The following is a 144,179-nucleotide window of genomic DNA, read 5'->3' as shown; positions in this document are numbered from 1 at the left end:
AAACTTGAGTACATTTCAGCATGCAACATTTGCAATATCTATTATTTATTGATCTAAACTAGTCGTGTGTAATGAAATAAAACTCGATAAGTGGTATCATACAAGTTTAATTTTTTTTAAATAACATCAATTATCATAACAATATCAATAATAGTTACTTTGTTCAAAATCTCGAATTTCTCAAAATTACTAACCGATTGCTTTGAAATTATGACACAACGTTGTATTCGAATACGCGAGTGTTTTTATATACCTTCGATAAATATTTTCACCCGTGACAGTTAAAAATATTTTTAAACAGGTTTTTTTTTACAGCAATGGCAGCGCCATCTGTTTAACATAACAGCAATACACGGAACACTAATCGCTGGCCACGCAGACAGCATGTTTCTTGACAGCTGCTAAAATATAGTATAGCCGCAAACATTGTGATATTAAACATATTTGAAGTGTGCGCTTTCTATATTTTTTCGTTATCCATTTAAACTAACTGAGTCGCAGCAACGCGTGCCCGGGTACAACCAGTATTCAATAATAATATATACATTTCTTCCCCAAGTTATTTTTAAGTAGGCTTATCGGCTAATAAATAAGGTTTTGAAAGCGACTAATTGAGTGATATCCTAAAATACAATATTAAATAAATAAGTAATACGACTACCGATGAGGTAAACTTAACGTTGGCGTAATCGAGAGTCAATTACTTAAACGTTATCCAATAACAATAAACATCGCTCTAGGCTTGGATTTTATATAGACTTGTATGTGCTTAGCACTTCAGTGAAGTGTGTTGATGGATACTCACATTCCTCTGTACCTAAAACCGGTTTTAAATCGCTAATCCGCGGTTTTATGTCAATTTCGAAATTTAAGGTAGGTTATTAGTTGCTATAACTCGTCTCGAATAACCTTGAATTGTTATGTAACACCATTGTAAGCCGTCGATGGTCGCGCGATACGTCCTATCTGACAAATTCTGACAAAAAAATACTACAGAGACTTTGTTACTTAAGAATTTGAGTAGCGTGGTTGTCAATCATGGGTGGGGTTCCATATTCTTCTTCATATATGTTGAGATGTCAAAAAACAATTTGTTAGTTATAATTTTTAAGTTTTTCTATATATATTTCTTTGACATCTCAACATAGATTAAGAAGAATATGAAATTCTGGGCATTTACGGGGCTTATGACCATCATAGACTGGTTTAAACGATCACTTTACACACGTGCAAAATTCACCATTTCTACCCATGATTGACAACCACACAACTCAAATTCTTGGAACTCCTAGATAGATATATGGACCAAACTCAAAAAAAATCGAACAATGTCAAAAAAATTATGTAAAAAAATAAACTTCTAACTGGAAATAATCCAGATTTGTGAACAAGTATTTGGACACACTCAACATGTTGTAAATTACTTTATCGTGATTTTGTAGACCGATATGAGAATATGGAAGTCTGTGTATTAATAGGACCTGTGGACTCTTTGGCTACTCTGATATGGCCTTCTATTTCGTGTGATTAAAAAAATCGGAATAAAAAATCAGCTTTCGTATGTTGGTGTCCGCAAAACCCCAAAAATAGTCGATGGATTGACATATTTTTTGAAAAAATGCGGCTTTGCGTTGTAGCAGATAAACTTATGTGACCTTTAGAAATGAGAAGGTACCCTCTTTACCTGATTTAAGTAATCAATGGTCTATATACCATTGGGTGAGGATAGCTCTTAGTGGGGGATGAGGAAGACTAATAATGACGTTTTCAATATACTTTTATTTAATGAAATTCAACGGAACGGCCTATGAAAGAAAGCCAAGGTGATGCTAATAGTGATATACTATATGTACATTATTTTTTATTGATTTTTTTAAACCTACGCAATGGTGTATTGCGATTCCAACGTCGATAAATTGATCGCAACTGATATTATTTTATATCCAAGTATGGGTAGATATAAATTTATATCACGATTTACCGTCAACTATCAATCATACTTCTCTTAGTTTAGGCGAGTATTAATTTATGACTGTTCGACACGATTCGGCAATCTAAGTGACTTGATGAGTCCATATAAAATGCACTATTTACATCACAAATTAGTAAAAAGGTATCTAGTACATATTTATCTTAATAATAATAATATTTTTATTTATCTACATCATTTAAAAATATTTTTCAGCAAAAAAAAAGATGAACACATCCTTTTTAATACTATTGTATTTATTCACTTTGCGGTTCTCGTTAAATTCTCCTTTTCACATTGCTTAAATTATTCATAGATTAAGAAGAGCGTTGAAACATATTTATATATCAATATAAATGGACACAAACTCAGATGTATAAACGAAAATTTGGACACACTCAAAATATTGTGAGTATATTATTTGAAATGATGTTTTCAAGCGTCCCCTAGTATGTAAAATAATTCGAAAAGAATGTTACGCACATTTTGTAAAAGTCTGCTTTTTGAAAAACTTAATCAACTCAATCATAGATGGTGCCGAGAACTAGCATATGAAAGAAGGTGTCAATTGAAGTATAAATACAACTTAGTGAATGTTACACGTGTATAAAGTGATTACTAAAACCATTTTTAGAATATATATATATATATATATATATATATATATATATATATATATATATATATATATATATATATATATATTCATATCAGCCCGTTGAGGTCCACTGCTGGACAAAGGCCTCCCCCTTCCGCCTCCACTCCTCCCGATCCTGCGCCGTCCCCATCCACTGTCTTCCAGCAAACTTCCTGATGTCGTCCACCCATCTCGTCGGTGGACGTCCTTGGGGCCTCTGGTTCCTCGGTCTCCACACCAGAACACGTTTCGTCCATCTGTCGTCGGTCATTCTGGCTATGTGACCGGCCCATTTCCACTTCAGCCAAGCAATTCGCTCTACCACGTCACAGACCTGTGTCTGGCGTCGGATCCAATCGTTCCTTTTTTTGTCTCTTAATGTTATTCCAAGCATAATTCGCTCCATGCTCCTCTGTGCAACTTGCAACTTATGGGAGGATTGCTTGGTCAGAGTCATTGTTTCCGCGCCATAGGTTAGGACGGGTAGAACGCATTGGTTAAACACTCTTGTCTTGAGTGAGTTGGGAATGGGGCTTCGGAATGTGGAATCAAGCTTTCCAAAAGCTACCCAAGAGAGATTTATTCTTCTATCCACCTCGCTGGTCTGGTTGTCTCTACCGATGGTGATTTTGTGACCAAGATAAACATAGCTTTCGACTTTTTCTATAGGTAGATTCCCATTGATGTTGACGTTTGTCATCAATTTAGTCTTTGCTATATTCATCTTGAGTCCAATTTTGGCAGATTCTACCTTTAGGTCTTCAATCATCCCAGTCATCTCATCAAGGCTCTCGGATATAAGGACAATATCATCTGCGAATCTTAGGTGGTGAAGCCGCTCCCCATCGATATTCAGGCCTTTTTGGTTCCAATCTAGACGCTTAAAAACATTTTCTAGAGTGAGTGTAAAGAGTTTTGGAGATATTGTGTCCCCTTGTCTTACGCCTCTCTGAATAGCGAACTTGTCCGTATTGTCGTGTAATTGGATTACTGACGTAGCGTTGCCATATATGTTTTTCAGGAGGGTCGCATATCTCTCATCTATTCTACTGTCTTTCAAAGCGTCCAAAATGGCCCACATCTCTACAGAATCGAAAGCCTTCTCATAGTCAACAAAAGTCACCACAAGTGGTCTTTTGTATTCGTTATACCTTTCTATCACCAGTTTAAGGGTCTGCAGATGGTCACTTGTGCTATATCCCGAGCGAAACCCAGCTTGTTCTCGTGGTTGGTAGAGGTCCAGCTTTGCTGTGATTCTGTTGACTATGATTTTTGTAAAAAGCTTGTAAAGATGTGAGAGGAGACTGATAGGCCTATAGTTCTCTAACTTTCTGGCATCGCCTTTCTTATGAAGAAGAATGATTATTGCATTACACCAATCTAATGGTATAGATCCCTCCTCTAGGCATTTGTTGAATAGGAGAGCCAAGATTTCCCTAAAATGTGGGCTGGTTGATTTGAGCATTTCGGGAATTATGTTATCTTCTCCTGGACTCTTCCTGTTTTTCATTTGCTTAAGTGCTTTATCTATTTCATCCACAATTATGTTAGGCAGATCCTCCGATCCGACATTGCAGATTGGACCTCTTCTCCTATAACTGTAGATGGTAGACTCAGCTGGTCTCGGGATTTTTGATTGGTAAAGAACCTTGTAAAATTTAAAAGCAATATTTAATTTTATATATATATATATACATATATATATATATATATATATATATATACATATATATATGTATATATATATATATATATATATATATATATATATATATATATATATATATATATGTATATACATATATATATACATATATATATATATATATATATATATATATATATATATATATATATATATATATATATATATATATATATATATATATATATAAAACATCCTGTTAATTTTTGTTAAGAACAAGTTATATTTCAACTTTTTTTAAAAATATTTGTTTGCACTATAAATATGTGTTTCAATTTGTTTGTATTTGGCTTCAAATAAAGTTTTTTCTTTTATTATTTCATCGTTTTTCTGTAAATATGGTTACCCACTGTACAACGATTAATAACGTCCATTAATATTAATATCAACACGATGTCGTCTGTCAAAGCTCGCTCTTGAGTCAGAAGGAAGGTGGCGGACAATATAAAAGATTATATCACCGTCATCATTCGTGATGATCACTGACGATTTAAGTCACTTGATATCCGTATTCACAAAGTACGTCAGTGTGTTATGAAGAAAAAATCACGTATGAATGTGTAATTTGCGAGTATAAACTCGCTTTAGTCTCCTGGACGACTCGCATTTATACTCGCTTGTCTCAAAGCGAGTATAAACATAAGCCGCGCGTGAATGCTACACACAAAGAGAATAGTGTGTACTTTATATTTAATATTTTCTATATTTTTTCCGCCTTCGTAGTGTAATAGTCAGCACGCTCAGCTACGCTCAGTATTGGAGGTCCCGGGTCGATTCCCAGAGGAGGGGTTTAATAAATGTAAGTGATTTTTTCACTCTAATATTTATTCAATAATACCCTAGACTGGTACCTAAAGATCGGAAGGCTGATCACCTTTCCTTCATGTTTTAACGAACAAGATAACACTGCGTTTATATGAAGCAGTGCCCTATGCACCATCGGGTGCGGATAAGGGTTGGAAGAAGAAGACGAAACTCAGTTTTAATCCCCTGCACGACTCATATTTATTTATACTCGCTTGTCTCATGGCGAGTATAAAGTTTTATAATAGATTTAGCGTTTCGAAAAATTCTATTTTGTCAGCATGTCGTAATTGCTCGCGATATATTGTTACTTTGTTTTTACATTTTACATTGTTTTCCGTCATGTCAAATAATCGTTTACCACGTTTGTAAAATAGGGCCATTATATGTGATGTCTACATCAAATACGTCCATCGTTATAGCCACGAATGGCGAATCTCATTCGTATTCAAAGCCACAAATTTCAACAAAAGGAAAACCACGCTAGATCGATCGGGACAAATAAATCAATAGATAAGTACATGAAAATTTAACATGTACAATAAAGTACAGCTCTTATTTGCAAAGCTGACAATAGCCGGACAAACAGCTCGCCTAGCATATTGGCCCAAACGTTGTTTTGTATTATTTGCCTACACAAAACAAATTAAGCCATAAATAAAATAATGTGTATTGTTGTGGATTAAACCGAAGTCGAAACAGATTAAATTAAACTAAAATCGTAAAATTAACCCCATTGTTGTGGATTTTACTAGAAGTTCGTGCCGGCAATATCTCAGGTTCAAGTATTATTTACTCGTCAAAAGAGAGGAAGTCGTGTTGACTTACACTAAACAGATCGTCAGCTCTAGTGTCTGCCATCGTTGTAGAAAGAGAAGAAAATGCTGGTACTTCAGGAGACAATCTAGTAGATGAGTACAGGGAACTTCCATCTGTCAAGAATTCCACGTGGTTGTTTGAACAACATTATCTAATCCAACACCTTGGCAAATTTAGAAGTGAGTGAGTCATCCAGGAGTCTGGACTGCTGGAAGACTATGGTGTATCTGGCACCCAAACTGTATAATATTGTACTCAATATAAAATTAGAATTAAATAGTATAAATTAAAGAAAAAACGTGACTACTTGTTATGGGATACGAGAAGTGTTTAAAGTTGGTCACCCCACCAAAATAAAGATAGTTTTTTGCAACATCTGTTTTTTATGTATTAATAATTTTACTACATTTAATCTCAGTATACTGTGATTTCCTCTAATATTTACTCATATGTTTATTTTTATTATATTTTTTTTATTTGTATACATTTATTTAAATCACAATTTATACATATTTGGAAAAAAAAATTGCAGAGACCCACGAGCCACCTTGTGTGTCTTGTCGGTGGAGTTCTTTTTTAATACATTTTTTACTGTTTTTAACGATTTTAACCTAATATAGACACAAAAAAGATAAAAAAATTAAGAATATAAACATTTTACAATTTACACAAAATGAACTCTTGATCATTTACCCATTCCTTTATTTTGCCTTTGTTCCATATTTTATTTTGACCTCTAACATCCGTCGGCAACAAATTAAAAATGTTCGGAACGATATATTACAGTGTTCGACTCCCATATATGAAACGTTCTTATTTATATTTTTTTGTTACTGTATTTTATTATTTTATGTAATTTACACTTCAGCATAAGGTTTGGTGTAACGAAATATAATAAAAAATTAAAAAATATGAAATTTACCTATAAAAAATATCGTTGTTATTCTTATAATTCATCTCATTTTATTTTTTGTTGTATTATTTTATTTTATGTCCGCCTCCGTGGTGTAATGGTCAGCGTGTTTAGCCACCGTACTGGAGGTCCCGGGTTCGATTCCCAGGGGAGGCAAAAATAAATATTAGTGATTTTACACTGTAATATTTATTTAATATTACCCTGGACTGGTTCCTGAAGCGCAAGAGTGATCACCTTGCCTTCATGTAAGTAATGATCAAGATAACACTGCGTCAATTCGATGCAGTGCCCTATGCACCATTGGGTGCGGATAAGGGTTATAATAATTATTTTATTTACATGTACGTTATGATATCAATAAAAATATAAGCTATTTGATTATTTTGAGGTTTCTCAGAACCTAGTATTGAGTTATCCAAAATAAATAAACAGAATCACAATAACAATTCATCATCCGTTACAAAAAATATTTATTTCAAAATTTTTCGCACTCCAATTTCCTTATTTTTTCCCATGAAGAGTGGGAAAATTTCGCTTACAAACGATGAAAAACGTAATGGCTTAAATCATAAGTACCTTTCCTGCTAGCGCGCCTCACCTTGAAAGAATTTTATTACAAATATCTCATTACGGCCCTTATAGTACAGAGGTGGAGTTCCTTTCATATTCCATGCATGAATTGCCTCCATACATCGTCCTCCGACTCGCACTCGCTCGCAGGACCCTAACAATATTTTATTATAAGGGTAGTCCTTAAATATGTAAGCACTTACTTCAAAAAAATAAATCTTAAATTAGTCTCGATAAAAGAAGGCTTTTATTGCAAAAAAATATTCAAATTTATGAAACTGCAGACTAGAATTAATTCTATTCATAATTTGATAATGTAAAGAAAGGCGTTTTACCAATTTCCTTACGTAATAAAAAAGGTTTTATTTAAGTACGTAAGTTTTCATGCAATTATATAAATATGTAAGAAGAGTATTATATATTTTTATCTCTTAATTATACCGTACGTTGCAGAAGCTTACGCATTGCATTAATCCTATGCGTTATTTTTTATTATTTTTTTATTTGAATGTTACACGTGTGTAATGTGATCAGTTAAACCAGGATATGACGGTCGTAAGCCCCGTTAATGCCCAGACGTCCATGTTCTTCTTCATCCTTGTTGAGACCTCAAAAAAATCATATAAAAATAACTCCTATAATTGGAGATAATCCAGATTTGTGAACGAGTATTTGGACACACTCAAAATGTCCGTTCTTTTTTGCACCTAAATGTAAATTACATATATGGAAACGAGATAAATCTTACACTCGAGATGCTTGTTTACATATTTGAATGATCTTACACTTTAAGTATCCATTCAGAAATCCTATCAATATCACACGTCAAGCGTTTGTACACATATCGGATGAATCTCACATTTGAGGTGCCGTCCGCACATTACATTTATCTAACTACACTTGAGGTATCTCTGCACACGTCCAATCAATCTTACACATAAGGTATCCATTCACATATCCTATCAATGTCACACGTCAAGCGATATTGCACATATCGGATGAATATCACATTTGAGGTGCCTCTTCACACGTCCAATCAATCTTACACTTAAGGTATCCATTCACATATCCTATCAATATCACGCGTCAAGCGCCTCTCACATATCGGATGAATCTCACATTTGAGATGCCGTTCGCACATTCTACCAATCTTACACCTGAGGTGCCTTTGTACCCGTGTTCTTTTTAAAGACTGATTAATCAGTCTTGAAAAGGCAGTGGTTAGCTTTGAAACCGAAAGACATTATAATTAATAATAATAAAATAATAATAAAACCCTTATCCGCACCCCAATGGTGCATAGGGCACTGCGTCATATAAACGCAGTGTTATATTGATCGTTTACACATGAAGGAAAGGTGATCAGCCTTCCGCTTCAGGTACCAGTCCAGGGTAATATTGAATAAATAGGACAGTGAAAAAATCACTTATATTTATTTTACCCCCCTTGGGAATCGAACCCGGGACCTCCAAAACGGTAGCCGAGCGTGCTGACCATTACACTACGGAGGCGGACAAAAATTAAGTTAAAATAAAATATTTATAATGATTTTAAAACAAAGTTAAATTTTTATTTGATATGTTATATTATTATTATTATTTTATTATTGTGTTGTTTAAGAAAAATAATAATTTGGGGGTGACTGGGAAAACGTTGAAGCACGTTTGTAGAGGACTTGGCTGGGAGCTCCCTTCTTATATTCTGTTTGTTATTTAGTTCGCTTAATAAATCTCCCGGGACGCCCTTAAACCGGTCGGAGCTGGATGCTGGGAGACCTTATAATAAATCTCCATGAAGACACAATTTGTAAGGATATTTTCATTCCGAGATATTTTGTTTACCTCAGATAAATGGATCAAGAGTTCAAAATAAAAACAGCGCAAACTTGAATTACAATAAGAGACGGATTTGAAAAGGTTGGGTATATAAATTCTTACTAAAACTCAAGATCAAACAAAATAATAATAAATAATATATAATAAATGATATTTTTACATACTCTCGTTGTTGCTGATAGATAATCTTGTCATTATGTTAGTAGGTAGGTACTCACCTGAAAAAATAAAAAATAAATTAGTTACATAATTTTTTTTTCTTGAATGTTTTTTGCAGATGCTTTTTGGCAAATTTTATGAACTTCATAAAAATAACACTTCGTTTTATTTTCTAAAGTTTATAAAACGTACATGTTGAGGCGTTTATTTACATATTTAACCCTGATGATGACAAATGACAAGGTTCTTGTCGAAACCGAGAAAAAAAGAAAAACAATAAAAAATTGGTTAAAAAAAAGTTGTTTTATTTTATAAACTTTAAAAATAGGCTAGTTGTGATGTGATGAATCTTGAGTCATTGAAAAATATTTTATAAAAACAAAAATATTTCACAATATTATTTATAATGTCGAAACACGTGTTGAGAGCGGAACACATTTGTTGTCCGCAAGGAAAGAATAACAGTAATCTGACTTTTATGTTATATTTATGGCTTTAAATATTTATAAAATACCTTGTTAACCTCTTTTTATTTCTTGGCCGTCATAACATTTATGGTAAATATTCTACAGCCTTATCGGTGCGGTTTATCCGACGAAAGATCCATTATTTCGGTATTAGAGTACGGATTCACTGATGCGGATCTTCTAAATGACCGGATCTTACCCACCTCTAATCCGAATAATGCTTTGTGGTATTATACATTAAAAAATATCATTTTCAGAAAACTACAAAAAAAATACAAATTTCATTTTCAAGTATAAAATATCTATTTTTAGGTTAGTTGTCTCTAGTAGTGTCACGCTATCAACAAGTAAGTACCTATACATAAGCGCATAAAACCCGGTTTTAAATTTCTTTGCTTACATTTTCTTCATGTTTTCGGACATAGCGGGAGATCGATTATATGGGATTTTTTTCACGATCCGTCCGGGATCCCGAAAATAGGGAATGCACTTTATAAAAAATGATTTCTTATTTACTCTTACACACAACTTTTTTTAAAATATCATTAGTGTACTGGCAAAAACGTTCACTCGAAAATATTCAATTTCGACTTGATGATGCAGTATTATAAAGTCTTCAACGTTCTATAAACTGCCAAATAAACCAAGTAGTTTAAAATGTCGTATTTATGTGGCTTTAAAAGTAAAATTCAACTTTATAGCGAGTATTTTATTCAGGTTAAAAGCTTTAAATAACATGGATTTTAGAGTTAACGTTTTTGCCAGTTTACCTACGATATGTCAAAAAGTCAGGTGTGAAAATATCCAACTTATGTTTTATGTTAACAAAGATATTAGGTTAAAAATGCCTTAGTTGCTATCTTGAATAATGTCAATTTTTAATTTAACGATTAAAATAGTTTACACCGAAGTTATAAGAAATTCTATGACTTAAGTTAAAATAAATATTCTAAGTTAAAAATGAAGGTAAAATTGATTAGGTACTGTATATTTGAATTAAGGATGAAAATTCACAGATTATTTAACCGGTAAAATTTGTGAATTAAAAGTGGAAAACGTCAGTTTTGTTTGCAATACACATTTATAAAAGATACAGCATGACTTCGTTGCTAACCTGTTCATGTTGTTTGCTAAAATTGTTTGTAAAAGACTTCTTATACAAAATGGTCACCCTATTGAGTAAAATCATAAAGTGGAAAAGGGCTGTAAGCTGTGATTATAAATACAAAGCCGGATTAAAACGTTTTCAACAAGTTGGTTTAAATTTGTTTTGGATTTTAAACTGTTTAAAACCACTTTTGGTGGTTTAAACATTCTGAAAACTGTGTTCAAAAAGCCAGTGATAGTTAAATAACTATTTATAATAATGTCGGTATTAATTTCTTCTGGATTTTTTTAGAAAAAACGATGACAGCTTCGAAGACGAACCACATAGCAGAGTTGTGTTTTATTACTGTTAAACATTCTTCTTACCCGTATCTGAACCTAATGGTGCATAGATCACTGCATCGCATTGACGCACTGTTATATTGGTCGTTGCTTACATGAAGATAATATGTACCAATATATTATGTATGATGTATATACAATGTGTCTCCGTAGTGTAAGGGTCAGCACGCTCGGCTACCGTTTTGGAGGTCCCGGGTTCGATTCCCAAGGGGGGTAAAATAAATATAAGTGATTTTTTCACTGTAATATTTATTCAATATTATTACTCTGGACTGGTACCTGAAGCGGAGGGCTGATCACCTTTCCTTCATGTGTAAACGATCAAGATACACTGCGTTTATATGACGCAGTGCCCTATGCATCATTGGGGTGCTGGATAAGGGTTTTATTATTATTATTATTATATACAATGTAATAGGTACCAATATATTTTAAAAAATACAAAATTATTTTAAGTCCACACATAAATTAATTTGGTAAATACCACTCTCCGATCTCGCTATCTCCTAAAATCTTTTATAAGTGTGCAACTTGTATAAATGCAACCGCATCATACGGTGTTTGAAAACGACGAGGAATTTAGAAAGAGTGGTTATTTACCAAGTGAAATTTTAATTTAAAAAAATGGAAATCTATTACCACAAAGTGATTGCTATATCAATTTATGAAATTACATATATTTATTTTGACTATCCCCTGGGTATCGAGCCCAGAACTTCCAGCAAACGCGCTTATCATCCTACTACAGAGGCGGACTTAAAAATAAAAATAAAGCTTAAAATAATCCTTGACGACTTTAATAGAACAGACCTATAAAACAGTTCATTTGGGGTTTTAAACCGCCACAGCCTGAGGTTTCCTTTTATATGTATGTAATGATAGTTAAATATTCATGTTTGGGATCCCTTGAATATATTTCGGGCGTCTATATTTGGCGTGAAAGGTGATTCACGTTATTTTTAGTGCCAAATTAAGAATTCACAGCCATGCCCCGATGTTCTGTGTCTGGGAAGTTTATATCCTTCGCGTTCGTCGTACGACCGGTCGTGAGGAAGTAGGCGCTAAAGTGTCGCAAACACGTCATTATTCGTTCCACAATAAAGCAATACGTCAATAACAATAACCCGTATGCTGACAAAAAAAGGAATTCAGCTCACCACCCAAGTATCCACCCTTCTTAATGATCCTAGTTCTAGAATTGCAGTCATAATATCTAAAATGATAAAGCTAAGCGCATTTAAAGTATGACTTTATAAACTAATTTTTATAATCATTTTTTTAATTTATATTTATTTTCGTACTCCTCCGTAGTGTAATGGTCAGCACGCTCGGCTGCCGTACTGGAGGCCCCGAGTTCGATTTCCAAAGGGGGGGTCAAATAAATATAAGTGATTTTTCACTCTTATTATTCAATATTACCAGAAGTGGAGGGCTTTTCCTTCATGTGTTAAGATATTTTTATCAACATTTTTATTGATATGTTAATAGGAATATGGAAGACTATTATAGGGCTGTCATTGACTGGTTTTTAATTCAAAACTCTGATACCCTTTTATCGTTTGGTTGGTAGTATAATGTAGTACAGTAATACGTGACAGTTAGAAAAATGGAATATATTATGAAATAATATCATTGTTTTGATGGAATACCCCGTAACACGTAATACGTGGGTATTTATATGATGCAGTGCCCTATGCACCATCGGGTGCAGATGCGTGTTTTTTATTATATTTTACATTATAAAATATTACTTTTTATTTTCTTCGTAAACAAAAACCGATGGCTGGCACAAGGCATTTCAATTGCATCACGTCGGCCACCACGTAAAGTGAAGTGAAGTAAAGTGTCAGCCACCGGTGGCCGACGAAACGCAAATGAAATGCCTTTGTCGGCCACCGGTGGATGACACTGGCAGTCCATGTAATCGCAATTGCTTAGCAGGTTAAACGTATTGTCCCAATAAAGCTGCTTATTGCCAACATGCCAACCTTTGCCCTGCGCGTCTAACGTTCGCTTCCGTAATTGCGTAAACACACATGACTGACATTAAGATCCAATTTACTGACGCGGTCTCTCGCATTATTAAATTTTAATATTAATTACGCATTATCATTTTATTCGAGAACAGCCCTTTATACAATTCACCCCCTCGAATGTTCTCAGGTGGTAATATTATCATAATTGGATGGATCGTTTCATAATTGCTTCCTCTTGATTTATTATAATTATTTATTTACAGCAATAATGATGATGAGATTTTGCTAAATTATTTACGAAATTAACTGTCGTATTAATATCGATTTTCATCAGGCTTTGTGGTGTAATGGTTAGCGTGTTTCGTTGCCGTGCTGGAGGTCCCGGTTCAATTCCCGGGGGAGGGGGGGTGAAAATAGATGTTAGCGATTCTACACTCTAATGTTTATTTAATATTACACTGGACTGGTCCTTGAAGCGCAGGAGCGATCACCTTGCCTTCATGTAAGTAACAATCAAGATAATACTGCGTCAATACTATGCAGTGCCCTATGCACCATTGGGTACGGGGATAAGGGTTAGAAGATTAATACGGATACGATTTACAAGGGAATGTAACTTTTTAAAATTAGCACTTAAATTGTTATAAAAGTATTGATACCTCAATATACAATAGATGTCGAAGAAGGAGATATACAAGTCTAAGCATTTACAGGACTTACGATCTGCCAAGTGGAGGTTTATGTGAGTACGTTGTGTGAGGTTCACCATTGCGGTAAAATCCAGGGAACTCGATAAAAAATCTGGACACTCGATCAAATACAACTGATTATTATGATATTTTATGATCAACATTTTGAGTGTGTCCAAATACTTGTTCACAAAATCTGGATTATCTCCAATTACAGGAGTTATTTTCATATTATTTTTTGACATCTCATCAAAGATGAAGAAGAATATGGAAGTCTGGGCATTTACGGGGCTTACGACCGTCATAGGCTGGTTTAAGTGATCACTTTACACACGTGTAACATTCACCAATTCTACCCATTATTGACAACCACACTACTCAAATTCTTGGAAGTTCTATATATATGAACCAATTTAGAAACCTTGTTCATTAAGATCCAATTTACTGACGCGGTCTCTCGCATTATTAAATTTTAATATTAATTACGCATTATCATTTTATTCGAGAACAGCCCTTTATACAATTATAAAAATAAAATAAAAATAAGCTTAATAAAAAGCTTCTTTACATCTCACCAATAGATGTCTCTAGTGAAGTTCTAGTGATTCATGAACAAGGTTTCTAAATTGGTTCATATATATAGAACTTCCAAGAATTTGAGTAGTGTGGTTGTCAATAATGGGTAGAATTGGTGAATGTTACACGTGTGTAAAGTGATCACTTAAACCAGCCTATGACGGTCGTAAGCCCCGTAAATGCCCAGACTTCCATATTCTTCTTCATCTTTGATGAGATGTCAAAAAATAATATTTTATAATATATAGTTTTATTATATGGGAAAGAAAATGGAGAAGAAATAGAAAGTTGATCAAGGAGAGTAGCAGATGAGTTTGCATAGCCCATATGTAAATCATTGTGTAAATTGTACGAGTCCATTTATTGATTCAAGTCACTTTATGTTAATATCTATACATTTTTAATTTGAATTTCCCTTAATTAATACCACTTTTTCTTAAAATCTGTAGTGACACTAAGCTTCACATACGGAGTTTGAAAACGATGCGGAAAAAAAACTTACTAACCATCACACCGCTTCCCCGCAAGGGTAGGCAGAGAGAATAGAACGCCACACCACTCTGTCTTTGCAAACATTCTTCGCCTCTTCCACGTTCATGCATCTCCTCATACATACCCGCCGATTGTTACGACTTCTAACCTGACCACTTTCAAGTATTTGGCATACCTGATCGTGCCATATTTTTCTCGGTCTTCCTCTGCTCCTTTTTCTGATTACTATAGTTCTTTCCTCAATCATTCGTTTTACATGTCCAAACCATCTCAACACACCAATTTTATCGATAATGCTTATCTCAGCTTTGCATTCATTTTCGGAATGCATCGAAAAACGTGTAACAATATATTTTAAATATCGCGGTATTTACCAAGTGAAATTTAATTTTAAAAATGTACAAGTCCATCAACAAACTAATGGAAAAAAAACATGGATCTAAAAATAAATATAATATTTATCCTTTTTGAAACAAAGTGATCTCCAGCGATCATTTCATGATTGATGGATCAATTAAAGTAGAGTTGGACCGGACCAATGGCAGCCCGAGAAAACGTATTATGCAAGTAGGTACCCACAGAGTAATTAATTCCGACAAAGGCCAAGTTAGTTAACTAGGGAACCGCACTACGGAGGAAGGTGGCAAATTTAAATTAGGATCGCGTCATTATCGGTTTTTAAATCGAATTAGGAATCATATAACCGTCGACTAGTACTAATTGTCAATGGGCAATTCGGATCAGGAATCAAATAGTATAAGTTTCATCTCCTAATTCGAAACGCTTTCATTTGTTTGAGGCTAGAAACGTTCTTACAATTTGCATATTTTAATGTTGGAATGAAATTCCGTTTTATATTCATTTTTTTTATAAATACTGGCGTTGAATATTGAATATATTACTTTTGCCAATGTCAAGTTAATTAAATAATATTATTTTATTATAAATTATGATAAACTTATTATTAAACTATAAATTGATTCTGTTCAATTTTTAAAAAAATAACTAAAAGATAGTATATAATTGGGATTCTGCTCGCTAGGATTATTAGTTGTATGACTGGTTTGAAATTCAAAATTTGAAAAAAAAAATTTCGCTAAAAACATTGTTATGTTTTTTTTTTTGGCTTCTCAACATAAATGAAGAAGAATGTAGAAGTCTGGGCATTTATATGCCTTACGACCGTCATTAGCTTAATATTTTTTTGGAACTTCTAGATATATTGATCAAACTCGTAACACAGCATGTCCGACTTCACAACAGCCATCTACGGTGGGACGAGGAAAGCTTTTATTAAGCGGAGACTTTTCATTTGTATGTGAGAGTTATCTCCGAATCCAGGATTATATTCACATGGTTGAGAAATGTTTGAAAACATGATTTTTTTATTTTAGGTTATAATTTGACCAGTTTATTTATTTACAACATTTTGAGTGATTTTACGTAAACTAATGCAAATAATATCAAAATATTGTCCTTATGGTGTCATCCATAAGGACAATATTTTGGGATAAATAGTTATAAATTTATGAAGTGTTATATATATTTTAACAGTATCTCACTGTATGAATCCTCACTCCCCGTCAAACTATTTTAATGATAATATTATTTTCTCTTATTTCCTCATAACAACTAATAATTGCACATTATTTTTATACCATGGATGCTGTTGACATTTGTAAAGGAAAACTAGCTCAGCTACATTGTAATGTACGTTCCTGGTTTTAACTTTGTTTGTTATGTAAGCAATTAAAATAAAATAATTAAAATACCATTTTTCATTGGAATGAAAAATTAAGAATGGTGTGTTGAGATGGTTTGGGCATGTGAATCCAATGAATTGAATTGGTGGTGGATTAACAAACTTGTATTTATTTACATTGGCAGTGACGGGGATATTGAAAGCTCTTAATTGTAAATTCACAGTAAAAACGGTATACAATTTTGTTTCACAATTTCAATCAATTTCGCATCTTATTTTTTTTAAATCTTTGTAAGAGAAGGTCTGTCAGGAAGCCTAGATGCTTCTGTATCAGATCTGGGAATGCGGTGGGACAGCGTTCAATATATCCTTACGCAACCCTACTCGATTGAAAACTCTACACGCCACTGAGTATGTACACGGTATTACTGTATATAATTTTGCAACGTGCTTGCGTAAATATAATGTACGTACATGTTACATACAAGTAAAATATGTACGTGAACCTTGCACCTACGTTTTAATTATCGTAAACATAGTCATAACACTTGAACTCTCTTAAGTGGTACACAACTCGCCTTGCAAATGAAGAGATGTTTATCTACGTCGTGCAAGAACTACGCTCGGCACAAATTGCAGCATCTTGCGACCAGGAAAATGAGAAAAATCATGTTTATTTTATGTTTTACTTAGTAAATACCACTATTTCTTAAAATCCATAGTGACACGTGTTTCGATGCATTCCGCATCATTTTCAAAAACCGTATGTGAAGCTAATTCTAAATTTTACAGTTGGTTGAAGGTTGAAGAGGGAATAGGAGCTGATCTAATTTTTATTTCTATTCATTATGTTTTATTCTATATGCCCGATTTTTATAATGAAAATATATTGACAACGTTTTGAGGGTTTCCAAATAATTGTTCACAAATCTGAATTATCTCCAATCATAAGAGTTATTTTTCATATTATTTTTTGACATCTCATCAAAGATGATGAGAAGAATATGGAAGTCTGGGCATTTACCGTAAATAAATTAACTGGTCAAATTATACGCTTAAAATAATAAAAATGAAAACGATATTTTCTAGCGTTCCTCATGATGTATGTGATTGTAATCCAGGATTCGGACCTCACATACTAAAAAGATTTTCTGCTTAATAAAAAAGCTTCTTTTCATTTCACTAATAGATGTCTCTAGTGAAGTTCTAGCGATTCAAGAACAGTGTTTCGAAATTGGTTCATAAACTTAGATAGAACTTCCAAGAATTTGAGTAGTGTGGTTATCAATAATGGGTAGATTTGGTGAATGTTACACGTGTGTAAAGTGACCACTTAAACTAGCCTATGACGGTCGTCAGCCCCGTAAATGCCCAGACTTCCATATTCTTTTTCATCTTTGATGAGATGTCAAAAAACAATATGAAAATATAATGTTTTTTGTTGTTTTTTTTTAGAATTTATGTTTGGAAAAATATTTAATTAAATAAATATGCAAAAAGTCCTAACCTTTCAATAACTCTTTTCTTTTCGAACCCGATATGATTTATTTCGATTAAAAAAAACTTATTTATTCAATACAAAAACGGTGTTTAAAGAAAAAAATCAATTACGTCAAATGTTACCTGGGTTAAACGAAAATTATGTTGCGATTTATCGTATGCTGGGCCTTAAAAAGCTCAAATTTATTGTAACCTTCTTGTTTTCTCCAAGAAACAGATGTTTAGCCTTTCAAGGAAATTCAAACTAAATAAACTGTTTATGCAAAAAAATGTGAATAACACATATAAATAAATGATAATATTATCTGACGTGGGTGTACGCACAAAAAAAAGCAATTTGCACAAATTATCTAAGATTTATCAAAATATTAAAAAGATATTCCAGTATCAAATAATACATTTTTAAGAATTTAAACGCCGACTCAACCAGTAATAATACGATAGTTTTATATTTTATTTTTAAAAAAAAGTCTTATTTATTGCAGAAAAAAACCTAGCAATGATAAAAATTACCATCGAAATAAATTCATTTGAATAATTCCGATATTTGAATTCATATAAAGTTACGATTCGCATTTTATGCAAAAAGCCTTTGAAATAAAGCATTTTTATATCGTAAGTAGCTACCAACGCCCACATTTTTTTTACTTACAGACATGGATTGCTCAGTACGCGCTAGCTGCGTATTATTATTCACATATTTACATAAACTGTTTATTTCATTACAAATTACGGCTGTTTGAATTTTCTTACAAGGCGAAACATCCGTTTATTGGAGAAAATAAGAAAGTCGAAATATACCATCGAAGGATACGGCAGTACACAATGGAGTCCTGGTTCCAACCCTAATGTATGTTTGTAAACATGGAGTTGGCAAAAGAAGGATTAAGGTAGACTGAATGCAGTCGAATTGCGATCTCTCAGAAGAATGTGCGACAAAACGATGTATGATAGATGTTCGAATAGTGAAATAAGGAAGGAATGCAATGATAAGATAAGCTTTATCGATAAAAATTAATAAAAGTGTGTTGATTGAGATGGTTTGGACATGTGGAACGAATGAGTGAGGAAAGAAAGGTAAAACAAATTTATGAGGCGAACGTAATTGGAAAAAGGAGCAGAGAAAGACTGAGAAAAACCTGACACGTCAGGTATGCCAAATAATTGAAAGCGGTAATGTTAGGAGTCGAAGTAATCGACGGGTATGTATGAGGAAATGCATGAACGTGGAAGAGGCGAAGAATGTTTACAAAGACAGAGTGATGTGGCGTTCTATTCTCTTTACGAAATAAATATATGGTTTTGAAAAGAAAAGAGTTAATTGAAAGGTAAGCAGTTAAAAAAATATATAAATATATTTTTTCTATACATATTCTAAAAAACGAAATGTATCCAATATACATTATTTAAAAATGATCGGGCGTGGACACACGTGCAGCCTTTACCGCGTCTGAACGCATTCTGATATGAACGTTTGAGACAAGCTCGAGATCTCGGCCTTAAATAAGCATCCACTATTTCAATAATGTATTTGCAAAGTTTAAAAATTACTTAATATACAATACTTGTTCTACCGAATGCTTACATTACACATAGTACGAGTACATTTTTCGTTATCAGTAAGCATTGTTTGTGTATTACAGTTCACATACATAGTAAATAATAAATATGTCTTGCATTGTCGGTACCCACCGCTGCGCAGAGATATGCACTCAAAAGATAAAAAGATTAAAAGTACAATACATATGTATGCATACACGCCTATGTTCGCATAGGGTGTCCCTTTTTCTATGGAATACTAAAATACCAAGTTTTCCTCGGTCTTGCTCTGCTTCGATTGCTTGCAATTAGTCAGGTCAGGAGTAAGAATAATGGGCGGGTACAGGCTCGGCAACACGCTCGGCAACCGTACTGGAGGTTCCGGGTTCGATTTCCAGGGGGGTCAAATAAATATAGTGATTTTTTCACTCTAATATTTATCCAATATTGCCCTGAACCGGAGGGCTGATCACCTCTCCTTGGTGTATTTCTGATCAAGATAACACTGCGTTTATGTGATGTGCCCTATGCATCATCGGATCCGGATGAGAGTTTAAAGAATATGTATGAGGAGATGCACGAATGTGGGAGAGGCGAAGATTGTTTGCAAAGACAGATTTGCGTGGCGTTCTATTCTCCCTGCCTACGCGACATTACGGTTAGTTAGTTAGTTATTAAAATACCAAACACTGATATCAAAAAGTGAAATAATCTTGTAGTAAAGTAAAATAAATGCATTTTTCACGTATACATTAATAAAAAAATTCACATATTTCGTGAGACACCCTGTATACCGTTATCAGTGGAAAATTATCATACAAGGAAGTTAAAAAGAATTTGGTGGATTATGTCTTATGATAAAGAAAAAAATGGTTTCAAATTTGTGTTTTCTTAAAACGTTTATTATAGCATACCATTTGCTTGCTGGAGACATTTTTTTTTAACTTTTGAAACATATTTTCAAAGATATATATACATAGAACCATAACGTCAAAAAAGCGTTAAACAAAATTATACACACATGTATATCAAGTTTGGTCAAAGAATCTGAGTACTACGCAATAACCCAGTATAATCTGCTTCTTTTATCCACAAAGTCATTAAATTACAAAACTATGTATAAAATATTAAAGCTTTGTTATGACATTTCATGGTAGAACTTGCTTTTATATAATAAACCAACAACTATTACGCTATTTTCAATTTGAACAGAGAAAAAAACTATGTAGGTAGTTGTTGTTTTTTTTTATATATGTATAAAGGAGCTATTAATATTTCGATAACGGAGGTGCTTAGTTTTGAAATAGATCGTATCATTCGGCCTTGTAATCCATGATTTTACTGCTCATGATAGACAAAAAACTAAAAATAGCTTTATGATAAGTATTGTAAAATGTGCCCGTGGCACGCGAAAACTTGGTGAGGACACATTATTGTAACTCTAAATTGTAAATACGAGTAAGTGTAAAATTGTCTCAATCATTCTAATGAGTTATTTAAATTATTGTACTAATTTTGGGACAGTGCTTATATAAGGTAACTATAAAAAAAAACAAGTAATACAAAGTAAATATGTAAATGTATTAAGTTTCAGAGAATACAGGACTTCCCCATACTAATGAGCAGTAGAAGAGGTCCTCAACCAACGTTTCCAGATTTAACTATATGTTATTTAAATTCACATTCAAAATCCATTTCTAACATAAAATTATATCAAATCATGCCTAAAACCTTTACCATAACTTGTAATTATTTTTTTATAATACAATACTTAAACTCATTCAATTTAAAATCATATTGTCAGAAAAAAATATATGAAATCATGGTTTTCAACTTCTGCCTTGTTCTGTGCATAACATCGAATTTTGTTTAGCCTTACACAAGACGAAACTCGGTTGCTGGTCAAATAAAATTAATGTGGAAAAAACAACATACATAGTTGTTATTTTATTCAATAAAAAGTAAAGGAAAAAATAAAGAACAAAGTAATACATGACATACTCGTATATAGAAGAAATAGAACAGGTTTAGAATTAAATTTAAAAAAATATATATAATAATGTTGAATGCATCGAAACACGTGTCACAGCAGTTTATTATATTAGTTACATATACATATTATATTAGCTTGTTGTACACTTGTTTCATCAGACAAATAACGATTATTCATAATTTATGAATCCACTGCACTTACAAGCATATTTTAAAGCATTGAACCTTTACATAATAAACATTCATTGTAGCAAATGAAGTATATTTACACAAACTATTTAGTGAAATTTCTCTTTGTTACGTTTTACATAGATGTAGGGTTGCCGCATGCCACTCTAAAATAATTTCAGTATAGACAAAATTGTTCCGAAAATAAAAGAAGATGAGTTAATTCAAGTACAATGGAGTACACCGCACCTGACACTGCTTGCAGTATACACAGACATGGAATGGACCCCCAGAATTTAACAGGGGGACTCTACAATAAATTATACTACAATTGTGGAGGTCCTCACCTAAAAGTTTCATTTCCAATACTGCACAAAAAATCCTTTAAATGCAAAACTGTTTTGAAAAAAAACAAAGTCCCAAAATTGTATAATGTATAAGAGTTTGAAAATGTATGATGAGATGCCTGAATGTATGAAGAATGAAATTTTTTATTTTTTATTTTTAGATTACTTAGGTGGAAACCTATAATTGGAATTGTTATTTTTTTGTATTTTATCATATTATGTTATTTTTGTCGAAATATTCTGTTGGTTCAATAAATAAATAAATAAGAAATAAAAAAAGAGTCTGAAAGAATTAAAAATAGATGTTTTGTTTACAGTAAGATATTATTATGTATATGATGTAAATGAAGTGTAAAAAATAGTTTGTATTAAATGTAATATAAGCTACCTAAATAAATAAATAAACAAATAAATAAAAATTAATCATATTTTCGATATTAATGACCGGGGGTTAGTTGAGACCCTGAAAAAGAAGACTATGAATACCGCAGACAATTTCCGACAAAAGAGAACATACATAGCATAGCATTGAAATAGTTGATGAATAAATAAAACCACTCTTGTTCTTCCATTACGGTGGATCGTCACCAATTCGCCTCTGTCAGATTTTCCCCCAGAAAATTTTTCCACAAAATATGGTCAGATTTTACAAAATAAAATTTTCATCCACCTAGCACGGACCTGCGCAAATTGCGCCCCGTCAAAATACCGTGGTCCGGGTCTTATATTTCCACAATGACAACTCAAAAAACATGCTAACTTGGACCATGTTATGCTGAAACTATCAAACCCACTATTTGCAAAATTTGATTTTTTAATAAATACTACTTCATCAATGGTATTTTTTTTAATTCACTGAAGACATCCCAAAGACATCCCAAAAGATCAACACAATATTTTTGGGATGTGTTCGACTTTGAACTAGAGGAAGAAAAAAACAACTTTGCTGAAACCTTCCAAGATGGTTGGATGTGTTCATTCTATCATTTTTCTAATTTTCCTTAAACCATCCAACCAATGAAATTACAAACTGTGGCCTTATTGACAAAATAATCAAAAAAATTAATATGACAATTTTAATAATTAATTAATTAATATGAAAATTTAATTTAACACGTTGACCCAGGAAGACCACCTAAACGGTGGAAAGACAGCTGGTCTTCCACCTCCCAGGAGCGGACTCCGAGAACAACAGGACACAGTCCTAGCTAAAGAAAGAGAAAAAGATTCCATAATAAAGACAAAATGTCATATACGCCAGTGTTCCGCAAAGTGTGTGCCGCGGCACACTGGGTTACCGTGGTGAGAGTCGGCGGAAAAAAGTCTAGTTTTGTGAAGATAACACTTACAACTTACAAATTTTGATTGCCGGTGCTCAGTACACAGGCTCACATTTCGCATTAAACATAATATGTTAAATATGTTTGCGAATTATATCATTTTCATAATAAATCAATGTTAAATAAGCTTTATTTTTTTCATATTATTTGTTGACACCTCATCAAATATGGAGAAGAATATGGAAGTCTGGGCATTTACGGGGCTGACGACCGTCATGGCCTGGTTTAAGTGTTCAATTTTCACACGTGTAAAATTCACCAATTCTACCCATTATTGACAACCACACTACTCAAAGTTCTATAAATATGAACCAATTTTGAAACATTGTTCTTGAATCACTAGAACTTCACTAAAGACATCTATTGGTGAGATGAAAAGATTTATTTTTTCTTTGGTGTACCTCTAAAATTTCTTGATTTGGCAGGTGTACTTTGAACAGAAGTTTGCGGAACACTGATATACGCTTATATTACTCATAAACGTTTGGGCATTTTTTTGCTTGCTATGTGAACGTTTTCCGTTCAATGTGCAAAGTATTATCGGTACTTAGTAAGCGGAATTATAGATAATATCGTAAACAATACAACATTCTTAATTGATTTGTCTATCTGAACTCGCAGTTGGAGTGATCGATAAAAAGACACTGAAATTATCTTCCAAGGTTCAAACATCGTTACAAAGTGACAATTTTACATTGAGTGTATGACTAATAGTGAATTTCGTTGATAATTATCAGAGGTTTTTGAAATTTTGATCATTTTTTCTCGAATTACAAATGACTTATGCAGTATTGAGACTCTCATCACATTGCAATCGCTCCGCACAGAATATGAATAATGATGATTTAAATATAAAAATAAAACACTTGTATAAGACCACTTTTTGAGTTTATTAATGTAAACACGTTTCGAGAACTACAGATGTTCTCCTCAACCGGTGCCATTGCTAAGTAATAAAACAATGCGAATGCAGTTCTCAAAACTAGACGTGTTTATATTAATAAACAAGTGATTTATTTTTATATTTAAATCATCATTATACATATTCTACGTGGAATTATGCTATGCAATGAGGGTCAACAGATCAGTTTAGTCAACAGATCGGACATTAGTTTGAAAATGCCATAACGAGGCGAAACAATTGTCACAATTTTTATGTGTTTTTATTGATTGAATACAATTTGGTAGACTTTAGAATCCAGGGCTTGATTTTAATATTCGTATATATTTTAATTAGTTTTATATTTTTTAAAGTGCGCTTTATTACCAGCATGTCTACGTCTCATTACATTGCGTTTGTCGATATGTTCTGCCTTTCTTCCTCCAAAAACGATATGTCATCTAACATCACCTACGAATCGTTAAAAGTGCCACATTACTATTAATTTTAACAGTATGGCGTTGCCGTAATGCGATCACTTTTTAAATGAAAGGACGGGTTTCAGAATAACCATAATATGGTGTTTAAAATGATGGGAAACGTGTCGAAACACGTGTCGGAATAAATATTAAGAAAAAGTGGTATTTACCAAGTAAAACATAAAATAATAAAATATTGTGTAATAACATAAAATAATAAGATTGTCCGCCTCCGTAGTGTAATGGTCAGCACGCTCGGCTACCGTTCTGGAGGTCCCGGGTTCGATTCCCAAGGGGGGTAAAATAAATATTAGTGATTTTTTCACTGTCATATTTATTCAATATTACCCTGGACTGGTACCTGAAGCGGAGGGCTGATCACCTTTCCTTCGTGTGTAAACGATCAAGATAACACTGCGTTTACATGACGCAGTGCCCTATGCACCATTGGGGTGCGGATAAGGGTTTTATTATTATTATTTACAAGATTTTACTGTAATGTTCAACGCTCTTGAGGCCATGGGAATCAACGGATAGAATTATATTAATTTATTATTTTTACGTTACTTATTTATTCAGTTTGTAAATATTTAGTTACAGACCACTAAATTAATTACGGTCGTATTTTTCGTAATGGTTTTCTTCTTTAACAAAAAGACGTATCGGAATTCATCAATAAGAATTCCTAGCATGGGTTTGGCTCTGTTCCTTATATAACGGGCAGAAAATATTAAGAGGGGAGTTTCAAAAACCTTGTTCAGGCAGTTCAGCCATTTTTCACTTAAATTTTTTTTTTCATTGCATAAATACTATAATTTGTTCACGATATTTTGAGTGTGTCCAAATACTTGTTCACAAATTTCAGACGTTTCCCAGTATGCAAAAATAATCCAAGGTTTGGATCATGCATACATCCAAATAATATGGTCTACGCTAAACAAAAGCTTTCTCAATCCAAAACAGATGGCTGTTGTGAACTCATATGTACTGTGTCATGAGATTAATAATATATCTAAGAGATCCACAAATTCGAGTAGTGTGGTTGTCAATCATGGGTAGAATGGTGAATGTTGCACGTTTGTAAAGAGATCACTTAACCAAGAAAGCTTTTAAAAATAAATAAAAATAACTCCTAATTGGAGATAATCCAGATTTGTGAAGAAGTATTTGGACACATTCAAAATGTTGTAAGTTTTACTTGGTAAATACTACATTTTCTTAAAACCTATTGTGACCGTGTTTCGATGCATTCCGCATTATTTTCAAATACCGAAATGCATGGAAATACATACATCAAAACACGTGTCACAAAATATTTTAGTAAATAGTGGTATTTACTAGGTAAAACTTGAATTAAAACTGAACATATATTACAACAAAGTCACTGCCGAATCAAAAAAGCCAATTATTGAATTTGATGATTGTTTACTATTTTTTTAAATGTTGTAAGTTTTATTTACTTATTTATTTATTTGAACTTTTTGTACAATATGTGTGTACATTGGCGGGCTTATTGCTATAAAGCAATATCTTCCAACCAACCAAAAAAACAGACTAGTGTGAACGATCTAGGCTTGTACCTTTTGATGTCTGTTAGAAATTAGTGGGGAGATAATGCTTGAACAGGTTAAGACAAGGATAAGAAAAAAGAAAAACAAAGAAACATAAGAGAGCATAATTACAAATTAAGAATTTAAACAGGGTAACATGAATAGAAAAACAAAATGACGATAGAGTAAGGAAGGAATGGGAAAAGGGTGTGGTATTTACTTGGTAAATACCACAATTTTTTAAAACCTATTGTGACACGAGTTTCGATACATTCCGCATAATTTTCAAACACCGAAATGCATCAAATCACGAGTCACAAAATATTTTAATATTTAGTGGTATTTACATGTTAAAATTTTAATTAAAACTGTATATATTTTACAAAAAGGTGACTGCCGAATCGAGTAAAGATATTTTTTGTATTTGATAATTGTTTAATAAAATAATGACTCACTCCTTAAGATATTTCTAAGTTTCATCGGAAACTAAGCCATAAAAATATTTCTCTATTCCGTACTGTAGTGTGGCATCTTAACAGGGCCTTATTTCAATTCTACAAATCAAGGTTAATTTCATTAAAAGGCTTTTTTAGGTCCTCTGTTTCCAGCTTATTATAAATACGGGGTGTGTTGTACTCACCAAGTGTGACGTCATTATCTGTCTCACCGCAAGAGTTGGAACAGCAAAACTTGAAACCTATGTTATTGCGGTTTCGCGTTCCCTATTGACCTATTCGAAGCGGATAATTGACGGCTGAGGAAATTATCACGCTTTGGTTTTAACGGGCTTAGCTACCAACTTTCCAAAACCATGCACATGCGTAGTGATTAAATTTTCGCCAACTAACTGGATTGCTATATTCGATAAGTGAATCTCGCTAGTGAAAATAATTGGTGTTTCAGAACTTCATAAATATAGTACAAAATCAAAAAATCGTTCTATATTTTTTCAATTTCAATTTCAATTTATTCAATAATTAATATATACATTACAAACTAACATTTAAGGCGTATACATTTTTAAAAACAACAAATTAAAAGTAAGCAAGAAGACTCTTGTTAAATGTGTAGAAGAATCCCGTTTCGGAAGACTCCTTCAGACACATGGAACAGATCAATATCCAATGTGATATTGTTCAACATAGCGGTAGCTCCTTCTACAGGCATAACCATTGGCAGGTTGGTCCTGTGTATAGGAATGTGAAATACTATATGTAGAGTACGTTAAATTCATTTTGACATCTCAACATAGATGAAGAAGAATATGGAAGTCTGGCTATTTACAGGGCTTATGACCTGTCATTTTGACGGGCTGGTTTAAGTGATCACCTTACACACGTGATTCTACCCATGATTCTACATGATTGACAACCACACTACTCAAATTCTTGGAAGTTCTATATACAATATATGATCCAATATTGAAACATCGTACAAGAATCACTAGAATTTCACTAGAGACATCTACTGTGAGATGATAGAAGCTTTTTATGAAAAATAACTCTTTTATTTGGAGATAATCCAGATTTGTGAACAAGTATTTGGACACACTCAAAATGTTGCATTTAAAATTTTAACTTTTAAATTTGAACCTACTATTAAATTTAACTTTTAAATTTAATAGTAGGTTCTACAAAACCATTAATATACCAAAGTGTATTTCTTAATGATTTGAACCTTGAATTTTTCGTTGAGAAAAAGAAAGAGCTAATCGCTTAAACAAATTTAACGACCAGCACAAAAATGGGCGGAAGTCCGAGAAAATCACACAGCGCCAAACCAAGTGGGGACCAGGTACGGAGTAATAAATCATAAAATAACAAAGGAGAAACTTATTCAAAAAAGAGAGTTCCCTTCAATTAAGGAGAAATATTCAAATCAACCTCGTAGCTGAAATGTCGGTGTTTGAATTTAAACACTACTGCTTTTCCATAAACGGTCGATTCAAATAATATGTACAAGAATGATTAAATATCCGTTTGCACGCGACGTCTTGATATTTAATACGCAAAACTAAATTTTAGGTTTTTAAAGTAAAAAATCAACATTTCGGTCATGAAATATTCATACTACTTGGCTGGCAGGAGTGAAATTTGTTCATTTAATAATTTGGCTAAATTGTCTAGTGTCATATTGGTCCAAGTCCATCAAAACAATTGTTTCAAACAGCATCATCATACCGGTAAGAGTAAAATTTCTTAGTGCAAGTTCGAAGTTATAACATCATTGAAAATAATCATTTATTGGCTACGAATAATAGTTATATAAAAAAGATATATCGCTCACTCCTTTCAAGAACGTCATAAATCAAAAAACTTGATTTTTCAGGAGAAAGTTTTTAAAGATTAAAAATATAACACAATGTATTAAAAATATATATCAAGCCACTTATTAAAGTTTTTGATGTGCAGCAGATCTTTTTAGGTAAAACCTGAAGGTTTTTTCTCCATTTGAAAAATATTTAATATATTTAAAAAAATAATTAAACAATACTTTTCTTCAAAATACAAAAACAACACTGGCCTGTAGCGGGTAAATATTAAGTTAAAAATATGCCTCTTTTACTGGGATATAGTACATTTTCTGAGCATTCCGAAAACATGCACAACTGAAAATTGACGATTTTTTATTTATGACGTTCTTGAAAGGAGTGAGCGATATGAGTGTCCACTTGCAAACCACGTTATTTTAAAAATTAAGTTTTTTATCCAATATCGACAACCGGTAGAATATTAAATCGTCTACCGATTTGAGTTTTTTTAGTGATTTTTTAAAGTAAACTGTCGATAGGTATTGATTTTTTTATTCAATGTTATTCCTAACTTAACGAGCTTTGGCAGATTATGTTAAACATAGACGTTTATATTTTAAACCTTCTACCGTGGTTTGCAAGTGGACTACTCAAATTACATATTATTTATTAACACTCTCCTTATCATTCATCGTTCACTTTGTGTAATATCCTTCAAAAACACTACTTCATTAATACCGGTTTCGGATAAATCATTCCATCATGAGGTCAAATGAAGACTGATGATGGAACGATTATTCTGAAACCGTTAGTCACGAATCAGTGTTTATTTAAGTTATATTACACAATGTTAACGATGAATGATAAGGAGAGTGTTATATCACTATACCATAAAGTTAACAATTCTTTTGATATCACCAAGTACTATAACAATATACCTATATAAAATATAAATATAAAACCCTTATCCGCACCCCAATGGTGCATAGGGCACTGCGTCATATAAACGCAGTGTTATCTTAATCGTTTTACACGTGAAGGAAAGGTGATCAGCCCTCCGCTTCAGGTACCAGTCCAGGGTGATATTGAATAAATAGTACAGTAAAAAAATCACTTATATTTATTTGACCCCCCCTGGTAATCGAACCCAGAACTTATAATTTAAGTTAGAAATAACCTTCGTTAAAAGAATATAAGTTCTTAAATAACCTTCCTACAGATATAAAAAATTGAAGATATTAAAATATTAAAAAATAAATTAAATGAATTATATACATGTTAATAAAAAAATATAATTATAATATAAATAAATTATATTACCAACAAACATAAACAATAAATAATAAGTGTAAATCGCTCTTCAAGCACAAGAGCTTAGACTCTTAATTGGAGAGAACTGAGTTATTAAATTTAAAATTGTAAAAGTAAAAATGTCTAGAAAATGAATTAAAATTATAAAAAATAACTTTTGTAACTATATTAAATAACAAAATACATCGAAAACAAGGTTAGTAAATATTTACTAATTTTTTAGTTAAAATAACCGGGTGTTCTCGATTCGCAATGAATAGTATGTATGGTATACCATACAGCGGGTAAGAGCTCCAGCCGGGTGTATAATTTGCAAATACGCTACCCGACTCGAGAAAGCTTGAAATCATCGCGGAAAGCGTCGCCCCTAGGTCTTTGATTAATCGAAAATTACATATATCACACTCAGTCGTGCACTGATTTTCGTAATTGCATCGAGCCTGGATTATTTGAGGCAACGTTATACTTAGGGAGTGGCTGACAATTAGTTTGTTCTACTAATTAAGAACTTGGATCTCTCCCAAGTTTATATTGTAATCCGCGGTCTAGGGATAATAGCTTAATCCTAGACAAACTCGGTAAAACGTCCTACGGAATAATATTTATTACCATTTGTTCAGTGGACGGTTAAGCCATAACTAACGATTAATCGCTACTTTAATTCATTATTAATAAATTACGGTATACTAGGAGAATGATTACAATTTTCTCTATTTTATACCTCATTCTCTCAGCGAACGTATAATGTACTGGGAAAACAAACCGAAAATTGGTGTGTGGTTATATACTAATATTACTAGCATTTTTTTGTAAAAAAATATATAAAAATGGCTAATCACAAAGTTAATGCCGTAAATATTAATAATATTATATGATAGATGTTCGAGTGGTGATATGAGGAAAGAATGCAAGATTTAGAAAAGCATTATCGACAAAAATTAAGGAAGGTTTGTTCAGACGTTTTGGCATGTGAATCGAATGAGGGATGAAAGAACAGTATAAATAAAATATAAGGCGAATGTAGTTGGAAATAAAATCAGAAGAAGACCGAGAAAAACTTGGCACGATCAAATATTTCAAATACGTAAAATGATTAGGTCAGGAGTTGGAATAATCGACGGGTATGTATAAGGAGGTGCATGAATGTGGAAGGGGCAAAGATTGTTTGCAAAGACTGATTGGTATGGCGTTCTATTATTTCTGCCTACCCCTGCGGCGTGATGATGAGTAGAAATTTACTAGAGTTGAAATGGCCATTTCAAAATGTACTAAATCTAATTATTTAACCTTCATTTGACACATGTTCAAATCATCACTTACGAGTTGAAAGGGGTCGTTTTAGGCACTGATATTTGAGTGAAACAAACTTCATTTAAGTACTATATATTTTTTTATAATTTACCCATTTGCCCAGAGTTATTTGACTGTTGACACGATAATTGGACAACTCGTGTCAATTCCTCCAATTTCATCTACTTATCTTCAGAATAAATTTTGTAGTCTTCCCTTTCCATCTCTACCAAAAATCTGATCAGAGCTTGTCACTGATATTAAAAGTTTAATTTTTAGGACCTTTGTGACACACTGAATTGGGTATTTCCCAGAAAATTTCAAAGGTTTCTAAAAGTTTTGAAATCATGAAAAATTTTTTGGACTCAATCGCTTTAACTGTTCAATTGTTATGATCAAATATATTATGTTAAAATGGGTTTTTATACCGTGCCTGATGTTTTTGGCGTGTTTTCTTAATTTTCCATTTTTTCTGATCCAAAGCAACGCGTAGGTAACAATTTGATGATGATTTTTTTAAATGTAGATCGAATAATCTCTATAATATTTTCCTTGATTTCACATCTTATGTTTTTCTCTCCGTCTCATCTTTTTTTTAAATCATTATTATAATGTATTTTAACAATATTCATATAATTAATTATGTCGAAATAATTCACAAATGTACCTATCAAAAACCTCACCGATTGAGAAGGATTGAATGAAGGATTAGTGCAATATGTGAACGTTACACAAATGTGTGATCGCTTAAGGCAACCAAGCGACAGGTCAAGCGACAAGCCAACCAACCAAGCCCTAAGATGCTCAGACTTCCATCTAAAAAAATGGAAGAACGATACATATTTCATATAAAAAAACTTCATACTTATGTATTTTGTTTAGACCCAAAATCACTCGTAAACGAGTGAAGGCATAAGAAAAAAGCTATAAGAAAGGAAAAATTAATTATAACCGTATGTAAAATATGTTACAAAAATGCCGACGTATTGCATAAACAATAAAAAATATATTAAAACACTTGATAGGTCTTAAAACACATTTTCAACAATAAACATTGCACAAAATCGGAGTGTATTGTTTGATGTACATATGGATATGTACCAGTACATGTATGAACTCTGAACAACTGTACACATAAAGTCTTTTTCATACAATTCTCACAAGACAATGAGCCCTGTGACAAGTATCGTAGGCCAGTCAGCTCCCTCTAGATTTTGACACATCAACATTGATGAAGAAGAATATGGTTATTTAGAAGGCTTATGACCTGTCATAGACAAGTTAAGTAGTCACTTTACACACGTGTAACATTCCCCATTCTACCCATGATTGACAACCACACTAAACAATTTTTTGGAACTGCTACATGTATCATAAATCTCATGACGCTTTACGTATTAGTTCACTGGAGCCACCTATGGTTGGATTATGTAAGCTTTTTTTACTAAGCAGAGACCTTTCTATTAATCCATCTTTCATATTTTTTACAACGTTTTGAGTGTGTCCAAATACTTGTTCACAAATCTGGGTTTTCTCCACTTAAAGAGTTATTTTTTTAAAGAGTACTAGAGTACTAAAGAGTACACTTAAAGAGTTACATCACAACATTGATTGAGAAGAACATGGAAGTCTTGGTATTTACAGAGCTTATGACTTGTCATGTCATGAGAATTCCATATCCTTCGTTATCGATGTCAAAATGTAAAATTAGCTCCTTAGTGGAAAAACCAGGATTTGTGAACAATTTGAACACACTAATAAAAATGTTTTGTCCGCCTACGTAGTGTAATGGTCAGCAAGCTCGGCTACCGTTCTGGAGGTCCCGGGTTCGATTCCCAGGGGGGGTCAAATAAATATAAGTGATTTTTTTCTTTCTAATATTTATTCAATATTACCCAGGACTGGTACGTGAAGCGGAGGACTGATCACCTTTCCTTCGTGTGTTAACGATCAAGATAACACTGTGTTTGTATAATGCAGTCCCCCATGCACCATTGGGGTGCGGATAAGGGTTTGAAATGAAAATAAATATATATTTCAGTGAATAAGAAAATTGAAGTGAAATAAGGTAATAGAATGTAGCATTTTGTAAAATGATAATAAAGTATTATTTTGAGAAATAAAAAGACTTTGTTTTTTTATCTACTCATATTGGATGTCATGTGAGTGGATCAAAAAACAAAGTCTTTTTATTTCTCAAAATAATGTATCAAGATGATCCACAAAGTTAATGCTTTCAATATTCACAAGATAATAAAATACCCAATTTAGTAGTGATTCGCCCGAAATGTGTGAACACGCCCACCTTCCTACGTCTGAAAAAATATTTCTATTACATTTAACTTTTTTAAGGCCGTTTAACCTTTTACTGAAGGTCCAAATGTTTTTCCCTTCTTGTAGTGATGTAATTGTATTATTATTTGTTGTTTTTCTTGCGATGTTTCGGAAGTCTCTCCAGTGGGAATAATGCCTCCTCCGAAATGGAACCGGCCTTCCTTTTGTTACGTTTGGCGATGGAAAATACTCGAATTTTCTTATGTAGAATGAAAATTATTTATAAACTTTCAAGTACATACCCACGGGGAGAACGTTAACGTTGTAAAAACATAAAAAGCGAAAAATGTTCCGGACCATCAAGTTGTTATAAGTTCCCTTATAAGTTTTTTTAGACTTTGCATAAACCGTGAATTATTACTACTGTATATTCACCCTTAATTAAGGCCGAAAGTTTTCTTTTGTCGCGAAAATATAAACTTACTTGAATCGTTCAGGTATGAAATTAAATACACTTTTCTGGGTTATTTTCTCAGAGCAATTTTACATACTCGTATCTGTTACGAGAGATTTTTATAGTAAATATTTGAAGCATGACCTATTTTTGAAGTAAATGCACTGCTGACAATTTTAGTCACTGGCCACCTCTGATTTTTAATACACATCAGAAGTGTATTATTTTAAACTGTAGGCAGACAGGATGGAACTCCACACTCTTTGTCCTGACATACACTCCTAGCTTCCTTCACATCCATACATCTAGTCGTACATTCCCTCCAATTACGCAGATTTTGACACCACCAGATTTTAGGTTCTGATTGATCTGATCGTGCCAAGTCTTTTTCGGCCATCCGTTCTGTCCTTCCGCTCTCATTCGCCACATATATTTCTTGGTCATTCTATCGTTATCCATTCGTTCCACATAAGAATGTATATCAATGTCCATACCACCTTAAAGAACACTTCTTAATATTTTCAACTATCCCTTGTTCAGCCTTTCATTCCTTTCTTATATCTTCATGATATTCGACACATTCGTCTGAGGGAGCGCATTTGAACATTATTTTATTTTAAATATTATTAAACATACAATACTACAATTTTTTAAGTAAATTAACTGCTGCCAATTTTACTCGCCGCTTTTGTTCGTTAAACACATCAGAAGTGTTTTAATCTAAATATTTTAGTATTATTTTTTGACATCTCATCAAAGATGAAGAAGAATATGGAAGTCTGGGCATTTACGGGGCTTACGACCGTCATAGGCTGGTTTGAGTGATCACTTTACACACGTGTAACATTCACCAATTCTACCCATTATTGACAACCACACTACTCAAATTCTTGGAAGTTCTATATATATGAACCAATTTAGAAACCTTGTTCATGAATCACTAAAACTTCACTAGAGACATCTATTGGTGAGATGTAAAGAAGCTTTTTATTAAGCAGAAACTCTTATATTAGTATGTGAGATCCGAATCCCGGATTATAATCACACACATGAGAAACGCCAGAAAATACCATTTTCATTTTTATTATTAAGCTTATAATTTGACCAGATAATTTATTTACAACATTTTGAGTGTGTCCAAATACTTGTTCACAAAATCTGGATTATCTCCAATTACAGGAGTTATTTTCATATTATATAATATGAAAATAACTCCTGTAATTGGAGATAATCCAGATTTTGTGAACAAGTATTTGGACACACTCAAAATAAATATTTTAGCTTTATATTAAACGACCCTTTTAACCGTTTCAAACGAGTAATAGATAGATAATACAAAAAAAACAAAGGTAAGTTGAATAAATTTCGCTTTCATTTGTAGCTTTCAAATATGTCGCTCATCCCTTCCTCAAAAACAAATCTCAAAGCTTTTCATGATCCAGGGAATGCGTTGACACTTGAGTGGGTAAAATCCAGACAACCCGAGTGATGGGAATATCATAACCGGTTATCATAACCGAATGATACGGAAGGCTTTTTTCAAAGCGAATGAATATTTTTACGAAATACTTAGTTATATTCATAAAATATTCTTTCAAGGAGCTGGGCACATCTAAAATTATAAGGCGTGTAAAATTTTTAATTTACGTAAGATTTTTTAATTCAATATTTAAAAGCGTCATTTAGCAGAAATGGGACACAAATAAAAACGTATGCTTATGACGATTCAATAGAAGTTTCAATAGATTCCGTAAAACAATTTTTGAAATGAGCTCTTACTAATTTTGTTTTTCTGTTGAAAATAATAAAAATGGCAAACTCAAAAAAAAACGCAAATTTTTTGATTGTTACTTTTATAAATTCAACATAAATTAAACAAAATTAATCAACATCCTATTTATACTGTCTTGAAACCGTTTTCTAACATAGTAATACACAAGGGCGGTTGTTACAGCTATGATAGAGAACTAAATACTCACTACTGTGCCCTTCAAAAATAATATACAATTTACTATCGGGATCAAAGTGCTCATAAAATCATATAAAATCATTAAATCCTGTAATTTTTGAACAAGTATTTGGACACACTCAAAATGTTGCAAATAAATTATCTGGCCAAATTATAAGCTAAAATAATAAAAATGAAAATGATATTTTCTGGCGTTTCTCATGTGTACGATAATAATCCAGGATTAGGACCTCACATACTAATAGAGTTTCTGCTTAATAAAAAGCTTCTTTACATCTCACCAATAGATGTCTCTACTGAAGTTCTAGTAATTCAAGAACAAGGTTTCTAATTCATATATATATATATATAGAACTTGTGTGGTTGTCAAAATGGGTAGAATTGGTGAATGTTACACGTGTGTAAAGTGATCCTTAAACCAGCCTACGACGCTCGTCAGCCCCGTAAAAGCCCAGAATTCCATATTCTTCATCTTTGATGAGATGTCAAAAATAATATAAAAATCATTAAAACTTACTTATCAACGTAAATCAGAAAGCAAACTTTAAAAACTAAAAATATAAATTTAAGTATTTTTTGATGTCTTAAATCAGAATTCAATCACTAAACAGAAACCCTACAAAAATGTTGACTTGTGTTACCCGCGTCCTTAACTGACACATGTGGTTCAAATATTCAGCATGTCCCATCGGCCACGACCCAGCGAGCTAGACACGCCAGCCGTGACGACATCCGACACAATGTCCAGCTCTGGACAGACGAGAACTCAACAAAGTGGACTAAAAAGTCCCGATAACATAAAAACGAGTGGAATGTCACAAATCTATTTCGACAAAGGGCGTTTAATTTACTAAGTATTAATTAGGATTACAAGCTTTCGGAGAGTGAGTTCTGAATGGATCGTTAACGCCAGTGGTCAGTATGCTTTGCAGAGTTTAACGATAGTTTAATCTGGGATACTAAGCCTAGACTCTAGGCTCTAGGACCTGGTTTAGCAGTGTTAATCAAATAATTCACATTGTTTAGTTCCTACGTAATAATATTATATCCTGGCATCTACAAAACTACTATTTCAGTAGAGCTTTCTAACACAAGTTACGAGTATGTGGGTTTACTAAACACCGGCACTGCTAGCAACTACTGCCCTTTTTTAGGATTTTAGTTAATTTTGAAAATTATATTAAAATTATATGTTTTTGGGATAATTTATAAAGGATTCGATAAAAAAAACCCCAAGGGATTAAAACGGTAACCTGTTACATTATATTAGATAGTTAAAGTTTTTTACTAACATTTCTTGGTGGAACTGCATTTTATACAATAAAATGACAACTATGTACTTTTTTCCACATTAATTGTATTTGACCAGCAACCGGGTTTCGTCGTAACCGACACCAGTCTGATGATGTCGGTTACGACGAAAACCAGTTGCTGGTCAAATTAAATTCACGTGGAAAAAATTACATAGTTGATACTTTCTCAAAATGTTTTGAGTGTGTCCAAATTACCATTCACAAATACAATAATAATAGCCAATTTATGAAGTGCCGTTTTTGTGAGAAGTCAATATGATTGGGGTTCCAATTATATTTTATTTATGAATTTTGTGTATATTTCAAAACATTTTTCGTTTATTTGACTTTTTTATTTGGCTGAGTACGTGTTTTGTGGTAATATCCGCAGCATGCAGAGCAAGTGGACACATTAGTGTTTGCTCCAATGTGTGTCAATCGTTTTGAAACATTTAATAATTTTTGTAACCACTCATTCCCCTAAATTATTGTCACCGTTTCCCATGGTAGCTCTCGCGATTAGAATATATTCCCAGCATTTTGTGTGGTCCGGCGCCGAAGAGATTCGTAAATCATTTGAAGTGTTAAAACTAGAGCCGTATGAAGCGCCATAAATTTAATATAATTTTTAATTTTAAGTATTGTACTTTATATACCAAAGGGTCCTTAATCATCAAGGATTTTGTTTATTTACTAGCTGTGCTTGGCCTAATGGAAGAGAAAGAAAATGGAAAGCAGGCATTTCTATTATCTACAACATTTTGAGTGTGTCCAAACACTTTTTCAAAATCTTTCCTCAATCCAACATAGATGGCTGTTGTGATCTCACGTGAACTGTGTCATGAGATTGATCAATATATCTAGGAGTTCCAAAAATTTGAGTAGAGTGGTTGTCAATCATGGGTGGAAAAAGTGAATATTGCAAGTGTGTAATGTGATCACATTATCAGTCTATGACAGGTCATAAGCCCAGTAAATACCGAGACTAACATTTTTTTCTTCATCTATATTGAGATGTCAACATTTCTATTTTGTTTAATTTCATAATGCTTGTGGGTAAAAAATATTTTAGCAATTTTTATTAATTGATTCAGCAGTCACTTTGTGGTAAAATCTATCCGTTTTTATATTAAAGTTTTACTTAATAAATACCACTATTTCTTGAAATCTACTGTGACACGTGTTTCGATGCATTCCGCATCATTTTCAAACAATACTGTGTTTGAATACTGTATTTACTAAGTAAAACATTAATTTAAAAATTTATAGATTTTACCACAAAGTGACTGCCGATTAAAAATATCTTAGCAGTTATTAATAAGTACGATGTCCATCATGAGCAAGCTTTAGTCTCGCGTGTGTTGCTGTTACGTTCAACACATGGCGCTGCCATAGCTGTCAAAAATATGTTGAATAAAACATGTTACAGGTAAAATTTTACCTGTTACAGATTACAAAAAAACTCGTTTTTCATTAAATAATTCGACAGTCGCTTTTTAGTCATATCTATCCATTTCTAATTTAAATTTCACTTGGTAAATACCACTTTTTCTTAAAATCCATTGTGACATGTGTTTCGATGCATTCAGCATCATTTTCAAACACTGTATATTTCAATTAATGAAATTAAAATATTTATGCTGCAGAAAGTGGAATTTTGAGGAATATAGTATTTTCACGTGTCGTAAATTATTGTCCGCCTCCGTAGTGTAATGGTCAGCACGCTAGGCTAGCGTTCTGGAGGTCCCAGGTTCGATTCCCAAATGGGTTAAATAAATATAAGTGATTTTTTCACTGTCATATTTATTCAATATTACCCTGGACTGGTACCTGAAGCGGAGGGCTGATCACCTTTCCTTCATGTGTAAACGATCAAGATAACACTGCGTTTATATGACGCAGTGCCCTATGCACCATTGGGGTGCGGATAAGGGTTTTATTATATATTTTATAAATTATTATAATGATTACTATAGATTATTCAGTTTTAGTTTCTTCTTAGGTAAAATATTGTTTGTAAGATTCAATGCATTTATTTTAACCTTCCCGACAATGTATGCGGATATTAAGGTAGATATTCCAATCAGTAAACAAACGACTCTAAAATTACAGTGAAGACGCTAATGGAAGACGGTGAAATTACGGTGTAAGTCATACGAATGGAAAATTACACGGGGAGAATGTAGTTACATTACTGAACATTACATATTAAGCATACATTATAACGCAATCAAAGTGAAACCACAATGTAATAGTAATTTGGAGGTTGGTGAAACATTATTCGAAAATAGTTGGCAAATATCTTTCATTTATGTATTTATTTTAAATCAAACACAGATTTTTTGAGTCTACTAAGTTGTATTTTATTAACAAAAAACACATAAAAAATTATATTGCGACAATTGTTTCGCCTTGTTAGGGCATTATCAAACGAATGTGAAGATCAACTAATAATATGATAAACTAATAATTACATCTACATATAAAAATTCTTAAAAATAATATTACCAACAATTGTATTGAGCTTTAAAATATTAATTCTCAATATGGCCATGTCAATAAATTCTTCCTTTCCCAGAAAATAAATATAAACCTACATCCCCCATTAGCTACTGTTGTCTCCCATAAATTATTGCTGCACGTGTTAAAACTGTCACTTAGAATTGTATAGCTACATAAGGACCGTAGTCCATTTGATCTTCACATTCGTTTGATAATGCCCTAACAAGGCGAAACAATTGTCACAGTATAATTTTTATGTGTTTTTTGTTAATAAAATACAACTTAGTAGACTCAAAAAAAATCTGTGTTTGATTTAAAATAAATACATAAATTAAAATGGAGTTCTACAAATTAAACGCCAAGTCAATAAATAAATATCTTTCACCAGATTTTTCAGAAATAGTTCTGAAACTGTATAATATTCAAGTGTATAAACATTTTTTCAGGCACCTACACACTCGTTTTTTTACTACTTCTACTACTACCATCACGCCGTTTCTCCGCAGGGGTAGGCAGAGAGGATGGAACGCCACACTCTTCTGTCCTGACATACACTCCTTGCCTCATTCACATCCATACATCTAGTCATACATACCCTCCGATTACGCAGACTTTTGACAACGCCAGATTTTAGGTTCTGATTGATCTGATCGTGCCAAGTCTTTTTCGGTCGTCCTCGTTCTGTTTTCCCTCTCACATTCGCCACATATATTTTCTTAGTCATTCTCTCGCTATCTATTCGCTCCACATGTCCATACCATCGCAAAGAACTCTACCTTATCTTTTCAATTATTACTCGTTCAGCCTTACATTCCTTTCTTATTTCTTCGTTTTTAATTCTGTCATACAATGATTTTCCACACATTCGTCTGAGGGAGCGCATTTCAACAGCGTTCACTCTGCTTTCATCGTTTTCTCTCGTTTTTTGTATAATAATAATAAATTTGGATAATTTATTTAGCGTTATTTTCGTAAAATACTATCTCAAGGGCGCTTCACTGAGAATGAATTGGGGAGAAGAAGATATTGGAAATGATTTAGCGATCAAATGTGTTTTAAGTTTTTTTTTCTAAAGATCATCTCACTCTCACTATTTCAAACAACTGGTGGAAGAGTAATCCACACCATCGGTCACGCAACAGCAAAGGCACGCTAGCCAAATTTTGTTTGTTTGTGCATTGGACGCATCTCTCATACTAAAAATGAAACATCTATAACATTGTCACTTTATTATCCTGGTGTTCAAATCAATATTTTGAGTGAATAATGTTTAATATAATTTCTCATACATTTATATTTTTTTACCCCGATGTCTATACCTAGCCCCCAACTCACTCTGGATCCCAACTGTGACTTATGCAACACCGCTTATGCAAACCTGACTTGTTCAAACTTTCAAAGGAAATGCAAGGACATTATTAGCAATATGTAGTGCTTTATGGATACCTTACATTCAACATATTTTTCATCAATGAATAAATTCCTTATTATGAGTGAAATAAAGTTTTATTTAGTGCATCCGTAATTTAATAAAGGACTAAAATTATAATAAAGGTACCTACTAGAAATGCAAACAGATTTGGCTAAAGAATTTTTTTAATCATTATAATTTGTCCGCCTCCGTAGTGTAATGGTCAGCATGCTCGCCTACCGTTCTGGAGGTCCCGGGTTCGATTCCCAGGGGGGTTTAATAAATATAAGTGATTTTTTCACTCTAATATTCATTCAATATTACACTGGACTGGTACCTGAAGTGGAGGGCTGATCACCTTTCCTTCGTGTGTAATCGATCGAGATAACACTGCGTTTATATGAAGCAGTGCCCTATGCACCATTGGGGTGCGGTAAGGGATTTATTATTATTATTATTATTATAATGTGTACCTATACATATTTGGCTCTTTAGCTAATAGGTTTGCCGACCACTAGTACACGGCTGTCCAAACTTAAAACACAGTAAGGGACATTTTTTTTGTAGTATGTTTTTTTTGCATTTTTGGACTAAGCAGAATCTACTTAGTTAAAAAAATGTCCCTTACTGTGTTTTGAGTTTGGACAGCCATACAGGCTATACAACTTATAAAGTTAAAGCCTGAGTAGGGTCATGTCAAGCCGTAGCCAGATTTCATAGTCACTTGGACTAAAGGTAAAAAAAATACATTTTCAAGCACATATATACCATGGAGAATAAACATTGATGTATAATTGTTAAATGATGTCACAAATTCTCTTTGAAATTTGAAATACATACCGGTGTAATTTCCTAGGAGAAATACACAAATTTAAAATGGAAATGCGCGATACAGGATCCGAGGATCCGCTTAATCTCTTTTGACTGTTAAACTTTTAACATGTTTTGTGAATGCATACACATTTCGTCTTGTTTTTTCTAAATTAAATTTCCAAGTAAAATTTCGAGGGCGACACGCTCCGACGGACATTCAACAGTAGCGTACAAAAAATACAAATAAAGCAATTAACATCCACGGTAATAAATTTGGATGAAGTGTTGTTGAATTCATGTGGCACTATACTTACAGTCGAGCATGTAGGAACTCAACAGATTGATTGTGATATTGTGCCTTTCATAGTTTATGGATGAAATATTTATTGGGTCGATGGAATCGAAACTCGAGTAGCGATATCAGGGGTGTGCAACCATCAACAATATAAACATGACAAAGAAGGATACAAGTTGAATGTGCAGCAAAACGATGTATGGTAGATATTCGAATGGTGAAATAAGGAAAGAATGTAATGCTGAGACAAGCATTATGGATCAAATTAAGAGGCGTGTCGAGATGGTTTGAATATGTAGAACAAATGAGTGAGGAAAGAACGATAAAATAAATTTAGGAGGCGAATACAGTTGAAAAAAGGAGCAGAGGAAGACCGAGGAAAACTTGATATGATCAGATATATCAAATGCTTGGAAGCGGTCGGGTCAGGGGTCGAAATAATCGGCGGGCGTTTATGAGAAGATACATGAATGTGGAATATAATACAAGAATGTTTGCAAAGACAGAGCAGAGTGGCGTTATATTCTCTTCGCGTACTCCTGCGGGGAAGCGGTGTGATGGTTAGTTCGTTAAATTTCACTTAGTGAATACCAGTTTATTTTAAAAATTATTGTGAACCGTGTTTCGATGGCTTCAGTGTTTAAAAATGATGCGGAATGTATCGAAACACGCGTCCCGATGGATTTTAAGAAATAGTGGCATTTACCAAGATAAAACCACAAAGTTGCTTGCGAATCAAATAATGAATAAAAAAATTATTTATATTGCGTATATCATCAGTTGAGAATTTGTGAAGCATTGATTTTTTTAATTAAAATATTTGCTTAACTAAAAAAAAAGGAAAATTGTGCATATTTTTACGATACGATAGTTTTTTATCCCTGAAATAGACGATTGATTCTATGAACAGTATAAACATTGTATATCAATCGTCGTATAAACTGTAAAGAGTTTAGGAAGTACTTGACAATTATTGCGAGTTTTATTTTATTTTATTATTTATTACTTTATCATACACTAAACATTTCTCGATCTTTATGGTCGTATTAAAATCGTAGTTATTTCTCAAATATTCTTAACCATTCACAGACTGTTTATGATTGAACGTATCCCTTTATATTAGATCAATCCTAACATTCTTTCAAAAGAATACTATATGAGTTAAGCTTAAAGGGAACATTTGTAGGGGTTAGCGCGTTTGACTACTATGTGTGCGGCCCCGGGTTAGATTCCAGGGGGGTCAGGTTAGTAACCTAATTACGTATACGATTACTGACACTGTTTTAACTGCAGGTCATGTTTGTACCTGATCCGAAAATTTTATACATATGTATGTATACGCAAAAAAAATATTATGTTAATGAATTTATAAATGATTGTTTAGGTGTATATCGCTCACTCCTTTCAAGAACGTCATACATCAAAAATCGACAGTTTTCAGTCGTTCATGTTTTCGGAATCCCCAGAAAATGTACTATATCCCAGCAAAAGCGGCATATTTTTAACTTAATATTTACCCGCTATAGGGCAGAAAGTGTTGTTTTTTGCATTTTGAAGAAAAGGTATTGTTTAATAATTTTTTTTAACATACTAAATATTTTTCAAATGGAGAAAAAACCTTCAGGTTTTACCTAAAAAGATCTGTTGCACAGTAAAAAGTTCGATAAATGGCTTGATATTTATTTTAAATTTATTATATTTTTAAACATTAAAAACGTTCTCCTGAAACATCAAATTTTTGAATTTATGACATTCTTGAAAGGAGTGAGCGATATGTTTGTATATATATATATATATATATATATATATATTCATATTCTTCTTTTCCATTTAACCATACTGATTCACAGCATTATTTGAAATATTTTAAAGTGGTTTTTGAAGTCACATTTTAGATTTCGGTTATTGTTGTATAGTTGTTGATACTTATATTATAATTTAGTTTTGTTTATTGTTATATGGTTGTTGTACTTCATTTTAAATTTGAATTATTTTTCAGAACAGTCTTCTGTCATCGTTTATACAAAATATCGACCGGAAAAATTGTATACCATAATTCCACATTTTTCCACTGAAAATGTATCAAGATTGGACGCCCGATTTCTTTCATAAAATTTTATGAAATCGTGTCAAGTCACACTACGAAAATCACATACGCTGTTTAATTAAATGCACGTACACTTCACACGGCATAATGACCCAAAAAATCAGGCCACGTGGGTAGCAGGTAACAAGTACGCTCGCCACTGATTCTGATAAAACACGTGTGTTGGCTTTACAAACCGACATATATATATATATATATATATATATATATATATATATATATATATATATATATATATATATATATATATATATATATATATATAGAGCTTCCAAGATTTTGTGTAGTGCGGTGTAAATTGATCGCTTAAACAAGCCTATGACGGTCATAAGCCTCGTAAATGCCCAGACTTTCATATTCTTCTTCATCTATGTTGAGATGTCAAAGAATAATAATAAAAAAATAAGAAAATAATAATAAGAAAAATTCATCATTCTAATACATAAGGACATAGTAAAATACACGTGGAGCCGATAAACACAACTAAGCTTAGAGTAAGGTACTTATAATATGTTGTTTATACCCAAATTATAAAAAATAGAACCTATATAAAATAGAACCCAGTAAGGGATTATCGATAATGCTTATCTCAGCCTTGTATTCTTTCCTTATTTCGCCATTCAAGCATCGTGCGTGCATTGTTTTGCATCATATTCGTCTGAGAGTTTTATGTGCGCATAATTTTTATTAAGAAATGCGATAATTTTATGTGCGGAAAAATTCTCAAACATAAACGTAACCCCTAAAACGCATTAAGCTATCGTAGATTACAAAGTTGACACGATGCACAATGTTTATTGTTTGTTTGCGCACACTTACAACTTACAAATGAGTAAACATTCATATCTGCGCACAGTTCACATGTGCTCAACCAAACCGTATTATAGTTAAAAGTACACATAGCCGTCTCTCTCCCACCGCCCTTGCGCGCGTGGGGCAGACGAGGACAGCGATACACACCTGACTAGTGTGTCGGTTTGTAAAGCCAACACACGTGTTTTATCAGAATCAGTGGCGAGCGTACTTGTTACCTGCTACCCACGTGGCCTGATTTTTTGGGTCATTATGCCGTGTGAAGTGTACGTGCATTTAATTAAACAGCGTATGTGATTTTCGTAGTGTGACTTGACACGATTTCATAAAATTTTATGAAAGAAATCGGGCGTCCAATCTTGATACATTTTCAGTGGAAAAATGTGGAATTATGGTATACAATTTTTCCGGTCGATATTTTGTATAAACGATGACAGAAGACTGTTCTGAAAAATAATTCAAATTTAAAATGAAGTACAACAACCATATAACAATAAACAAAACTAAATTATAATATAAGTATCAACAACTATACAACAATAACCGAAATCTAAAATGTGACTTCAAAAACCACTTTAAAATATTTCAAATAATGCTGTGAATCAGTATGGTTAAATGGAAAAGAAGAATATGAATATATATATATATATATATATATATATATATATATATATATATATATATATATATATATATATATATATATATATATATATATATATATATATATATATATATATATATATATATATATATATATATATATATATATATATATATATATATATATATACAAACATATCGCTCACTCCTTTCAAGAATGTCATAAATTCAAAAATTTGATGTTTCAGGAGAACGTTTTTAATGTTTAAAAATATAATAAATTTAAAATAAATATCAAGCCATTTATCGAACTTTTTACTGTGCAACAGATCTTTTTAGGTAAAACCTGAAGGTTTTTTCTCCATTTGAAAAATATTTAGTATGTTAAAAAAAATTATTAAACAATACCTTTTCTTCAAAATGCAAAAAACAACACTTTCTGCCCTATAGCGGGTAAATATTAAGTTAAAAATATGCCGCTTTTGCTGGGATATAGTACATTTTCTGGGGATTCCGAAAACATGAACGACTGAAAACTGTCGATTTTTGATGTATGACGTTCTTGAAAGGAGTGAGCGATATACACCTAAACAATCATTTATAAATTCATTAACATAATATTTTTTTTGCGTATACATACATATGTATAAAATTTTCGGATCAGGTACAAACATGACCTGCAGTTAAAACAGTGTCAGTAATCGTATACGTAATTAGGTTACTAACCTGACCCCCCTGGAATCTAACCCGGGGCCGCACACATAGTAGTCAAACGCGCTAACCCCTACAAATGTTCCCTTTAAGCTTAACTCATATAGTATTCTTTTGAAAGAATGTTAGGATTGATCTAATATAAAGGGATACGTTCAATCATAAACAGTCTGTGAATGGTTAAGAATATTTGAGAAATAACTACGATTTTAATACGACCATAAAGATCGAGAAATGTTTAGTGTATGATAAAGTAATAAATAATAAAATAAAATAAAACTCGCAATAATTGTCAAGTACTTCCTAAACTCTTTACAGTTTATACGACGATTGATATACAATGTTTATACTGTTCATAGAATCAATCGTCTATTTCAGGGATAAAAAACTATCGTATCGTAAAAATATGCACAATTTTCCTTTTTTTTTAGTTAAGCAAATATTTTAATTAAAAAAATCAATGCTTCACAAATTCTCAACTGATGATATACGCAATATAAATAATTTTTTTATTCATTATTTGATTCGCAAGCAACTTTGTGGTTTTATCTTGGTAAATGCCACTATTTCTTAAAATCCATCGGGACGCGTGTTTCGATACATTCCGCATCATTTTTAAACACTGAAGCCATCGAAACACGGTTCACAATAATTTTTAAAATAAACTGGTATTCACTAAGTGAAATTTAACGAACTAACCATCACACCGCTTCCCCGCAGGAGTACGCGAAGAGAATATAACGCCACTCTGCTCTGTCTTTGCAAACATTCTTGTATTATATTCCACATTCATGTATCTTCTCATAAACGCCCGCCGATTATTTCGACCCCTGACCCGACCGCTTCCAAGCATTTGATATATCTGATCATATCAAGTTTTCCTCGGTCTTCCTCTGCTCCTTTTTTCAACTGTATTCGCCTCCTAAATTTATTTTATCGTTCTTTCCTCACTCATTTGTTCTACATATTCAAACCATCTCGACACGCCTCTTAATTTGATCCATAATGCTTGTCTCAGCATTACATTCTTTCCTTATTTCACCATTCGAATATCTACCATACATCGTTTTGCTGCACATTCAACTTGTATCCTTCTTTGTCATGTTTATATTGTTGATGGTTGCACACCCCTGATATCGCTACTCGAGTTTCGATTCCATCGACCCAATAAATATTTCATCCATAAACTATGAAAGGCACAATATCACAATCAATCTGTTGAGTTCCTACATGCTCGACTGTAAGTATAGTGCCACATGAATTCAACAACACTTCATCCAAATTTATTACCGTGGATGTTAATTGCTTTATTTGTATTTTTTGTACGCTACTGTTGAATGTCCGTCGGAGCGTGTCGCCCTCGAAATTTTACTTGGAAATTTAATTTAGAAAAAACAAGACGAAATGTGTATGCATTCACAAAACATGTTAAAAGTTTAACAGTCAAAAGAGATTAAGCGGATCCTCGGATCCTGTATCGCGCATTTCCATTTTAAATTTGTGTATTTCTCCTAGGAAATTACACCGGTATGTATTTCAAATTTCAAAGAGAATTTGTGACATCATTTAACAATTATACATCAATGTTTATTCTCCATGGTATATATGTGCTTGAAAATGTATTTTTTTTACCTTTAGTCCAAGTGACTATGAAATCTGGCTACGGCTTGACATGACCCTACTCAGGCTTTAACTTTATAAGTTGTATAGCCTGTATGGCTGTCCAAACTCAAAACACAGTAAGGGACATTTTTTTAACTAAGTAGATTCTGCTTAGTCCAAAAATGCAAAAAAAACATACTACAAAAAAAATGTCCCTTACTGTGTTTTAAGTTTGGACAGCCGTGTACTAGTGGTCGGCAAACCTATTAGCTAAAGAGCCAAATATGTATAGGTACACATTATAATAATAATAATAATAATAAATCCCTTACCGCACCCCAATGGTGCATAGGGCACTGCTTCATATAAACGCAGTGTTATCTCGATCGATTACACACGAAGGAAAGGTGATCAGCCCTCCACTTCAGGTACCAGTCCAGTGTAATATTGAATGAATATTAGAGTGAAAAAATCACTTATATTTATTAAACCCCCCTGGGAATCGAACCCGGGACCTCCAGAACGGTAGGCGAGCATGCTGACCATTACACTACGGAGGCGGACAAATTATAATGATTAAAAAAATTCTTTAGCCAAATCTGTTTGCATTTCTAGTAGGTACCTTTATTATAATTTTAGTCCTTTATTAAATTACGGATGCACTAAATAAAACTTTATTTCACTCATAATAAGGAATTTATTCATCTACAAAAGTCTGGGCATTTACGAGGCTTATGACCGTCATAGGCTTGTTTAAGCGATCAATTTACACCGCACTACACAAAATCTTGGAAGCTCTATATATATATATATATATATATATATATATATATATATATATATATATATATATATATATATATATATATATATATATATATATATATATATATATATATATATATATATATATATATATATATATATATATATATATATATATATATATATATATATATATATATATATATATATATATATATATATATATATATATATATATATATATATATATATATATATATATATATATATATATATATATATATATATATATATATATATATATATATATATATATATATATATATATATATATATATATATATATATATATATATATATATATATATATATATATATATATATATACATATACATATACATATACATATACATATACATATACATATACATATACATATACATATACATATACATATACATATACATATACATATACATATACATATACATATACATATACATATACATATACATATACATATACATATACATATACATATACATATACATATACATATACATATACATATACATATACATATACATATACATATACATATACATATACATATACATATACATATACATATACATATACATATACATATACATATACATATACATATACATATACATATACATATACATATACATATACATATACATATACATATACATATACATATACATATACATATACATATACATATACATATACATATACATATACATATACATATACATATACATATACATATACATATACATATACATATACATATACATATACATATACATATACATATACATATACATATACATATACATATACATATACATATACATATACATATACATATACATATACATATACATATATATATATATATATATATATATATATATATATATATATATATATATATATATATATATATATATATATATATATATATATATATATATATATATATATATATATATATATATATATATATATATATATATATATATATATATATATATATATATATATATATATATATATATATATATATATATATATATATATATATATATATATAGAGCTTCCAAGATTTTGTGTAGTGCGGTGTAAATTGATCGCTTAAACAAGCCTATGACGGTCATAAGCCTCGTAAATGCCCAGACTTTTGTAGATGAATAAATTCCTTATTATGAGTGAAATACATTTAATATTTACAATATTTTGAGTGTGTCCAAATACTTGTTCACAAATCTGGATTATCTCCAATTATAATTGAAGAAGAATAATTTAGACACGCTCAAAATGTTGTAAATAAATTTATCTGTTAAAAAATTATTTTGAAGTGCTCGTTGACGATATTCTGCCTTGAAGGGCTGGATACATATTATATGCCCTTCTATCATTCCGCACCCTCGATCACCCCCATCTAGCGTGCCTCGATAAGTGGCGGCACTTATTGCAGCTCTCTGTATAGACTTTACATTATGCACGGCCAATTGGCTCCAATTATGCCGACGCCGACGGGGCGGGCTCTGTCACTGACGCAGACGAGATGAACAGCCTCTTCGACTCCTGGCGTCCTGGTTATGTGGTCCCTACATCCCTTATCGCCGAAACTTCACCCAGACGTCGGGAAAACCACATGGTATATACGAACTTTTGCATGGATAAAGCCAATATTGCAAACGTAACTTATGATGCGGAATTGACTATGGAAAAATATGGTCGCAAAATAGTTACTTAGGAAAAATACACCCTTCTTTTACATGTCGATCACTCCTTTCAACAACGTCATATATCAAAAAACTTGGGTTTTCAGGAGAGTTTAAAAATATAATAAAATGTATTAAAAATAAATATCAAGCCATTTATTGAACTTTTTGCTGTGCAACAGATCTTTTTAGGTAAAACATGAATGTTTTTTCTCCATTTGAAAAATATTTATTATATTTAAAAAAAATCATTCATTTTATTTAAAACGCGAAAACAACACTTTCTGCCCTGTAGCGGGTAAAAGAAATACATTTTCTTCAAAATGCAAAAATAAATATTATGTTAAAAATATGTCGTTTTTGCTGGGATACAGTACATTTTCCGGGCATTCCGAAAACATGCACAACTGAAAATTGTCGTGATTTTTGATATATGACGTTGTTGAAAGGAGAGACCATTTTTTCTCTTTTTTTGCATTTCACAATAGATTATAATTATATGTACAATTTTTAAATTATTTTAATACAACAACAACAAAAATGTCCCAACAAAGTCAAGGCATGTGTGTGGGTATACATTTTATTTTAGGTTATAATAAAGGGTATAATTGGTATTTGAAGCAATAACTTTGTGATTTTCCGTTTTATAATTAAAATATAACTTTCTTTTAAAATCACTATAAATATTTTATTAAAACTTAATTATAATGTCTACCGGTTTCGAAGCTAACCGCTTCTTTTTCAAGACTGATTCATACTAAAAACACTATCTACTTAAACGAAATTCTAAATATTTTTGCGGTTAGGCAAAAGAGTTTGGGTAGATCTCAAATGGGTTATTTTTTGAGTTGATTAGCAGTCACAGTCAAAAGGGATCAGCGATATTGAGTGAATGGAAACATATTTAATAACGGACGAAAAAATTGTTTTCTCGTGTATTTATTAGTTGTAAATTATTATTTATTGCTTTTTCAATTTCAAATATTTTCTGAGTTATCTAACTTAAGTCCTCTGTTGCATATACGTAATTTACTTTGTCCTTTACTTTTATCAAATGTGTGATTATTTTCTATTAGATGATTGGCTAATTCAGAATAATAATTAATTTTTTAGACATATTGTATGCTTTCCATTAATTGATTCGGCAGTCACTTTGTGGTTAAATCTATCCATTTTTAATCAATGTTTTACATACAATATTTCAAGTGTGTCCAAATACTTGTTCACAAATTTGGAAAAAACTAGTCAAATTATAAGCTTAAATAATAAAAATGAAATTGATATTTTCCGGCATTTCTCATATGCGTGATTATAATCCAGGATTCGGACCTCACATACTAATAAAAGAGTTTCTGCTCAGAAAAAAGCTTCTTTTCATCTCACCAATAGATGTCTCTAGTGAAGTTCTAGTGATTCAAGACGAATGTTTAAAAATTGGTTCATATATATAGAACTTCCAAGAATTTGAGTAGTGTGGTTGTCATAATGGGTAGAATTGGTGAATGTTACACGTGTGTAAAGTAATCACTTTTAAACCAACCTATGACGGTCGTCAGCCCCGTAAATGCACAGACTTTTATATTCTCCTTCATCTTTGATGAGATGTCAAAAAATAATGTTTTACTTAGTAAATACCACTATTTCTTAAGATCTACTGTGACACGTGTCTTGTACGCTCTTTGGCTTTGCTCTTTGTGAGGATTTGATTTTTTCTAAGAAATATGTACAATAGGTGATCTGGTCAGTCTGAGTTTGGTTTTGATCGCATGGCAACCGAATATTCCTACACCATGGGTTACGGGGAAGGGTGGAGGTCACGTTCCGCCGACATCTGGTGCCTCTGGCCGCCTCCGGAATGGCAAGAGGTTCGATTCCCGCCCCGGCATTTTATTAAACCGATATGAGGGCGGAGATATTGCAGATAGGAATAATTTGAACATGTGACGACGGAGTTTACCAATATAATTTAGTGTAATTGGATATCACGCTCGAAAAGGGTATGTACGTTAGTCCTATCTTTTCAGCAGCTCGGGGAAAAAAGACATTACTATTATGTAGGGGAGGAAATGGAGAAGGAAAAGCAGAGAGTTCAGTTTCGAAAATCAGTGTCTATTATGGTAAAGTTATTTCTTTTAAATTAAGTTTTACTTGGTAAATACTACAATTTATTTATAACGCGATTCGTTGCATTTCGCGTCATTTTCAAATACCGTCTGAAAATGAAAGGGAATGAATCGAAACACGCTTCACAACGGATTTTAAGAAATAATGGTATGTATATACTAAGTAAAACTTAAATTAATAATTGGACAGATATTATCACAAAGTGACAATGTCTATCAATTTAAGCCTAATTCAATTAATGAAAAAATGTTATTTTGTTGGTAATAGTGTTCCTATCACTGCAGTGATAGAAATATAGAATACAATGAAGTAAAATTTTAATTACTTACATGGAAACATATTACATATGTCGCTCACTCCTTTCAAGAACGTCATATTTCAAAAATTGACAATTTTCAGTTGTGCATGTTTTCGGAATGCCCAGAAAATGTACTATATCAAAGCAAAAGCGGCATATTTTTAACATAATATTTACCCGCTACAGGGCAGAATGTTTTGAAGAAACGGTATTGTTTGATTATTTTTTTAAATATACTTACTTAATATTGTCAAACGGATAAAAATCATTCAGATTTTACCTGAAAAGATCTGTTGAACAGTAAAAAGATCAAAAAGTGGCTTGATATTTATTTTCAATACATTTCATTAATTTTTTTTACTTTAAAAACGATCTCCTGAAAAATCAAGTTTGTTGATTTATGACATTGTTGAAAGGAGTGAGCGATATCTGTCCTCACTAGGTATAGAAAATACATGAAAATATACACATTCACATACTTATATACCACACACATTTATATATATATATATATATATATATATATATATATATATATATATATATATATATATATATATATATATATATATATATATATATATATATATATATATATATATATATATATATATATATATATATATATATATATATATATATATATATATATATATAATATATATATATATATATATATATATATATATATATATATATATATATATATATATATATATATATATATATATATATATAAATATATATGTATATATATATATATATATATATATATAAATATATATATATATAAATATATATGTATATATATATATATATATATATATATATATATATATATATATATATATGTATATATATATATATATATATATATATATATATATATATATATATATATATATATATGTATATATATATATATATATATATATATATATATATATATATATATTTATATATATATATATATATATATATTTATATGTATATATATATATATATATATATATATATATATATATATATATATATGTATATATATATTTATATATATATATATATATATATATATATATATATATATATATATATATATATATATATACATATATATATATATATATATATATATATATATATATATATATATATATATATATACATATATATATATATATATATATATATATATATATATATATATACATATATCCACATATATGCTCTATCTTATATTAATTATTACAGAAAACCCATGAGAAGAAATTTGTCGGGAGGAAAAAACAAATCACAGCCTTTCTGCCCAGAGAACTGTTTACGATCCGCCACCCCCGAGGGTCCCTTACGGCCGACAGGACCCGGGGGTGGCGGGAGGGTCGGAACATGGAACTAACAACAGGTACTTGTACAAAAAAGGGAAATAAAATCTAATACACGGGAATGCAACGGAGAAATGCCACAGAGGAAATAATCGAAGAGAAAATAAAACTGACTAAGAAAGGAACGGACAGAAAATATACTGGCAAACAGCACTGACCACTGTGACTCAATTTAGTAGGTCAAGATACACATCCTCATTATTAGCACAATAGTTTTATTTTTTTATTACTAGGGTACCTAGTTAAAATGGAGGATAGAGCGCTATCCTGCTTGGTTTCATATATAGATTTAGATAACGATTTCGTTTTTTTTCAAACCAGTACTTATCGGCGGACAACAATTTATTATTTTAGCAATCATTAAAGGAACATATCACATTTTTTTTATTAAAAGCGGAAATTTTTGTTATTTAATATGGCTTAACCCCCCCCCCTCCTCTATTTATTACCCTACAAACCTCAAAATATACCTAAATAATTATTATTTCTCGTTAGATTTACTATTTACTTGTAGATGAAAACATCTATAGTTTTCGAAACTAGTCGTGTGTAATGAAATAAAACTCATTAAGTGGTTTTGTAGAAGTGTTAATTTTTTAAATAATTTAATTCATTGCGTAATTTATCGAATTAATTACAAACTGAAGTTTATATCCAACGAATAGCACTGTGACAGCTGTCAAAGTGCATTTTTAGATGATAGCAAAAAAATCAAATGGTCTACGGGGCGAAAAAGTTTGAGAAACTATGACCTAGACTCTCTTTTATATGGACCATTCGTCACAATGTCAAATATTAAGGGGATTCCTGAATACGTGCCATTGGCAGCAGTCCTCAAACTGGGAGGACTTTAATCTGCAGTCAAGAGGAACAATTTAGAGAAACAATATTAATTTCCCGAAGAATAACAATTAACAAACATTATAAAGAGAATACCTGGACCATTAAGGGAGAGCCTTAACAAAGGTTGGCGAACAATGGGTTCTGTGAGGGATCGGAGGATACACTAATCCAAGGGTGGCTAACCCGCGGCCCGCGGTCATGTATGAAGAATATATTTTTAAACCAGCGATATATCTGTGATAGGAACACGGTTTGATACATCAACAAATTTTATGCCCTCAAGTATTCGGCTGTCCAAATTTAAAACACAGTAAGGGACATTTTTTGTAGTAGGTTTTTTTTTGCATTTTTGGAGTAAGTAGACTCTACTTAATCCATAGATGCAAAAAAAACCTACTACAAAAAAATGTCCCTTACTGTGTTTTAAATTTGGACAGCCGTATTATCTATGGGTCAATTCATGCATGTTGTTATAAAAACAGTGAACTATCTGTTTGCACGCTCTTCAGGATGCTGGCGATGGCCAATTCAAGGCAATCTCAAAATCTCGAAAACCAGTTAAGGTGTGCAAGTTCAATTATTGAAATAGATTTAGAAAAATTAAGTGAGCGAAAAGAAACTCAAATCTCGCACTAAGTGGTCATTGATAAATTGGTTTAATTTCAAATAAAATTGTTAATATTAGTTAATATATGGGTCATAATTAATAATTTGGATTCTAAAAAAATTCATAATTTTTATTACTACAGAAATACAGTTTTGTTGGTTCAATGAGTATTTTCTTATTTTTTGATTTTTCGTTTTATATTAAAATCAAATATTTGTAGTTTATACTAGCACTTTTAATCTTATTTTATTTCGGATAGTATCTTTTGCTATAAATAATTTGCCAATCATATCATGGAAACTAACCACTCATTTGACTCTCATACACTTAAATTATTACACTCTGTTACAAATAAAGGTCAGGTCATGAATAATTTAGAAAATTTAGAAATACATAAAAATTTAAATTCAGATAAAACAATAATTAATAATGTACTGTTTCAAAATACGTCACCATTATTATCAATGTTTCCTTTTACAAAAGATGTTGTTCCTTACCCCCCCCCCCCCTACCTATATTTATAAACCTATATATACACCTAAATATATTTTTATTCGTTAGTTTTAATTTGTGCCAGAAGATGAAAACAATTGTCGTTTTCGAAACTAGTCGTAAATAAAAATAAAACTCAATTCAGTGGATTATTCAAGTGTTTAATTTAATTAAAATAATCATGTCATTCCACAAAGTTAATGCCGAATCAATAAATAATATAGTATCTTTTGCATTCTTGCCTTTTATTATACCTAAAATATAATGTAAACCCACACACAAGCCACGCCTTTTTGGGACATTTTTTTGTACTAATATTTAATATTTTTTTTGTACTAGTAATTATAATATATTGGGAAATGCAAAAGATTTTAATATAATGAAAGAAAGAACATCTGGCCGTAGTAATGTTTTTCTTTCTTCACAATTAGCCTGATTGTACTTTCTGATCACCCCTGTATTGAAATTATTTAAAACTAACTAACTAACTAACTAACCATCACGCCGCTTCCCCGCAGGGGTAGGCAGAGAGAATCGAACGCCACACCACTCTATCTTTGCAAACATTCTTAGCCTTTTCTACATTCATGCATCTCCTCATACATACTCGACGATTATTACGACTCCTGGCCCAGGCGCTTTCAAGTATTTGACATACCTGATTGTGCCAAGTTTTCCTCGGTCTTCCTTTGCTACTTTTTTCAACTACATTCGCTTCATAAAATTGTTTAACCGTTCTTTCCTCACTCATACGTTCCACATGTCCAAACCATCTCAACACACCTTTCTTAATTTTATCGATAATGCTTATCTCAGCCTTGCATTCTTTCCTTATTTCATCATTCGAACATCTATCAAACATCGTTTTGCCACACATTCGTCTCTGAGGAATCACATTTCAACTGCATTCAGTCTGCTTTCATCCTTCTTTTGCCAGCTCCATGCTTCCATTCATAAGGGTTGGAACCAGAACTCCGTTGTGTACTGCCAGTTTAGCTTTCGCTGATAGGTTTTTATTTGCTAAAACTGATTTTAGTGCACCATTCACCCTGTTCCCAGCCTTCACTCTCCTTTCTATGTCTTTATCAATCAATTATTTATAATACCTACTTACAAAAAAAATAAGCATGAAATTCGTTGTTAAAAAAAAAATAAATCTAATGTCTGTTTGTGGCCTTTGGGAAAATTTTAGGTCATCGATGCGGCCCGGGGTGCAATCAGGGTTGGCCAGGCCTGCACTAATCCGTTATAAGTGCGCCCTTCATCTGTATTGAAGTAGGCTATTTGGGATTTTCCAGGGGTGTGGCGCGAGTGGCTGGAGGAAGGACGTGCAGGGGGGTAATGAGTGGAATCGTCATCTGCTGTAGCAGTTAGCATAATATCATAATATATCCGATTAGATAAGCATTCGTGAAAAAGTAATATGACCATATTGTAGCCTGTAGCCGTGCGTATCGACAAGGCGAAAAAACATAGCCGTGCGCCATTTTCGTACTTACAACGTCAAGGGCGCTCCGTCGTTGTATTAAAAGTACGATACATTGTTTAGTATTGAAAAAAAATCAGTAATAAAAGTCGAAGGTTATCCTTCTTTTGGGTAAAGCGTCGGATTAGTGTGGAGTTCTTCCACTCATGGCAACTTAAGGCCCAGTATTCGTCAAATCGCAAGTTAATTATCTTCAAACCATGGTGACATTAAACGTAATTGATTATTTTCTTAAAACACCGTTTTAGTATTGAAAAAAAAATACTTCGAAATAAACATATGGTTTAAAAAAAAGAGTTATTCAAAGGTAAGGAGTTAAAAAACGTTTTTTCTTCTTCAATGTATTGTATATTATTGAAAAAAAAAACAAATTCCAAAAAATTGTGCGCAGACAACACGTCTGGCTTCTCGAGCAGCCGATCGCGTATTCAATTTGTACGTTTGAGATCTCACCCTTACGAAAAACATTTTGTTTGTCCGCCAAAACTCTTGCTCGTAATATTTTATTATTTATTATAATATCCTAATGAGTACGGTTAATATACTTGCTGTAAAAACAAAAACCAGATGGGTATGTATGTAGTTACAATGTGGTCATATATGATATGATATATTCGTAACAGTTACTCAACCCCGCACTTTTTTTGACACTTGAAAAACAGCTCTATTTAAAATTACAGAAAAAAATAATTACATATCTCGAAACAAAAGGATACGCCATTATGATTAATTAGAAGTTTTTTTTTTCAATTACACATTTATAATTACATACATATCGCTCACTCCTTTCAAGAACGTCATAAATCAAAAAACTTGATTTTACAGGAGAACGTTTTTAAACTTTAAAAATATAATACAATATATTAAAAATAAATATCAAGTCACTTTCTGAACTTTTTACTGTGCAACAGATCTTTTTAGGTAAAACCGGAAGATTTTTTTCTCCATTTAAAAAATATTTAGTTATTCTTAAAAAAAATAATAAAACAATACCTTTGCTTCAAAATGCAAAAACAGCTCTTTCTGCCCTGTAGCGGATAAATATTAAGTTAAAAATATACCTCTTTTGCTGGGATAAAGTACATTTTCTGGGCATTCCAAAAAGATGCACAACTGAAAATAGACGATTTTTTATTTATGACGTTCTTGAAAGGAGTGAGCGATATATCAAGGCGGGATCGATAGCCCGCAAAATTTTATTTAGACTCGGGTAACATTTGACGTAATTGATTTTTTTTCATAAAACACCGTTTTTGTATTGAAAAAATAAGATTTTCTTCGAATTAAATATTTGATTTTGAAAAGAAAAGAGTTATTGAAAAGTATGGACAACATTTTGAGTGTGCCAAATACTTGTTCACAAATATGGATTATCTCCAATTATAGGAGTATTTTTCATTTTATTTTTATTTATTTGTTTATTTATTTATTTATATTTTCTGGCGTTTCTCATGTGTGTGATTATAATCCAGGTTTCGGACCTCACATACTAATAAAAGAGTTTCTGCTCGATAAAAAGCTTCTTTTTATCTCACCAATAGATGTCTCTAGTGAAGTTCTAGTGATTCAAGATCAATGTTTCAAAATTGGTTCATTATATATAGAAATTCCAAGAATTTGAGGTGTGGTTGTCAATAATGGGTAGAATTGGTGTACGTTACACGTGTGTAAAGTGATCACTTAAACCAGCCCATGACTGTCGTCAGCCCCGTAAATGCCCAGACTTAAATTCTTCATCATCTTTGATGAGATTTAAATAAAAAATAATATGAAAGGTATGAAGTTAAAAATAAAATCAAATTTCATTACATTATTCTAAAAAATATATTATACGCAGACAATAAAGTGTGGCTACTATTGCAGCCGATCGCGTACATATTTGTTTCAAATTAAAACTCATTTTTTAAATACAAAAACGATGTTTCAATAATAATAATAAATAAATAAACAATAACGTTTATTGTTACCCGGGTTTTAAAAAAAATAAGCTGCTGACTATCGCGTTAAAAAATTACTAAATGAGTAGTCAAAACCATGTCTCCATGTTTGTCATTTTTGACATTGATATTCTCTTGAAACACCGTTCTGTAAAATTTGATTACAGCGTTATTATAATTTTTTATAGACCTAGTCGAATGAGTTATAAAAATAATAATAAAGATTATAACGTATTTTTTACATTGTGAGCGCCTTGACCTTACGTTTTTACAGATAACGCAACATCAAGGTTTGGCAATATTGCCCATAAAAAGACCCAGTGGACCTAACAATGGGACCACTCTCTGACTAGGCAAAATTGAATACAACATACGATGATTGTGACTTAACACTTGAATGCTAGACTATCGTAAAAATTACGACGGCAAAATGACGATTCCTGAGAAAAAAATATGTTTGCGTTGTTTCTGCGCCCCCTGCTTCACAGTAACTTCCTAATGTCTTCTTTATCTTCTTCTTTTTTTTATTTTTATGTTCTTTTTTTTATTTATTTCGTTGTAATCTTGCACACTTTACCTTAAGGTTTGACATAAATGTATATATATCGCTCACTCCTTTCAACAACGTCATACATAAAAAAACTTGATTTTTCAGGAGATCGTTTTTGAAGTTTAAGAATATAATAAAATGTATTAAAAATAAATATCAAGCCACTTATTGAACTTTTTCATTGTGCAACAGACCTTTTTAGGTAAAACCTGAAGGGTTTATCTTCATTTGAAAAATATGTAGTATATTTAAAAAAAATAATTAAACAATACCTTTTCTTCAAAATGCAAAAACATCACTTTCTGCCCTGTGGCGGGTAAATATTAAGTTAAAAATATGCCGCTTTTGCTGGGGTATAGCACATTTTCTGGGCATTCCGAAAACATGCACAATTGAAAATTGACGATTTTTGATAAATGACGTTGTTGAAAGGAGTGAGCGATATGTGAGTATATGTATGTATGAACGTATATATGTTTATCTTTATACATCTTCGATTTGTCTTCTTTTTATTTCTTTTAATATTTTTTTACGTTATATTCTTACTTTTTATATTTTCAAATTGTATTTTATAAAATGTATATATATCATATGGACTTTGAACCTTAGAGGCTTGCACCTTGTCCTTTCGTTTATTGGATGCCATAGAGACCCTACCAGAAATTATTCAAACATTAACTAATTAATTATAATCCAAACGACACTCGGTCTAAGTGTCGTTAAAGGATTAGAACCATGCTGGATTTCGTTCAAACGTTTTTCTTGCCGAAATATTTGTCAGTGGGCAAAAACGCGTCAACAAAGGCCTCCATACATAAACAGTTAGACATTCATCAAAGTTAATTACTTAGTAATTTGATTCTACAGAATTATAAGCGATTCTTGGGAGACCATTTTTTATGACTTGTTGGATGTGTGGTCCGACTGTAGATTAAAAATACAAGCATAATAAGTTGCAATATTTATTTTTGAATTTTTCACCATGCTCACAGAGTGATACATTTAAAATTTATACAAACATTTATTGTAACTGTTTTATCCTTTACGATACAGCGCATTGAGAAACAATGTGTAATTTATAGTACATATAATACATTAAGTACATATACTATGTATTTCACTCTCAATTTAACCGTCCTGAAGGATTCTAGTTCGATTTTCGGGAAGTAAAAATAAATAAAATTTAATAGAAATTAAAATCAATACAGCCCAAATTTGTGAACAAGTGTTTGAACATACTCAAAATATTTCAAATAAAATAATATGGTCAAATTATAAGGTGCATAAAAAAATAATCATGTTTTCAGACGTTTCCCATAAAAGCCTTCCCAATCCAACCATAGATGGCTCTAGTGAACTCATATGTGCAGTGTTATGAGATTAACGATATACATATGTGTGAGTTCCAAAAATTGAGAAGTGTGTTTAATCATGGGTAGAATAGTGAACCTTACACATGTATAAAGTGATCACTCAATTCAGCCTGTGAAAGATCGTAAGCCGCTGTAAATACCCAGACCTCCATATTCTTCTTCACCTATGTTGAGATATCAAGATTTAATCTAAATAAATATTATAAATATTATTATAATAATTATAAATATTATTTCATAAAATCTATTGTAGACACGTGTTTCGATGCATTCAGCTTCATTATCAAACACCGCATTCAGATTCATTTTGAAAACTTTCGATTTTTAAATAAGCCCGCCAATATCATTCGAAAGCGGGAGAATGATAGCTTTTTAATTCGAGTTTTCGAAAAATGCGCGGTATTTTTTAGTTCCGTTTCGCGTTCGCTACATTAAGCTCGCCGAGAGGGTTAACGGCATTTTTCGTGCGAACGGATTTCGGCAAAAAGTGGCTTCTCTTTTGATACATTTTAAAATGTGGATGACACAGAAAGATAACGGCTAAAGTGGCTCAGTTAAATTGTGTATTAACAAGTTAACACATTCTAGAATGGCCATTTGGTACATGTGTGTAGGTACGTGTAATGTACGTACAGTAAAACCTCGATATAACGGACTATTTGGAGGGAGGGATTGTTCGTTAAATTCGTTAGTTTTATAAAAATAAGTTTAAAATATAATTTATATTTGAAGCAATATCTTTGTGATTTTCCATTTTGTAATTTGTAATGATTAAAGAAAACACTTGTTTTTTAGCACTTGAGTTTTATTATAGACTACATGTTTCAGAAGTTGAACTTCCATCATTCAGGTCTGTATAATAACTAATATATAAAATATAAAATTGTTCTATAAATAAGGAGAGGGGAAAGTAAGGGGAAGGGGTTAGTCAAGGGGCGGAGTTTGAAAACAAAGGAAAAATGGAAAGCAAAGGTGAAGAATTTTGAAACAATATATTATTTAATAAATTATTATTAGAATTTAGAATTTGTAATTTGTAATTAAAATTTGTTTTAATATTACTGTAAATATTTTATTATAACTTAATTTGAATGTCTACCGGTTTCGAAGCTAGCTGCTTCTTTTTCAAGACTGATTAATACCAGTCTTGAAAAAGAAGCGGTGAGCTTCAAAACCGGTTGACTTATAATTAAGTTATACTAAAAAATACATAGTGATTTTGAAACAAAGTTATATTTCAATTATAAATGTTTGAAATAAATCAAAAAACATTTTTTTGTAAATATGAGCAACGTTTTTTTTTTAAATTAACGACTCAACATAGATGAAAAGTATATGATAGTCTGGGCCTTTACGGGGCTTACGAACGTCATAGGCTGGTTAATCGGTTTATCAGTGATCACTTTACACACGTGTAACATTCACCAATTCTACCCACTAGTGACAACCACACTACTCAAATTCTTGGAACTTCTAATCATATTGATTTTGTTGAAAAATAAATTAAAAATAACTCCTTATTGGAGATAATCCAGATTTGTAAACAAGTATTTGGACACACTCAAAATGTTGTTAACACTGTATTTAGACATAAGTAAACAATTACAAATTCAATTCAAACCCTTATCCACACCCCAATGATGCATAGGGCACTGCATCACATAAACACAGTGTTATCTTGATCGTTAACACACGAAGGAAAGGTGATCAGCCCTCCGCTTCAGGTACCAGTCCAGGGTAATATTGAATAAATATTATAGTGAAAAAATCACATAAACTCTAACAAAATTCTAATTATGTTTATGGACACTCGACTCGTCGTGAAGTGACGTTGCTGTTTGATATCGACGAGCTTGGTTTTGGTAATCCTGCTTTGAAAAAGGAATCAAGCTTTGTTTGCGCTTTTGAAGTTTGTTGTTTTTTTTTTATAATCAACCCTTAAAAACAAAAGTGTGTATAATATACTCGAACTTCGTTATCTGACGACTAGTCAATGTTTTGCCCGGATTTTCGTCCGTTATATCTGAAGTTCGTTAAATAGAGCAGTGTTGAGCAAAGTGTGTGCCGCGGCACACTGGTGCACCGTGGTGACTAGTTGGTGTGCCGCAGAAAAAGTCTGGTTTTGTGAAAATAACACAATTTCTCCAATTTTTTTATTGCCTGTGCTCTGCTAAGTAGGCTCATATTTCGCTTTAAACATAATATGTCAAATATGTTACCATGATATGGTAATATGCACCTCTGAAATTTCTTAATTAGGTAGGTGTGCCTTGAATAGAAAAAGAAAAAGTTTCGGAACACTGAAATAGAGGTCCGTTATATGTAGGTTTTACTGTACGTGTAATGTACATACGTATGTAAATTTAAAATGTGTACATCTTGTAACAACATATGAAAAGGCAATATATTAATATAGGTTATTTATTACATGACAGGTTTGCCGACATGAGCTTACTATCATATCGAATAAATTAAATTCATTGATTGATTCGGCAGTCACTTTGTGGTAATATCTATTCGATTTACGTTTAACTTTTAGTCGAATACCACTATATATTTAAATCTACTGAGACACGTGTTTCGATCATCATTATACGATGTTTGATAATGATGTTGAACGCAACGAAACACGTGTCAAAATATTTATTTTTAAATATTGGTATTTATCAAATATGTATGTATATACGGTGTTTGATAATGATGAATACATCGAAATATGTGTCACAATAGATATTAAGGCTAACTCGCATTAATAAAACTCAGTTGGCTTCCGGCAACGTATAGAGCCGGTCGTTGGGTCACACCTAATTTTTTTGTAGAATACATATTGTTTTTTTTTTGTTTTTTATATATAAAATACAAAAATGGTATATAAAAATTACAACGATAAAAATACTGCAGATGTTACCTGGGTTTACAGAAATGTTGCTATTCAACGAATACTAGGCCTTGAGAAATAGCGGTATTTACCGATCAAAATTTTAATTAAAAATAAATGTATGTATATTAGCACTTAATGAAAATGTTTATTTAATTTAAGATATAATATGGTAAATAGATCGAATATTTAATTTCGGAGAGGTCAATAGTCAACTAGATAAGTACATGTGCTTACTTAATATTATTTTATTAGAATTGACAATGTACTTCAGGCTATAATGACCGTGACCCCACAATGTGTGGTAAATCACTATCTAACTTGATAAAACCAATATGTATTGGTCAAAAAGGGACTCACAAATTTTATTAGTCTACTATTTTTTACTCTAATTTTATTAGTCAAAAATAGTACCGTTCCACACTTAGGGTACTTTTGGAATACTCTTTGGGCACTCTTAGGGCACTCTTATGATATTCTTAAGGCACTATTAGGGCACTTTTGTGGTTCTCTTAGGGCACTCTATTGATACTTTTAGGGCGCTTTTGTGGTACTCTTAGGGCATTTATAGTGAACTCATAGGGCACTCATGCATTCTTGTGATACTCTTAGGGCGCTATTAGGGCACTTTTATAGATCTCTTAGGACATTTATAGGGACCTCATAGGGCACTGCTATGGCACTCTTATGGCACTCTTAGGGCACTGCATCGGATCGACACGGTGTTAATTTAATCTGTAACTACACCAAGGCCCTGTGATCTAGATTCATGAAACAGGAATCAATGTATTTTCTGTTTTAAAACATTCTTAACTTTGTGGTATGGTAATATAACACTCTCCTTATCATTCTACTTCACGACTACCGGTTTTGGAATAACCATTCCTTCATCAGGTCTCCCTTCCAGTCTATATTTGACCTATAGGCCATAGTAGTCGTAAAGTAGAGTTTTAAGTTGCATTACACAAAGCAAACGATGAATGATAAGGAGAGTGTTGGAATCAATGTATTTAGGATAGGTAGGTGACGTAAGTTCAGGAGCTTTTAAGGAAGGAAATCACTGCTTTATGGAAAAGGAAATGGAGAAAGGTTTAAGTTTTATCATGTTTGTTTTAGTAATTAAAATTTCATTAATTTTAAACCATTCAATATTTATAGATTTTGTAATTGGTCATATATCGAATATCATCATGTAAAAAATAAAACTTTAAAAAATTGTTTTTATTTTGATTTTTTTTAAAAGTCATATTTATATTTGTATGAGCTAGGAACCGAATCCACGTATCTATATCTCGAGTCTAGAGTCTGCATCACATCCACAATTCGTAAAATAATTACCTACCTACATAAGATATTTTTTAATGTACACAAAACAGTACCTACGTATGTTTTTATGTCACAAAATCAATGTCCAACTAATATTTATTATTACAAATGTTTTCCTTAAACTCACCATTTTTTGTCATTTTTTTTATAAAAAGTAAATCTATGGTTGATTTTTTTAAAAGATAAACCCATAATTTACGGATCTATAGATCAAAACAAATCATGTATAACTTTTTACAAATCACTTTTAAACTTTGATGTCCGTATGTTTTTGATATTCATTATTTTTAGTATATGAATTTTGAGTTTTTTTTATCAATAAATAATGTTTCAAATGAATGAAGATTGTAAAAAATATACTCCAGATATATTCTCATTAATCTAAATTGAAATGTGTGGTCCAAATTGACCCATACACGTAATATTTATGGGCGAAAATATTTTAAGTAACAAAGTTTATTGTAAGTAACAAAGTACATATCAAATTAGATTGGGTCTTAGTTGCAAAAATATCAGAACTTTTGTGCGTGTTTCGATACTTTTTATAAATTAAAATAACAGTTCGGACGAAACCTTAAACTAAAACGTACGTAAACCCCCAATAATGCTAGAGTGATAATGTTAAAAAGTTAAAATTATCAAATTAAATTTTTTAAAATATGAATAACTCCGTAAAATTCACTTACATTAAAATATCTCTAATTCACTATTTTTTCTAACTAACATCGAAAAGCGCGAAAATTGTCAATAATGCATGTTGTAATAATTGTGCAAACCTGTGAATGAAGCGCCAAAATGATCAATGAAAGCGTAATCTTGGATTCAAATATCATAAATCGATTGAATTTTCAACATTGAACACGTGTGAAATGTAAATAATGCTTCAAGTGATAAATTGTACAAATAATTGTATTGACTTAAGTGCAAAAGTAATTAATGAAGCGTAAAATTACTTACATTAAAATGTCACAAATCCTTTAAATTTTGAGCACTTTCAATGTCACAATTTAAAGGAAAAATTCACACTTTAAATAAATACAAAACTTTTCAAATTGGAGCACAACTGTCAAATGATTACAGCACAGTTTTGACAACATCAACAGGTAAAAGTACGCAAAATTGTGGATAATATTTTAGACAACAGTTCGAAGGGTATTTTCCCTAAAGGTTTTTCATAAAAACACGGTTGAATCGTTGAGATATTCACGAGATTTTAAAATATCACCACAATAATGCCGGGAACTCGAATAACTTTGACGAAATTTCGCTAGAGCGCCACCGCGGGAACACACGACGCAAGACGAAGTTGCGCTGGAAACTGAACTTTTGTAAAAATAGACACCTACAGCGCCGTGTAAATTCCACTTTGTAGAACGAGATAGAAAGACCGTCGACACGCCTGCGCGCATTATTCATTTAAAAAAAAAACAATTCCAACCGAAATCAACATAATCATTCATAATTCCTACCGTTGATATAATTATAAAGGCATTATTCGAATAATTTTCAAATTTGGATTACGTATTAGCATCTATAATGGAAATTTTTATTTGGTTCGAAACTCGATTTCAAAGTTCAAATTGAATAAAATTGTATCTGCGTTATTCGTAATCGTTAGGGGTCCGATTTTGACTATTTTTATCCACAAAAAGTAATTGAGTTATTCGAGTTTATAAATTATGTGTTATCATTATTTTTATGTTATTAATATTAGTTATGGGTTTGATTTTTACTATATTTTAGCCACAATCATTGATTGTGATATGTATTCTATTCTTGTAACGTTTTAACTCTTATTCACAGTCCTACATATTGGTCAGTTTATTATGTATTCCTTACCCCATAAGAGTTGATTGAACAAAATCTAACATTGCTTATATAAGGAGTAACTTACTATAAGGAGTCCTTAGACTTATATTTGGATGTACAAATAATGTATTAGAATATACACTTGGGTCTGTTTTTATGCAGATCTTTTTAATGAGATTTTGAAGTTATGCGATTTTCAAATGTAATGGAACCTATCCCTTATTTTTGTATGTAGTTCAAGTCTTTTTTTTATGCGAACTCAACGAACGACTGGCACAAAGTTAACCTCAAATCTTACATCGTATTAAAGAGATACTTTATTGGAAAACACATAAAAAGCACTTGTAATTTGGATTGAAAATGTATCTCAAAAACTATTTCCCATATGTGGATATTTAATTAAGGGAAAAAGCTCTTCTGTTTATATTTTTATAATTTTTTAAACTTTTTTTATGCGTCTTTTGGTACATTCTATCATATTAATTTGAAGTCATGCGGTTTTTAAAAATAATGGAACCTCTCCCCCAGTTTTGTATGTAGTTAGGTCTTTTTCATCTATCGATCTATCGCATAAAAAGAGACCCAAGTGTATAGTTATTAAAATAATTAAAACATTTTTTACTTTTGCCTATAATAATAAAATATCCGTTGACATTTTCATAGGTATAAACTAATTATACGTGCAAAAATATTAGTACCAACTAGTGCCTAAGAAAAAAAATTAATTTTTTATTCCGTATTCAATTTGTCACCAGTGCAACCGCGCCCAGATGATGCATAGGGTACCGCATCGCACCGACGCAATGTTACATGAAGGCAAGTCGGTAAGTAAATATTTTGGGGAAAACAGGTGATGTGAGTGAAGATCAGGGTAAAAAAAACATCACTGATATATCGGAAAGGAAATGGAGGATAAATGAAGAAATGAAGATAAGGCACGCAGAATAGCAGTAATAGCTTGGGCACTCTAAATTGCATTTTACTTTACCATAAGTGTAATTTTGGTTACAAACTTTGTCAAAAAATAGTTCCAAGGTAAATTATCGTCGTCATTGCCGATAAAATAAGAAAGGCGTTTGAGTGTAAATTACAAATTACAGTGGAATCTCCCATAACGAGCATAATTCGTTCCAGAATCTTACTCGTTGAGCGAAACCCGGCTCACAAGTGAATGTCGTGAAAAAGGGTCTTGTCCTTTAGCCGCTTGTGCACTACACAGAATTTTACCGTCCGGCAGTCCGGTTTTGAAAAATGAAAGCGACTACGACATTAGCTCGTTATGCGAAATGCTTTTTCACATATTTTTTCTCGTTATGCGAATTACTTGTTATGAGAGGTGCTCGTTATAAGAGGTTCCACTGTACTTGAAGCTCGACCCTTTCGATGAGTTGGTCACTCAATGCCAAGGGTACCTACCTGGCTATCAAGCCAAAAGCGACACGACACAAGAGTATTTGAAAGCTGTGTGTGAAGTACTTATTTACCCCGTCGAAAATTAATAAGCTAGACAAAATTAATAAGTAAATTAAAAATCGTAATACGCTGAATACGGCAAACTGTAAAAAATACGCAATAGATTCGAACGAACTAGCCCTATAAAATATTTTGCCTAATACTTACAGCATATTACCTGCCTTAAATTTTGGATGGACTTCATACTAGCGACATCTGTTGGCAAACTAAAAGTCTAATATCCTCAAAATATCAGATTTATTTACTTTTTTTACTGACATCTATGGAATTTCATCAAAGTTATATGGTAGTACAAATATTGATTGTTTTTATTCACTGACCATAGATGACTCGATGTCTTTATCAGATACGAATAATATATTGTTTTCTTTGAATCCTTATCCGTACCCAATGGTGCATAGGGCATTGCATCGCATGTTATTTTAATGGTTAATTATCTAAAGAAATCAGACCTACACTTCAGGTACCAGTCAATGTAAATATCACATCTTCTTTTTTGGCATCTCAACATAGATGAAGAAGAATATGGAAGTCTGGGTACTTACAGGCCATACGACTCGTCATAGGTAACCATATCATTCACACCTCTTTTCATGTGTGAGTTCTCGGCAGCATCTACGGTTGATTTGAGTGAGCTTTTTATTTAGCACCCTTATTTTAATTATTGTCAAAATCCTTCCTGAATTATTTCACATACCAGGAGATGCCTGAAAACATAATTTTCTACTTATTAATTTATATGTACCTTATAATTTGACCAGCTATTTTATTCACAACATTTTGGGCATGTCCAAATCCTTGTTTGCCTATCTGGGTTTTCCACTAAGGAGTTAGCTTTATATTTTGACATCTTAACAAAGATGAAGAATATATCTGTTTATATGTGGACCGTATTTGATTTCTTGTTATCGAAGGGTAGTTAAACAAATTTAATATTTTACCTATTTTATTATGATTAATTAATAGTCCGCCTCCGTAGTGTATTGGTCGGCATGCTCAGCTACCGTACTGGATGTCCCGGGTTCGATACCCATGGAGGGGGGGTCAAATAAATATATGTGATTTTCACTCTAATATTTATTCAATACTACCGTGGACTGGTACCTGAATCGGAGGGCTGATCACCTTTCCTTTAACTAACTAACTAACTAACTAACCATCACGCCACTTCCCCGCAGGGGTAGGCAGAGAGAATAGAGCGCCACACCACTCTGTCCTTGCAAACATTCTTCGCCTCTTCCACGTTCATGCATCTCCTCATACGTACCCGCCGATTGTTACGACTCCTAACCTGACCACTTTCAAGTATTTGGCATACCCGATCGTGCCATGTTTTTCTCGGTCTTCCTCTGCTTCTTTTCCCGCTAACATTTGCCTCATAAATTTGTTTCCTTTATATGTTAACAATCAAGATAGCACTGCGTTTATATGATGCAGTGCCCTATGCACCATCAGGTGCGGATAAGGGTTTGAAGAATAAGAATTAACTATGCTTTAATTCTGTCATGGTATGAATTCAATGGCAGTTTCACTGCAATAACTGTTATCAATAACAAAAGACAATGGGAACGTAAAAGTTAGTGACCAATGTTACATTTATTTATTTTAATCCTTCTGGAAATCGAATCCGGAACATCCTGCCCGGTAGCCCAACAAAGAAGAAGAATTATAAATCCTATCTTCTTCTTCCTCTCTTAATCAGGACTCCGGTCTTGTTCTTCTGGGATAACGAGTTAAGGGATTATTGTATGGTCCATCTTTTTGACATGATCCCAGTACCATCTTCTTTGCTTGCTCCATCTCATTATATCTTCAACATTATCCAGTCACGAAGAGTTTTGCCTAATATAGGTTGCAGTGTTTTCATTTCGGACGGAATCATAAATGAGTGAGGATAAAATATGACTAAATTGTGGGAATCCTAAATAACTTTAGCTTATCAGATTAAAATGATAAATATTATGCTGGTAATATCAGATAAGAATGTGATTCATACTGACTGAATATTATATTCACGCACGAAATAAATATGACAGTACTATGGAATATATGTAACAAATCAATTCAAAGTAAACAATACCTTTTAAAAAAGATTTTTTAGTTCAAATTGTAGTCAATGATTTGACCGATATTTCAGTGAATGTTGTAGCAGATACAAGAAAAAATACAATACATCTTTAAGGTAAGTTATCAAACATATTTTTTTTATAAATCTGTATGGCCTTAAAGTCTTTTTTCACTCATTTGCAAAATTGTAGTGTGAAATCTTTAGTTCCATCTTCTTTTTGTGTAACTCCACATTGAATGCTTACAATCATCATGGTTATCTGTATATTGTCTGCAGCCACTCTAAATAGCTACTTAATGCTACTGTAGAACCACCCTAACAAGTTGCTAAGTTAGAATATACATTAACCTTCCACATTGCTTTGTAATATAATACATATTACTTCTTATTTCTCTTTTCCATTCCTCTTCTGCTTGTGCCCTGTCAGGTCCTCCTAACGTCGGCAATTACGCTGTCAAAATCTTCGCGGTCCTGCGCCGTCTAGAACAACTCCTCCAACTTTCCTTATCCTGGTTCAGTCATGAATGTTGCTCAGCCACGATTTTTGCTTTCTGCCAGCTCCTTACCGTTCTTTTTTTATTGTTTCCTTTTATGTACATGTAAACAGAGTGCATAGACCACCTTATTGGATTGACGCAGTGTAAACATAATCACTAACAGCAAGAAGGCAAGTTGATCAGTTCCGAACATCAAATTTATAGATACATAAGTGTTGATGTGATTCTTTTTTTAGATGGGAAATTGGGACAAGCTTTATAGATCATTTAGTGGATTTTTGTTCTTTCTAGCTAGTTCTATATGTTTTTATTTGAATCTGTGTTGGGAACAGGAGGGATAATCTAGTGTGGGCCAATCAGGAACTTCTCAGCATTTGCTCATTGCTGGGAGGAAACCACGTAAAACTCCTCAGGAGAAGGCGAACTGTTGATTGTCATCAGCAGACCTTCCGTTCCACTAGAAGAGGGTTCGGCATTTTGTGTTGATGTAATACAGGTGTTGCGAGTGGAGGATATTATAGCTTTATGAGAAAGGATATGAGTGGGAAATTAAATCATAAATTTTTACAGCACTCAGGGTTACATACAGGGTTGAATTTGTTCATGCTTTTTTGTATAGTAGTGTACTCTACAAATATGTACAAGTCTGTTGAAGAGTACTTAAAGCTGTGCCTTTGTAGTCTTAGTTGATGATATGTAGTTGTGATATTATGTTGAGATGGTTTGGACATGTGAAATAATTAAATTATAAATTAAACACTTGTTTTTTACCACTTGAGTATACTCAAGTGGCAAAAAAAAGTGTTGTATTTATATTTTTTTTTAATTTGATGCTGAGTCTTTTTATAAATCTAATCTTAATTATTTATTATTTAAAAAAAAATAGTGTTATATCATTGTACTATTTGCGCATGTTAGATTTAAGATTATATTAATATCAATTAAGAACCTTTACATGTCTTTGTATTGTATTATGTGGGCAAAATAGCTTATTCCTATCTGTAAAATATTTTTCTCTGTCGGATTTTAGTCTCATGTTGGTGTTGTAAATTTCAGGTTTCACCAATTTCCATTTCAAAACATTCCAATTTTGGTGAGAAAATTTGTCACTGCAGGAAATAGTCATCAACAAGTGGAAACCAAACAGCCTGAATACTGCTCAGGTGAGTAATATAAACAAACACATAGATTTATTTGGTTTAGGAAAATCGGAAATCAACTAATTCGAAAAACAATTTTACCAATCAGTTCTTGTGCTCGTCAATGCAATACAATTTCCTTGAGCCAAGTCAAGCTCGGGCTAGATTGGATTCACTCCACATGTCCATACCACCTTAAAGAACTCTTCTTAATCTTTTCAACTATCCCTAATTCATTACTTTGGATCTGCAAAATGAGTATGATAAGGTTGATAGGATGAAACTATGGAGCTTGATGGTAAAATACAGAGTAAACAATAAATTCATATAAGTAGTTGCTTCCCTCTACGAGGGCAGTAAAGCCAGATGAAAAAAATATTTAGATATATATAAATATATATATATATATATATATATATATATATATATATATATATATATATATATATATATATATATATATATATATATATATATATATATATATATATATATATATATATATATATATATATATATATATATATATATATATATATATATATATATATATATATATATACCCAACGCTTAAGGATGTAAAGATTCCACATAGCTCTGTAGTTTATTTTGTGGATTCTTAAGTCAGAGGCTTATGGTTTGACTCCCAACTGACCACAATTGTGTTCCTTTTTCCAAACACAAGCAGCTTAATGAGTATTTTATTGTTACTTTTTACATTGGTGGTGTGTATTGTAGGTGTACTGGCAAAAAACGTTAACTCGAAAATATGCTATTTTGCCTGAATGATGTAGTATTATAATTTTTTACAAACTGTTGTTATATAACGTTCTATAAACTGTTAAAAGTTTAGAAAGTAGTTTGAAATGTCTTATTTATGCGGTTTTAAAAGTAAATTCAACTTTAAGTTTAATAGCGGGTATTTTATTCAGGCTAAAAGCTTTAACTTTAAACAGAGATTATTCAAACAGGAATTTAAAGGTGAGGACTGACCTCCACATTTCGTCGTAACGTAACATTCGCGGCGAGCATCCCACTTCGGATGGATATACGAATGCTTGCATTGTAACGTGTTACGTTACGACAAAATTACTCCGGTCAGTCCCCATCTTTAGAGTTAATGTTTTTTGCCAGTATACCCACGATATGATAAAAACACAACATTTGGGTTTCTTATTTTTAAAAAATCTTATTCATATCTTGTTTCCATGATTTCAGTTAATGTGAGAGGAGCAAATAGAAAGATGGGAAACTGTTTACATCCACACCACCCGCCACACCATCCGCCACACCATCACATACATCATCCCCCACATCACGGTGGTATACATATTGGAGGGCATCATGGGGGACACAATTGGGGACACCATGGATGGCATCACGGAGGGCATCATGGGGGACACCATGGAGGACATCACTGGGGGCATCATGGGGGGCATCACGGAGGGCATCATGGGGGACACCATGGAGGACACCACTGGGGGCATCATGGGGGGCATCACGGAGGGCATCATAGATTTTAACACCATGGCCTGCCGAGTCATATGCTGCGATGAAAAATAATGATGGAACAACCAAATTACTTTAATTTATTACTTGGAGTTTATTTTAATCTACATTATATTAATTTTAAATAAGTGTTTAATAATCAATTAATCTACAACATTTTGAGTGTGTTCGAATACTTCTTGAATGTTGGACATCTCAATGAATCAATACTTTTCTTAGTAAATAAGTTGTTTCTTAAGGTGAAGACTGACCGGAGCATTTCGTCGTAACATAATGCCGTAACATCGCTCGCGGCGAGCATCACCGAGCATCCGAAACTATGGATAAAGCGCTTGGCTCGCTGTACTGACTGCCTGAATGCTCGCATTGTAACGTGTTATGTTATGACGAAATGCTCCGGTCAGTCTCCACCTTTATAAGTCTGATGTCACAAAGCGATGTTAAAATGGTGATTTGAACTAAACTATTTGAATTAAAGTAAATGGTTAATTTATTGCATTATTTTTAACATCTTAACATAGATGAAGAAGAAAATTTAATTCTAGGCATTTATTTTGTGACCGTCGTAGGCTGGTTTAAGTGTTCACTTTACACATGTGTAATATTCACTAATTCTACCCATGATTGACAACCATACTACTCAAATTCTTGAAACTTCTAGATGTATTGATCAAACTCGTAACATAGTATACGCGAGTTCACTAGAGACATCTATGGTGGGATGAGGAAAGCTTTTTACTAAGCGGAGACTCTTTCATTTGTATATTACCAGTTTGATCAATATATCTAGAAGTTTCAAGATTTTCAGTAGTGTGGTTGTCAATCATAAGTAGAATTAGTGAATGTTACATGTGTATAAAGTGATCACTTAAACCAGCCTACGACGATCGTAAACTCTGTAAATACCAGACTTCCAATTCTGCTTCATTTATGTTGAGATGTCAAAAATAATTTGTGAAGGATTTGGACACACTCAAAAATTGTGATATTTTTTTAGTTTTTTTAAAAAAAAAAACTGATAAATTTTTAATCATCTATATTTTTTGCACTTTCTCCATGGTTTTGTTCGTTAAAGAAATGTCAGATGTCAGTTTGACAATTGGTTATCTTATTAGTGAAAATATATATTTTTTATACTTTTTCCGATTCCTGACCAATATTGGATGAAAATACAGATTGGTGTGGCGTTCTAATCTCTCTGCCTACCCCTGTTGGGAAGCAGCGTGATGGTTAAGTTAGTTAGTTGAATAACATTGGTAATATTTTTTTAAATTAATAAGATAAGGAAAAATAAAACTCTGTTTAAAATTCCAAATATGTTTTATTTCATAAATTATTGTTATTCACATTGTTATAACAAGTAAATATCCATAAACAAATTAGGATTATTATCTTTTTTTTTCGAGGTTATTATGCCATTTATACTCTTATTTTTCGAAAGTAAACAATTATGGGGCTATATGTTAAAAATATAACATTTATCAACCGAAATGTCTATCTAACTATGCAGTTTATTTAACTGTGCAGTCTATTTAACTAAACATTGTTACAGAAAAGCCTCTGTGTCATATATGTAGCATTTTTAATTAGAAATGATTCCAACCCCACCTTATTCCAAACAATATGTTATTTTCAGATTGTTACTGAATTCAAAATTACCTTTTACAAATAACATATCTAATATCTCTGTTTTGTTTTGATTAGTTACAAATTATAATTAAAATAATGTGCCCTCACTGGGTTTTCACCTGCCTTGGTGACGTTGTTCCTGATAGAAGGACCTGCAACCTGAGTACGAGGAGAGATGACCCCAATAGTCTACAATGGTGATAAGTTGCGATGGAGCCAAGAAGAGGATTAAGATTACTGACCTGTAGAGTGTCGTGTCATTTAACGGATATGTCAAACATTCAAATTGTTCGACTTTAGAGATTCTACTGTGTTTCATATCCTAACATGCAATAGCAATTTTTTTTAACACACCAAGGACGGGAAAGGTATTTCTACCTGTTCAGTCAATTGATGCTTAAGGACGGGAAGTGTTTTTCACCTTCTGCATCGGCCTGATTTAAAGTCGAGAAAGAAGGAATTATTTAATGTTTTTTATGTAAATATTATGTACCAATCTCTTTGTTAAGGTCTAAACTATATGTACACAATTATTAAATCCTGTCACAAAAAAAACACTTGTCCGAAATGTGTTAAGATCACATCATTTAAGTCAGTGTTCCGCAAACTTTTTCTATTCAAGGTACACCTACCAAATGAAGAAATTTCAGAGGTGCATATTTACCATATTTTGGTAACATATTTAACACATTATGTTCAATGCGAAACGTGAGCCTACTTAACCGAGCGCAGGCAGTAAAAATTTGGAGCAATTGGAGTTATTTTCACAAAATTTCCGCGGCACACCAACTAGTTACCACGGTACACCAGTGTGCCGCAGCACACACTTTGCGGAACAATGATTTAAGTGATATGTGGTTAATTTTTCTAATTTTTAATGGTGTCCCCCATGATGTCCGCCGTGATGGAATCCGAAACTGGGCATGTGGAACGAGCCCAAATGGGGCAAGTGCGGCAGTCCAATGTGAATCCCATGGTGTGGAGTGTGATGGGGCACCGTGTAGATGAGTGGTGCATAGGTCACGGGCGGGTAGTACGCCGGGGGTGGGGAATAGTTAGTCGGGGGATAGTTCTGCACCTGAACAGACGGAACATAAGGGTTGTAAGGTGTCCCCATTTTGATCAGTTTTCCAAAAATCTGGAAACAAAACAACCTTTTAATTAAAAACAAAATACTAAGCTTATTTGGGTGTTTTATTTAAATTGCGCTCGTACTGGAATAACGAGAACAAAAAACAGACTAAACTATTAACTAGACAATGACTACAACTATAAATAAATTAAAGACCATCTATAACCAAACACATTCGCCTCATAAAATTGTTTTACTATTCTTTCTTCACTCATTTGACTCTCACGCCCAAATTTTATCAACACACCTTTCTTAATTTTATTGATAATGCAAATTCGAACATCTATCATAAATCATTTTGCCGCACGTTTGTCAAACCATGACTGAGGAAAACTTGGCATGATCCAGTATCTCAAATACTTGAGTGTGGTCAGATCAGAAAGTGGAATAATCAGCGGATATGTATGAAGAGATGCATGTATGTGGAAGACGCTGAGTTTGTTTGCAAAGTCAGATGTTGATGTGGAGCTCTATTTTCTCTGCCTATCTCTGTGGTGAAGTGGCGTGATGGTCAGTTTGTTAGTTATTTTAGTTACAAACTGAAGATATTTTTCTTCTGTCCCCTACATGCACCCAAGTGGTGCATAAGACACTGCATAGATCATTATTGTATGAAGAGCGGATGATGAGTCCTGCTCTCCAGATTCGTGGATACAGGAGTGGAATATGTTTGATGGGGGATGCATCAATATTATGCATGAGAATGAAGAGTGATACTTTTGAGAAAGGCATTTTTAAAACTGTGGCTTTTAATAATTATTTAAAAAATTGGCATTGATCATATCTTTAGCCTATCTTAGTCATTTCCATGAAACATCTTAACACATTGTTTGCGAGAAATGCTTAAAAGCGTCTTTTTAGTACTGTTATTAGAGAGCGGGAAACGTTCTATTCGCTTACTTTTGGTAGGACGCGAGAGATGCCAAAAAACATGTTCAGATGGGAATTGGGTTTGCGGTCACTTGTGATTAGTATACTGAGGTTCGGGCGACAGACTGTCTGATTATAATTATGGTCGGGGTTGAAAAACTGCCTGGAAACAATGTGTTAAGTAACGGCGGCGGCTGTTATGGTCAAAAATTTAATTTTTACCGCTTTGCGACCATATAACTGCCACTGCAACCAAAAATTTTACAAGGATTGCACCGAGTTTTATTTCTGTCACACTCGTAAATATGAAAATATGCACACAGAATTAATTACCTTAGTAATTTTTATGAACAGTATTCACTATATCATGTGACTTCCTCAAATGGAAGTATCATTGACCAAGTTGTTTTTGGATTGTGTTATTTTTTCTAACTCTTTCGCGGCGGGTTTTCTGGAAACAGATTTACGTCTTTTGTAAAATTTGCACACATTTGAAGTAATGGTAGTTCCCGTTGAAGCGTATTGCAAAATATTCCAAAGCAAAAACACGACGCTTTCACACATTGAAAAATAATAGTTCAAACGATTTGAATACAATTATAACACTGCTACAGTACACCGAATATTAAATTAATAATTAATAAAAATATTCATCGCAATACTTAAATCAAACTACTCAGCTTAAACTACAAAATAAATGACACTTTACTTGTACTTGAATTATAAGTTGCTAGGAGAAGTCTCTCTGTTGTGACCCAAAGATTAAATGATCTCTTTTAAAAGCTTTGCACTGCTTATACTTGATGAATGCTCCATAGCTAACGGTTCTCAATCTGTTAATTTAAAAAAAAAAAACTCTAAAAAATATAAAATATTTCAGCTTCCACTTTGTATGGATTAAAAAAAATCTAACTTACTATCAAGCTGCAGAGAGAATAAAACGCCACACCAATATGTCTTTGCAAATAATTTTCGCCTCTTATACATTCATGAATCTCCTCATACCTCATACATGCCCATGTATTTGAAATACTCGATCATTCCCTCCTTTCCTTCCCTCAATAATTACCAACCACAATCACCTCATCACTTTGTTTACTGTTCTTTCTTCACTCATCCGTTCCACATGTCCAAACTATCTCAACACACCTTTAATTTGATCGATAATGCTGTCTTGCATTTTTTCCTTACATGTATCACCATTCTAACATTTATCATCCATCATTTTTTGATTATACAATAGTGTATACAAATATAAAGAGATTTTTTTCATCTTCATCCAATGATGCATAGAGCACTGAATTGTAGCGACGCAGGTCATTAATCAGTTCCCAGTCAAGCCCGACTCGGGAAAGGAGTTTGTATTGCATTTGACAAGCCCGAGCACTGCTCGGGTAAATCGTATTCCAACTCATCAGTTCTGCTTTGCCCGGGTCAAGACTCATTTGTTTTTATGAAATAACCCGAGCGGTGTTCGGAGAGTCTTGTTTCGACTTGTGGGTGACAATTTCCTGCACCGACTAATTTTCTTGCCAAAATTCAACTGTCAAGTGGTTAATTACATGCTCCAGGTAACCAGTCTATGGTAAAAATTTTTTAAATATTATTATTTATAATAATTCAGGCACTGGATTATTCTCCCTACGGATGATATATCAATATTTTTAGTATGCACCTATACAGTGAAGCCTCGCATAACGTACTTAATTCGTTCCAGGAGCAAGTTTGTTATGTGAAACGTGTTTTCCCATAACAATATATGTTAAAACAAATTCATTCTGTAGCATAATTGTTTTTTTTTGCTGTCAACATCATTTTTGTAACGAAAAAAAAAGGTATTTCTTCGAAATAAATTTGTTTGATTTTGAAAAGAAAGGTGTGATTGAAAGGTAATAATTTCAAAAGAAATTATGAAATTATAGAAATAAAAATAGTGAAATTTCATATTCAATGCCACTTTCATTGTTTCTACAGAGGAATGATCATAGAGAGAACACGCATTTGCATGTATTTTTGTCGTTGACCCTTAGATAATATATGAAATGTAATGTTTAAATAACTGCTAAGTTTTGCAAAACAAAAATTTGGAAACACTCAAAATATTTGCAAAAGTTTTAATAGGACTGGTTTAAAAAAAATTACTTGAATAGCTGTGAAAAATTGTGGTCATTTAAGAATCTACTAACAATGTATCAATGATTTGTTTTGTGTGTACGCTTCATCGACCGCAACAAAATGCAACAGGAAACTACTCATCTGGAACCGACAATCTACAAGGTTGCCATTGAGGAAGGCCGATTGTCAACCATTTCCTATAAATTGTATAAAGCCAGCTTCCTTTGCAACCAAATTAAAGGCCAATCATCTAGAAACATCTTCGACAACCTCTTCTTCTTCTGCTTGTTGTATGCCTTGTGGCCTGTTTTAAGAGGGATTAGCCTCCTGCGATGTTGATTCCCCGCTGTCGATCTATCTCTTTGGTGGTCTGCCCAGGAGTTGTCTACCTTGGGGTTGGCTGTACAGTGCAGTGTGGGGGAGTCTAGATGGTTCCATTCTCCTCACATACCATTGTCTCCTTCATTAGCTGACAGTCATTTTTTAAATATATTTACTTACATACACATAATTACTATTTACAATAATGAGCCCTTACTGGGTTTTCCCGTGCCGAGGGCACATTTTACGATACTTAAGTAACTAAATAACTATCACACCACTTCACCATAGGGGTAGGCAGAGAGAATAGAGTGCCATACTGCTCTGTCTACAAACATTCTTCACCTCTTCCACATCCATACATCTCCTCATTCATTCTCGATGATTATTACGATTCCTGACTTGAATGTTTTCAAGTATTTGACATACTTGATCATGCCAAGCTTTCTTGGGCCTTCCTCCGTTTCTATTTTCAACTACATTTGCCTTATAAATATATATAATTTCAAAATACATCTTCTTTTTCCATGTTCGCTCTCTAGGTGGAGCATATGTCCAATACAAGACGTCTCCAAGTCACTATATATCCTTGGCTTCCTCCCAGGTTAGTCCGGCATCTCAAAGTTCCGATGAGTATAGTCGGTGAATGGTCGTCAGCGGCCTTCCGAGGAGCCGTAATCCTCGGGGTTGGAAGAAGAGACATGAGGGGTTAATGCTCTCAGGTGACATTTTAAGGACAAGTCCCAACCATGTCCACATTCTCCTCTTCAGGATTTCCAGTATGAGGGGCAGTTGGATTTTTTTCCTCACATCCTCATTCAGTCTTGTATAAAACAATATTTTAAGATTTTAATGGTTTTTGGATTTTTTTCTGTATAAGGATCGCGGTATTTGCATAAATTTTTCCTTACGTCAATGACATTGAGTATTCTTCGCCTCATAAAGTTTTTTTACTTTTTTCCTCATTCATTCCACATATCCAAACTATCTCAACACATATACGTTATACTAATGTCGGGACATGTTCAGAGAATTCTGAATACATGCGTTTCTAATAGAATTGTGGAGGCCCTCACCAAAAAGTTATATTTCCAATATTGCTCAAAAAATCCTTTAAATGCAAATCTATTCTGTTTACTGTATTCTATCGAAATTTTCATTAAAGTTGTGATAAAACGTGACCAATCCTGTGTTAAACCAATATGAAATCATTTATTTTCACCAAAATGTAGCAATTTTACAAGCTAGAATTCCTGATTACTTAAATACATTTATAATGGAAATGTAACGTTTTGGTGAGGACCTCCACAATTATGACTGGATATCATAGTTAGACCCAGATGGAAGAAAAGAGAGAAGATCAAGACTGAGCTTCCTAGCTCAAGGACCAAGTAAGAAAGGATGTGGGGCATCTTCTCCAGGACAAGCTGGAAGACGGCTACTAAGGACAAAAGAGTTTTTTTTTTCCTCTTTCTCTTTTTTGCACCCTGCTTATATGCTACGGGTAGGGGATTCTTACACTTTTACGATAGTGCTTTCCAGTATGCATTAGCATACTGGAAAGCACACAACTGTGGGAGAAAAAAAATAGGGTAGAGCTTCAGTTCAGTCGCTTCACTCCACTACATTTAGCTCCGTAAGTATTGGTCATAGTTGTTCTACAATTCCCGGCTCCGACGTTTATCCTCCTTCATTGTAGTTTTTCATCTCCACAACTATACTTTCCAGGTAGTCCATGTACAACTTGGTGACGACTCCGCTTCTTAGCATCTCCTGCGGGTTCAGGGAGTCGATGTTGTGAGCATCACACTCCATTTGGAGAGTCCACCTGTTTCGCTCAAACATTGGGCAAGATCTCAGTAGGTGTCCCACAGACTGAGCAGTGGTGCCATCACACGGGCAGCACAAAAGGGATGGACAAAAGGGGTTGGAAGCAAATGTTACGGGAGGCCAAGGCTCCACACAGGCTGTAGCGATATCAGAGAGAAAAGTTTTTCCCATATTTTTATATATTTTATACCCAAATATAATAACATTATATTTTAAATATTAAAATTAAACCCCGATTTTTAGGATCTACTAAGTTGTATATTTTAATTTAAAAATACGTAGTTTAATAATGCCCTAAAAAGGCAAAACAATTGTTTTTTTTATTATATTTTTTTATTATGAATTATGGAGTTCTACAAATTAAAAACCAAATCAATTCATAAAATAATTTTATTGTATATTTGTATGCGTTGAAATCTTTAAAGTGAATATTTAATATTTAATTTAAGTTTTACTAAGTAAATACCACTATTTCTTAAAATCTATGTGTCACTATTGTGACACATGTTTCGATGCATTCTGTATCATTTTCAAACACCGTTATTTAATGGTATTAAAATAGTGGTATTAACTAAGTAAAACTGAAATTAAAAATGGATAAATTTAATTACAAAGTGACATATTGTGCGATAAGTTTTTTATAAAAAAAATATTATATGTTTTATAATTTATTGTATTTTTTTTTGGGTTGGAATTGGGTGGGTAGGTTATCAGCGCTGCTGCCAGCCCTGGTTCAGGTTGGGCTGGTAGGGCTGCGGCGGCATGTGTGGCATGTGCGGCATGTGCGGGATGTGCGCCGGAGGCTGCCAGTGGGGCCCGTGGTTGGCGGGGCAGTGCGGGGGGCACCCGTCCAGGTGCGGGATGTGCCCGTAGTCGGGCGGCGGGTACTGGGGCTGCGGCAGCGGCGCGGGGGCGTGCGGCGGGTACTGCGGGTACTGCGGGAAGTTGGGGCCGTGGCTGTTCGGGAACCCGCACCGGGCTGCGTCTGGCTGCTCGTCTTCCATTCTCAGGTTTCGCTTTGTACTGAAAAAAAAGTTATATATCAAATAAATATAAAAATCATGGTAAAATAATAAAATTAAAGATCTTGCATGCATCCGAATAAAAGGGTCTCATATTATTATTTTTTGACATCTCATCAAAGATGAAGAAGAATATGAAAGTCTGGGCATTTACGGGGCTGACGACCGTCATAGGCTGGTGTAACATTTACCAATTCTACCCATTATTGACAACCACACTACTCAAATTCTTCTATATATATGAACCAATTTAGAAACCTTGTTCTTGAATCACTAAAACTTCACTAGAGACATCTATTGGTAAAGAAGCTTTTGTAAAGAAGCTTTTTACTAAGCAGAAACTCTTATATTAGTATATGAGGTCCGAATCCTGGATTACAATCACACACATGAGAAACGCCAGAAAATACCATTTTCATTTTTATTATTAAGCTTATAATTTGACCAGATAATTTATTTACAACATTTTGAGTGTGTCCAAATACTTGTTCACAAAATCTGGATTATCTGTTATTGGAGATAATCCAGATTTCGTGAACAAGTATTTGGACACACTCAAAATGTTGTAAAAGGGTCTTTGCTAAATAAAAGCTTTCCCAATCCAATACTTTTTTTTTTAAATGAGGTCAAGAGATGTTGCATCCCTTATGTCACTGCGACCATATTAGATCTATTGTGACCTCCCACTGTATCATAGCTCACTCTCAAAACCTACATGAGTCATGTAGCTCATGACCTGTCTTGGTGGTAAGAACTTCAATCAGTCTTACACCATATGTGCCAATTCAGAGTTACAAACTAAATTAAATATACATATGTCTTATACACCTTCCTTTGACGATAACTGAACCCATGACCTCATGAATGGTAGTCGAGTGTACTAACCACTGCAATGTAACATAACACAGTTATGTAGGTAAGACATTATTTGTTTCGTAAGTAATTTTTCATTTAACAATCACATAATATAATATATTTTCATTACAAAAAAACTGAAATCAGTTTCAATCAAACAAAATCCAAACAATGTAAGCTAAACTAGCAGTGCACGACAGAGTCCTGGTGCCAACTCTAATGTGTGAAAGTGAGGCATAGAGTTGGCAAAAGAAGAATGAAAGTGGACATAATACAATTAAAATGTCATCACTCAGATGAATTAAAGCCAAAATGATGTACGATAGATGTTCAAACGGTTGATAGATGTTCAAAGGAATGAATGCAAAGTTCAGATAAGCATTATGGATAAAATCAAGAACAGATGTTTTAAAATGGTTTGGAGATGTAAAACAAATGAGTAAGAAAAGAACGGTTAAAACAAATATATGAGGTGAATGTATTTGAAAATAGAAGCAGAGGAAGGCCGAGGAAAACTTAGCATGATTAAGTACTTTAAATACTTAGGCGTGGACAGGTCAGGAGTGGGAAAAATGGGCGGGTGTGTATGAGGAGATGCATGAATGCGGAAGAGATGAAGAATGTTTTGCATAGACAGAATTGTGGGCATTCTATCCTCTTTGCCTACCCTTCCGCGGAACCGAGGTGATGGACTCTGAATTCAATTTTAATGAACTAGCTAGCTCATTACAAAATGAATTCGGAGAATTACATATTATTATTGGTGATATAAATGTGCACTTAAAATATCGCTCACTCCTTTCAAGAACGTCATAAATCAAAAAACTTGATTTTTCAGGAGAACGTTATTAAAGTTTAAGAATATAATACAATGAATTAAAAATAAATATCAAGCCACTTATTGAACTATTTACTATGCAACAGATCTTTTTAGGTAAAACTTGAAGGTTTTTTCTCCATTTGAAAAATGTTTAGTATATTACAAAAAATAATTAAACAATACATTTTATTCAAAATGCAAAAACGACATTTTCTGCCCTGTAGTGGGTAAATATTAAGTTAAAAATATGCCTCTTTTACTGGGATATAGTACATTTTCTGGGCATTCCGAAAACATGCACAACTGAAAATTGACGATTTTTGATTTATGACGTTCTTGAAAGGAGTGAGCGATATGTTGTAGACTTTTGTAGTTCATTGAAGTTATATTAATAAGTAATATTACTTAAATTTATTTTAACTCACCACGTTACTTGAAGGATGATTGAAGATTTACCTAAAAGTTACTTGGTTTTTAATTATATTGAACAGAATGGAATTATCGAAGGTGTGTTATCAACTTATTGATTATTTGTAAATGTGGTCGTGATAAGGAATGACTTCAGCGAACGCTGATTAGGTTTTAAATATCTTTGTGAACATCGGCCACACAGTGATAAGCCTCTTGAAAATATTTGTACGTTGTAATTAATCTGATAATTTTTCTGAGAAAATATTTTCGCTTGTTATAAATATTAGTAATAATAATAAAATTAAAATTTACTGTAAGCTTATGATATACAGTCCATGATACAGTGATATACAGTATATGATATAGTCCGCCTCCGTAGTGTAATGGTCAGCACGCTCGGCTACCGTTCTGGAGGTCCCGGGTTCGATTCCCAAGGGGGTAAAATAAATATAAGTGATTTTTTCACTGTAATATTTATTCAATATTACCATGGACTGGTACCTGAAGCGGAGGGCTGATCACCTTTCCTTCATGTGTAAAAACGATCAAGTTAACACTGCGTTTATATGACACAGTGCCCTATGCACCATTCGGGTGCGGATAAGGGTTTTATTATTATTATTATTATTATGATATACAGAATGCCGTATTTATTAAAGTAAATACTGCATAATGTTTTTGACATCTTAACATAATTAAAAAAGGATATGGAAGTCTGGGGATTTACAGGGCTTATTACCTGTCAAAGGCTAGTTAAATGATCACTTTACACACATGTAACATTCACCATTTTACTCAAGATTGACAACCACACTACTCAATTTTTGGAAGTCATAGATATATGATACATCCCATGACGTTCCATGATTGAGTTCACAACAGTAATCTATTATTGGATTTAGAAAGCTATTATTTAGCAGAGACCCTATTACTTGTATGCAAGACCTCTTACCTCCACCAGCAACAAAATAAATATGAAATAATATTATAAATTAATTGATTGATATCTATTTTTAATATTTATTCAATATTACCCTGGACTGGTACCTGAAGCGAAAGGCTGATAACCTTTTCTCCATGTGTAAACGATCAAGATAACGCTGCATTTATATGATGCAGTGCCCTTTGCTCCATTGGGGTGCGGATAAGGGTTTGAAGAAGAAGATATTTAATGTAAATACCACTACTTCTTAAAACACAGTGTTTAAAAATTATGCTGAATGCATCAAAAACACGTGTCACAATAGATTTTAAGAAATAGTGGTATTTTATACAATACACCAAGTAAATTTTTAATTAAAAATAATAATACTAATAATTTTGGACTACCATTTTTGCCAATTACTTCCTGAGGCCACTAATATATTTATTTTACCATTCTTTTCTTACTGATTCATTCCACATCTCCAAACCATTATCGATATTGTTTCTCTTGGCCTTGCATTCATTCTTTATTTTCACCAATTGAATATCTATCATTCATCACTTTGGGACATATTTTTCTGAGTGATCAAATTTCTACTGTATTCAGTCTACTTTCATCCTTCTTTTGCCAACTCCATACTTCACTTTTACACATTAGGGTTTGTACCAAGACTTTACTGGTACTTGACCGTGGACAGATCTGGAGTTGCTATAATCGACTGGTATATATAGTAGATGCATGAATGTAGAAGAGGTGAAGAGCATTTGCAAAGACAGTAATGTGGCGGGGAAGTGATCGTGGGTAAGGTTAGGTTAGCTTTTTTTTCATAATTAAAATTATTTATTTATCCCTTGTGGTACAATTTTTTAACACATGTTTCACAATAATATTTAAAATATTTTACAGTCTTACAATTTATAAATGTTTAATTTTATTTTAATTTAATTATATTCCATTGTTGATATTATATTTTTTTATACAAAAACAACTACATGTCAAATATTAAACATAAAAATTAGCTGATGTGATATATATTTAAAAAACATGTTATACACATAATTTGATTACAAATATTTACATAATAATAGTAATATGATAATTTGATACAAATACAACACAACCTTAATTGGAATAAATATTGAAATACTTCTGTACGGGTTGTTAAAATGTTTAAAGACTTCTGTATTGTTTTTGTAAATATTCAATTACTTTTATGGCGGTTGTTAAAATGTCCAAATACTTCTGTATCGTTTTTTTTTTTTAAATATACAATTATTTCTATACTAGTTGTGATAATGTTCTAATACTTGTTTATCTGTATTTTTAAATATTCAATAGCTTCTATACCGGTTATCAAAATGTCCAAATACTTCTTTATTGTTATTATAAATTTAGAAATACTTGTGTAAGAGTTGTTATTAAATAAATCTTGAATACAGATGACATCATTGTCCATACCAAATACATTTTTCTAGGTTCCTCCATGTTTTACATGTTTGTGAGTGTCATGACTTCATAACTTTGTTTACTAATCTCTCTTCCTCCATGTGGTATGTAGCAACAGCGGTTGGAAGGATGTACCTGCAATAAATTAACAACCTTATATTATAATATCTTGGTGTAGGTAATGCAATAGATTACTATAAGATGCACTTTTTTCTCTGACAAATTGCCTTCAAAATTCAGGTGCCTCTTATACTTGAAATTAATATAAAAATGTCCATATATTCGATGCCGTCAGAAAACTATCTCTATCTGGCAACACTGTAGTAATGGGAATCGTACAATAAAAAAATGTAGTCCACCACACAACACCACACATGCATTTGTAGTGCACAAAAACACTGTACAATTGTAATGCAATGTTTTCTGAGGTGAACGCCCCATTCACTCTGACAAGAATTCTACAAGAGCCTCAAAATTCCATGGTAACAACGTTTCAGTACAAAATCGAACAAATTAATGTGAGATCACTCTGCATCCCGCATCATATTCATGCGCATTTATTAAAATGGTAAAAAATAATTTAACCTGTTAACCGGGCGGGATGCATAAATACGACCAATGCAAACAATATCGGGTACGGGAAGGTCATATCGCTCACTCCTTTCAAGAACGTCATAAATCAAAAATCGTCAATTTTGAGTTGTGCATGTTTTCGTAATGCCCAGAAAATGTACTATATCCCAGCAAAAGAGGCATATTTTTAACTTAATATTTACCCGCTACAGGGCAGAAAGTGTTATTTTTGCATTTTGAAGAAAAGGTATTGTTTAATTATTTTTTTTTTAATGTACTAAATATTTTTCAAATGGAGAAAAAATATTCAGGTTTTACCTAAAAAGATCTGTTGCACAGTTAAAAGTTAAATAAGTGGCTTGATATTTATTTTTAATACATTGTATTTTATGTTTGAACTTTAAAAACGTTCTCCTGAAAAATCAAGTTTTTTTGATTTATGACATTCTTGAAAGGAGTGAGCGATATGAATACGTCCTTGAAATATATGTTTATTATATTATATATATGGACGTATATTTATGGAACAACAGAGGTATTAGTCATCCATACGTGTCTCGACATGAATTTAAGACACGGAATGGATCAGTATTCGCGCCTGTTACAAGTTGCATAATTGGACAGCGGACCACGCGGTTAACAGGTTTAAAAAAATGCTTCAAAGTTAATGTGTGTTAATTTTACCTTTCCAAGTACGAGAGAGCTCTCATGATATGCTCGTCCCGCATACAAAGTTTCTCCAGTCGATGTCCGCCCCACCTCCACCGCTCCCGGGGGAACGGATCCGTTCAGTCCTCCGATCCAACTCAACGAAGGAATGTTTATGCAGTACAGCTGAAACAGTAGCACAGTACAGTGTCAATCACACAATACACAGCTCCGCTCATTCAGAAATCTCGGAGAGAAAAATGATGTAAGAATGCGCAATTCAGACTTCCGAGAATGCATTGTTGATCTATCCACTGTGGAATTCATTCATTTCTTTCAAACCCTTATCCGCACCCCAATGGTGCATAGGGCACTATATCACACTTATTGTTATCTTGATTGTTAACACACGAAGGAAAGGTGATCAGCCCTCCACTTCAGGTATCAGTCCAGGGTAATATGGAATAAATACTAAAATGAAAAAATCAGTTATGGTATATTTATTTGACCCCCCTGGGAATCGCACCCAGAACCTCCAGAGTGGTAGCCGAGTGTGCTGACCATTACACTACGGAGGCGGACACTGTGGAAAGGTGAATTTATACTGAGTCAGTTACTTAAGTCAGTGAGTGACTTGACTCCTATCAAAATAGGAGTCAATTATTTGTTGAGAAATGTTTCCCATCTGCTATTAGAAAAGTCCACGGATATGTTAGATGCGCTGACGCCACAAGACTATCAGCGCATGAAATCAATTTATACAAAAGCAGTGCCAAGTCAGCAAGTTAGCAGAGGAAGGCCGAGAAAAACTTGGCACGATCAGGTATGCCAAATACTTGAAAGTGGTCAGGTTAGGAGTCGTTATAATCGTCGGGTATGAATGAGGAAAAGCGAGACAGTGGTGTGGCGTTCTATTCTCTCTATCTACCCCTGCGGGGAAGCGGCGTGATGGTAAGTTAGTTAGTTAGTTAGTTAAGTCAGCACTGACTTTCCTCATATTTGATCTTGTAATTCTACTACTTATGTCTTGATTGTATTCATTCTTCAGAAACTCATAGGACTATAAAGGATAGGCTTTCTACAATACGTGGGAAATGTTTCATTCATATTAGCAGTGCAAAACCTAGGCAAATATCGAAAGCGCGTTCCATACATGCTATAGATGCTCCTCATCCCTTGAACTTTTGTGTGCACAACATATACCTATTACCTTTACCTGCCCAGTTGATATATCATGACATATATATTGAGAATTTGTTTGGTGAATTAGGTTTTGCATTGTTAGGTAATATATCCAAAATAAAACACGGTTTTTGTTGGATTGAATTCTACATTTGTTTTTGTATATATTTTAATACGAAACGCGTCACGTATTAAAATATACAAAAATAAATGTAGAATTCAATCCAACAAAAACCGTGTTTTATTTTGGATATATTACCTAACAATTCAAAATAGAATTCTACCAACTGTCTGCAGTTACAATAAATAGATTTAGCATACTCAAGTAAATGCTATCGTTAGAATTGAATCCGATCTTTGTACAAAAGTGACCTTTACTTAAAAAAAAACCCAGACTTTCATATCAAGTTCCTCTGTGTTGAGCTGTCAACAATATAATTTGCTTATCTGACACTTAAAACTCAAAATATTTTATTTCATCTAATTTAATTTTTTTTTGAGCAAAGTCAAAATACCTCGAAGTTGTAAACAACAATCTCCATTGTGTTATAGCTGACGTATGCTGCTTGTCGGCGCGGCACAACTTTGCAGGGGATCAAGTCTCCACCTTGCCATGCCCTGCCGACGTAGATTGGAGCTTGATCCGGCCCATCGTGACCCGCCTGGACCGCTTTATGCAGAAGGGAACTACAAGCGTGTATGCTTGTCGGTATCCAGGTATAACCTAAAATTAAATATGTTTTTTTAATATTATAACAGTTCTGTCTATAACGATAAATCTGTATTTTGACTGATTGTCATAAAAAATTACAACAAACAAAACATAACAGATTGCATTCATATTGATTTTAACACATTCCATGCGTATAAAATAATGTCATACAAAGAACCGATTAGAGGCATTCCAAATGTGGGTACATCGCAGAATGCTACGCATTCCATGCACCGATATGGTCAACAATGCAAATGTGCTCCTAAAAACAAGAGCAGGGAGACAGTAGCTGACTGATATCAAGGTCCGAATGGTGTCTTATCCGAGGCATGTGTTTAGAGGAGACAAGTATTTGTGTAATTATGAAAGGCGAAATAGAAGTTCGATAAGGTGTGGGCAGAAGACAGATTTCCTAACTCCGAAATATTACGAGATTGAACGAGGATCAGGACTATGGAGGCACTGTTTAGAGCTGTCCAACAAAAGGACAATTACTCTCGAGTGATAGTACACATCAGGGGGACCTGACATGACACACAGAAGAAGAAAATACAGATAAACTTAAATTTGAGAATTTTCGAAAACCCATAACTTTGTTCAAAAATCAAATTCCACTTTTTATTCAAAAATCATAAATAAGTTTTTTTGTGTTTTCAAAACACATAAAACCGGCTACGAATCCTTATCTTTATTTAACACAACTCCCGTCAACGCGTGGCTGCAATATTTGTATGGACACAGGAACTGTGTTCATGGCCATGAACCTGTTAATCGCATGGGGTACAGAGGTACCTCACATGATAATAGTTTACTATATAAATTTCATGTGCAGCTCTGCGTGTCTGGACCGAAATCAATGTCTTACTTGTGAGGGATGAGCACTTGTACGAGTCGATATCTTCAGATATCTTGGAATGCACATGATGGAGAACGGTAGTGTTCAGAAGAAATTAAATGTACGGTTCGGAACGGGAGGAGCTATATTTAGTAAAATGTGCGATGTCTGGGACTCGCCGCTTTACTTGACAAGAATCAGCTGTCTCACTTCTTTAATGTTTGTATCGAGGATGCAAGTCATGGCACCTCACCAAAGCCCAGAACAAAAAACTTTTGAAAATAGGATAACTCGAAGCGGTCACATACTCCACCTAGGAAGCGAACATGGATGAAAAAGAAGAATAACTCGGTTAATATCGTTATTTTGTATGGACTTTTCATTTCAAAATCACGGGAATACTGAATATCACCGCAAAAGAGGAATTCTTAAGAATTGAGTTTATTAGTGTGATAGACGCTCTAACTCATCTAGTGAACTTGTACACAGTACTTGTGAGTACTGTGGAGAAATCCATGTTGCAACAATACCCTCCAATATGCAAAAATACCAACACCTGTAGACTACTTTATCAAGAAGGCGATTATGAGTCTGGACGCTTGTTGGAATCCATGCATGAAATCGTTTACTTAATAAATGGGAACATCTGCTGGTTGCTTTAAAATTCTTCATTCCTTATCTGGATTCAATAGTTTATATCTGATATTGCATTATTTTCTTGATTGTGAATTAGAATATGACCAATTCTTTACTTCTACTGATGCATGAGTATATTATTTATGGTTATTCTTGTGAAAATTAAACTTGGGACTTCCATGTGGCATCCAAACTACTTCACCTACATAATTGAAGTAGACAGACAATGTTTGGTATAGATGAAATACTTTACTAACTTGAATTGTCCACAGGTGTCGGTGGCACATAGGGTGGTGTGTAGGGCGGGGGAGCAGACGGCGCTGAGGGCTGTTGCACTACGGGAACCGTTTGTGGGTAGGTCTGGGGGGCGGGGACGATGGTTTGGTGTATGATGGGTTGCACGAGTGGCCGGGGATAGTTGGAGGGTACATAATGGTGTCCGTGATGCCCATGGTGTCCATGGTGTCCATGGTGACCGCCGGTCCCGAGGTGAAACCCAATTGAAATTTTCTTGTCTATAATAGAGAGTTTCTTGTCTTTAATAGAGATATAATACAGAGTCTCTTGTCTATAATAGAGATATAAAAGAGATTTTCTTAACTGTAATAGAGATAAATAATAATGGTACAATTATGGTGATAATAACAGTAATCCCTGTCGTTCACAGCTAGGATGTCCTTACTTTTCTCGAACACCTACCAGTGCATTGTGTAACACATCTGGTCGCGGAGACAGGTGATATAGGCGCAGAGCACTTAAAATGTACTTTGTGACCATATCACCAGCCGTAGTGACTTGAAATGTTACATGGGGCGGTAGAAAATATCAATGAAGTCAACACGTAACTTTTATAGTAACTACATGGAAGTGCCATGAAAGATATTTATTGTTTACCACATACAGCAGCTCAAACACATGTTGCACATGCAGTACACGTGACAAAACCAACATAACATTTCAATGCGTATAAAATCATTATTTTACATGCAAATTTTTAAAAACCCATAACTTTGTTTAAATCAAATTCTACTTTCTATTTATACATCATAAATACGTGTAATCCTTTGTTTTTCAAAATGCATAAAACCGGCTACAAAACTATATCATTATTTAACACGACTCCAGTGTTCAACACGTGACTGCAGTATTTGTATGGACACGGGAGCGGTGTTCAACGCACAGAATGTGTTAAACCTCAATTAACCTCATTTCCCACCTCTGTAACATAGTGGTTAGTGTGTTTGACTAGCGTGTTAACATAGCGGTTAGTGTTTTTGACTAGCACACTTACATAGTGGTTAGTGTGTTTAGCTAGCATGCATGTGCTCTAACATTTGCCTCGTATATTTATTTTACCATCCTTCCTCACCCATTCGTTCCACATCTCCAAATCATCTCAATACATCTCTCTTAATTTTATTGATAATGCTATCTATGTAGCTTATATTGTTTTGCCTCAAATTTGTCTGATTTATTGCATCAGACTGCACTCTGTCCATTTTCATCCTTCTTTTGCTAACACACACATACACCTTGTGGATTTGTTTTACCATTCTTTCCTCACTTATCCGTTCCACGTGTCCAAATAATCTCAACACACCTTTCTTAATTTCATGGATAATGCTTATCTCACTCAGCCTTGTATTCTTTGTTTATTTCACTATTCAAACATCTTTCATACATAATTGACTGTACATTCCTCTGAGTGATTGATTTATTTTACCCTTAACCCATAATAATTACAAATCAATAGAATTGAGCTCAGTATCTTATACACTCTTGTATATCTATAAGGGGATTTAGTTTTCATCATTCTTTCTAACAAATCAACATTTTTAAATATAAATTCCGAGCATAATGATGACTCATTTTGTTGGTATAATGGCATAATGTGATAAAGCATTTCATATGATAAAGATAACAGATAATTCCTTGCACACTTCACCAGCATTATTAGCAAAAATAAATCCAATATACAGTTGTATTATTTTGCCTTTTTTGTACTATTTTTAGCAGTTATTAGTCTAATTATCTACCATAGTTCAAAGGGCCACAAGATCAAAAACACATCAAACACATACCACATGGGAACTTTGTGAACAGAATAAAGATCTGCAACCTACTCCCATTGTCCATAAAATCATGAAACAACAACTATTTTTAAAAGAGCCATTCATAACATTTCAGGTGTGTCCAAATCCTTGTTCACTAATCTGGGCTTCTCCACTCAGGAGTTATTTTTACATTTTAAAATCTCAACATGGATGAAGAAAAAGGGAGTCATATTCATATTTTCATATTGTAATAATTCATAAGTCGTTTCACGCGTGTATAAAGTGATAACATAAACCAGCCTATGACGGGTTACGTCTTGTAAGCCTTGTAAATACCCAAACTTTGATATTCTTCCTCGCTTATCGAAATACAGTATTTCGGTAATTGAGTACCGTAGAACGGGGCTACTTGAACTTTGATGTGTTACTTGAGCCCAGTACAAAAAAATATTTAAATCTATATTTAGTCTACAATAATGAACATAATGTGACAATAAGTGTCACCTGTCAGAGTAACAATGAATCATCTTGATACATTCATTATTGTAGACCAAATATAGATCTAATATTTTTTGTACTTGCTCAAGTAACACATCAAAGTTCAAGTAGCCCCGTTCTACGGTAGCTTTTTTTTATCACGAGTATCCATACGAAAGTTAATACAGTATACCTAGGCAACTTTAAATATTATTTTATACTGTAACATTTATAAAAACAAATATTAAAAAATATCCTATTTTATCGAGTATCTATTATATCGATAATAACAATATATATTGAGTTATGACACATTTTTTCTTAGAAAGATTACACCAATGTTTTTAAAATCAGTGCCATCATTTCCTGCTCCCAATACGAAATACATTAACACAGGATACAGAAATTTCTTGGTAATGACGCCGTAACAAAGGCCGTTTGTTTTGTGCAATTCTGACTGTTAACAGTGAGACAAATAATGACGACACAAATTTGTTTATTCTTCAATTGAAATATAAACATTCACATATTTTGAGTGTACCTAAGATTTACTACACTTTTCGATGACAAAGTTTATTAAAATAGGTTTATAAAAGTCTGCATATTTACAGGGTTTATGACCTGGCGTTAACCGGCTTAAGTGATCACTTTACATACTACATAACATCTACCCTTCTGCCTAAACTAATTCTATTAAACATCAATATTGGCCAAATTTTTGGAAGTTGCATATATGGAGTATTTTAGCAACCGTTTTCATGCCTCCGTTAAAACTTTAAGATAATACTGCCATCTGTTGAGAATGAATAGAAAATGTTAAAGTATGTCTATCATACTATAGAATATATTTCTAGCAATATTCTAATTTGGGAGTCAAATTAAGGGAAATTAAGATTTTCATAACATTAAAAAATCAACAATGTTTATTTAACTTTAAAGATCTCAAAAGTTTCAAATGACAAAAACAAAAATATAGACTTACCTGACATTGTTCTATTTTGTTCTTTAAAAATGGCGGATTAAAATCACTCACAGGCGTCAGAACGTTGATAAAGGTGTTGAGAATGAAGTGCTTTATTTTGCTTTCAAGATAATATAATATGATATTACCACCTGATATCAAATGGAGATAACTTATGTTAGTAATCCTGATAATACAACGGGGATTTTCTGAATATGTGAATCATACTATATCTATTTACTATTTTTTTTTAAACAAAACAGGTCCCGGAACTCACTTAATATCAAGCTTCTTAATAAAAAAAATTATACTCAAATCTCTCTTCTCTGTCTTATTTCTCATTACTGAGGGTTATGATCCTTGCAGAAGAATGACTTTTCTCCAGTTATCCCTAGACTGTGCTGCACGTAGCGCTCCAACCACTTAGGTGCCTGCTGCTGCCTTAATTTGATCGGTCCATTGTGTGGGGGATCTTCCTCTCCCTCTTTTTCCCTCCAGGCTACAGATCACAACTATTTGTTCCAGGCTATCCTCGTTGTCCGCCTCCGTAGTGTAATGGTCAGTTCTGGAGGTCCCGGGTTCGATTCCCAAGGGGGGTAAAATAAATATAAGTGATTTTTTCACTGTCATATTTATTCAGTATTACCCTGGACTGGTACCTGAAGCGGAGGGCTGATCACCTTTCCTTCATGTGTAAACGATCAAGATAACACTGCGTTTATATGACGCAGTGCCCTATGCACCATTGGGGTGCGGATAAGGGTTTTATTATATTATATATATTATCCTCGTTGCCACGTGCAACGTGTTCAAAGAACTGGAGAATCCGTCGGTTATAGACATTGGCCAGAGTTAAGCCATCCGAGGGTAGTTCCTGGCTAATGGACTCATTGGTGCGTCTAGCTGTCCATGGAATTCGGAGCATGCGCCTCCAACACCATATTTCGAAGGCATCAATTTTTCTCCTTTCTGCTGCTTTTATGGTCCATGTTTCAGCAGCATAGAGAAAAATGGAGTTGACCAAGGTCTTGACAAGCTTCATCTTGGTGTTGTTACTCACACCCCGGTCTGTCCAGATTTCGTCTAGCTTAGACATGGCACTTTTGGCGATGGCGATACGACGTCTGATCTCTCCTTCACAAGTTCCTTCATTGCTGATTTGAGATCCAAGGAACTGGAACTCGTTTATTATCTCTAAACCTTCGAGCGAGTTCCCGAAATCACCAAACTTCTTAGATCGATCTTTGAGCATGATCTTGGTCTTGCTCAAATATCATTTAAATATTCATTACAATACCTTATTTTATTATTTTGACGAATTGTATAAGTTTATAAGAAACTGAAAATAAATATGTTAGTTTTATATTTTATTATGACTAGTTTCAGAAGCTGCAGACGCTTCCATCTACAGGCATAAAATATAAACTTAGACCTGTAGATCAGCGGTTGGAGAACTTTTTAACCAATACCACAAAATATTTTTGCGTAAGTCGATATTACCCCCGCCCCCCATTTTGAAATGAATACAATCAATATATATTTTAAATAAACATTATTTATTAAATTAATTAACACGGAAAATAAAAACAATGTTACATGAAAATAGTAAGCATATAATAGAACAACAAAATAAAATTCTCAAATTGGATCAAACAAAAATTCAGGGTTACTTACTTAAAAATTGGGAAATTGGAAAAACGATACGCAAGCACAAATACACACAACACGCGTTTTTTACTTCCCACACACACACCTGAACTGTTTAAATTTGTAAAAAACACAAACGGGGTAAAAAATATATATTTTTACCCAATTTGTGGTAATTTACCCCGGTTTCCCGACCGCTGCTGTAGATGGAAGCATACAGAAGCTACAGAGCTTCCGAAACTATTTTTTATAAAATAAGTGGTATAAAACAAGAGTTGTATTTTCAATGTTATCATGTCATACCACAAAATTAATGCCGAAGCAATAAAAAATCCTTCATTTATAAATATTTCGATTTGTGTATACAGTGGAACCCCGGAATTTGAACTAATTGGGGCTGTGACCTGTTTGGATTTGTAAACGTTCAGATTAGACAAGAAATTTGTAATACAGTGCATACATAGTACTTTACACTACAGTAGTTACGTTATATGTGCCTTTTACATTTCACTTTATACGATGAATTAACTTTTTACATTTCAATCCAATATTACAGTACTTGACTAGCAATACTTTATACTTATTAACTTTTCAATAACTTTGAAACAAAATTAGGTTGTAGATATAATTTTATGTAATAATAAATGTGTTCTGAAGACTGAAAAAGAAGAAAGGAAAAGAAGATTGAAGTCTGCATGTTTTTAAAAATAATTTTCTACAAATGTTTTTATTCAAAATCTTGTTCGTATTTTCCAGGATTTCAGATTAGGGGTTCTACGGTATCACAATAATTGTTTTATTATTTTTATTATTTTATCAGTCTACTTTTGTGAAAAATCAGATTTTGCATTTTTTTTTATTTGTTGACAGGGGTGTGTAATTTACACAGGCGCACAATATAGATTTTATAAACATACAGCCACATTAGAGTTGCCGATTTTGAGTGACCGGAACTCTATTTTGAGTGAATCTCGTTCACAAATGTTGATACGGTCATTAAAAACTCCATCTGAGTTTATATTCAAACCCGTAGATGGAAGCATCCGTAGCTTCCGGAACTAGTTTTAATAATATAATACTCAAGTAGTAATATGTGTTTTATTTATAGTTCATTAAAAACTCTGTGCATGCTCCTCTAGGTGAGGAGAAAAGAATGAATGTGATACAAAATTGGGCAAATATTTCAAATAAAAAATCAATTGTAAAAAAGAAAAAAAAGATTTTATTAGGTTACATTTTTGTAAGTATTGATTTTATCATGGTTTTGTAGTGCTCACGGAGCAAGTCTTTTATTAAAAAAATTTCAAAGTTATCAAAAATGTTTAAAGAATTTAATTACAGGTGTTCAGAATTGAGATGACATATGTATTTTTTTATTCCTCTTCTGGTTCTGGAGCAGATCTAGGCTGGAAGTCGTTGGACTGGTCGGGTCCCATGGAGCTCGGGGGGTTGAAGCCCGGCCCGGTGGGCGGCTGGCATCCGCCACCCCAGTTGGGTCCTGAAGAGTTAAAGTCGTTGTTTCCACCCCAGTTCGGGCCTGACGAGTTGAAACGCGATTCATCATCCATCTTGATAAAGTTTAATTTCTGAAATGAACCATTTAGACAATTAATTATTGTAAACTGACTAATCTTGAATAAATGAATAATATTGTAATATTAAACGATAAAATAATAACATATAATTTATCAACTAAGTATTGTAAAATGTGCCCTCAGCCGGGAAAACCCCAAAAAGGGCTCATTTTTTTAAATTGTTATTATGTGTATGATGAAAAATAAATATTTAATTATTAAATGAAACACCGGAAATATTGCTTTTATACCCAAGTTCATCCCTTTCTTGGTTCCCTCTACCTATCCCCCCTCAAACTCCTTACCTGATTCTACTCATATTTTATCCTTATTTTCATCTATTTTACAGTTGTATAAAAATAAAATATTGTTATTTTTATACTGCAACTCAATATATATATTTTATTTCTACACAACTGTAAAATTGATGAAAATAAGGATAAAATATGAGTAGAAGATAAGCCATTTCTTGGTGGGAGTCTTCAGTGAAAACGAACTTCCTGATAAATATTATACAATAAAATACATATAATTTTCAAAATATCTTACTATTAAATGATTCCTGATTATCAGTGATAAGATACACAAATTACCATGAAATATAACAAACGTAATTAAAAAAAATCATGGTTCAATTCCTCAACTATTACAGATTTATTCTAAATTAATAAAATGTATTTAAGATTTATTACTATGTGTAATGGAAATGAAATGTACATACCAAGTTTACTTGATTCAAAGCGATTGGAGAGCGGGAGTGTGATTATACAATTCCCAAAATGTAGGTCTGTTATATATAGCTTTACATCATAAATCAAGGTTGTCACAAAATAGTATTATCGATTTTATGATTACAAATTAAAATTAGTATAAACCTTATTTTGATGACTTGGCATAGGGCAGTTATGATACCAATAGTAAAAATAAGATGAACATAATACTTATATCCATTCTTCTGCTCATATTAAACTAAAGATACAATTAAATACTTTTTTAATGTATGTATTTACATGACTTATTTAAGTCTTTAAAAAAGTACTTTAAATTTTGTTTAACAATAATTATAGCATATCTCCATAAGAAGGGATGATTTTAAGGGATTGAGTCCAGGTCAACAGAGCGGGAACAGTATTCCCAAAGATGTTGTAATGATTGCAAATTGACCAAAAGAGAAGTTAGCTATAATATTAATAATAATAGCTTTTTTAAGAAATGTATAATTTGTCCAAAGTATGATTAAAATTAAAAATACTATGAACCACTGATTATTAGTTTGAACCACGGCGACTGGAATAGTTGGGATGGAGCTGAAAATCGAGTGTTTTGGGTTCATTGCGAATTGCAAAATTATTTAAATGAATATTTATTTCCAATCGATCTGGGGCGCTTGTGATGTATTTTTAGTATCTACCTTGTCTATCCTTAGTAATAGTATCCTACCTGCAGACAAATCTCTAAATTAGAAGCTTGTTTTGATGCAGATTTTACTTAGTTTTGGCTTACTGTAATGGGAGTTTTGTAAGGGTTTGTAACATAGATAATAAGTACTTTTTTAACAATTTGGCGGGACTTTTAACAAAGTTATTTTTTAGACCTTATGTAAGGGCTTAACCTGTCCGAGAGTGAGTTTTTTATATGGATTTTTTACTTTTTAAATAAAATTATTACAGTCAATGCTATAAGTAACATATTTTCTTGAATAAAAAAATATTTACACCAGTTAACATGTTTTATATTAAAATTATCAATGTTTTATTTTATTTCTTTGACTATGTTATAACAATGACGTCACACAAACTTTATTTTAAGTAAAATATGATTATTAAAACAGAAAAATAATCTGAAGTGTAGTTTTAGTGTTTAAATACGACCACAGATGGCAGTAAAGGTGACATTTTATAAATAAATGTCACCGGACAATAAGCTGTTATGAGCGTAGCCATTCATGCAGGCCCATACTCCTTTGAGGAAAGTTTTGTTTGGACGACCATATACGGCCACATTCCCAGACAGGTTCATGTAGGAGAGGGTTAAACATCAAGATGACACTGTTTCTATATGATGCAGCACCCTATGCACAACTGAGTGTTTATAAGGGTTAAAGAAAAAAAAACATGGAACTATGTAATTGACAACCCTGAAAATATGATTCTATACCCACACCTTTATATACATAGTATTATATTACAAAAAAAGGTGAACCTGTTGATTACCATTTTGGAGTTATCTTATCAAAACAAACAGATCAATCACAAGTCTAGTTTAGTTTTTTATCATAATATTATTGATTAAAATAATACTCTTTCAAAATATATTCAAGTGTAATGCGTAAAAAAATTCATTTGCTAAGCCCACATATTTATCAGGTAGAGATAATGTAAGATACAGCAACTTAAGTTATTACTAATCACCGTCTAATCATCGTTTTCTACTTAAAATTAAATATTAAAAAACGTTAACTTATCTTCTGGACGTATCTACATTTCTGTTAGATTATTATATTATATTTTGAGGAAAATTACTTTAAAAAATATAGCACCATATCTGATAAAATGATTTTACATTTTTTTGCCCTTTCAATGATGAATGAATCATTTTGACTGATGTATATGAGTTCCCTCAAATACATACAAACAAGATTGGATGTTCATATATTTAACATATATAAATAAAAATGTATACCTTTGTTTGTTCAAAATCTTAAATCTCCCAAAATTATTCACCAATTGCTTCAAAATATTGCAAAATATTAGAATATGCATGTGTTTTTATATAAAGCAGTGATAGGTTAGAAACATTATTTTTAAAACACCTTTCTTACCATAATCAACTTAACATTGCATCAATTTTATGCAGTGCCCTATGCACCATTGGGTATGGATAAGGGTAACAGAAAGAGATATGTATTGTAAGCCAATTTTATGTGAAATTTTATATTTTCAAATATTACTACTACCATAATACTTTTCCTTCCGGGGTAGGCAGACAGAATAGAATACCACACTCTTCTGTCCTGACATAAATTCCTAGCGTCCTTCGCATCCATACATCTAATCACACATGCCCTTCGATTAGCTTTTGACACCACTAGATTTTAAGTATTATTTTATACCTAATCAGCATTATTTTAAACATAATTACTATCCCTGATTAAATATTTAATTAGTATTGTTTTAAATTGTTTTAATTTTATATTTATAAAACTTAGATTATGTCGATTAAACTTGCGTGAATATTTGGAAATACGTATCATTTATCATTTCTAGGTGTACATATTATTGATTGATTATTAGTCAACTAAGGTCATACATATAATGTAGTACGTGGTACTAACATCATATACACTAGTATACTGGTTCTTAACTGTATTGGTAACGATCCCCACCAGTTTCATATGCGCATCCTCCGAACCCTTAATTAGAAAAATGAAATATGATTTCTCAAATTCAAAAGATAGGTATATGTTTAAACATCACAAAATGATCATGATTTTCGTATTAAAACAAAATAATGAATATCCTACCTATCCTACCTTTTCCTTTTCCTTCCTGTAAAATCTATTTTTAATACCCATACCCTTACCCTTTTACTTCCTTCCTCACACACACCCCACTCTTATTGTATTTATTTTTTATTTCTCATGTTTTAATAGTTATTATAACACAAATGTGGAATTGTTTAATTGGCTTTATTTTAATTAATGTAACTATTTTTGTTAATGTAATGTAATGTTTATTATTTTTAATGTTACTATTTTTTATCATTTACTGTTTTTAAATGTAAAGCTGTATATTTACTGAACAAATAAAAAAAAATATTTACTGCAAATCAGTATGACTTCTGTTGCTGCCTTTCAGAGATCAGTTCAAAAATATGCGACTTTACCTTGGCAGCTCCACTCTCATGTCATTTTCGCAACAAAGTCTGTTCCTTTTCTTCGTTTTCATATCCAGCATCCTCAAAAAGGGTTGCTCAGAAAGATACATTGTAACAAACGGTATGAAAATCTCCAGAACTTTCCAGAAGTTTATTGCCATTCCTTTCATGTAATATACTTGATCTATTGGATAAATGAATATTTCGCATGTCGTATCATTTATCATAATATCGTACAATAAGTTGGGTGTGTGTTTTGACGACCTCTGCCAAACCCGGGAGACTGACTCACCGAACCCCTGGGGTTCGATCGAACCCAGGTTAAGAACCACTGCACTAGTACTCATACTAATGAGAACTCTTATGACTAAATGACATTTCGCTTAAAAGGATGAGTAATTTTATCAATATTGAAATTTGATATCAATATAACTAGCATAATATTGTATTTCCTCAAAATTATGAACATCTAGATAGTTATACTGATTGAAATGTTATTTTAATTTTTTTTTTTTTAAGAAAGTGTTTTTTTTTATTATTTACACAAATATTTCAATTTCATACTATTTCTGTGAGCCAAAGCAGCTTATTAAAAATAGTTATCAAAATTATGGTAGAGTGGGTTCAAGAAACTCTGACTTAAGAGTCCGCGACACTAACCACGGGACCACAACCCGACACTCTATTGAATAACAATGTGTTATTGAATTAAAAATGTGTCTTTAAAACAGCTCTATTGCGCCATCTTTTGAACGTAACAGCAATATCAGCGTTGTATGAAAAATATTCATTTATATAACAATGTGTGGTTTTTTTAATCTGTGAATAGATCATGGCGACGGGTTTGATTATTAAAATTAATATTGTTTTACACCATTGATTACATATGCTAATAATACATATTGTCTGATATTAAGTTTTCACCCCAAGGTCTATTCCATCTTTATACCTTCAAAATACTGCCCTTATGAATGATATTATGCATGATAATGTTTATTTTATTGCTAGTTGAGATAATAGGAGCGCATGCTAATAAGTCTTGCCGCCATATGCGCTCAATGTTTTTAATTTATATATATATATTTTTTAATTTTCAATACAATTTAACCAAAATCAAATTAGTAAAATTAAATAATAATAAGTTACGGAATTTGATTGAGAAATCAGTGATAAGTCATTATAATCCAATATATCTTTTTTACTATCATAGTGATTCTACACCTAAATATGTAAACTATATCTGTGAAAGAATTACTTGTGTGACAAGTTGAGGATACTGCTGAATGGTGAGCTAAGTATTCACGCACATTCTCATGCATAAATTCAAGTGTAAGTCAACGTGTGTACCATCCCGCTCAATTAATTTTTAAGAGTTTCAGCGCAAAATGAATGAAAGGGAAAAGATGGACGCTTGATTGTAGAAACACCATTTTTGTACACATCTATATGAATCCGCCTCCGTAGTGTAATGGTTGGCACGCTCGGCTACCGTTCAGGAGGTCCCGGGCTTGATTCCCAGGGAGGATCAAATAAATATAGGTGATTTTTTCACTCTACTATTTATTCAAACTACCCTGGACTGGTACCTGAAGCAGATGACTGATCACCCTTCCTTCATGTGTTAAAGATCAAGATAACACTGCGTTTATATGATGCAGTGTCCTATGCACCATTGGGTTGCGGATAAAGGTTTGAAGATATGTGGTATTTTGGTAGACGCGCTTCATTCGTTTCATTCGCCATATTTTGATTCCGCTACCAATTATCGGTTATCCTCTGTTAGCGCAATCTGTTGTAAAAGAATGTGCATGCAGAGTGTAAAGTTTGAAAATCTTTGCCTGTATAGAATTTTTTATACCCAATATTTTTTTCCAGATAAAAATAGTCCTTTCCACCCAGTGCTATCAATGCGCATAGCGCAGTTACTCCTTAACTCATTTTCCATCAGGAATTTTTAAATGTGGAATATATAAAAAGCAAATATAAAACAATAATAAAACAATAATAAAACATATTTTGAAAACTTTAAATAAAGATTTATTTGTTAAATTATGTCATACAAGAGCTTATTTTATTGTGATGGGGATTATTATGTAATTATTGGGAAACTAGCACTTCATAATCATTAGAAGTTTGCTCCTCTCCGTTGAATGGGAAATAGCAAACACCGTGGCTTCGCTGGATCTGAAAACATAAATTTTATTTACCATAAAATAACTATTAAAAATTCTTTTAAAAAATTTGTCACATCGTCAAAATTTTTGTTTTGTCTTGTTTTTTTTGTTGTTGATGATGGTGCGAATGCAGTTAAAAATAAGAGCAGAGGAAGACCGAAGAAAACTTGGCATTATCAAGTATTTCAAATACTTGAAAGTGGTCAGGTCTCAAATGTCGGAATAATCGGCGGGTATGTATGAGAAGATGCATGGAAGAGATGAAGATTGTTTGCTAAGACAGAGTAGTGTGGCATTCTATTCTCTCTGCCCGCCCCTGCTGAGAAGCGGCGTGATGGTAAGTTAGTTAGTTAGGTTAAGTAAGATGTTCCGCTGTATAAAATAATTACTTTAAATTAGTAGACTTAAAAATCATTGTCTGATTTTAACATTATATATATTTATATTACTACAAATTAAACGCCAAATCTATAAATAAAGTAAGTTCTTTTCGGCTTTGTTTTTTAAATATATTTTCAATCATTAGTTGCTTTCCTTTTGATGTACAACGCTTAATATAATCATTTGAAGGATTTTTATTTTATCTAGATAAAGTTCGGTAGGACGATTGGCTGTGGGCAACTCATGGGAACTTCTTCACATCTGCCTTAGTGATGAATTTCGGATTTGAATGAATAGATTTTCAAGAAACTGGTAGTAACTGGTGACGCAAAAGCCTACAAGAGGACAGTCGCCGGTCAAGCCAAATAAAATTATTAACGGGATCTTCTTGCCCAGGTGACCTGAACAGGATGAGAAAAGAGAAGAAGATGTTTGTATTTACCTTTCCGGGAGTAATAGCGCCATCTCGGTGCACGCGACCGAGGTACAGAGTCTCTCCGTCAGCAGTGTGACCAACTTCCACTGCTCCGGGAGGGACTTCTCCATTACCGGCCCACTGCCAGGATAGAGTGCTCTGAACCATGATCTACAAGGAATATAACGCCAGGTTATCATCTACATCGTAATAATGAAAAGCATTTCTTAATACTAAACAATAGATTACTGGATCCGAGCAGCATTTGATCACTGATATATATATTTTTAGACCATAAACATATCATAATTATTATATTAATTGATTCGGCAGTCACCTTGTGGTAAAATCTATCCATTTTGAATTTAAGTTTTACTTGTTAAATACCACTATTTCTTAAAATCCATTGTGATACGTGTTTTGATGTATTCTGCATCATTTTCAAACACCAAATGTGAAGCTAATTTTAAATTTTAGGTCACAACTCTGAAATTTAAAATAAGCTTCACATACGGTGTTTGAAAATGATGCGGAATGCATCAAAACACGTGTCGCAATAGATTTTAAGAAAATGTGGTATTTTCTAAGTAAAACTTAAATTTGAAATCTTATAATTATGTATTTATTCATTTTTGGTTACATTTTACATCTCATTATTTCACGGTTTATTTTAATATATAATTAAAACATTTTTAAAAATTCCCCACTTTGGTATAAGGCTAATTGTAATATTTTTAAACCAGAAAATTAGGTGGAAAAACAACAATAAAGAGTAAATAATTAGGGAACGATTGAAAATTTTTAAAAATGTTTTAACATACGTAGGAATATTAATATTAGAGAATTTGCCAATTTGTATGGATTTGAATTTCATTGAGAAATACATTCTTACACCAGACAAATATCAATGACCTCCTCCTTAAAACCTATTAGTTGTAAGTCAATAAAATAATTGTTCCATGATTAATTATAGATAATTGTAGGTACCCCCTTAATTCTAGGAATGCAGGAAGGCAGTTAGGCAAGTGTACATTCTATACATAGGAGTCAAAAAGCCATAATCAAACTGTCAAATACTATGCACACACCTTATTGTCTTACTGAAATTAGTCCTAGAGCTGTATTTGCAATTTTTTGCATTCAAGGCTTGTTATATTTTATTTTATATAGTGATATCCATGGACAACTTTCCATAGCTTCTTAAAGTTTCTCAATAAGTATTAGTTGTAATGCAAAGTTCATAATTTAAATTGTGATAAAATGCTTATTCTCCGTATTTACATAACATTTGTTTTTCGTTGTGTTATTTCTATATTATATAAGAGGTACACCCACTCCCGGCACAGCGCTGTAATAACTATGTGCAATTGCAAGACTGCGACACTGTACAAGAGGATCGAAACGAAACACAATGACAAAAGTTACACATATATGTTCATTTGAAAGTACAACACATTGAAAGCGTGGATGCGAGTGTGCACGATACAGAGAAAAGTGGAAGAAATATCTACCCCACAGCAACAAGGACTGCAGCACCAGGAAGAGTCTGATTCTACCTCATCCTCAACAAGCACCTGGATAAAAATTATACTACTACTACTACTACTACCATCACGCCGTTTCCCCGCAGGGGTAGGCAGAGAGGATGGAACGCCACACTCTTCTGTCCTGACATACACTCCTAGCCTCCTTCACATCCATACATCTAGTCATACATGCCCTCCGATTACGCAGACTTTTGACACCGCCAGATTTTAGGTTCTGATTGATCTGATCGTGCCAAGTCTTTTTCGGTCGTCCACGTTCTGTTTTCCCTCTCACATTCGCCACATATATTTTCTTAGTCATTCTCTCGCTATCCATTCGCTCCACATGTCCATACCACCGCAAAGAGCTCTTTCTAATCTTTTCAATTATTCCTCGTTCAGCCTTACATTCCTTTCTTATATCATCGTTTTTAATTCTGTCATACAATGATTTTCCACACATTCGTCTGAGGGAGCGCATTTCAACAGCGTTCACTCTGCTTTCATCCTTCCTTTGCCAGTTCCATGTTTCGCTTCCATACATTAGTGATAAAAATTATACATGTGGAAAAAGGACAGAAGATCGGATCCCAACATAAGACAACATGTCAGGAATAACCGTAAACAATACAGGAACTGTACAAAGCACCTCGGTAACTGTATGATACACGAGTGTAGTATAAGTTGCAAAGTGTACCAACTGTCTGAGAATATAAATAAAAGTGTTCTAGTTCTATAGTCACATGTCTGTATACTCACATCTACCCTTGATCATAAAACTAAATAGCCCTTTTTCACTTTTATTCTATTCACCAGCGACTGGTCTAAAAACATTAAAACCATGTTGCTGGTCAAATAAAATAATGGAGGAAAAGCCATTTAGTTGTTAAAATATTTTATGAATTTATTTGTCATATTTTTGCTTAGAAGTGTTCGTATATTTATGATGCAGTAAAATATACTTTATCTCTTTTTTAGACATATTTTTTCAATATATCCTTACTTTGTATACAATACTGTCTTTATTTTATTACAATGAAAAAAAAAAAATTGACCCGCAAGTTGCTTCTTCCCAATCCATGAATACATGGATCCCATAAAAAAAAGCACAAAGCTCAAAGTGATTTTTTTTCGCATTTTATTGTGAGTGGAAAATATTTTGAATTAAGACTTTTTTGTGAGTTCCGTCTATTCAAAATTACAAATGAAAAAAAAAAATCCAATTTTTATTTATGGCTGTCAAGTTTTTATTATGTGGTAAAGTAGGTACTTTGCTCCTCATCAAAATAATGTTAAGCAACCATTCACAGCACGTCAGATGTATAATACTTAAATCTTGTAATGTGACGCTTTGTTGATATATACTTACTAGTTACGTTGGAACACACTTTCTTGCTATTTTATGTATTCAAGATTTATATAAATAGCTAGTTATGCATTCAAATATCAACCTTCGGTTTAAAAATTGTCTCAGATTAATTTTGAACGATCACATAACTAAATGAAGGTTTTCACGATACAATACAAGAGATTTCCTGGATGATTGGCTGGATCAACACATACTTTATAGCACAATAAATTCTCAGTTTGCGCTCACCTCAAACTGATCCTTGATGATTTCTTGTCCACCGTACGCGATGTAGGCGACAATCTTGTCAGGGATAACTTTGCAGGGAATGAGGTCTCCCATGTGGTAAGCCCTTCCTGCGTAAATGGGACACCCGTCGATATCATTTCCCACGAGTAGGGCTCCAGGAATCCTGCAGTCTGAGGAGCAGGCTCCGACCCAGCGGTAAGCTGAAAATAATATTATAAATGAATTAGGCTCTTTCCATCAAACCTAAATTTCTTAATTTTCTTACTGTGCCACTACACCATAAAAGTTGTCAAATTTTATTTTGTTTTCTTTGCATCTTTAAATGGTGTAGCACTGTAGTGGAACTACTCTCTCAAGTTGTTAAGCCTAGATATACACCTCTAATATGCTACATTTACCTTCCACTTAATCTTGCAGTATAATATATATATATATATATTTCCTCTCCCCTAAGGAAATGACTAAAGTACTCTAGCTTGGTTTTAGTAAAAATAATTTTCTAATTTTAATAAAACATGTCTCTAAACAGTAACTTAGTGCTATGCCTTAAATATGCTACATATTAAATATGGAAGGTATACACTTTCCACTTTGCCTTGTAATATATATTACTTTGTATCTCTCTTCCCTCAGAAAATGGCCAAAGAATGCTTGCTTTTTATAAAAATAATTTTCTAATATAAATAAAACATGTCTATTAATAATTTATATACGATTCTCCCACAGAGATTTAATTCCCACAACCACAATCCAAAAACACTTGTTTTATTTAATATAAATTAAATACTTTTATTTTTCTGTATCTGTAAAAATATATTGTTCGCCTCTATAGTGTTAACCGCTAGGTTAGCGCATTTGACTACCGTACTGGACATCCAGTACGAAGAACATAGAAGACATCTTCTGCTAGATTCTCAGAAGGGGTCAAAATAAGTGAGTTTTCACTCTAATATTCAATTAATATTACTCTGAACTGGTACCAACTTGAAATGCAGGATTGATCACGTCACCTTCATGTTTTCAAAGATCATGATAACACTGCTTCAATACGGTGCAGTGCTCTATGCGTAATTGGGTGCAGATAAGGGTTGGAAAAAGAAGAAAAATATGAAGAAACATGTCATTGTTCTGTAAATTTTTATCTTTGGATTATTATAAGAAATATATTAATGACGCAATTCATAACTTAACTTATTTATTTAAGTTGTTTTTTTTTTAAATAGTTATTATCAGATGTAAGGATTATTTTTATCTAAGTACTAATAAATACCACAGTTACAAAGTTTTTTACAATATCTATTTTTGTAATTGATTATTTAAAGTTTCAGTAAGTACTTTAATTTTTGGAAATATTTTTATTTATTTAGTAATTAATAAGATATAGGAGATAATAGACGATTAGGTAGAAAAATATATTAATTTTTTTATCTATCGCCTAGCCCATAGTAATTATATGGAATAATTAAATAATTAAACTTTACTTTATATTTCACATTGAAATTAAAATATTATACCTGATAAGTAAATGTCTACGTGACTTAATATAATTATTTGAATGATACGGGCATTACAGATAATTTTGTGCGTCGCATTTATCACTCGCTCGATCAATAAACAAATTGTATTTTATGTTATCACACTATTTTGTCATATTTAAGATTACTAAATAAATAATATTTTTTATAATTGGGAAATCTAATAATGACCAGGTTATTTTCGAATACTACATTACATTTTTTTTTCAAATCAATTCATTAATTTTGAGCTCATTTCACTCATGTTTTGAGATAAATTTCTTTATTACTTTGTGAAAATAAAGGTTCTATAATAATAAACAAAGAAATCAACCGTTGTATTGGCCTGTATACCATGGAGTTTGAATAAAGGAAATAATGATTTTTAATTATGACAGATTAACAAATGATTTTTAATCATGTGAAACATATAATTGAAACAATATTTTACAATTAACAATATTTAAATGTTTTCTTTCTATTGGAAGGGGCTACAAATTGTCAAAATAAAAACCACCCATCTCAATTTTTAACTTTCATAAATTTTAACCCATTGCACCCTTATAAAGATGATATAAATTGTTCATACAACGCACTGTTTAATTTTTAAACATTTTTTTATTATAATAACATTAAGACAAAATTACACAAAAAATAAAAATGGTAAAACGTAAAAGCATAATTTTTTTTGGTAAACTAGATCATTATGGCTTATCCTTATGTAGTTTTGGAAGAATGTGTTCAGTTCAGAGTTGTGATAGTTATTGTCATTCAGTTTTAATGTAAAAAAAATCACTCCAAAGACAAACCGGCAAATCGCCGGCTTTTTGAGTCAGTGACTATTGACCTTGGCCGGCGATTGGCTGGCTTTGTCTTGCAATGGGTTAAATATTGTATCCACAATCATATATATATCTTGCATTTTTTTATTGTTTTAAAAACTTAAGTTAATTTGATAAATACCACTTATTATTATACTGTATTCTGACACATGTTTCAATGCACTCCAAATCATTATCAAACATCCTATGAGCTCATTGAAGTACGTGATTATCAAAGCATATCTACATTATAATCAAAAATGTTCTAAAAGGTAAATTTAAATTTCAAAATGAATAGATTTTGCCACAATGTGACTGCCAAATCAATCAATAATAGTATCGCATTTCTTTTTATATTTTAATTTTCCCACCTTAAAAATAATGCAATAGAGTTCAGAGAACAGAAACAGTGAATATGTTAATGACAAATTTAACGATAAAAAGCACCAGAATATAATTGTAACTACCTTTATTATATATTTAGATTAAGATTTAGTTTCAGTTACATATAATGCTGAATATAAGATTAAATTATGAGTGGTTTATTTTAACACAGATGCGTCGATAGTCCACTTGAATATTTTGACAACAGCATAGATGCAATACATTGAAGGAAGATAGTTATTAGTCTAAGCTAACCATACAAGCGCTTTCAGGTAAATGACACAAAATGGCTGGTAGAGGTAGGAGTAGAAGAGTCGTAGTAGGCAATTATCGCTTCAAAGAATTTGAAACAAAACATCACACCATCTGCCCATTGTCTGTGATTAAAGCCTAGTTCTTTAAATTAACGACTGGAATCGTTGATGAAGTTCTTACTCCTGTTTTTAACCTGATCGTATAAGGTGTTATGAGGTCCATATGTGCAAGTAAGAACTCAATCGGAGCTCTCCCTTTTACACTTTATATAACTTGAGCCGTCAATTGGAATATAAGTCCGTTTGACCTTATGCAAATTGATGATAATAAAAGCAGAAAATAATAATTGAATGATACAATGAAAGCCGCATTGTTCAATTTTACTTACCTCAATCCGTAATAAAAAATATACTATTATTATTTTAACCAAGCACCTTCAGTTAGTTTTGTTAAAATAATATAATCCCAAGGAGCGGATATTCTAATTTTGTCACAAGAACTTACATTTATGTTCAGTTTCTTCAACATTTTGTATAGGCTCTTCGTCAGTTACAGTCGCTTCCAACGTCATGGGACCATCCAAAGAAGGATAGCAAACGGCCGGTCCGGCAGCATGGTCATTTCCGATGGGGTAACTGAGATGCTGGGGTTGGTAGATAAACCCGGGAGGAGGTGCATCTGGAGGGTAGTGCGGAGCTTTATGAACATATTGCATACTCTTCGGTATTTCGAATGGAACTGGGTTAGGTCCGAAATCTTCGGGATCGCAAGTGTTAGGTGGATTTAAAGGATAACCATCTTCGGTGAATTCTACTTTTGGAGCAGGAAACGAGAAGCCAGGATCGTAGCTACAGTACGTGACGGGAACATAGGGTTTGGTTGGATCCTCCCACGGTGCATAGGACAGAGCAGCATTTGCAGGTGGTGAATCTGTATAAAACATTCACCTCTTACATTCAAAACAATAACATTACTATACCTGAAGGTGCTTGATTTGTATCAAATAATGTCATTTTAATCTCAATCATTTTAGCAGATGATTTTTATGCTAAAAACGCAATTTATGAACTGACCCATTGAATAAAGTTGGGTTTGCATAATCTTTTACGTACTGTACTTGATAGCAATTCGTTGTTTTGTGTTTGAGTTTTAGCAAAGCATGGGACCAGCAAAAGTTAAACTTAGGTTACTTGGCAAAGGTCTGAATGATGAAAGCGAATTATTATTTGATTTTTAGTACAATGTAAGTAAAATTGTGATAAAAATGCTACTAAAATGTCAAAACCCTACGATGTACTAGCACCATTCCTTAGCAGACTACTTTATGGTTCTAATTTCATTAAAATTTTGAACCTTTTTTGCTGCTGTCTTCAATCATAAAAAATATATTGGTAATTACAAAATAAATGATAACGTAAAAAATGTGTTGTATTAGAGATTGTATTAGACTAATGGGTAACTGTTACTTTTCCGGTTACCAGATTGGGCTGTTTATATTTCTTTCAGCTTAAGTTTTTGATGTCAAATATATTAGGATCTAAAAATGCATCCCCCTCCATAAAGTGTTGTTAAAGACTGCCATACTGGAAGTTCTGGGTTTGATTCCCAGAAGGGTTAAAAAATCGGTGATGGAGTTTTTATTCTGATATTTATTTCAAATCATCCAGGTTATTAAACCTGAAGCGCAGGACTGGTATTGCCTTCCCTTCATGGAATCAACAATCAATCTGTGTCGATACAATGGAGTGCCTTATTCACCATTCTGTGCAGATAAGGTTTAGATTTCCTACAGGGCCGTAAAAAAATTTATATTACCCAAAGCAAACAAGATACACATATAAAAAATAATATATATATGTTACTTACAAATGTTACTTCCCCGCTCTTTCAGCTTGAGTTTTTGATGTTAAATTATTAAGTTTACGCAAAACATAGCCAGATTTGTTGCACTGTTGGAGTGATCAGCTTTAAATGATCAAATCCTTAAACTGAATCAAAACTTTATATAATTTGATAGACCATGTTTATTTTGTATGTATTGACATTTGTGTAAGTAAGTTTCATAATCAAGGAATAGGTGACATGTGTAATATATTATATGTATAATTCGGAATTTACTTAATGAGTGTACATTGAACACACTGGAACTTAACAATAATGGAACATTGTGACATTGTTGACTTAGTGTCATACCAACCTACTTACTGTTGTACATTTCCAACAATACCTGAGAATGATTGGCTTTAAACTATTTGCGTCCATTTGTATATTTATAGCTAGATCCATTATTTAGCATATGTATGAAACAATACAATGTTTTTAAGTTTTTATTTTATTTCTATTTTAGTTTCCTACAGATCTTTTTTTAATTGATTGAAACGGTTTGTTTATTGATATGTCGTGTATCAACTTAATTTTATACTTATTGTTAAATATTCATATTGTGTTGCAGAAGTTTAAAAAAAATCCTAAGAATAAAGTGTTTTTAGGCACTGTGGTAACATTTTGGATCTTGCTGCGCTTTCACACATTCAACATTTAAAACTGCTCGTAATCAGATGTGGTGCAAGCAAAAACAATTGATATCTTCAAGCGTGAGTTTTTTTACTTATTTCGAAATTGTTTTCTTCTCCGTAGTTGATTATTTTAACAAAAGATTTTTCAGAATGCGATGAAAACAAAATTAAAAGTTGGCGATAGCTAACTTGTTTTAAATTCCTATAAGCAATCATAAAAATCAAAATAGAAAGTCAACAATGTGTGGGCACAAGGCAGATCTCCTGGCTCCGGAATATACAAGATTGGACACAGGGATCAGAACAATTGAGGCGCTGTTTAGAGCTGCCCAAGAGACCCATACTCTCAATTGATAGTTGACATCTTGAGAACCTGACGTGGCACATAAAGAAGAAGATATCGCTAATCCTGAATAATTAATTTCTGCTCCCTATCAGTATTTAAAAAAAAAACAAACTTAAAATTGATGGGAATCTTTGGTTTACTTATCTTTGAATCTTACACTTTTTTTTAAATATGCATTTATTTTTTATCTTATCAGTAATTGCTTTGCTGATATAATCTGGCACCATATTTTTGATAATGAATTTCAAAAAAATCAAAATAGATTCATGTGGCTAAGAGACGATATATATTTATCAGCTTTCTTCCGACACAGTTTGATAATCCCCTCGCAAGGATCAAATTAATACAACTGTAGCGAAATGAATACATTCCATAGAATCATGTACAGTGTTTTAATTTATAATAATAAAAATAATAACAATATGTTATGAATACAAACCAATAAGCAACGTTTAACTGTTTTACTGCCGATAACGCAATTGCACTTTCAGATGGTTCCATATAAAATGTACTAAAATGGTTCAAATTTGAAGCGATTTTAATTACAATGTCACCCAATTACGAAGCAAACAGCTTTTTCCTTAGGACAAATTAATATCAAACACTATCATCATCTTACCCTTATCCACACCCAATGGCGCATAGGGCACTACATTGTATTGATTCAATGTTTTCTTGATTGTAACTTATACTAAGGCAAGACGATTCTACGCTTCAGGTACCAGTCCAGGATAATATCAAATAAATCACTATTATTTATTTTGACCCCCCTGGGACTCAAACATAGGATTTCATCAGTGTAGCCAAATGTGCTAACCACTACTTTGTGGAGGCGGAATTAAAATGTCATTCCTGCTTATATTGTTGAAATAGAATGCCATCAAGAAATATTAATAAATTTATGAAATATTCATCTTTTCTTATTGTACATACTTTATCAGTAGAAGCAAAAACATCTGGTACTTGCTCAAGGTCATCTAACTGCGCTTGATAATATGCGCTCTAAGTAATTTATTATATTGACGTTGGCACGAGAAGTTAGTGGAACTGACACATATGTAAAGTTTTGTATGTGGATATACAATTCTTCTTATTCTATGCCTTGTCTCCACTTAATGGTATCACAAGTTGCTAAATTATGTGGGGTCAGTCAACTTGAGGATGGAATAATATCTATCGATAACACACACCAGACATAAATTGCCAATTACAATAGCTACATCACCATTGTAAAGGGTTGTATATAATAAATCATAACAACACATTCTGATCAAACTTTCACTAACCATACACCCTTACAATTATTCAAAAAGTGCAATTGATCCGGAAAAATTAAAATTAGGATCCGACTAATTGTATACCTCCTGTCCCCCTCTGTAGTCTAGTGGTTTCGCTTGGCTTCCATGCTTGAGACCCCGGGTTCGATTCCCAAGAGGGTAGAAAAAAATATGTAAATGACGTTTCACATTGATACTTATTTAACATTACCTCAGACTGATGCTTGAAACGCTGGACTGATCACGTCGTCGTCAAGTAATTAGTGATCAAGATGACACTGTGCCAATCTGACCCAGAACCCAGTGCTATACTGGGTACAAATGAGGGTTAGAAGAAGAAGAATAAAACTATGTGTACATTGTGCCTAAATAACTTTGAAATCTGTGTTTTTAAAAACTTTTTGATTTTTTTTTGTTATGATCTGAGTAAAGTTGCGATTGATAGGCTATTACAACTTTGGATTATTGCTGTATGTTAAGTTTTTGAACATTATGCCAAAACTATGTATATATATATATATATATATATATATATATATATATATATATATATATATATATATATATATATATATATATATATATATATATATATATATTAAGCATTTAATACATTTTTCTGGTTGTAGCAGTAAAGAGTTAATTTTTTCAAAGGTGACATGCAAGATGAATTTGAACCAACGCCTACATATTAACAGACAGATAAGATAAAAACTCACCACTCATGTTGTTGTTTCTGCGTTATATCAGGCACTACTAAGCGATGGACTAAAAGAGTTTTAGGCTTTTATTTGAACACTTTATCAGTTTGGTTTATCAACGTCCATCAAGCCTATATAGGTACCTGCGTGCACACACTTTAACACTACCTTTTGAAGGAAACAGAATTACTGTTAGTCAGCTTTAGTTTATCTTTCCGAGGTACTAATAAAGCCAGGTATGCTAAACCACGACCTTATTTGATTTCACAGGTAACTTTCCGCACATATTTTTATTGAAACACTATCAAATTATGCTAGTTTATATTTTTTATTCACATAACCTACCCTCATTAATTTAAAAACAACATTTCCCTAAGTAATTTATTGGCACTCTCTACCATTCGTCCGCCTCCATAGTGTAGTGATTAGCACGCTGAGCTACCATGCTGGAGGTCCCGGATTCGATTCCCAAGAGGCTCATAATAAATAAAGGTGATTTTTAAGTCTAATATTTATTTAATATGACCCTGGACTGGTACCTAAATCGGAAGGCTGATAACCTTTCCTTTGTGTATTTAACAATCAAGATAACACTGCTTCTATATGATACAGTGCCCTATGTACCATTGGGAGCGGATAAGTTAAAAGTAGACCATAGTTTTAAAAAAAAACTATTTTAAACTAAAATTAATGATTAAAACCTATTTTAAACCATTTCAAATGGCTGAAATTAACCACGAAACTAATACGTATTCAGTAATGTGTTTCTTCTTCTTCTGTGCGTGTCATGTCAGGTCCCCCTGACGTCGACTTTCACTTGAGAGTAATTGTCCTTGTCTCGGGCAGCTCTAAACAGCGTTTACAATATTTTTTTTCTTTAAATCTTTTTCCCGCATAGGGCACTCGATTTGAAATTATATGAAAGCAATGCAATATGTCGTGCACTTCCTGCTCATAAAATAAACATAAAGTAAATATAAATAGTTGCCGGTTATTGCCGACTGTTATATGCTTAGTTGACCCTTGCGGACATCATATATTGGCCGGATTTTTAGACAAACATTTAAACTCATACAGAGTTAGAATAAACCATTTTTAGCCACCAAAAGTTGTTTAAAACCGTTTTATTTTATTCATTTTAAATCAACCAGTTGAAATCGTTTACACAGCACTTAAAAAACGATACAAAATCAACCCATTTTTTGTTTCTGCTGTTTTAATTTAAATTTAAGTAGGAATGCGGAAAGCTCTATAACTTCTGCACTTACCTCATTCATTCATGCTGTTGTTTGTGCCAAAAATGTCAATCTGATAGTCAGCTATTGAAATTTAAATTTTCAGATTCTCTGGTGTTAAATTTTTTACTTTTAATGGAAAGTACCAGAATAGTCATGTATGTTAGATACCTCTGAGTTAAAGCAACTGTGTAAATATAATGAAATCATACTGACTAATGAGAGTAAGAATACACATAGGAACATTCTTCTACATAATATATGTTACTGATATGTACTTGTCGTCATTACTTGTTAATTCATTATTTTACTTATGGCAATAAGAGGAAAGCTATTTACTTCACAAAGTTTACAACAGATGGCAGTTCCAACTCACATCCAAAAATGTTTTATTTTCTTAAATGGGAGTTGCATTTACTATTTACCTTGCTTAATATGTACAAGGTTTATAGATCATTAAGTGGATTTTTGTTTCTTCTAGCTAGAAAAAAATGTTTTATTTCAATCTGTGCTGGGAACAGGAGGGAAAATGTGTGGGCCAATCAGAAACTTCTCAGCATTTGCTCATTGCTGGGAAGAAACCACGCAAAACTCCTCAGGAGAAGCTGGATCGTTGACAGTCGTCAACAGGCCTTTTGATCCGCTAAAAAGGGTTCGGCATTTTGTTTCCTACAAAATACACATGGTTCTTGATATGTATTATCCGGTGTAAAATACATATACACAACAAAATCCAGGCTTAATGGATGTTCAATAATGTCCAGAATGGTGAAAGTTATTCATATTAAAAAAGTGATTGCTCAAGCCAACCAATTAGATATCGTAAGATGTTTGAATGGCCAGACTTCCATATTACCTCTGTATTATATCTATAGCTGATTATATATATAAATATATAATGGTAAACATACATTTTTATCTCTCCAACTCGGCAAACATTACAACATTTTGATTAAAAAATGTTTTTCAAATGATATCATGTGTTCAACTCTAGAACATCCAAACTGTTGGTTAAACTTTATTTGAAATATTCCTATGTATTTATGTTATTGTCAGTGGATAAGGGAAAAAAAGTCATTTAACGGGAAATTTAACTTTATTTTCTAAAATTTATAACTAATTTAACTAAGAGTTTTTAATACTTGATTGAATCGCAGATTTTTGGTTTTGCAACAATATATTTTTTTCTCTTTTAGTTTCCATTTTGGATAGCTTGACAATGAGCACATAGCTTACAACTTGAACCCCCGCTCCGATAGCGGATATTAGTATGAAGGCACTGGGAAACCAAGACAGTGTTTTAGAGTAGATGAAATTACTCACCGGCATGATAGAAAATGATATTACCATATCCAATATGGATATAACACTGTAAATTTTGCCTGTAAAAAAAAAAACAAAAATAAATAAAGCCTTCAATTACATTTTTATTAGACTATGGGAGCAAGCGGTATCTATTGTACAATAATAATAAATTATACCTTTACCACTGGAACTCATTCAGACCCCCTCTATCAATTTTATTATTCAACAACAACAATTACAAATTAATATATAAATAACAGACAATATTCAAGGTGTATATACTAAAAGTAAGCAAGAAGACTTAAAGGTGTGGAAGAATCCCGCTTCGGAAAACTCCTTCGGACACATGGAACATATCAATATCCAATGTGATAATGTTCAACACAGCGATAGCTCTTCCTACAGGCATAACCATTGGCAGGTTGGTCCTGTGTATAGGAATATGAAACAATCTATGTCGACGCTGTCTTAGGTAACTGTCGGGAACATACAGACCAATGCTCCGGATAATTTCAGGATTAGGACTAGAGGATACTCATTCGGACCTCGTCCATCAATGTGGAGCAGGGGTACTCATTCCGACCTCGTCCATCAATGTGGAGCAAGGAGTACTCATTCGGACCTCGTCCATCAATGCGGAGCAGGGGTACTCATTCGGACCTCGTCCATCAATGCGGAGCAGCGGTACTCATTCGGACCTCGTCCATCAATGCGGAGCAGCGGTACTCATTCGGACCTCGTCCATCAATGCGGAGCAGCGGTACACATTCGGACCTCGTCCATCAATGCGGAGCAGCGGTACTCATTCGGACCTCGTCCATCAATACGGAGCAGCGGTACTCATTCGGACCTCGTCCATCAATGCGGAGCAGCGGTACTCATTCGGACCTCGTCCATCAATGCGGAGCAGCGGTACTCATTCGGACCTCGTCCATCAATGCGTAGCAGCGGTACTCATTCGGACCTCGTCCATCAATGCGGAGCAGCGGTACTCATTCGGAACTCGTCCATCAATGCGGAGCAGCGGTACTCATTCGGACCTCGTCCATCAATGCGGAGCAGCGGTACTCATTCGGACCTCGTCCATCAATGCGTAGCAGCGGTACTCATTCGGACCTCGTCCATCAATGCGGAGCAGCGGTACTCATTCGGACCTCGTCCATCAATGCGGAGCAGCGGTACTCATTCGGACCTCGTCCATCAATGCGGAGCAGCGGTACTCATTCGGACCTCGTCCATCAATGCGTAGCAGCGGTACTCATTCGGACCTCGTCCATCAATGCGGAGCAGCGGTACTCATTCGGACCTCGTCCATCAATGCGGAGCAGCGGTACTCATTCGGACCTCGTCCATCAATGCGGAGCAGCGGTACTCATTCGGACCTCGTCCATCAATGCGGAGCAGCGGTACTCATTCGGACCTCGTCCATCAATGCGTAGCAGCGGTACTCATTCGGACCTCGTCCATCAATGCGTAGCAGCGGTACTCATTCGGACCTCGTCCATCAATGCGGAGCAGCGGTACTCATTCGGACCTCGTCCATCAATGCGGAGCAGCGGTACTCATTCGGACCTCGTCCATCAATGCGGAGCAGCGGTACTCATTCGGACCTCGTCCATCAATGCGGAGCAGCGGGACTCATTCGGACCTTGTCCATCAATGCGCTTGTCCATCAATGTATATTGCTGATTTTATTTTGAAATCCAACCTCATTCATAGGACTGTTGAAAACAGGTTTTTTTTCTAGCTTACCTTGTTCATCTTGTTTAATATGCTTGTTTATTATTGGTCTCTCTACGGTGATTGGTCCAGCATTCAATAATCCAAAAAGAGTTGCTAAAAGCAAAACAATCATTGAAAATTAACATATTGTTGAACTTAAAAAAAAGGCGTGTAAGAAAAAAAACTGGAAAACAATTGGTATTGAAAAAAATATTACTGACTTGCGAAAAGAATCCACGATTTGTAGATAAATATAAAAATTATAGCATCCAACGTCTCAGTTATTGCTCCGACTAATCCAATGATTTCATCACGTACATTCATTTTTTCTTTAAACACTTTTACAATCAGAACAATACCTGCGTAGAAAGAAATATTATACAATCACATAAAAATAAGTTATCTTTATATTTATTTTAAAATGTATTAACATTTTTTTCGAGATTTTGAACAAACAAACATTTGTTCATTTGTTCAAAGTCTTTAATCTCCTAACGTTATTCACCAATTAATTTGGTTAATAACGTTAGGATTGCATTTGAATTTGTGCATATTTTTTTATGCTCTTGTATTTTCCATTCGACCAGGGTGAGTTACAGCAACGCTTGGCCGAGTATACATTTATTTCCAAGTGCAAACATTTATCCTACACTAATCATAAATTAGATTGTAGGAAGCTCTTCATACAAACTAAATTTTTTCAACGATCTTCAATTTATTTGTACCTTTGTGTTTTTTTATAGGTTTATGCAAGATAAATTATTGTAGTGGGCATTATAATATGATAGGAATCCATTCATTCTACGGATCAGACAACTTACCTATTGCATTTATTGTGGTTCTAATTGTCAAAAGTGCTCCATATTCCATCTCAGACCATCCGAAAATGTTTCTTAAATACAGATATCTAATTGCAGTTTCATCTGTAATCATAAATTACAATTGAATAATTAATTATAATTATAAACAATAATTATTATATAACAGATTTTTAATACTCATATCAACGATTTACGAGGAGTGTGGTGATGAGAAAATAATATACACTGGGTAAATTTCGTTCGCTAGGCTGTAAGGCCGTGTACTTTGGGTATCTTAAGGAAGCCGTAACCAATATCGCCTCTTTTACTAGGCGTCAGATACCCCAGAGCATCCAGCATCCTGTCTGGAATACACGGGATGATTGTCTGACATAGGAAGACACCAAGGATCAGGGAGTCGATACAAGAGGCTGAAGGCAAGCAGTGGAATCCAATTGCACAAATATGAAGAAGAGAAAATAAAGAAATTCAACTCTCTTGTCTCATTTGCATTATAAAAGTATACTATATCATCTCAAATTAACTTATACATACATATATCTGTACATACTTGTTCCAATTAATGTATTTGTGACTGGAATTAGAACCATTATCATAATGATTTGTCTTTTGCATCCCTCCCTTTTCTGGAATAAGCACTTGAACGCTTTAATTGGATGCGACAGATCTAGTATATTGGGCAACTTATCCGATACACTAACGTCTTCCACCATTATATACACGTACAAAAGAGAAAACATCTGTAAAAAGAGGAATGGATAGAAACATTTCAGCACCTTAGAAACTCTTCTGAAGATACTTCTTCATTTTGACAATTTGATGATATTGTACAACCAATGCAAAATAAGTATAAAAAATTATATTGGGGATTCCCAAGTACTGCTTCGTCAGAAAGGCTTTCTTTTGAAAACCTGAAAGATGAAACTTTCTTGTCGGTTTTGTCGTTATTGTTATTGATTCACATCACTACTGACAATACGAATGCTTGCATCGTAACGTGTTACATTACGACAAAATGGCTCCGGTCAGTCCCCACCATAAAATAAACTCTTTTTTTCGCAAACCACCTACAAACATTAATGTACTTACTTGTAATAAAAATGTAATAGAAGAAAGTCCGGAAAATCCTATTTGTCTATAAAGCCCAGGAGCAATGGAAGTTCCGATTACAGTAGCAACATACATGGAAGCTCCATTGCTTCCCATTACCACTGTTGGATTTTTCAAAGTTTTGTAACATATCTAAAAACAAAGCATTTATGTACATCTTTCAGTAAGGATTTTTTTAAATCTACTGTATATATACTGTAAATAATGCAATCTACATTCATTCAAAATTAGTTCAACTACTGTTACTCTTTCTCCGACCCGGTCATCAAGAGGATTTGTTGGAAAAGAAATGTCTTAATGACCTTCACATTATTAAATGATGTCTCTGTTCACTAGACACTGGAGATGTAGAGGACACTTGATACGACAATCTTTTAACATTAATGTCTCTCCTCTGCTGATAAAGTAAAATGAACAAATCAAATACAATATTCCAACTCATAAATCAATAAAATAAACATTAACGAATGGGCCAGCGCTATACCAGCAGGAAAGCAAGGAGCCAACCTGTGTATAGTTTTTTGTGGACACATTCTTACAGCCTCTCTCAGGATACAGAGCTTACAATTTTATCTTAGAATAAAGCAACATTGAATACTTCACTCATGTTTTCATTGTTACACGGAAACTTCTCTCTGTACAAATAATCCACAAAAGCGGTGTGTGAATTTGATGCAGTACTCTATGCACTGTTTGGTACAGATATGGATAAGGAGAGGCAGAGAATTAAGAGCGAAGCATTTTATCACTCGATAAAGAACATTACTTTAACCGACTATTTATTATTTTTGTAGGTACTTACATCACCCAAGTATGCGTACGCGGACATTCCTAGCAGTGCAAAACTTCCCAAAGAGTATGGTACAATTCTCAGGAAGATCACCCAAACTACGGAGAGCTCTTGAAGATAAAGGATAAGTAATGTAACGAGAGATGCTGTAACACTACCCCCCAACGCTAACAACATCAGAGGCTTCCTTCTTCCGCCTGCGTCACTCCACGATCCCAGAAATATCACAGTCAAGCATGTTATTATTCCACAAACCAGAGTACTGATCACAGATACCGATGCCACCATTGCCTGCGCTTCTACCTAGAATAAAATAGAGAAAAATCAATAATAAATTATTAAATTGACAATTATGTCAACATTAGTTAGACTATTTGAGAGGAGGAGGTTAAAATTGACATAACTCAACTGAGTTATTGCTGATAATCACATGTTGCCATGATTATACCACGGGGATCCTTGGTGAAGAGCAAGAAGCAACAATCGGGAAGATAACCACATTTTTTTAGATATCTGATGACAAAGAACAGTATATGTCAGATTTGAATTTCATTAACATTTCGTATTGAAATGTTTAATTTTTGTGTTATTTATTTAACAGTCAATAAATCATATTATTATTTTTTTTTTTAAGAAAAGAGTAATATTTGTGTTTTTATGGTTTGCAAAAGTACTTCACATTCATATTATTTCTGTGAGCCTAAGCGCCTCATTTTTAGAAATAGGTATCAAACTGTGATAGAGTGGGTTCGAACCAAGAAACTCTGACTCAAGAGTCTGCGACACTAACCACAAGACCACAACCCGACACGACATTTTACTATTCTGTTTATGTCATTTCCCTCAAATTGTTTACTACGCATGTTTATTAAAATAAAGATGAAACTCACTTCGATGGATGAATTAAGGGAACCCTCCACATAACAGATATTTTTAGGATAGCCCAAATCAATATGACACGCTCTTTCAATATATAAGTTCTTGAATACGACAACTTCAAATCCATATGATATATAAATACCCATCCACATCGGTTCTAAAGTGATGTTTGCCCAAAACGGTTCTTTCTCTTTTTTAGGCCCATTCTGCAATCTAAAATAATAATAAAAATTACTTCTGTTTTAATATTTGACAACAAGTTTGAGGAAAGTTAAACATTCATTGTTTTAATTTTTCCAATAGATATAATTATAAATTTATGAAACATTGAGTATTTTTTTTTTAAATCTCAGATATAAATAGTATAATATCAACATAACTTCCAACAGCTATCAACTCTTGACGTTCAAGGTACAAGTTAACTAAGTCACTGTCTTTTAAATGAGAGTCTTAAGATCTTAGTAATGGTAATCAACATAATGTAGTCATTTGTTCATATCATATACCGTTGAGTATTTTAAATCGTATCTATACCATATTAACCTTGCACAGGCTTGAACTCTTTACTAAGGTTTGGAATAAAATTTAATAAATACGTATTCTATGAAATCTATAATTCTACCATTTTGAACAGATCCATAAGTTTTAAAACATATATTTCTCTACAAACAGCGCTAGACATTCTTTAGCTCTGATACTTTACTGTCCCCCATGGAAACATTATGGTTATTTTAAAACTTAACAAATTTGTTAAATTTAAATTGAGTGATTCAATGCAAATGAAATGTTTGCAACTGAGATTGGAAGAGAAGAAAAAAGCCTTTCTGTAGACTTTAATTTGCAAGAATATAACATATCTATTTTCACTAGTGTTCTAATGCACAAAAAAAAAATTGCACATCAAAAACATCAAATAAAAGGAACTCAAGCCATAATAATGTTTAAAACCACGGATATATTCCCAAATTCCTAAATGGTGTTTAAAGACCCATATCGAATAAAGAAAAACAATCTTTAAAAAGAGTCAACCCTGTTAAATGTCAAATAATCAATTAAATTTCCTAACTTGCAGTATAAAACCGATAAAATGAAACTATATTATACCAACGGGGTAACCGAAAAAAAGTGACAATCACATCTCTAGCATAAGTGCCCTTAGATATTTGTTCACATTACATAAAGATTACACGATGATATCTAAAGAACTTACGGCTCATTATCAGCCAACTCAGGAGCGGAATTGTCCTCAGGTCCCATGTCTTGTCGCAGTAAATATCTGTTTGGAACTGGTCGTAAAATAAAACAACGTAAGCTTTACAATATTTGATTTTGAATGAACCCGCCCGCACCGGTGCGGTGATACGAATTATACCTTGGTTAGAAAAAACACATTTATTTATTCAACACATTCACCGAGTAAAATATATTGCGAACAATCAAAAGATGCTGACGAAATTTTCAAAACATCAACACTATAATATATCAATGTAAAATTTATATTCACGGAGTGCATATGTACTGTTCTCTTTGCGTGTAGCATTCACGCACAACTCATGTTTATACTCATATGGAGACAAGCCAGTTTAAACTTGAGTTATGGAGAGGACTAAAGCCAAGTTTACACTCACAAATTATACATTCATGCGTGAAATTTAATTATATTTTATTTTGTATTTTTTAATTCATTTCAATAATAACATAAAATATTTTATTAAAGATTGTATAGGTATACTTATAACTGCACAATGATGAACTTTTAGATTAACAATATTAATATGGACCTAAAACCCATTTCTTTTAGTCACTAGGTCTTCCTAACAGTCCCCATAAATGTAATTCCATTATTTATTAATATAATTTTGAAGATAATTTATTTGATTATTTTATTTATGGTATCACTGTAGGGCTATCAGCTATGGCACTTTACAAGGGCAGGGATTACTTGTAAACCTTAGTTTTGTAGTATCTAAGAGTATTTTTTTATGATTATATAAAAAACGGAGTTGATTATTTGATTGCTGTATAAGGACTACATCGCAAGACCTGAGATTAATAAATAAAAGTATATATGCCAACAAGATCTAAATGACTCACTTCCTTATTAAATTCTACATCCTTAATGTACTCGAGTTCGCATTTTGGGTATTATTCTATGACAATAGGTAAGTCAACATGATTTAATTTACCTAATTTAGAATTTGTCCTCCTCCGTAGCGAAATGGTCAGCACGCTCTGCTACCGTTCTGGAGGTCCCGGGTTCGATTCCCAGGAGAGGGCCAAATAAATATACATATGTGATTTTTTTCAAATTAATATTTATTTGATATTATCCTGGACTGGTAACTGAAGCGGAGGGCTGATCGCCTTTCCTCGATCATGAGACTTATACCAAATAGGATATATACCAAACGGATATTTCCCATAAGAAATAAAGGGAAAATGATTAATCCATTCCCACGAAAAAAAATCATATTATTTTGGCAAATTATACATTGATACAGTTGTATATAATAATTTAAACACTGCTTAGTACCTTAATAGATAAATTTGGAATTTGGATTAAAAGTATGATAAATTTAAACAAAAAGCTTAACTTAATTTATAATACATTTAACTAAATAAAGATAACATAAAGCCTTTATCGTTTCGTATCACACTATGTACCATAAACACTTTCGTATGACACTATCGCCAGCACACTGTTTTTCTGATATCCAAAGCAAAAGAAATTTTTCTACATGCTCTAATGTCCCCGATCTTTGTTTTGTAATCAATTTCACCCCCTTCGCTACATTAGCCGATTTAATAACGTCTTTGTTTTCCACAATCCTATAAATCAGGCCTGGCCAATCCAAATTGCACCCCGGGCCGCATCGTGACCTAAAATTTACCTAAGAGCCACATACAGACAGTAATATATTTTTTTTTAAATTACAACTTTTTTCATAATTACAAATAATTTTAATGCAAAGGTAATCATTACTATGACCAAATGTGGGAAGAAAACACACATTGAACCAACAAAAAATGTATCTGTGTGGTAATAAACATTGTTATCAATTTGAACCATCAAAATTATTAATTAGGACACAATATGACCAATTTATCAATTGCCACTCAGTGCGAGATTTGAGTTTCTTTTTACCAGAATATATGCATTTCATGTAATTACAGAAACTTGATTGGTTTCAATAACTTTATTATATGATTTAAAATACATTCTGAAGGACCCGAAATTTTAAAAATATATTCGTCATACATGACCGTGGGCCACACGTAAGGGCGCCGCGGGTTGGCCCCTCGGTATAAATCATCGTCCTCGGCATATGGTACGCTGCACTCAAGTCTCGGATACGTATTCCACTTTCATACTTATCAATAATCTCTTTTTTCACCTCTATGGTGATCCTAACCATTTTCTCCATTGCTTGGCTCCTATTATTAATTTTCTTAGAACTCATGGTTAAAGACCTTAATAAAAATTTAAGGGAAAATTTCAAAATCACATAAAATTCACAGTTAATGTGCGAGTGACTCATTTTAACTAACAAGTTCTTGCACGCACGCAAGTCGTATTCCAAACGAAGGTCGTATACCAAGCAAAATGTTTCGCGTCCAAACATGACGTATACCATGTTGGACCTATTCCAAAGCAGACGTATACCGAGGTTCTACTGTATCTTACTTCTTAGCACTTCTATCTGTCTCTTTGGGCTTCTTATACCCTGTAAACGTCTTCTACAACGCCCACAAGGGGGCGTTATCGCTCACTTAGAGAAATACTGATGTGTTCCTGGTTTAACAATTTGTGAGAGGTTCCACTGTAGCACTCAGTCGCTGTTTAGATCGGCTGTAGACAAAGTAAAAATTGTCGTGATAATTGTCAACCTTCAGCGGGGAGTGGCATAGTAAGAAGACTTTAGTGGTCAAGCTTTGAAATTAGTGGGCAGATATTACTATTAACATAAGTGAGAAGAAATAAACTATAATTATAAATGGTTGCAGTATGAATAGTTAAATTTTAATTAAAATTTCATTTATAAAAGCGAGGAAGGCGTTGGTAAGGATTTGAGGAAGCAAGAAGAAGATTACAGGAAAGGACAGTTAGGATTGTCAGGATAGTTAGTAATGCAGTCGTTTCTTGAAGGTTATAAGAGAAAATACCACTCTTTCAAAATTTATCAGGTATCGATGACTTTTCCATATTGCAAAGATAATCATTTTTAATGGGGAATTAAAAATCACCTTGCACAGGAATATGCAGGAAGCGGGTTTTTTTATTAAAACAAAGTTTAAATTTTTATTTTGATTTATTAAAAAAATGGAGAATAAAATAAGTATATCACAATCACAGGTCAGTTTTATTAGATAAAACAAAAATGTTACAAATAATATAGCAAGACTATCGATTAACCAGGATGGATGGTAAATAAATTTCCCTAATTATCTATTATTCAATTACTAGTTTATCCGAGAACATTGAAAAATGCACAAAAATTACAATTATTTGGCTCTATTCTGCCTGAAAAACAAACTGAAACCTAAAATAGTATTAAAATGTTAAAAATCATAACTTTTTTCCAACGTTTGGTAAAATCCATAAAGCATTATGCTGTGTGACGCCGTACCAACACTTGTAACCATTCATTAGAATCATATTTATTTGTTCAAAAGGAAGCATACACAAATATCATACTTGATGCAAATATACCAAAACTGTCAACTAAAACAAACTTGAACATATTTTACATATTAAATGCATTGTTAACTTTACGGTATGGTAATATAATACTCTCCACTTTAAAGTGGTATTATACAAGGTAATTGATGAATGATAAGGAGAGTGTTAAACATGAACACTTAGAGACAATATTTTTACATAAAAGCGAACAACATTCATTTTTAAGTAAAACAAAAATATCCAACCACTGCTTTCCTTCCACTTCCAAATTCCATTTATTACAGTTTATAATGGGGAAATTTCCTACTTTTATTCAGTTTCCAATTCAGCCCTCGCGGGACTGGGGCAAGGAGTTTGTATTGCATTTGACGAGCCCAAGCACTACTCGGGTAAATCGTATTCCGACTGATCAGTCCTGCTTTGCCCGAGTCAAATATTGACCCATTTCATTTTATTGAATAGCCCGCTGTGTTCGGACAGTCTTGTTTCAACTTATGGGTGACAATTTCCTGCACTGGTGAATTTTCTCGTCAGAATTTAACTGTTAAAATGTCAAAGTACATGTCTTTATTACCAAGAAGTTACAAGCAAATTTGTTATATTCTTGTTAAAACTTGTAAATAAAACAGAATACAAAGGATTGAACTATATGAGTAGACTATGTCAAATCCAATATTCCTTCCAAATAAATATAGACCATTGTGAGGTCTACATATGTATAGGCCAATTTTTAAAATAGGTTCATTTTGAATATACAAAATTCTCTCAGACACATCCACGAACTGTCATTCAATAGTCGATGATTTCTGTCATTTTGTTTGATGACTGTTAATGTTCGATACATTGAGAGAGAAAAAATTATATTTTTATTTAATATTGGCCAGGAATGTAAAAAACATAAATAAGTACAAGTAAATATATAATCAGAACAAAAATTACAGTTAAAAGGTTTTTTATTACAATTTTTAACTCCTTAACCTGTCTGGGAATGAGTTTCTGTAGACAAAACTGTATCTGGGAGTGATTTTTTTTACTTTTTATAATTTTATATCATAGTTGATTCTTGAATAAAAAATATTATTTACACCAGTAAAATTTATTTGATTTGTGAATATATTGTTTAAATACAACCACAGATGGCAGTACAAGTGCTATTTAGATATAAATGTCACTGGGCTTTATTTAAAAACGTGGCCGTACATGTATGGCCATACTCCCAGTCAGGTTAATAAATAGTTTAACAATTTGTTAGTTTACAAAGTTACAATAATAGTCCAGTCTTACGTTAAGTAACATAAATCTTAAATCAACCAAAAAGCACGCCAGAGACCATTTATAAAATATTCCACAAATTGATTGAAAAATAAATTGTCAATGGAAAATTCATTAAACATAATAAAGCCGGCTGCGTTTGCTATTGGATTTCGACACTTGGTTGTTGAGTGCTGATAATTTACTAGAAAATATGATGACTTTAACTGGATACAGAGGTGAGGAATGGCCTAATATATTTTTTGTATGGACTTTTAGTTACGTGGTCAGTTTAAAGGCAATAGAGAATATGCGCATTACGACGGGATGCAAAGTCGCACATGTGACGTTGCACGGTAGATAGAAATCAGCAATATTTTGGAAAAAAAGGTTATTTCAAGTTTAACCAGACAAAATATTGATTAAATCACTCATCGTAAATACACAACAACACAGATCTCTTACTGTTCAGATTCCCTCATATTTTTTTTTTTTATCTCACATAATTTAGCTACCTCTACCGACAGTTCATCAAACCTGTCCCCCCTCCTTGTGGGCCTTGTTGAGACACTTCATGGCTTCCGCTTTGAGATTTTCATCTTTGAGACTATGCTCTTGGGGCAAGAAGAACACCACTCCGTAGGCGATGATCTGTAGGAAGCACGCGAATATGCTGATGAGAAGGAAACTGCTGGGGAAGACGGACAAACTCGCCACGTAAACGTAATTAGAAAGTGGCACTACGATGAATGACAAGCACTTTTCCATCACTGCGGTGATGCTGTTGATTTTACCTGTAAAAATGAAAAGAAAATATCAGATATCTGTCAATTTTTCTTTGAATTCTCATCCGCACTAGATGGTGCATAGGGCACTGCATCATATAAACGCAGTGTTATCTTGATCATTAACACATGAAGGAAAGGTGAAATCAGCCCCCCGCTTCAGTTACCAGTCCAGGGTAATATTGAAAAAATCAGTCATATTTATTTGACCCCCCCTTAGGAATTGAACCCAGGACCTCTGGAGGTACTGGTACGGTAGCCGAGCGTGCTGCCATTACACGGAGGCGGACGATCAACATGACAGAATTTAGATTGAAGGAGAAACGACCTACAAGAAACCTTCTATATAGTAAAGGCAATGTGGAGAAGGAATACAGCGCTCAAAAGCAGCAATAGCTGACGCACTCGGGATTGCACACCCGTGTTGGTACAAGCTTGAGTAAATTGAATAGATGAATGTGTCTCTTGAGATCACCCAGACTATTGAAGACTTGAGGTACCAGTATAGAGTAATATTGTTTGTCATATTTTGTATGGATTTGACATTAACTTTGTGGAAAAACATGAAGATTTAAATATAAAGATAAAACCGCTTTTGTCTTTATTAATGAAAACGTAACTAGTTTCTCTTCAATAGGTGATAATATAAAACTGTTTCGTATTTCATATTTATATTTCAATTGTACAAGTTAATCATATTAATTCTAATAATAAAAATAATAATAATAAAACCCTTATCCGCACTCCAATGGTGCATAGGGCACTGCGTCATATAAACGCAGTGTTATCTTGATCGTTTTACACGTGAAGGAAAGGAGATCAGCCCTCCGCTTCAAGTACCAGTCCAGGGTAATATTGAATAAATATGACAGTGAAAAAATCACTTATATTTATTTTACCCCCCTTGGGAATCGAACCCGGGACCTCCAGAACGGTAGCCGAGCGTGCTGAACATTACACTACGGAGGCGGACATTAATTTTAAAGGCGGACATTAATATTAATTTTAAAGAATAACTTATAACCCATAACCAAGTTTTTTTCAACTGGTAAAATACAAAAGAAAGCACAAAGCAATCAATCGGTACTACATATTCTCATTAAAGTCTGTAAAAAATATTAGGATATAGAGGATGTAACTATATAACTTCATTATTTATCTCAATAATGAGAGTTAGATCTGCTAAACATGCAACCCACGGTATGTTAACGCATGTTTGCTTTTACTAGGAGATTGCAAACCTTATTGACACATTAAAATTGGAAACGTCAAACTGGATGAATTTGGAACATTAACCAATGGTTTTAACAGCATCGTTACCATAAATGTATAAGTATGTATATATGTATAAGGATGAAATAGGTTGCTTACATACTTAGTAAATACTATATATTAAAAAATATGTCCGCCTCTGTAGTGCAATGGTCAGCACGTTCGGCTACCGTTCTGGGGGTCCCGGGTTCGATTCCCAGGGGGGGTCAAATAAATACAAGTGATTTTTTCACTCTGGACTGGTACCTGAAGCGGAGGGCTGATCACCTTTCCTTCGTGTGTCAACGATCAAGATAACACTGTGTTTGTATAATGCAGTGCCCTATGCACCATTGGGGTGCGGATAAGGGTTTGAATTGAAAAAAAATGAATATATTGAAAACAAATTATGATATTTTAAATTTTCATAAATTCAAAGAGAATCTTAAAAATCTTTTTATATGTGGAGTATATTAATTTGATTTTCCTTCTGAGTAGAAATGACCAATCCAGAAATTATCGTAACATTAAATCACCCTTACCTTGTTCACTAGCTGTTATTTGTTTGTTTAAAACTGGCCTCTCAGCTATCATAACCGCTCTGCTAAATACACCAAATATTGTGGCTAAAAAATAAAAAAAATGTTATTTAAATTTCGTTTCATATTTTATCGCAGACACTTTGATCTAATCTCACACAATTAGATATCTGACCAAAACTAATTCCTACCCGCCTTTATTCTATTTACATAAGACAAAGTTCCAGGAACAATAAAAGAATAAGATTAAAAATTGTTTGTAATGAGTTTTCATCAAATTGTGAAAACTGGCAGTAAATATTGAATCAAGAACCACGGTCGTAACTTTAAGATAAAATGTATTTGTTTAATACTCAGACAGGGGAAAACTGTAAGTCGTATTGTTTTTCGTACTTACACGCAAAAACCATCCAAGGACGGAGACTAAACAACAACATCAGGGTGGCTCCCAGCTGAGAGAAAGCGCCCACCAAACCGATCAGTTCATCACGCAGCTGCAGCTTTCTCTTTAGGAAGTGGACAATGGTGAATGAACCTGAAAGTCAACAGAAGATAATATTTATGTCTTATTGTACGATGCTTGCATTGACAGAGCGGTGACTGCTCCGTCCTCATGCCTCGGCATGTTGAGACTACATGTTTCACTTCAGTAATAGCTCTCTCGCAATATAGGCACTTATTGGCATAAATAAACAATGCTGACTGCAATCCTAATATGTTCATATTCAAACTCACTGATTTAAGGTATCCATCTGATATCTAACTGATTTAAGTCTGGTCCATAGTGTAGTGATCAGCACGCTCGGCTACCATACTGGAGGTCCCGGGTTCGATTCCCCGGGGGGGTGAAATAAATATTAGTGATTTTTTCACTGTAATATTCATTCAATATAACCTTGGACTGGTATCTGAAACGGGGGGCTGATCACCTTTCCTTCATGTGTTAATGATCAAGATAACACTGCGTTTATATGATGCAGTGCCCTATGCACCATTGGGTGCGGATAAGGGTTTGAATGAAAAAATAGCTCTTTTGCAATATTGACACTTATTGGCATAAATAAGAAATGCTGACTGCAATCCTAATATATAAATAATTAAACTCACTGATTTGAGGTATCCATTTGATTTGAGTCTGCTCCATAGTGTAGTGATTAGCACGCTAGACTACCATGCTGGAGGTCCCGGGTTCGATTCCAAGAGGGTCAAAGTAAATATCAGTGTTTTTTTAGTCTAGTATTTATTTAATATGACTGGTGGCTGAAGAGGAAGGCTGATCACCTTTCCTTTGTGTATTTAACAATCGATTTAAGGTATAATTAAAGACTTACATGTCCTCAGATATTGGAGTCATATCACTCTATCGTTAATATTGGAAAAATACTTACCAGCAACTTGGATGATACTTTTGGTAGCTTGAAATATCCCAAATTCTACTTCAGACCACGCAAACTTATTCCTGGTATAAAGATATGTAATGGAGCCTTCATCTAAAAAAATAAAAAAAATCATAAAAAATGTTACTATGTATATATAATATGGCCGATACACACAAATAAGTTTTATCATGTTTGACACTTGAATTGATCGGAATTGCATTTTAGCTCACAACACCACCTTAAACCTTTATTTTATTAAATTATGATGTGAGAGTAGGGTCGTTAGGTGGGGAAGGCAACAAAAGAGATAATGGTATGTGGCGAGAATGAAACCATCCAGACTACCCCACATTAAACTGTACGGCTAACACCAAAGGTAGACGACTTCCAGGCAGACCACCAAAGAGATGGATCGACAGTTGAAAATCGACATCGCAGGAGGCTAATCCCTCTTAAAAACAGACCACAAGGCGTTTTCAAGAGGGATTAGCCTCAGAAGAGAAAAGGGGAAAATTTACAAATTAAAAATACTATTGCATTTGCAGATATAGTGTAGTTTGCAAGAACTCGCTTAAAGGTCAATTGCTACATATTATTGTACTTTATAATATAAAATAATTATCTATAATTTTTTGAAGTAATTGGTTGAAAAACTTACTGATGAATGAAACGGAATGTGAGCAAGGCACTAGAACCATCAGTAACACAATCAGCCTTCTATTCCCTTCCCTCTTCTTAAACACACATTTCAAGGACTGGAGGGGTAATGTTAAGTCGAGTATGCTCGGTATTTTTTCAGAAACATTCACATCGTGGATTTTATAGTATGCAAATAAAAATGACGTCATCTGAAAACAAACAAAAATAAATTGATTGTTTAACGAGAGGTTCTGCAATTCAAAGGAATAATAAAGATCGTATTTCAGCAAAACTGTGTTGTGGCATACATTGGTGTAGCAGAGTTACTTGAACACGGGTAGTATGCGGAATCACAGCGATGTTAGTAATATAAAACTAGTCAATATTTTGGTGTAATCTGAGGATTCTTCTCATGTTGTTGAATATGGTAATCTCACCTCTAAGACAAGAGACACCGCGAACATTCCTGTGAAGCCTATTGATCTATATAGTACAGGAGCTAGTAGAGATCCCGCTACTATAAATAGGGTAATGAATCCTGTATTGTTCCCCATCACAGTTGTTGCACATCGTCCTGTTTTGAAGCATATCTGGAAATAAATTAAATATCATTAACAAGTTGATTGCCATGGCATTTTGAGGATTCCAGTCTAAAAAGCCAATTTCATTTAACCCTACCTTCGGGTTATTTTCAGGCATATTTTTTATAAACAAGCAAAAAAATTACAACGTTTGTTGTCACAAAATATTGTCAGGTATGAAACCTGACAAAAATTTATCAGTGTATCCGGTACGCATTAAATATTTTTGGAACAGATATCTTTTATCGTGCGCGTAGGCCATACGGGTTAGCGCGGAATGGTGAAGAAAAACCGCGCGTATCACGTACGTTTGTATGTGTAGGGCTGTCAAAAAATCTATAGTACATAATTGTATTTTCTGTTCATTTAGTAACAAGTTTTTTATTCATTTAAGCCAGCATTGATTTGCACTGATATACTACAAATTTTATCGTAGCTGCAAAAATATGGCAAGTAAACACAGTAGGAGATAACTCGTAGTCGGCATCCTAGCAAAGAATGCAATCTACTAGATATCTCGTAGTTGGCAGTCGACGTGTTAATATTTGTTGGTTATTTGATGCAATTTAGTTACAATGGTTGTATGATTATACTTAACTTGAAATGTTTATTAAGTGAAAAATTAAAATTACTTGCAAATACACTTCCATATCCTGTAATAAAGTTAATACAAAGAAATTTACCTTAAAGATAAATATATGTAGTTTATCCAAGCATTCTCACTTGACAAAAATGAACAAAACCTTGAAAATGCCAAATTCAGTTTGGATGAGGAACGTTTGGGAAAACCAGTGTTCAAAAGTGATAAACCAATGAACTTCACACATCACTATAGGAAGGAAAGATAGGACCTTTGACAGGTAGATCACATCACTATCCACAGCCAAATCAAAAGAGGGGAGAAAAGTTCAAAAGTGCCAACTAAGAGTGGGATGGGAAAAATGGGGAAATGTTATCCCCGATAGTGGCGGAATGGAATTGTTGAGGAAAGCCCAAAACCACAAAAAGTGGTAAACAATGAACTAGACTTTCGGCTTTCAGTGGATGGATGAGATTTTTACATTGAATATTAGAGTTTTACGTTGATGGCCCGTAAAGAAAACTGGGAGAGCACAACAGTAAACAAGTAAACAATTAAGATATTAATAAATAAATAAGTAAACGATGAAGATATTATAAATAATTGAAATAGATACGATTGTACTTACATCACCCAAATAGCTGAAACTTGACATAACCAGCATAGAGAAATTCCCGCCTAGAGAAAGGGGGATAATCTCAGCATAGATGGTGTAAACTGTTGACAGGTGTGGGAAGGCTTGGATAATCAGCAAACTCAAAGATGTCAGGAGCATTCCCGTTAGAGGGAGCATGATGAGCGGTTTCCTCCTCCCGCTGTTGTCGCTCCAGGGACCGAGAAACACCAGCAAGATACTGGTTATCAACCCGCCTACGAAACCACTCACAACCGAAAGAGATGACACTATTCGCTGAGCTTCTACCTGGAATTCAAATAATATACTTTTAGATTTACATTCATTTATCCAAATACAAGATAGTGCCACGCAAACACTCTATACCTTTGCCATAATATATATTTTTATAGAACATAATTGTATAAAACAAATTGAAAATTTTCATCTTTGGATTAGTGCATACTTTCACATTGTAAGGCTATTTATTTATTTATTGAACGGCTAAAGCCTTTAACATAATACATATATACAGTATCCAATATAAAAATAAACAAATAGAGAAACAAAAAGTCTTAAACATGAAATAACAATAGTAAGCACTGGTAAATACACATCTCCTTCACACACTATCAGTGAGCAGCAAGAGAGAGTGAAACACAATGTTTAAATTTATCCATGGAACATATATAACATGGAAAAGAAATGCTGAGAAAGTGCTATTCTTGCGATTTTACATTAAATAACATGCTATAGCCGTAGCGATCAGATTAGATTTTTATGTTTAATGCGAAACTGTGTTTAAATAACATAGGCGTCTCATGCTGAAATACGTAAAGTGGCAATTGCTCTTCAAGAGTAAGTAGTATATTTTACATAAAGATAAATTGAATAGTCGGATCCTTAAGTTACATGGTTAACTTATTAACATGGAACATCTTATAGCACTGGTGTTAATGGACCATAAGTGAAGCCGTGCAGCAAACCTTTGATTTCGAGTGTTCTTTTTACCACAGACTTTTAACACTTAACCGAGCACTGAGTATATGCGTTGAAAAGAGAATTCCGAAAGATAATGATAAAATGATGGTACAATCATCCAATTTATCTCTTTTGATATTACCCACTGACAATGAAGAAGATGAACTACCTGAATGGAGTTCATTGTAATGTATACACAATGTTTTACCTCTATAGCAGCTTTGACAGCACCCTCCGACTCGAAGCACTGTTCGTAGGTGTAGCCCAAGTCCACGAGACAAGCTCTCTCCAAGAACATGTTCTTGAAGGCTACGAATCCCATGCTGAACGAGATGGTGACACCGAACCACAGTGGCTCGATGGTCATCCCGGGCCAGAACTCCTTTTTCTTCTTCTCTTTTTCATTTTTAACAGGTTCCTCTCTGAAAAAGTATTAAGAAGGTTGTCTCCCTTTAAACATCTAATATCATACAGGCAATCCTAGACATTCAGGCATCGAAATTTTTACATTTAATTTTTAATAATGTATCCAAAATAAGACAAAATTATTGGATCAAATTCCACTTTTATTAAAATAAAAGTTCGGTCCAATAATTTTGTTTTATTTTGGATACATTACCAAAAAATTAAAAATGGAATTCTAAAAACTAACTGCATTTACAATAAATTTGTACATTTGCTATTTCCTTCATTCCAAAAATGTTATTAGTCCATATTAACCCTTCATGCATTGTGACAAACTTTTAATCGTCATGGAAGAATGTGATCTTAACACCTTACACCTGCAGACCGCTGGTGACGGGATTTGATAATTATGTCCATCTAGTTTAGACCTTAACAAAGAGATTGGTATATAATGTTCATTCATGTAAAAACATTAAATATGTAATTTCTTCTTTTCTGACATTGAAATGAGGCTGGCGCAGAAGGTAAAAATACCCTTCCCCTCGTTAAGCGTCAATCGACCGAATGGGTAGAAATACCTTTTCCATCCAAAGTATGGATTAACAGAGAGCGATAAAGTTAGTGAAGGCTATATACATATATATATATATATATATATTTATATATATATATATATATATATATATATATATATATATATATTTATATAAATATATATATATATATATATATATATATATATATATATATATATATATATATATATATATATATATATATATATATATATATATATATATATATATATACATATAAATATATAAATATATATATATATATATATTTATATATATATATATATATATATATATATATATATATATATATATATATATATATATATATAATATCAATGTTTGTATGTGTGTCCTTTATAGGATCCTATACACTCACCCGATAACAGTGAAATATTGCAAAAATGACCTTTAAAACTCCAAGAACATAAGTGTGAACTTGAAAATTTTAAAAGCTCTCCTATTCCCACTCCTCGAAGCAAAATTTCACGTACAATGATTTGACATTTTAATTTGTACTGTCGTATAAAAGTCATGGAAGAATTTTAAAAAATAGAAGCACTGTTGTTAAAGTGCCTACCTATCTACCTTAGTACACAATGGAATAAATTGGAATTTTTTACGGAATACGGGTTGTTTGGTCATTAAAAATCAGTAAGCAAATAAAACTCAATAAGTTGTATTAGGTATTATCCAAATATTTTTCTTTTACATAATCAACATGTCACTCCACAAAGTTAACGCAGAATCAATTAAAAGTAAAAATCAATAGTTATCAAGCTTAGTATTTTAAAAGAAAACGTGGTTTTCATTGTTAATTCATTCTAATTCGAATTTTAGAGAAGTTAGTAACTAAAATTTATGGAAAATTCCTAATCTCGGTTGTCTTTTAGTATCTCTAAAAGTTCAATAGCCCAATAGATATGTAAATAAAACACAATAATAAAGATTTCCAAGAGATTAAAATAACATTATCATCAAACACGACTGACTAAATCCCCACTGTTACGCTGATGGCTTAGTTACTTCTATATTATTAGGTTATCATATAAATACTATGTATACAATGTTCTTCATGCTTTCAATGTGGGTTATTTTAGGAATGTGCCATCTTCTTGCAATCCATTTTTAGACTACGACAAAAAAACATAAGTCAAAGATCGAAAAATTTAAAAACTACACTTAAAAGAAAAACAACAAAAAAACGAGAAAATATCACTAATTCTTAACATTTATCATGACACGTGTTTCGATGCATTCAGCATCATTATCAAACACCGATAATGATGTTGAATGAAATCGATCAATCGAATGCATCGCAACACGTCTCACAATATATTTTAAGATAAAGTGGTATTTACCAAGGAAAATTTCAATTAAAAGATGCCACAAAATGAATGCCGATTCAATAAATGAAATCATTAAAAAAGTGATAAAAGTATACAGCATAAATAATCGATAATTTTAAAATAGGAATATTACGAATACGAATAAATTCCTGTAAAATTATAACTAACTAACTAACCACCATGCCGCTTCTCCGCGGAGATGGGCAAAGATAATATAACGCCTCACTACTCTGTCTTGGCAAACATTCTTCGCCTCTTCCACATTAATGATCTCCTCATACATGCTCCCCGATTACTTCACCTGAGCGCTCTCAAGTATTTGACATACTTGATCATGACAAGTTTTTCTCGGTCTTCCTGTGCTCATTTTTCCAACTTCATTCGCCTTACAAAATGTGTATAGTAAATCTATAAAACGAATATAAGAGTATGAATGACGGGTTGAAAGATGAATTACATTAGTTTTATTGACTTATAGCAGATTTCATCGCATTCGCGACATCGCCAGTCCGATCCAGTCTGATGATGTCGCGAAAGGGTGTCGAGTTGTGGTCCCGTCGTTAGCGTCGCGGACTCTTAAGTTAGAGTTTCTAGGTTCGAACCCACTCTACCACAATTTGATACCTATTTCTAACAATGAGCCGCTTTGGCTCATAGAAATAGTATGAAATCGAAGTATTTTTGTAAATTGTAATAAAAACAAAGAAAAGAAACAAAAAGAAAGATTTCTCCTTTTTAAAAAAAGAAAAAAAAGCGATACAACTTTTTGAAAGTCATTTAATTTTTTCAAAATTACTATGAACATTAACCAAGAAATAAATTTATTTGAATGTTCTGAACTTACTTTTCATCTGGTTTCAGATTCAACATCTGATCTTGAAGGTCTATATCTGTGTCCATGGTGGTCCAGTGCACTTCTCTCCCGCTGAGGAACTATTCACCAACTGGTTTACTCTTTCCTAAACGATTAGATGACTGACAATGCCTAAGTAAATACTTTTTGTTCAACTGTAGTACAGTGTTACCACAAACACATTTATGGTCAGGATTCAGCCAGAAAGGGGCTAGAAATAACTTACGCGAGCCCCTGAAAAATATGAAAATGTTGAGGCAGAAAATCATTTTTAAATTAGCGGATATATTGCTTATCATACTATAATTTCGTAATGTGAGCAGATGTTGTAACTATGATTTATTAATTTCATAAATTGATTACGCAGTCAGTTTGTAGTAATATATATCCATTTTTAATTTAAGTTTTACTTGGTTAATACCACTGTACGGTGTTTGAAAATGATGATACTGATACGGAATATATCGAAACACGTATCATAATAGATTTTAAGAAAAAGTGGTATCTACCAAGTGAAACTTAAATTAAACGATATATTAATTTATATGAAATATATTTTTTCTGTAAACATTTTTCATCAAAAGCGACTGATATCAATAACATCAAACATTTATTTATGTATTATAAATAAAAAATGGTCGTTATTTATCAAAAGTGCAATAAACAGTTTTTTTTTTGTCTACAAAAATTGAATGATAAGTTTCTTTTAAATATTTATTTACTCATAAATAAACGATTTAATGAAACTAACACAATGAAAATATTTTTTATTAGTCGTGTGTAGTACTAATTTATATATTTTTATTCGCTTTCAATAAATGAAGTTTAAAAATTAGATTGTCGGGCCAGGACACTACAGTAAAACTAACCCCATAATACAACGGGAACGCTGCCTTGTAATGCTAGTCAATATGACCTGCATATGTTTACACTATAGTCTGATTTGAAGGTAGATACGAATATATCAACTTGGCATAGTTGAAGTCAGTAACAAATTGAATTATTTTCTATGAAAGTATTTAAACGGTTTAAAGAAGTTTTGTCATATAGTAAGATGTCAATATATGACCATGCATAATACTATAGAATAGTCTAGATCTCCCTCGGGGTTGGTTTCTTTAGGAACGCCTTGCAATTGATACATAGTATTTGCTGAAGACTGGTGAACCTCACGTTATCTGCATTATATTATGATAACTGAAATAAATATGTACTTACCGTATTTTCCCTAATGTATCTACATGCATGCTGTGTAAGTATAGATGACTTGCCCCTTCTTCAAAAGGTGCATTGGACAGAAAAATGGAGCATTTCTCTTTTAACTTATTAATTGTCGATTTGAACGTCCACTTTCATTATTTTTATTTTAAAAAAACATTATAAAAGACATTAACAGTTGACAATTTTCCAGTGAAGTTTCATAAATATAAATATATTTATGTAACCCTTGTGGTAGTAGGTATTTTGCGAAAATGGCGTTATATAAATTATCCAAAATTGTTAGTATTAAAATCTGAACTATTAATAAAATAATTATGGACTTACAATGCACCTCATTTAGTTAATAATATCCAATTATTTTATGGTATCCATTTTCCCTGTTCAAAATTTAACCCTGTGATGAAAAGTCCATACAAAAAATATATTTAACCGTCCTTATCCTACCATTTCCATTTAAAATAACATTTATTCTAGCAAAATAGCACGTGCAATCGATACAAACATAATTTCTAACAACAATAAGTAGAAATGAGAAAAAAATCTACATTTCTATCAACAAACGATTTCTGCATTTTTTTCCTTGCAAGAAATGACAGTTTGGCAATTGGCTTTTGTAAAATAGCTTTTATATATCTACCCGTTTCATTTCCGGTCAACATTTGATGATCAAATATCGTTTTACTCTCTAAGCACAGTACGCTTACTAAAAATTCAAAAAGATTGAGGGCACGGTGTCAGATCGAAAACGCTTGACATACGGGTATTTTATTTTTGACTATTTTTCGTTAATGCAAAAAAAACAACCGATATAAATTTTGTAAAATGGTAACATGGACCCAATTGTCTACTTATAATCTTAGGTAAATATTATCTTAACAATGAATATGATAGTCTAAACTTTACGACAGCCGTAATAAGGGACAGTGATACCTTAATCTGAGTTCTATCAAGTGATAAGATGATAAAAGCTTAGAAATTTAAACGATAGAACGTTTATATGTATATGCACAAAATACAATGAAATAATAACGAAGCTCAGTTTACATAATCTAAATACTAATACTAAGTACTAAACAAAGAAACGTTATTAAAAGATGGCAGAACTATCTATCAGTTCCAACTAAGATACAAATGCAATTTTTCCAATGCTATATAAATACAACAACCCCTCATACTGTAAGTCCTGAAGAGGAGAAGGTGGACATGGTTGGGACATGTCCTTAGAATGCCACCTGAGAGCCCAACCCTTCATGTCTCTTCTCCGACCCCGAGGATTCTGATCAGACTTCTTGATTCCCTTCGTATAAAAATAGATTCTTCGTCTCTGTCGAGAACCTATTATATTAAATTTAAAACTACACTGAAACTTATTTATAAACTTATTTAAACTATTGTTATAAACCTCGGCTAAGATAAAATCTGTTTTAATCTTTTAAAATGAAAACCATAGTTTTATCCATCAAAATATTCGGATCCATCGTTTATCAACAGATAGGTACCTACCTATATATAATATTATTTGCGCGTTAAACGAAGACATTGCAAACATACTGACGTGGTTGTATTTTATATTCATACAGGTCTAAAGAGCGGTAACACT

At 32.9% G+C, this 144,179-nt stretch overlaps 4 protein-coding genes and 3 long non-coding RNA genes across 9 annotated transcripts in view; 2 read left to right on the top strand and 5 right to left on the bottom strand.

Moving 5' to 3' along the window:
- Window positions 1-67,401, bottom strand: part of LOC148311010 (angiotensin-converting enzyme 2-like) — a 248,496-nt gene extending 181,095 nt beyond the window's left edge. Inside the window, exon 1 of the mRNA XM_088257533.1 lies at window positions 67,039-67,401. The gene's annotated coding sequence lies outside the window, so the exon portion shown is untranslated. The remainder of the gene's footprint in view (window positions 1-67,038) is intronic.
- Window positions 67,402-71,382: 3,981 nt separating this feature from the next.
- LOC148311009 (uncharacterized) lies at window positions 71,383-75,855 on the top strand. The gene is made up of 3 exons (XR_015837324.1): window positions 71,383-71,545; window positions 72,985-73,091; window positions 74,286-75,855. It is a non-coding gene; the product is annotated as an uncharacterized LOC148311009 (long non-coding RNA).
- Window positions 75,856-82,855: 7,000 nt separating this feature from the next.
- Window positions 82,856-85,703, bottom strand: LOC148311008 (uncharacterized). The gene is made up of 2 exons (XR_015837328.1): window positions 85,596-85,703; window positions 82,856-83,496 (listed from the first exon to the last, which is right to left on the bottom strand). It is a non-coding gene; the product is annotated as an uncharacterized LOC148311008 (long non-coding RNA).
- Window positions 85,704-87,857: 2,154 nt separating this feature from the next.
- Window positions 87,858-117,095, bottom strand: LOC148311006 (uncharacterized). The gene is made up of 10 exons (XM_088257459.1): window positions 117,053-117,095; window positions 112,699-113,124; window positions 109,221-109,420; window positions 106,125-106,268; window positions 105,237-105,311; window positions 99,100-99,263; window positions 92,796-93,106; window positions 90,871-91,079; window positions 89,210-89,359; window positions 87,858-88,087 (listed from the first exon to the last, which is right to left on the bottom strand). The coding sequence occupies exons 1-10, from the start codon at window positions 117,057-117,059 to the stop codon at window positions 87,995-87,997; spliced, it is 1,779 nt and encodes a 592-aa protein (XP_088113585.1). The 5' UTR covers window positions 117,060-117,095; the 3' UTR covers window positions 87,858-87,994.
- LOC148311007 (uncharacterized) lies at window positions 114,367-115,582 on the top strand. Its single transcript, XR_015837326.1, has 3 exons — window positions 114,367-114,575; window positions 114,684-114,788; window positions 114,860-115,582. It is a non-coding gene; the product is annotated as an uncharacterized LOC148311007 (long non-coding RNA).
- A 2,251-nt stretch (window positions 117,096-119,346) lies between the features above and the next one.
- LOC148311005 (putative peptidoglycan muropeptide transporter SLC46) lies at window positions 119,347-126,947 on the bottom strand. Of its 2 annotated transcripts, XM_088257531.1 has the most exons (10): window positions 126,629-126,947; window positions 126,107-126,268; window positions 124,908-125,109; window positions 124,030-124,320; window positions 123,207-123,359; window positions 122,668-122,857; window positions 122,118-122,219; window positions 121,518-121,655; window positions 121,327-121,410; window positions 119,347-119,651 (listed from the first exon to the last, which is right to left on the bottom strand). In XM_088257531.1, the coding sequence occupies exons 2-10, from the start codon at window positions 126,151-126,153 to the stop codon at window positions 119,395-119,397; spliced, it is 1,464 nt and encodes a 487-aa protein (XP_088113657.1). In that variant the 5' UTR covers window positions 126,154-126,268; window positions 126,629-126,947; the 3' UTR covers window positions 119,347-119,394. The 2 variants fall into 2 exon arrangements, with proteins under 2 accessions (XP_088113657.1, XP_088113658.1); XM_088257532.1 differs by lacking the exon at window positions 126,629-126,947 and having other exon boundaries at window positions 126,107-126,303.
- Window positions 126,948-129,884: 2,937 nt separating this feature from the next.
- LOC148311004 (lysosomal proton-coupled steroid conjugate and bile acid symporter SLC46A3-like) lies at window positions 129,885-141,456 on the bottom strand. Of its 2 annotated transcripts, none has more exons than XM_088257384.1 (9): window positions 141,350-141,456; window positions 138,385-138,598; window positions 137,211-137,504; window positions 135,859-136,011; window positions 135,441-135,630; window positions 134,792-134,893; window positions 133,801-133,938; window positions 133,407-133,490; window positions 129,885-131,622 (listed from the first exon to the last, which is right to left on the bottom strand). In XM_088257384.1, exons 1-9 carry the CDS (start codon window positions 141,403-141,405, stop codon window positions 131,360-131,362), a joined length of 1,494 nt encoding a protein of 497 aa, XP_088113510.1. In that variant the 5' UTR covers window positions 141,406-141,456; the 3' UTR covers window positions 129,885-131,359. The 2 variants fall into 2 exon arrangements, with proteins under 2 accessions (XP_088113510.1, XP_088113511.1); XM_088257385.1 differs by lacking the exon at window positions 141,350-141,456 and adding an exon at window positions 139,536-139,665 and having other exon boundaries at window positions 131,219-131,622.
- Between the last annotated feature and the right edge of the window lie 2,723 nt (window positions 141,457-144,179).

The sequence above is a fragment of the Brachycentrus maculatus genome, unplaced genomic scaffold (genome assembly GCF_059751285.1).
Source record: "Brachycentrus maculatus isolate JH-2025_06_01 unplaced genomic scaffold, ASM5975128v1 h1tg000081l, whole genome shotgun sequence".
Classification (NCBI taxonomy): Eukaryota; Metazoa; Arthropoda; class Insecta; order Trichoptera; family Brachycentridae; genus Brachycentrus; species Brachycentrus maculatus.
The sequence above is the reverse complement of the archived record's forward strand: the minus strand, read 5'-3'. Positions and strand labels throughout refer to the sequence as shown.

Coding starts and splice junctions, on each gene's coding strand:
- LOC148311006 (XM_088257459.1), bottom strand. Junction 106,269..109,220: donor TCATCAAGGATCAGTTTGAG/GTGAGCGCAAAC, acceptor TATTCCTTGTAG/ATCATGGTTCAGAGCACTCT. Junction 89,360..90,870: donor TTGTTGTTTACAACTTCGAG/GTATTTTGACTT, acceptor CTACTGTTTCAG/CTGTACTGCATAAACATTCC.
- LOC148311005 (XM_088257531.1), bottom strand. CDS start 126,153: ATGGGACCTGAGGACAATTCCGCTCCTGAGTTGGCTGATAATGAGCC. Junction 122,220..122,667: donor AAATACATTAATTGGAACAA/GTATGTACAGAT, acceptor TTATGATTACAG/ATGAAACTGCAATTAGATAT. Junction 121,656..122,117: donor AACCACAATAAATGCAATAG/GTAAGTTGTCTG, acceptor CTTTCTACGCAG/GTATTGTTCTGATTGTAAAA.
- LOC148311004 (XM_088257384.1), bottom strand. CDS start 141,405: ATGGACACAGATATAGACCTTCAAGATCAGATGTTGAATCTGAAACCA. Junction 134,894..135,440: donor ACATTCCGTTTCATTCATCA/GTAAGTTTTTCA, acceptor TTATTTTTTTAG/ATGAAGGCTCCATTACATAT. Junction 133,491..133,800: donor TCCTTGGATGGTTTTTGCGT/GTAAGTACGAAA, acceptor TTTATTTTTTAG/CCACAATATTTGGTGTATTT.